This window comes from Perca fluviatilis, chromosome 5, assembly GCF_010015445.1.
Source record: "Perca fluviatilis chromosome 5, GENO_Pfluv_1.0, whole genome shotgun sequence".
NCBI lineage: Eukaryota > Metazoa > Chordata > Actinopteri > Perciformes > Percidae > Perca > Perca fluviatilis.
The window spans coordinates 34,687,255-34,831,433 of NC_053116.1; the positions used below are offsets into that span (position 1 = coordinate 34,687,255).

At 41.0% G+C, this 144,179-nt stretch overlaps 4 protein-coding genes across 8 annotated transcripts in view; 3 read left to right on the forward strand and 1 right to left on the reverse strand.

Moving 5' to 3' along the window:
* Positions 1-11,194: 11,194 nt before the first annotated feature.
* rbbp8l (retinoblastoma binding protein 8-like) lies at positions 11,195-25,758 on the forward strand. Of its 2 annotated transcripts, none has more exons than XM_039801986.1 (14): positions 11,195-11,323; positions 14,362-14,450; positions 14,601-14,643; positions 17,932-18,027; positions 19,363-19,475; positions 19,730-19,805; positions 20,225-20,409; positions 20,505-20,548; positions 20,977-21,038; positions 21,360-22,098; positions 22,767-22,869; positions 22,969-23,027; positions 23,132-23,276; positions 24,741-25,758. In XM_039801986.1, exons 2-14 carry the CDS (start codon positions 14,390-14,392, stop codon positions 24,800-24,802), a joined length of 1,788 nt encoding a protein of 595 aa, XP_039657920.1. In that variant the 5' UTR covers positions 11,195-11,323; positions 14,362-14,389; the 3' UTR covers positions 24,803-25,758. The 2 variants fall into 2 exon arrangements, with proteins under 2 accessions (XP_039657920.1, XP_039657921.1); XM_039801987.1 differs by having other exon boundaries at positions 20,228-20,409.
* An 8,918-nt stretch (positions 25,759-34,676) lies between these two features.
* hck (HCK proto-oncogene, Src family tyrosine kinase) lies at positions 34,677-61,553 on the forward strand. Of its 2 annotated transcripts, none has more exons than XM_039800625.1 (13): positions 34,677-34,857; positions 47,773-47,912; positions 50,538-50,571; positions 51,324-51,417; positions 52,076-52,171; positions 52,944-53,047; positions 54,774-54,923; positions 55,916-56,068; positions 56,162-56,344; positions 57,128-57,204; positions 57,834-57,987; positions 58,682-58,813; positions 60,365-61,553. In XM_039800625.1, exons 2-13 carry the CDS (start codon positions 47,781-47,783, stop codon positions 60,565-60,567), a joined length of 1,512 nt encoding a protein of 503 aa, XP_039656559.1. In that variant the 5' UTR covers positions 34,677-34,857; positions 47,773-47,780; the 3' UTR covers positions 60,568-61,553. The 2 variants fall into 2 exon arrangements, with proteins under 2 accessions (XP_039656559.1, XP_039656558.1); XM_039800624.1 differs by having other exon boundaries at positions 34,678-34,875.
* A 2,460-nt stretch (positions 61,554-64,013) lies between these two features.
* On the forward strand, positions 64,014-89,129 carry tm9sf4 (transmembrane 9 superfamily protein member 4). Its single transcript, XM_039800642.1, has 18 exons — positions 64,014-64,094; positions 68,194-68,304; positions 71,691-71,790; positions 71,954-72,110; positions 72,948-73,092; positions 73,212-73,335; positions 75,283-75,404; positions 76,466-76,577; positions 78,032-78,102; positions 78,288-78,420; positions 81,316-81,397; positions 81,495-81,570; positions 81,978-82,061; positions 83,107-83,282; positions 83,425-83,488; positions 83,714-83,833; positions 84,722-84,811; positions 88,165-89,129. The coding sequence occupies exons 1-18, from the start codon at positions 64,077-64,079 to the stop codon at positions 88,312-88,314; spliced, it is 1,935 nt and encodes a 644-aa protein (XP_039656576.1). The 5' UTR covers positions 64,014-64,076; the 3' UTR covers positions 88,315-89,129.
* Positions 89,130-103,358: 14,229 nt separating this feature from the next.
* plagl2 (pleiomorphic adenoma gene-like 2) overlaps positions 103,359-144,179 on the reverse strand; it is a 51,674-nt gene continuing 10,853 nt past the window's right edge. For 2 of the 3 annotated variants that reach the window (XM_039800653.1, XM_039800654.1), the window contains exons 2-4: positions 106,702-106,907; positions 106,118-106,612; positions 103,359-104,954 (exon numbers count right to left, since the gene is read on the reverse strand). In XM_039800653.1, coding sequence (XP_039656587.1) covers positions 103,493-104,954; positions 106,118-106,446 — 1,791 coding nt within the window. In that variant the 5' untranslated portion in view covers positions 106,447-106,612; positions 106,702-106,907 and the 3' untranslated portion in view covers positions 103,359-103,492. The remainder of the gene's footprint in view (positions 104,955-106,117; positions 106,613-106,701; positions 106,908-144,179) is intronic. The other variant, XM_039800655.1, reaches the window with a different exon arrangement.

Sequence of the window (144,179 nt, forward strand, 5' to 3'; positions counted from 1 at the left end):
CTTGTTTCCAATGCCCCCAAGTGGCCAAAAACAAAAAACAGCTAATGCAGCTTCTAAGTTTAATTATGATGTTAAGTCATCCTGCACATCTCCGATGTTTTAGTTCAACTTAATTTAAAAAAAATAAAAATAATTCAAAAGTTAATTCAAAAGACAGAAAGGGACAAAAACCTGCAAGAAGGAGGAAATCACAGTCACTTTTTATTACTGCGCCTGTTTTGTGCTACAATAATAGTTCCTTTTCAGTGTTCAAAGGTGAAATATTATACCTTTGTTTTTCAGTGTGCGCTTGCGTGCGTGTGTGTGTGTGTGTGCGTATGTGTGTGTGTGTGCATGCGTGCGTGTGCGTGCGTGCGTGCGTGTGTGTGTGTGTGTGTGTGTGTGTGTGTGTGTGTCTCCTGGGCTACCCTACAGTTTGTATCTAAACATGGGCATGGGTCCAAAAGGCATGCTGGAATAGCCACCCAGCACCAACGCTCCACCCTCTGATTAAAGCTCTGCTTTAGTCCCCCAACGCCCATGCCTAGTCTGAGTCCAATGACCGAGGTTTTGTGACACGTGCACACCCGCCCATACACATGCACGCTATCAGCACCCACAGGCTGGGAATTATTAGGGTGGTGGAACGGTGAGCTTTCGATACTGAATATTTCCGTGTGCACACACTGACACACACACACACACACACACACACACACACACACACACACACACACACACACACACACACAACGTTATCGGCAGACCAGCAAGACAAGAGGACTGGCTGACTGTTTGGCATGGTAAAACTTTGCAGCCTTATTTGATTACTTAATGACATGAAATAAGAAAAAAACAATAAGCACTTTCATCCACTCATGCTGCTGAGCACCTGCACTTTATGTAATAATGTGCAATACGAGCCAATAATTTTACTATTTTACAAAATGATTTGACTTTTTACTGTAGTTTCAATCTTTTTACCATCTTCACATTCTCTGCTCTCTGTTCTTAGTTTAATATGTGTGTTTTTATGTTTGCACCATAGAGTAGAACTTTAATTTTTTTGTATGTACAATGACAATAAAGTAAATTCTGATATACATATTTTTTAATTTCTTTTGATGAGGTCAGGTAGAGATGGAGCTGGCTCATGTTGGTGCTGGGATGCTCAGTCTTATATATTCATGGATACATATTTAGCTGATTTGTGATCTGTGGTGTTTACTGTACGCATGCAGTAATAGGCTAAATGTACACGTGTGTCAGTATATACACCTAGACGTTATATATAGTACATTATAACAGAAACAAAGCCTCTTAAGAGCCACTGTGTAATAATATAAGCTATTTGATGGACACTCCTGCAAAAGCCACCTGCCTTGCCTCTGAGCTGTGTGTATAATAGAAGCATTTTTATTTTTTTTACAGTATGGCTCACACAAGCCCTGTGCACACTTGCCCACTCACTGTATTCACAGTCAAAGATCTCCGGAGTGCACCTGTCAAAGCCGCGGGGCCTCACTAAGCAGGACAGATTTACGCCGTCAACCATTCACAGCTCTTACAATGCCTCCCTCACAGAAATGCAAACGGCTCGTCAGATTCATAGGCGGCCATTCATTTCCAAAGTGTCTGGTCCTGCGCTGCTCTGCCATGCTCTCCTCCCCCTAGTGCCTGACATGGAGAGAGCTGCATAAACATTTATGCAGCAGTATTTTTTAAAGGCCCTCTGCAGTGTCTTGTAAATCTGCCCGCTGCTTTGATGTCTTATCTGTGTGTGTGTGTGTGCGTGTGTGTGTGTGTGTGTGTGTGTGTGTGTGTGTGTGGGTGTGTGTGTGTGGGTGGGTGGGTGGGTGTGGGTGTGGGTGGGTTGTGGTGTGGTGTGTAACTTATATATATATATATGTGTGTGTGTATGCATGGACACCTTCCATTTGCATTTCTTGCTATTCATCATCAATCTAATCACTTTATATCACTTTTATAGAATCCCATTTCTCTCTCCAATATAAACAATTGTGCCTCAAAAAAAACTATATCAGAAATAGACTTTTGACATAAATAAATATATGTATTTCTTTTATTTATTTTTTTTACATGTAATGTAATTTCTGTCCAGTGAAAAAACATGTAAATAATATCAAATTAAATGATTAATTCTACCTTTATGAGTTGAGAAAGGTATGTTATTTCTTAAAATACAGTACATAACTTAACGTAACTGCAACGTCCAAGATTCGACTACTGGCTGGAAGACCTTGCATTTTGTGGCCTTCACCGTCCCAGTCCATGCATTCTTTTTAACTCTATGTGCTGTGGAAATACAGGCAAAAATGCTAAAAATAAATAAATAAATAAAACTGTTTAAAACCCATTGATTAAAAATGCATTGTCGCAAAACTGAAAATGGGCCTGTTTTTCATAGCTCATTAAAAGGATATTTTGAAAAAACATGGTTTTCCCCGAGGCAGCAGCAAAAATGCAGGTTAATAGTTTATTCAATTTACCTCGGAACTCGGAAGCCGAAGCTGGGAACGACGTCAGACCCGAATTGATCGCCTTCCGTTTAAAAGCCAGATTTTCGTTGTTTTCATTAGCTCTATCCAGGTTAGCCATTGTTAGCAATACCAGTTAATAACAACGCATTACGTTGTTTTTGTGCATACAAACAGCGTACCAACATGTCCACAGATAGAAGTTGGACAGGACTGTGTGTATGACTGATTTAGTGAGACACAAATAAGACAGAAGTGCTAATAATCTGGCACATTTACATGTTGGACATTGTACTCATGTTGATTAATGTGCACTGTCCCTTTAAAATAAAGAAATCCCCCCAAAAAAAAAAAATAACTGTATGTTATTACAGCTTTCACAGCTTTTCATGCACGGGGCATCCATGTTGGATTTTGAGCTCGGGGTACTTGTTGGTTGTCGGAATTCCGACCTCGCAAATCCGAGTTCAGGGGGCGTTTCCAACTTTGACCTCGGAAAATCCAACTGCCGAGTACAAATGGAACGCACTATTAATCATAGTTAGGTAATCAATGTGTCCATCAACAGTGATGCATCCTCTTGGAATGCCCTTGAGCAAGGCATTGAACCTCATCTTATGCTGCTGTCCTGCATGTCACTCTGGACAAGTGTAACTGGGATTTAAGCATTGGCCTAAAGAGTAAAGATAATTTATGGTTCTGCATAAAATCTACGTTGCTACGTACGTAGGTATGTGGAGACACAAACCTACGCCGGACCCTACGCCATAGCCCGATGTGCACCTCTCGAAAAATGTAACTACACAGCATACGACGTACGTCGCTCGGCCGCGGCTTGGTAGCGTTGCATTTCCCGCGACTCATTTCGTGGTTCTCCTTCTCCATAAACAACATGAAATCAAGGAGAGAAGGTTAACTTTTCCTGCTACAGATTTCCCACTGCGGTCAGAAAGTTTCGCTCACTATGACTCTAGAGTCAGTACTCGCTCCGAAGCTAATCGCCGTCACTCTCTCACTTTCTCCCTCGCTCCATCACCCACTCCCCACACGCACACATGCCGGCTCGACGCACACACCAACGCACAAGTACAAACCTTAGGCCACTTACGTAGGCTACGGCGAAAGCCCTGCATGGAGACTCCGCAGAACTATAAATCCAGCTTAAGAATGAGCCCGTAATTGTGCAGGGGACCAGAGTCAGTGCACTAACGGAAGATTTTACTCAGACACATTCTCCCTTTAATAATGTTTCCCTTGAAAACCACAATAATTAAAGCATTGCTTTTATAGTCCATTTCCTCTCGGATGGGAAATGAATAAATTGAGTCAATAAATTGATATAGTGAAACCAAACCAAACATCAAAAACACATTCTGAATATTCCCAGAGGAACAAAGACAATGTCTGTCTGATGAGTGCCCCTTATGCCTACATCGCCTCCTCAACAGATTTGTTAAATGCTGTTTATGTAACGGAGAGAGAGAGAGCGAGAGAGGGACTCCAGTGATTTACAAGCCTGTGAGTGTTTTAGTGATGGTTGGTGCAGGTCAAGGTAATGATCATAAATATATGTTGCTGGAAAGGAAAGGAGGAGAAGGAGGGTGGTGGGGAGAAAGAACAAGTGAGAGAGGGTGGATGAACATCATAACAAGTGAGAGAGGGTGTATGAACATCATAACAAGTCTTAGGACAGGTTCAAATTCCTGCAGCCACATGGGTGTCGTAACTCACGGCACAGACCCAAAAAGAAAGCTGTGAAAGTGGTTATTGGGCTTGATGGCAACTTGGAAATTGTCCACACTGCAATTAAGACATCTGCAAATACTCATATAGCACCATCCTCAGTGGCATTTTTATGGAATAATCTGTAGCACTTACATTATTACTGAATTTTGTAAGAGCCAGTGGCACCAGCTGTTCATCAATTCCAATTTAGCCTGGTTATAATGTGTTTGCTATATGGGAATTTAAACATAACTAAATTAAGAGTTGCATATTTTTGCAGGTATTTGGTCAAAACCCAAAGTTTTGGACAAACGTAAAGTTGAAAAGTCACATGACCACCGAAGTCATTTAGATTCATCGTCTAGAGATCAGAAATGTGTATGCCAAATGTTTTGTAGAGATATTTCAATGGATACGTTCAAATGTTGACCTGCTGGATGCGCTAGAGGAAAAGTCAGTGGTTCACCAAAGATTATCCTCTGGGGCCCATGACCATATCTGGATCAATCCATTGTATAGCTAGCGAAACATTTAAAGAGAGTCATTTAGAGACATCCTCTGGGGAACCTGCCTACTCCAGGTAGGGAATGAGCCCTTCTCCCAAGTAAAAGAGTAGTCAAGTACCTTGAGGTCTTGTTTGTGAGTGAGTAGACAATGGAGTGGGAGATTGGCCAAAGATTGGCCGGAGAATCGGCGCAGCGGGGGCCGTACTACATTCACTTTATTACACCCATTTGATGAAAAGAGAGCTGAGCCAGAAGGTAAAGCTCTCGATCAACCGGTCAATTTTCGTTCCTACCCTCACCTATGGTCATGAAGGCTGGGTACAAGCGTCCGAAGGAACTCGGAGTAGAGCCGCTGCTCCTTTGGGTCGAAAGGAGCCAGTTGAGGTGGTTTGGGCATCTGGTAAGGATGTCCCCTGGGAGCCTCCCTAGGGAGGAGTTCCAGGCACGTCCAGCTTGGAGGAGGCCTCGGGGAAGACCCAGGACTAGGTGGAGAGACTTGATCGCCACCCCCGGCCTGGGAACGCTTCCCGATCCCCCAGTCAAAGCTGGCTAATGTGGCTTGGGAAAGAGAAGTTTGGGGTCCCCTGCTGGAGCTGCGTCCCCCGACCAGACCCCGGATAAGAGGCTGACGATGGATGGATCTGGGGAACATGATTACCTGTACAAAATGTCATGGCAATTGAATAGCTGATGAGATATTTCAGTCTGGACAGAAGTGTCCTGAAAACACAGCACCAGTAGTCAGTTGTCATGGTAGTTCAATGGTTGGCACACGTGTCTCCCAACTTGAAGATTGTAGTTTAAAAAAATGACTGGGCAAGGCTCTATACAGGTGGTGTCTATTGGAAAATTGTGTATCTAGATACAAAAATTGCATTAATCTTATTTTAATCAATCTAATCTTGTTATAAGACTTCTGGTAGCTAGACATCCTGACTTTTTTATTTTATTTAAAAAAAAACTTACTGCACTGGCAGCCAAATTGCTTGTTCCAAGCTAAATAAAAGCTCATATATAAAATGTATTCACCTATATTTGCAGTGTAATTTGTTCAATGTAGGAGTAACAGTGAAGACAAAGTTATTCCATGAACCCAGACAGGCAAACACACTCTCACACCCACATTCTCACAGACTTAGCTATGGTCTGTGTTATTGTAAGCCCTTGAAACAGACTCACCCTGTAAAATACACTCATATTCTGATAGGATTGTGTAGCTTTCTGTTTGTTCATGTTACTCATGTTCCTCCCGGATTGGCTGTGTTGAACTGAGAAACAGCTACACTGAACTGCCCTGCACTTCCCCCTATATCAGTTTATGACTGCACAACCTAAAACTGGATGGAAAATAAACACTGCACTTTCCATTTACATGGAAGCTAAACTGTGCACAACACAATTAAGTGTCCATGGATACAATTCTGAGGGGAATGATTATTCCTGAAATTTCGTTGGGCATAATGTTTGTACAATTTTGTCATCTTTTTCATCTTTATATCAGACTTTAAATATGTTCAGCTTGACCACTGAGAGGTAGAAGTGAGGAGTCTCTACAGAAGTGGACAATAGGACAGCAATAAATTGCAGGCTTGACCTTTCACCCCACGATCACCCTGTGCACACTCAACCTCCCAAACCATCCAAACTGCTTCACTATTCTGTGAAAAAAAGTCATTTATAACGACCACAGCTTTAGCGGAGCATGGGAAAGTTTGGGATCGTCATAAACTGAAAGGCATCAAATATATTCTGCTTTCACCAGACCCATGGTGATCCTCCCTCTGCTGCAAGGTTCAACTGGGCCCTCTTGTGGATGAAAATAAAAATTACACTATAATGTGAGGCATTCATTTCAAGCCAACTTTATTGGCATCAGTGGAAGAGGAGTTCATATTGCGACCTATAACATATATATACAAATTCCATGAAGCTAAAAATCTACAGGAGAGTTGTTTGCCGAGCTACAAAGATGTTGTACAGTTCATGTATATAATAGGGCAGTGGTGGCCTAAAGGTTAGAGACACGAGCTTGTGACCGGGAGGTCATCGGTTCAATCCCCAGACAGACAGGATTAAATCTGGGTGGGGAAAGTGAAAGAGCAGCGCTTGTCCCTCCCTCGTCACCACCACTGAGGTGCCCTTGAGCAAGGCCCTTAACCCCAACCGCTCCAGTGGAGCTGCTCAGTGGCCAGCAGATCAGACTGTGGTTGTACTGGGCAGCTTCCAGGTATGATTGTGTAACTGTGTGAATGTGATCAGGGCGTTCCTGCAAAAGAGAGGCTGCCTCTCAGTGAACCTTCTCTGAATAAATAAAGGTAAAAAAAAAAAATCTCCATTCATTGCTGAGGTTGACTTTACAACAATTCTGAGTGACACAATACATCATCAATGTGCGTTACTGAAGTTTTATTGAGTTGAAAAAAAAATTCAGACAAAAGACAAAAATATAGTTCCGGGAAAAAAAAATACAGTAGAGGGGAAAACAAAGTTGCCAAAAAAGAAGACGGAGTCATTCTTTTCAAGGGAGCAATATTCAGAATGCTGCTGCCCAAATTTTGACCGAACTAGAACATATTACAACAATCTGAGGGGCCATCCACACGGCAACGCTTTTTGGTATAAAAGCACGTTTTGCATCATTTTGGCCGATCATCCAAACAAATCCTGTAAACGCTCTGCCTGAAAACGCACTTTTTTTAAACCTGGTCCCAGGGTGAAAAAATTCCGAAAACGCCGCCCTCGCGGCTTCGTTTGGACGGCGAGGCCGCATACTTGTGTATCGATGATGTCATCGCCACAGCCCTCGACCTTTAGCCTTTCGACCTCTTATCCCGCGACGACGTCGCATACCAACAACAATTCACTATCGGTCCACGCAAACGATTCTGGTTTCCTTGCACTAGCCATTTTCGTCGTCTTCTTCATGTATTTGGTTTCTTCTTCTACTGTCTATTTGTATACAGCGCGCCAAGGGGGTAAGCTTCGCTTCAGAACTCGAACCTCCTATGGCGCCATTTTGATGCTACAAAGCGATCACCTCCCGTTAGCATTCCATTGACTGCCATTCATTTTGACGTCACTTTGACAGCGAATAACTTTACATCTGAAGCGTTTAAAGACTCTATTTGTCCTTTGTTTATTTCTAAAGAAACACGACAATGTATAAAAGGCTCCATTACCTTGTACCTCACGTTATGGCTCTGTAGTAGACGTTTTTGTAAAAATACACTAACGATTGTGTCATAACCACGCGACTTAGTGTCGCATAGTAGAGGAATTACCGTATAGTACAGGAGAAGCTCGCAAGCAGTTTCGACTTACGTTAGCTGTTTAGGTTTAATTACTAATGTTAACTAGCATGTTAGTTAGCAATAATTAGCCTGTGCCCATGTTATCTCCTTACATATACCTACGCTCTCTGTCTCTGCAAGATTGGGAATGATTGAGATTTCTCTTGGCACAGCTACCAGAAGACTTACAACTTTCAGACAGGTTGCTCACGTCACATTTACGTCAGTCTCTCTCAGTTGCAGGCTGCGCAGTAACGCTCAGCGCTCACCGGAAAAGTGCTTCTAATATCCTTCACTGGTCTCCGTCCAGAGACACGGGCTCTGTTGGTCCATTTTATATCAGCGCGCAAGGTTTATGCACATGCTCCGCCTCTTCTTCTCTGTCTTCTTCTGCTTTTTCTGTAGCAGCAACAGCGCCACCTATAGGCCTGGAATATGAAGTAGCGTGTTGAGTCATTTACTAATGGATCCATTTGGACGCAACTATTCTTGAAACGATGCCAGGGAAGACGGGGGAAAAAAAAGATTGTTTTCGTACGTGGCCTTAGCTTCCCTTTATTGGCAACCTATCAATAATAGATCTAACAGACTAATGACTCAAAAAACTATAAGTATGCATACCCCTTCCTACTGTACCTGTGTGACCTCCTTCAGTTTCTGCTCTCACAATGCAGGGCTAGAAGAAGAAAAAAAAATCAGCAAGCCGCAGGCTATTTTTGTAGCCGTTTTGCTTCTCTTTGTAGTTGTTATGCATGTCTTTGTGGTCATTTTGCATATCCTTGTAGCTGTTTTGCACCTCTTTGTAGTCATTTTGCGTCTGTTTGTGCTAACTTTGCTTCTGTTTGTGTCAGGGGCTGCTGCCTCTGTGTAGAAGTGCTCTCTCTCTCTCTCTCTCTCTCTCTCTCTCTCTCTCTCTCTCTCTCTCTCTCTCTCTCATCTGTCTGTGTGTCTTAATTGCAGGGGTGGAACCAGGTGCGGGAGTCAGGTGTCCAGGCACAATCAACCTCTGATCATGTACCCGGTCAGAGAATGTCTAATAAGGGGAGAACTTCCACTCTCGGGAAAATTCCGGGTTGGTACAATGGGGCTAATAGGGAGTGAGATAGGGAGTGAACAGGCTCTCCATAGACAGGCTCTGACCCGGTTCTCTGCGTCAGATCGTAGACAAAACTTTTCCCAGTTAGTCATAGGCCACAAGCCTGCTCATCTGCCCCCTCTGCCCTGCCCCACTCCTTCTGGGATTACTTTGGATTTCTTCAGAAAAAAAAAATTTTTGTAGCTGTTTTTCTTCTCTTTGTAGTTGTTATGCATGTCTTTGTGTTCATTTTGCATATCCTTGTAGCTGTTTTGCACCTCTTTGTAGTCAGTTTGTGCTAACTTTGCTTCTGTTTGTGTCAGGCCTCTTGCCTCTGTGTAGCAGTGCTCTGTTTTCTCTCTCTCGCTCTCTCTCTCTTTGTGTGTCTTAATTGCAGGGGTGGAGCCAGGTGCTGGAGTCAGATGTCCAGCCACAATCAACCTCTGCTCCATATACCCGGTTCTCTGCGTCAGATCGTGGAAAAAACGTTTCACAGTTAGTCATGGTCCACAAGCCTGCTCATCTGCCCCCTCTGCACTGCCCCACTCCTTCTGGGATTATTTTGGATTACTTCAGACCCCCAAAAAAAAAACATTTCAGAAAGCAGGTTTAGTGAAAACTCTGAGTTTGTTAACCCTGAGATGAGGGTAACTCTGGGTTTTCTGTTTCAGAAAGAGGTTCGCCGACCAGGTGAACCTAACCTGGTCGGGAGCAGGTTTTCTTCTCTCAGTCTCATCCCTCTGACACAGCGCTCTCTCATTTCCTCATTCATTCATTCAGTCTGTATCAGGCTGTTCAATTTCATTAGAATCTGCAGGTTATTCCATTTGTATGGAGCATAATACTCCAATGCAGTTTTGCCTAATTCTGTCCTAACAAATGGAATATTTAGGACCAAGGAATCACTAGTGCGAATGCTATAGTGATACGATTTAAAATTCAGCAAGCTTGTTCAATATACATGCATTTTTTTAAGCAAGGCTTTGTAGATAAATAAGTTAGGTGGCTCAGGTCCTAATTCACTATTATTATATTTTTTTTACGCATTACATCTATAACTTGTCTGTCCATCCTGGAAGAGAGATCCCTCCTGTGTCTCTGTCTCCGTCTCTTCATGAGGTTTTTAATCCGTGTGCACCAGTGATACGTGACCGTTTCACGAACTGCCGTGAGACTGGGTTGGACATACACCATATCATCACATGTTCATACTGTTAATCCTCTCATAGGTGTAGATGTTAATGCTACCGGAGACAGCAGGGCGTGGCATTTTAAAGGAAGTGAAAGGGGATGACAATGAAGATGCCACTTCAGCCAAGTCTGGCCACTTATCAGGAATCTGGTTCAGGAATCCGGAAATGGCATTTTTCACATCAAGCATTCATCAGGTTTCAGAGACAACATGCGTGCCATTGCTATTGTCTGTTGTTTTCCTTCCAATTTGCATACCAGTACCACATCATGTCCACCGTACCTTGTCACCTTTATGACTCATTTCACATACACTGCCACCAATACGTCCTGTATATACAAAGACAGAACTCAAATATATGATTTATGTATTGCAAATTAAAACAATAGATAATCATTATCCCACTCCAACCGTGTGATCACAACCTCTGGGTCAGACATCAATACAGCTGTTAAGTGGATAAGTTACCGTTTGGGACACGGTGAGTCTTTCATACTGTTTATTTCATTTCCACGCTCATATCTTTAACTATAATAAGCTAAAAGTCCTTTGTCTCTTTAACTTCCTATTTTAATGTGCAGGCTGATTTCAATGTGCAGAGTCATTTGGAACAAATGTCTTTTAATCACTTTGCTCTTATGAACTTCAATGTATAGAACTTTTTTGTATTGTCTGTGTAGTGTATGTTTATACTGATATGTGCCTGTGTGTCTGAAAATAAAGTTGAATTGCTCCTGCATTGAACGTTTTGTCCCTCTAACTCCGCAGGGCTTTATGGAGCCGGTTTAGCCGGTTATGTGGGATTTCAGCAGAACAGGAAAATCAAGGGAGAACTTGCCCAGGCCTCAGTGTTTGTGTTCCTTAAGGGGACAACAGCTCCAACCGGTTTTCTGGGGAGGAGAGATGAGAGAGAGGAGGGTGTGGGCCATTTTTCCCTCACCTTATTCTCCTCTCTTTCTCTTCATTGTCGGGCTTTCTCTCCCCCTGGCTCTGTACCACTCCGTCCATCTCTGAAGTGTGAGCGAGTGAGCGGCTCCAGGAGTCCTCGGCTGTACGAGGTGAGTTATCATTGATTAAGCCCTGGGTTGTTGGCTGAGGGCGGGCAAAGATTGGCCGACAGGTGGGCAGAGTAGGTGAAGCAATGTGTGGCTGGGAGTGAGGACAAGGAAATGATCATGGCTTTATCAGGGCTTTCATGCTCATTATACAGCGTGTGTGTGTGTGTGTGTGTGTGTGTGTGTGTGTGTGTGTGTGTGTGTGTGTGTGTGTGTGTGTGTGTGTGTGTGTGTGTGTGTGTGTGTGTGTGTGTGTGTGTGTGTGTGTGTGTGTGTGTGTGTCTGTGTGTGTGTGTGTTTGTTTGTGTGTTTGTGAGGGAGTTTTGGGGTTACCACACTTTCTTCACACAGTGTTTTATATATATATATATATATATATATATATATATATATATATATATATATATATATATATATATATATACATATAAAGCTGCTTTTCAATAATAAGATGGAGGCATTCATTACATGCTCATTATGTTGAGGACATTAGAGACAAGATGTGTGTGTGTGTGTGTGTGTGTGTGTGTGTGTGTGTGTGTGTGTGTGTGTGTGTGTGTGTGTGTGTGTGTGTGTGTTTGTGTGTGTGTGTGTGTTGTTCTGTGTTTGTCACAGTTAAAATGAATGAGCTTCCTGAGCGTCACTCTCCACTACTGCTCATTCCAGTGCCATTATTAGTCAGACAAGCTGACAAGCTCTGCGACAATAGCTTACAATGACTTTGTTGACCCTGACAGCTCCATTTGTTACGGACGGCATCAGCTGACACCGTGTGACAGCAGTGAGTGAAATCTGAACACCAAAACTTCCTCTTGCAACTAGGTTTCGATCAAACAACAAACCTCCCAGCGGATGGGATGTGTTTGAGAAAGGCTTACATTAAAGCTGCAGCAGTGAGACATGCAGGCCGGTTGTCATCTACACAGCCTGTATCTCTCTATAGGTGTGTGGCATCCATGGCTGCATATTTCCACATAATGTGGCAATGCTTCTGTTAACAGTAGAAATACAAAAACAATAGATTTGAAGGATGAATACAATACAAATACAAAAATACAAAGTAACTACACAGCAACAAAAGTTAGACACAGTGACGTGTGTGTGTGTTGTGTGTGTGTGTGTGTGTGTGTGTGTGTGTGTGTGTGTGTGTGTGTGTGTGTGTGTGTGTGTATGTTCTTGTTTAACTATATTCGTGGGGTCCAAAAACCAGGAGTCCAGTACTTGTGGGGTCCCGACAGCTTTGTGGGTGCAAAATGCTGGACCCCACAACTTTAAAGGGCTGTTTGCGGGTTGAGACTTGGTTTTAGGATTAGGTATAGAATTAGGTTATGGTTAGAGTAAGGGTTAAGGTTAGGCATTTAGTTGTGATGGTTAAGGTTATGGTAAGGGGCTAGGGAATGCATTATGTCAATGACGGGTCCCCACAAAGATAGTGCCACAAACCTGTGTGTGTGTGTGTGTGTGTGTGTGTGTGTGTGTGTGTGTGTGTGTGTGTGTGTGTGTGTGTGTGTGTGTGTGTGTGTGTGTGTGTGTGTGTGTGTGTGTGTAAGACAGGTCTTTTCTTGCCCTGCTGAGGTGATCCGAACAGCCACTTGCCTGACATATCCTGACATGTCGAGAGAGCCGCATTCACACTGATCAAAATGCTAAATATCATTCAATGCGTGTATTTGTGCTAAAGGGTGATCATGTGAGTGAGTGAGTGAGTGAGTGAGTGAGTGAGTGAGTGAGTGCAAAAAGACATTAACCTGTTTGCATTGAGACCTTCACTCAACACATGATCTTAATATGCCACTGTGTAAGAAGTGATACAGGTTTTTACATTGACACATGCACACGCTGTAAAAGCTTTGTTTTATTTTTTTACTTTTTTAACTGCTCACTTGCATCCCAGATCTTGCAGGACCAGTTCAGCTAGTTTTCAATCATCCTCGATATAACAAAAAACGTGCGCCCACATTTGTGTACCAGGGAAGGCTTATATGTGCAGCACCACATGCTGCTGCACTTCCTCAGCACAACGCAGTCCTCAGGCTATAACGCCCAAGCGCTTGATGACTCACTGATTTAATATTATTTTCACACTCCATAAGTAGTTAAAAGTTTTAATACTTAATAAAAGTGTTGACTTTAGGCAGGTGTTAGATGTGTGCGTGCGTGCGTGCGTGCGTGCGTGCGTGCGTGCGTGCGTGTGTGTGTGTGTGTGTTTGGGGGGAGGCAACATTGGAGGCAACCTACCACAAACTTTCTTGCATTACAGTTATAGTATCATTTTGTGTAAGCAAAACATATTTTAAGCAGAATATCAGTTTTTAAACCTGTCCCATCTGTGCTCTCTGATTGACTGAGTGCATTGAGGTCGCTTCCTTTGTTTTTCGTTCTATGGCAGGTGGCCAGTGATAAGGTGCAATGCCGCCACCTAGACCAAGGTGGCTGATCTGCTAGGTAGCTTTTAAGGAAACCCATTGACAGGAAAAAAAGGAATCCTGTAACAGTTCTGAGTTCTTACATCACCTCACTTAGGACTACAGTATTTTCTTTAGAGCTATGATGAAAACATGTTTCATTCATTATTTGAATTATTACGACTCTTTTTAATAAACTGTCTGTACACTTACAAAGTTCTCAATGCTTCAATTTACATGTAGGGACCCTCATTATGCTACCGTGGAAGTGTGGTGCTATTTTGAGCCTTTTTAGTGGTATCGAAATAGAGATTTCTTTTTACTTTTGCATGCCCCGACGACTAGCGTTATAAGCTAATTAGCGGTTTGCGCTAAAACTGGCCACATTCGATTAGCATGAAAACATATCCCAGAGAACGGTCGACTCGGTACCCATGTGTTATTAACCCCTAGGTTCATTTTGCACTGGAATTGTCCTTTAAGCAGATTTAGGGTATGTGAATGGTTGTAGTGTCATGTCAGGTCAAGTCGTCTTTATACATCGAAAAGGACATTTCAGTTTAAAAGCATTCTATGCAATTTCTTTCAAAAAAATATGGAAAAACATGTTTTGTATGTCTTTTATTGTACAATCAGACTGAGGTAAAAGGAGATCACCAAAGCAATGGAGTGCTTCAACAACGTACTCCTCAAACTGCGGGAGATCCACGAGCGAGAAGTGGAGGGTGAGTGGAAATCATGAAAACAACAGTCACTGGTAACAGAAACAAAAAAGAGGGATACGTTGTAATGCAGCTGTAATACAGGAAAGCAGTATCTCATATCATCTGCAAGAATTAGAACCAGGTGTGCTGTGTTTTTTTTTTCACTCCCAGGTTGGCAGGGGAAAATCCAAGAGCTGTCCAACAAAAAGGGCTGGTGAGTAGATTATTTACCTGATGTCTCTCCATGATCATGTTTAGACAACGCTGACAAGATATTCAAGCAAGGGCGTATCTTTGGGTTCAACATTGGAGGGGGTTCGGGATCTCGACTTTTGAGCAAAATTGAAATTTTGGTCATCAAACACTTGAACGCTAGCCAGTTTTGATTTTTGTACTTACTTGTAAATTACGACTATGTATTCAAGTTTAGCTATGCACAAGTTCAGCCACTGTGGGAGCCGTGCCGTCTTTGTGGACCAGGCAGACGTGCTGGTCCTGCACCTGGCCCTCTTTTCCCCGTTGTCGAGTTTAGCTCGCAAGGAAGCTCATGTTTCAACAAGTCATTCAGTCTAATACTGAGTCACAAAATCTTCGTTTCGTTTTTCCTTAGAACCAGTGAAAAAGAAGAATTGGCAAAGGGGGTGGGGATATCTTTTGATTATTGATACAATGGAGTTGATTCAAGAAAGTCTTTGAGTTCATTTTCAATGTAGTGGAAACAAGTGAAATCATGTCATCCCCATCAAAACTTTGTTCCACTTAATCTGTCTCAATGCCTGATTAACTAACGTAAAGATGCACAGTTGTCAACATGTACAAAGTGTGGGTCAAGTAGAAAATATCTAGGTTTTGTCATACCTGTCAAAATCTGATTGACTGATCTGCCTCAATGTCATGCCATCCCTAGTCTCGCATTACCAGATCTAGCTTCCTGTGGAGGAAGATTCTGGCCCCTCCACACATACACTCCTGGATAGGTGAAAAAATTTAACTTTTGGGTTGATCGCATTTTTATAAACCAATCACAATCGTGTTGGGCGGCGCTAAGCTCCGGACGCAGCGACGGTGGCTCTGCAAAAAATAGTCTCGGAAAAAATTTGTTTTTGGTGGAACATTTGCAACCCGCAAAAGAAAACTGTACACACAAAACAGTAACGTGAGCTATATAAATTAGTTGTATGCATGGTTAAACGTCATTTGCTCTCTCCAGTGAATCGCCGTATGTACTTCGACCAAACCAAATAATCTTAAAACAACATGATTCATCTTTTACAAATAACACAGCGGCTTAAAAACCTTACAATGTCAAAAAAAAAGCTTGTTTCGTCTAAGATACGACTCAAAACAAATGGTTTAGAAAATGTCACTTATCAAGATATTTAAGATGCATCGTCTAAAAATGTCCCTATTTCTCACAGAAATATTACTTGTTAGATTGTGTCTTAAATTAAGTTATTATCAGATATTTTGACTAGAAATTCGATGAATATACTAGGGACGATTTTGTTTTTTCGCGGTTTATGGCTGATTAGCATACTTGCCAACTTCCAGACATCATAGCTTGAATCAGGGGTCTTAAACGTTTTTCAGGCCAAGGATCCCTTAACTGAAAGAGAGACGGAGCAGAGACCCCCTTACTACATGAAGTCGCATGTTAAACTGGGCCTACAATAACGTGTAGGGCAGCCTAAAGCCTGTACCTTTTTTTGCATTGAATATTAAGCTATTCATTTTTATAAAATCATGCCAACAATTAATGTGGCACACATCTGTGGATGGACTTAGGGACTACCTTGACTATAGGCCAGTAAGCAGTGGGGATATATATATTTGCTAATAATATGTTGGATTCATGTTGAGTTTTTTTTATAAATAAAAAAAAAAAAACTGTTGAAGATCCCTGGCTTAAATGATGGCAATAAATCACCCAGAGTTCACTTAAAAAGTTGAAACCGTTCAAGTGTGAAAGCTGAGTGTAACTGTTCCTGTTTGTTTGGTGACCTATCGAAATCAAACAGTGATGGTCGTGCAGAGAACAGATCAGTGATGAACTGGATCAGCAGCTCCTGAGGCAGGTTGAGGCAGGTTGAATTCCCTCAGCTGGCTCACAAACACAGTGTTGTTGAGCAATGGCGAATGATGTTGAGTTCAGTGTTGGGAGGGGGGCTCCTCCTAAAGTCCATCCATCAACTTAAAGTACATTTTGGTAATGACACTCCTGTACTTCTGTACTTGTATAAGTAACATTTTGAATGTAGTCACACTTTTTATAGCGTGTTCTTGATCATTTTACTAATATGAATGATCTGATGTCCTCGTCCACCGCTGGAAAAGAGGAGTGTAATACAGGGAGCTGGAACATAAAAATGCAGCAACAGCTTTGAAACTAGGAGGAAATTAAATATAGTATTGGAAACCTGATTCTTCAGACACACTACATGTCAAGACAACTTTATTTATATAGCACATTTCATACACACTTTAGTAAAATGCAACACAATGTGTTTTACATACAAATGATAATAATAATAATAATAATAATAATAATAATAATAATAATAATAATAATAATAATAATTGATTAATTGGTTTGAGTAATTTATTTGATTCCAGCTACTTAAATGGGAATATTTCTTAGTTTCTTAACTCTTCTGTGACAGTAAACTGAATATCTTTGAGCTTTGGACAAAACAACACTTGAAGTACATCATCATCTTGGGTTTTGGTAAACTCTGATTGACATTTCTCACCATTTTCAGAAATTTTATAGACCAAACAACTAATCGATTAAATCAAGAAAATAATCGACAGATTAATCGACAAGGAAAATAATCGCTCGCGCCAAGAGGTTAGCCATAGACTGTTTTAAAGAGAAATGTTTGTGTTCAGTATCATACGGCCCGCCAAAGGGTCCAATCAGGCCCACTAGATGAGAAGTAATTCATCCCATTTCAATTTCTTTTTCGTTAATTTACAACTTTAATCTTAGAAATTCTGAGCTTTTTCTCAGAATATTACCCCTCTTTCCCAGGTCCGAAAAAAACTACTAAAACTACTACTATAACTATTTTACCTACAGCGGCCTTAAGAATGCTGTCGTTGCAGAAGCAACTTGCGTTTGAAACTGATAAAGTTTCTGATCTTTCTGGAGTGGTTTACTGGTCTGGCCCACTTGAGATCAAATTAGGGGGATGTGGCCCATGAACAAAAATGACTTTGATACCCCTGAGGGTTCTTGATGGTTTGTGTGTAATGAGTATGTTTTTTTATATACTGAGGTGCAAGGCCAATTATAGTCTTGTCTTAATGTTCCAGAAAAGACGTATAATTCTGTTTATCACTGATCATAAAAAGACTGACATGCTATCTGTTTGGCATTCATTCTGACAGCAGACAAATAATCTTGTTTTGTGTGTGTGTGTGTGTGTGTGTGTGTGTGTGTGTGTGTGTGTGTGTGTGTGTGTGTGCGTGCGCGCGTGTGTCTATACATGCATGTAAATAGTGATACAAAGCGCATGGAGGAACTGTTCACCAAAAACCAGCAGATGAAAGAACAGCAGAGATTACTCATCGAGAACATCAAGACACTGGAAAACAGGTACTGATGTTACATTCTGCTTTTGTCTTGCATTTGGTTTACAACATGTAAACTAGTGATCATACCAGACCAAGTAGCTGCAAAGCCCTTGAGTGTATTGAACTGAGAAACAGGTGTGGCTGGAACGATCACCCCAAGAGCTATTTGATGCTTCAATTTTTTTAAACCATGCCAAGAAAATTGTGAGAGACGATACGCATATCCTGAATGACAATTTTAAATTATTACCTTCGGGAAGGAGGTATAGGGTCTTGATGTGCAGGTCTAATAGACTAAAAAACTCTTTTGTTCCTACTGCAATCAAGGCGCTAAATAGAAATGAAATACTGTGAACTGACTTCTTGTGCTTTTTTTTTTTAAACTTATCTTATTTGTTTTAACGGATGCTGTATTGTGTGAATGATCTATTATTGTGTTTTGTGTTTTTTCGATCATGTGTTTTATGTACTTTGATCATGTTGCTTTGCATGACTAGACTATGCACGGTGTCCAAGACAAATTTCCCAGTGATGGGACTAATAAAGTATAAAGTAAGTACTAGAATGAACTTAAACTTTTAATTTGATGGTAATAATGGTGAAACAAACACTAACACATATTGGAATGGTAGCACAAGTAGAGAAGAGCACACACAGTATAATGTCAGTAACACAGCAATATCTATTTAAAGTTTGCTAAGATAGCTACCACAAACTACTAGTCATACTGGAGCAAGTAAGGCATGTGTGGCATATAGCGAGTGTATTGAATTAAGCCCATTTGACCCATTTTCAAAAAGTTTCTATAATTGTAAAAATAAAAAATACATGGATGGTTCCATACAACACTCTTCACAAGTAAAATAAATGATCAGTTCATTACTTTCATTGAATTTGGGTGTTTTATTCAATTTTATAGCATTTAAAAAAAGAATGATAAAAGAACGTTGAAAAAAGTGACAAAAATGTCAGAAAAAGCTTTAAAAACGTTGAAAAAACGAAACCGTAAAAACAGAAGTGCAGAAAACATCGGAGAAAGTGACAAAACCGTCGGGGAAAGTAACAAAAAGGTTGCAAAAAATGAAAAAAATAATGAGAAAAGCGACAAAAGAAGACGACCAAAACATTCCAAAAAAAGTTTCAAATTTTAAATTTTGACCCAGAAAAACAAAACGCTGCATGATCGACGGGAAGACAACACAAGGGTTAACCAATGTTGCAATTAAATAACCCGTACACCGTTTCATTTGTCAAAGGTACTGCAGAATGTGTTATTCCGTCTCGCTTCAATGGATTGTTAAATGTGTGTTTAATGTGAACATTATCATTTTTAAATCATGTTTCTGATGTTGTGTAGGCTGAGGGCGGGGCTGTGTGACAGATGTACGGTAACTCAGGAGGTAGCCAAGAGAAGACAGATGGAATTTGAAGCCTCGCAGATACAAAGCCTCCAGCACATCTCTCTACTGGGTAGTCTGTTTATGTCTGTCTGTCAAATCAGTAAATCAACCTTCTGTGCATTCGTCATCCATTCCTCATCCATAACTTGTCTCTTATGTGTCATATAAGTCTTGCATCAGTACCAAAACATTTTCTTTCTCCATTCAACTCTTCTTTGCCTTCTGGCACTCTTCTATCCATGTGCTTATTTTCCCCTAAAAATACATTTTAGAGGCGACTGTGTTGTGCGGTGCTCTGATCATGACTTGTGGTCTGTGTTGTAGCGGGGGAGATGACCAACATGAAAAAGGAGAACAAGAGACTTAGAGATGAGCTCAGGAATTTAAGAGCAGCACTCGAGTGAGTATATGGTGTTTTATTAGAAAGTTTTAGGATGAGTCAACTTCATATGATAGATAAGAAACCTTTATTGTCATTATATTACAATGAATTCAACAGAAGTGTGGATGCCCCCTCCCAGCAGTGCTTAAAACTTGTAAGGGTTAAGGTTAGGGTTATGAATTGGGGGTTAGGGTTAACTTTTAAGTTAAAAGAATCAGGCTTCTATCTAGAGGAGGCTCTAAACAAGTTGTTCTTAATTTTGAGTACATGTCTGTTATTACTCAAAGTATTTTGCATATATATCAACACATTTCGCCCATATGACAAACATCATAACAAGCATTCAAAGAGGAGCTCCATGACAACTCTTAGGAGTTGATTGTGATCTGCCTGAGAGCGATTTCTCACACAGCGACTATGCAATTCTGTTTGTGTAGCAGAGCTCACAGTGACCACTCCTCCAATAGGAGCAGCACCCCAGACATCAAACCAACCACCCCACCTGACTATTCACCCTCGTCTGGACCTGACGCCCTCCTCGCTATGGCAACGAGCAGGGCCAGTCACCAGCCAGCAGGGGGCAATGTTGCATTGAAAACTGAGGCCAACCAAAGAACTGAAGGTGAGAATGAGGAAGAAGGGTGTTTGTTTGTTTGTTTGTTAATTATCATTCTAAACTTCTTACATAAGTTCATGTCTGTGTTTCTGATCCAACAGAAAGTGTACACAGACAATTGAGAGGGATGAACGGAAGCCAATTCGTAAGTTTCTAAATCAACTACCTCTCAAAAGCATACCCATTAAAATGCAATTTTTAACCATTTATCTGTTGCATGCACATGTCAACGAAATAATGTAACATTTGGCTGTTAGCTTAGCTTAGCATAACAAGTGGAAACAGTGGGAAACAAAGGTTTAACCCCCCCGTCAAGCCTTAGTCTTAGGCAAGGAAACAACCTAAGAGGCTTTACGAACGCTCCGAAATTATCCCCTTAGCATAGGTAACTATTTAGCATAAGGGACAAACTTGAGGTAGTTAATGACACCAGGCACTGGTCTTTACGCTAAGCTTTTCAGCTTTTCAGCTGTTTCCAAAATGTCAAACTATTACTTTAATTTGTATGATATTGTATAGCCACATATATGGTCATTTTCTTTTTGTTTCTTTGTCCCTTCTCCACTCTCAAAGGAATCATACAAGCCTCTTTCCTGGAAGACGGAACATAATGTAACCCATGTTGTGGAGAGAAGGTGAGACAAAGGGACATAGGACTATATGAGAGTATGGTAGAGTGTGGGACGGTGAATTGAAAATTAAAAAGGATAAATAAAAAAAACTAATTGTTTTGGGAACTAAAAGAAGAACAATCAGAAGCCACTACTCCGCTTCAATCGCTCATATTAAACATTTACAAATCTTTTTGTATTTCCTTACACCACTTGTTACTGAAAAAAAGTAATCATATTATTGTTCCAAAGTAATACATTACTGCCCAACACTGTGGCCCTAATGACCTGCACGGACATTTTAACCTCTACTTTTCTGCCTGGCTTCTGTTTCACATAACTTAGAGCTCAGAGTGCTGAGGAACTGGACCAGCGATCCCCTATCCCTCCTCAAGCTCTCCTTAAGAACTATTCTTTCTCAACCGGTGGAGAAGTGACCCACAGCAGACATGTGCTCCATGCTCCTGTCCCCTGCCGTCCTCAACCAACCAAGAGCAGCCCTGCTTCTGTCCATTGGCCCTTTTCTGAATCCTCTGACTTGGTTACTGCAGCTGCTTCAGCGACTAGTCTGGTGGCGCAACCTTCTTCCAAAACAAACCTGCTACGCTTTCCCAACCTGATCCCAACTAGCCAACATACCAGCTCTAGAAGTCAGGTTTCTGGGCCTCCCTGGAACAAGCAGAGTACCCCTCAACCCCCTGCCAAAGAGCCAACTGTGGTATTCAGGTTGAGAAATATGTCAGAGCAAGATGTCAGAGATGTAGAGTGTCAAACTAAGACCCAGGAGAAAAAAGATATCCCACCATTGAAGACCGAGAGGGACTCTGGAGAGATTAGAGAGGCGTTTGATGGGCCTCTGGACCTATCGGATCATGGAAAGTCCAAATCCAGCCAAATGCCAACAGATGATTCACCCTTAGCCTTACAAACTGGAGAGAGAGTACAGAGTTGCCCTGACAAGGATGGGAAGGCAAATCCACACAGACCGGTACCATCACCGTCTCCTGTCGTCCCTCCCTCATGCCCCTCTATCCCACCAGTCAATCAACAAGAGGAAGAGTCTGCCAGCGACCATAACCACAAGGTAACTTTTTTGGCAAGAAGATTAAAACACATGGGGGTGATGGTAAAGAGGGGACAAACAGGGTTCATGTTATGATAGCCTCGCATTACTAGACCTATCTCCACAGCGCTGCAGAGGAAGGTCTGGATAGGATAAAAATTGGTCAGGGGTTGTTTGCATTTTGTTAAACCAATCAACAATCGTCTTGGGCGGCGCTAAGCTCCGGACGCAGCGACGGTGGCTCTGCAAAATGGTTTGCAAAATTTTGTCCACAGCAATCCCCCTCATCGGTCCGAAAACATCCCAGTTAGAGAGTAAATGCAGGACACATGGTTAAACGTCATTTCCTCTTACCAGTGTGTCACCGTATGTACTTTGTCCAAACCAATCCTCTCATGTTGGTCCCCAAACGTCCCAGGTAGATAGTAAAAACATATTCTTTGTAAATCTTTACAATCATTCCCCCAAAGGAACAAAGCAGGCCTGCCTTGTTGCACAATCCAAATTTTCTTCAAAACTTGCCATTTTCAGCGTGTAACATTAGCTCAGAGGTTCAAGTTGTTGTTCCTCGATGCGACCAGAGTTTAACGTAAACACAAAGAAAGCAGAAGGTGAGGGACAACTGACAGAACTATCCGGTAAATGAACCGTTGTTGATCCAGACTAATGGTATGATGGTCCTGTCACAGCAGGTAATCAAAGAGCAGGAGCAGAAAGAGGAGGCGAATGGGAAGACAGACCAAAGCGGGAACGAGAAGAAGGTGCCTGTCCTCACTATATCATTACGCCCAGGTGAAGAGCTCAGATTCATATGTGTCTGTGTGTGTGCATCCATATATGCCTACTGTGCACAGGTGAATAATACTTACTGGTGTCATGTTTCTGTAACAGTAGTGGCGCTGGAGACTCTGAATTCTGCTCTGCAGAAATCCTTACTGTCAAGTGGCAAGGTACGGTATTTCAAGCCACTAAAGCTACATACAGTTGAGGCTTTGTAAGCATGTGTAAATATGTTTCTAGCTTATTTTCACTTGCTTCCTCTGCTTCATCGCAGTCATCGTCGCCAGCAGCTGAGACGAGAAGCAGCTCAGATGAGCAGGACCAGGACGAGAGTGTGTCAGGACAAGAAAACAGCCAGGGCTGCAAGAGAAAGAGGGCGTCTGTGGAGACAGAAACCGACAGAGACTCGGAAACAGACCGTAGGCATCAGCTCACATTTCAAGTCCTTTTGTGTCTTTCTTCCTTTCTTTCTGTCCCTCTTGGGTGTGGTCTTCCAGTCATATCACATTTTGAAAGCTTTATGGAACAAAATGTTTTTTTCCCCACTTGGTCCATATTCATTTCACTTACGTAAATATTGTACTTCCATATTTAAGGGATTGTTCAACATCCCTTAAATATAATACAGTATATAATCCACTTAATAATAGGGAGGTGCCTGAAAACCATGACAAGATGCCTCTCATCATCCAAAGTCTGTTGTTCAACCTGAATCTAATATTGTCAATGCCCAGTATTTTAATCCACACAACCAAACTTAACTCTTGTCAAGAAAGAAAAGAAGCGCATTTCCCAAAATGTCAAACTGTTCTTTTAGATTGCTTAAACTGTCTTTTTGCACTGAAGCCAAAATCCTTTGTGTAAATCTAATGAACTTTGAACGGTATAATTACTTGATCTCAACACTTTGACCCTGTTCACACTTGGTTTTAAAATGTGTTTTAGTGATCCGAACACAAGTGGACAGCCGAGGCACACCAATATCTATTATGCCTCTCCAGCGAAACCATTGTGTTCAGATTTCATTACTGCCTACACAATACAGTAACGTGAGCTATTGAAATTAGCTGGAGACACGGTTAAACCTAATTTGCTCTTACCAGTGTATCGACGTGTGTATTTTCTCCATAGAAAATCGCCGCCAATAGGTCTCAAAATCTCCCAGTTAGATAGCAAATGCTGTAAACATATTCTTTGTAAATCTTTAAAATCATTCCCCGAAAGAACCAAGCGGGCTTGCCTTGTTGCACGATCCAAAGTTTCTTCAAAACTTGCCATTTTCAGCGTTGCTAGCTCGAAGGTTGTTTCCTGAAACAAACAGTTGTCCCAGGCGAGGGACATCCGGCAATTATCCAGTAAATTAACTTTTGTTGATCCAGACTAGTACAGCTGGAGCTATCGCTGTCAGCAGAACCCAACACATCTCCTTCCATAGGGCAACAACGATAGACGGTCACCCAACACTTTGTGTAACTCTTTGTAAAATGAAATCACTAAAAACCACCACATCCTTCATTGATGAAGTATTTTCCTAAAATAGTTAAGTCCTTGTGAAGGATGCATTAGGACACATTACAAAAGATGTGTGAGGAAATGCGGCCCAGACCAACTCGGCAAGGGGTTTGAGTGATCGGATCACAATGCGTCTTGGTGGTCATTTATCGTTGTCAACTTGTGATCCGATGGCCCAAGACGCATTTTAAAATCAAGTGTAAACAGGGTTTTTGACATCTGCTCAGCTGATGGTCTCAATCATTGTCCATCTTACAACTTTCTTCAGTTCGGTCTTTATTTATACATGTAAAAATCTTACCATCATGAAAAATATCTCTCCCACTGTTTCTCCCTCACCAAAAGGAAGTGTTTTCTTTTTTCCCTCACAGACATCCAGCAAGAGAGGAAGATCAGGATCACTTTGAGAACTGAGGGGAAGAGCCCAGGCTAAAGAGCGTGATATCACATTGTGATCTCACGTAAACCTGCAACAAGTGACTTACATATTACTTTGTGTTTGATCTTTAAGTTGATTAGCAAACATTGGAGTATTTGCACCAGCAAACATGGAGCAACCTTCATTAATTTGCATTCATTAGGAGTCGTGTTTCTGGCAACCTGATGAATGTAAGGTAATGTGGGGTTTAAGACCTTTTTTTCTGAAAACAGCTGCCTGCTGTGGCTGAAAATTAAACTGATAAGAGTGGTGAGCCGAAACAGTAAATTTCTGGCCCATAAAATCAAAACAATGACGTTAAACAGTGGTTCTCAAACTTTTTTTTAAAATAGCGTACCCCCTTTGAAATATATAATTTTTTTTTGGGCCAAATACCCCTTCCCAGCGCAAAAATATTTTTGGTAGAAATAAAAAACCTGCTTATGTAAAGAAGCATACATATACAGTACGTACAGAACTGCACTGTACATTGTAACAAAAAACACTTAAATGCTACATTTCAAATATTATATATTTCATTATTATAGAAAACTTATTTTATGCATGACTGATGTTTATTTAATTAATATATATGAAATAATCTCACGTACCCTTTGTACTACTCCAAAGTACCCCTAGGGGTACATGTACTCCCATTTGAAAAACAGACTTAGAGGACGCTAAAAACCAAGCTGCAGCTTTATTTTTTTAGGAAACTACTTGGGTAGTCAACATTCAAACTGTAAATTATTTCCGATACATGAAATAGCTCTAACCTTGCAATAACTGGGTCTTGGCAGCAGAAACAACTTTTCACCAGTATATTGTTGATGTGGCAAACGTGTTAGCGAACAGTTGTCTCTTTACACATTCAGCAGACACAGAGCAACATTAGCATTGATTTGGAGTTGTGTTTGTGTCTATATCCACAACGTTCCACCTACCGGATTGCTCCGTTGCCACCAGAAATTCCGCCGGATGTGACTCTTTTCGGCCGGATGTCACTTTTTTTGGCCAGATATCCGTTTCCTTCCGCTTTCTTTCTGTTGTAATTTTAAACTCTGACTATGGTTATCTGCTTCTCAGATCTCTGCAGGGTAAATCCAAACAGCTAGCTAGAATATCTGTCCAATGTTGCACGACTAAAACAACTTTTGAACGAACATGTTCCACCAAAACAAGTTCCTTCCCGAGGCTATTTTTGCAGGAGCACCGTGTCTCCGTCCAGCCCTGAGCACCGCCCAAGACGATTCTGATTGGTTTAAAGAAATGCCAATAAACCAGAGCACGTTTTTCTCCCATCCCGGAATGCTGTGCAGACTAGCGAGACCCTCCTCCGCAGCGCTTGGAGGAAGGTCTGGCAATGCGAGACTGGCCTAGACCTAACCAACTTGCGACCGTATGACGTTAACAAAGCGTGACCGTTACGTCCTATGCTTTAGATATGAGGACGGAAAACGCTCCCATGGGTCGTATTTCCTGCTAATTTCTGAAATGGTCCTGTGTGTCATATTAGAGGGTAGGAATAAACAACATATCTTCGTATGCCGGTTTGGAGGACTTGTTGTGGTGGCTGGCTGCCTGCTGTGGCTGTAAATGACGCTGATCAGAGAAGTGAAAGCAAGTATAGCAACGTTGTTATTTATATAACACGTTGTCATTGATTAAAAGAAATATCACTCTTAGTTCGGCTCTAGTGGTTCTATCACTGGGGTTGAGCATTTTCTCTGTGAAAAAGGTTCTGACTAAGTGCTTTTAACATGAACATTAATATTCTGTCTAGTTTCAGGATATTCAAATATATAGCATTTTCTGAGCTGGAACGTGTGACGTCCCAGTCCATTGTGTTTGATATAACTGGTGAATGTCCAGATTGTGCAAACATAAATCTGAATATGCTAACTGGGACATTCCAATATCAACCAGTGTATTATGTCAACAAAATATTCTATTGATTATTAGGATTGGTAATTATGGAGAAAACTATCTGACATTAGAATCGCCCCAGCTGACGGTAAATATGAATGTACATCCTCTTTAGCAGCTTATAGTTGTTTGGTGGAGAAATGAGACACAGTCATGCTTAGAAAGTCACACATTTTGCAACACAGACCAGCCCATTTTCACAAGATACAACTCAAACAGCATACGGCCAACTGAAGACGAGTGCAAAAACTGAAGGTTTTCTTGTAGAAACATAAGAAATAAATGGCCCGCTTTAAATAAAATAAAAGTATCCCTAACCCTAAAAATAAGTTGAATCTCTCTTCGGTCTTCTATAAGCTGTTGATCAAAATTGATCAACACAACTATTGCTGTGTCATCCAACCCCAAACTAACTTTTGACCTTTGATCTTACATTTCTAATTAAAATCCACTATATTGTTAACAATAAAAACAATTCCATCTAATTAACAATTTGCAGAATTGTCTTTTTTGTTATCTTACAGCCAAACAAATCTGTTGTTTGGGTATCACCTGCTAATGCCTAAACCCGTATTGCTCCTCTCCATTACTCATCTCACACTATACTAATTTTATGTAAGGTGTTTATAATTATTTCACTTTCCTGGCATTACTGCCACAGTCTGGTTATTTTTGCCCCAGAGCCTAACCTCCTCTTAAGTGACCAACAAAGAAGAAAAATAGAAGACAGAAACATGTTCCTCTTCCTCTTTTTCATTTTCAGAATGCTCACATTTTGCAAGTATAAACTTTCCGTTCACAGCTGTGACAGATTGCGGTAAGCCGGATGGATGATAGCGATAAAACACAGTGACAGAGTCAGTTGAAAAACCTTAATTTTTATGATACAGAACTGGAAAGTCAATATGTCCATTCCGTGTAAATATATAAAATATAGTTTTTAATGGAGATGCCCTAATCAATATGCGAAATCAGCCGATTTTTACTCAAAATAAGAGCTTGTTATTTGTCCTTCTTTTCTTTTTTTCAAAATTGTGCACTTTTTTTTATCCTGTGTGTGAAAATGTATGCTGTTTTATTGATTTCTACTGTTTTTATCATGCCTCTTAAATTCCATTAGAGTCCATTAAGTACAATTCTTGGTCAGTGGACAAAATAGCCACCCCCTGCCATTCGCATCTCTCTGTTGATTAAAACGTGATTGACTTTGCTACTGTGTACTAAGTGTACTATTGTGCTTTCACTTTTATAATATGCTAATCTGTCAAGCTAAATGCTGTGTTGTTGTGTGGTCTTAACGGATCTTTTGTTTTTTAGAATGATACAATGTACACTCTTAGAAACTGTTGTCTGAATGCACTACTATTCACATTGAAATAAATGTCTGTTCTTGAATGTTGCTCCCACTATATATGATTCAACTCTTGTAGTTCGTACCATTTACCACACAACCTCTTGTGTGTCTCATTCACCTAGTCAGTGAATAATGATGAGTTCTGGGAAACACAAGAAGCATCGTGCCGTGACGTTTTGTTCAGGACATTATGCAAAACAGTTGCAGTGTGATGAAAAGCCATGTAGAAACTAGGGCTGAACGATTTGGGAAAAAAATTTAATTGCGATTTTCCTGCTTGATATTGCGATACAAATTGGGATTATTATTTTTAAATACGTAATTCACCTTGTACAATCATGTTAAATAAAGTAATAAATAAATGAAATATCCACTGAAAATAGGACATTTCAATTTTAAAATTCAATTGTATTTATAGTGTCAAATCATAACAAGAGTTATCTCAAGATACTTTACAGATAGAGTAAGGCATATAGAGTATAGCAGGGCATAGCAATGTGTTGCGGAGCGTAGCAGGGCATAGCACGGCAGTTGCAACCATGATTTGGGTGCCACCCAAATCCAAGGAAAACTGTGAGCCGAGAAAACATAAGGACTCCGGGGAATAAGCTCCCCGGAGATAAGTTAGTTACAAACATTTCAAAAACATGAATGCACACAGATGGAAAGAGAGAGGAGATCAGTGTGTCAAAGGACGTCCCCCGGCAGTCTAAAACTATAACAGCATAACTATGAGCTGGTCCAAGGCAAACCTGAGCCAGCCCTACAAAGGTTGGTAGATGAATCGGACAACTATGAAGAGAAGCAGGATGAAGAGGATAGGTGCTGGGTATGTAGCTATACACCCTCCCCCGCCGGTATAGGTGAACGCTGCATCTCCTCACTCCCTAAGCTTTATCAAAGAGGAGAGTTTTAAGTTTACTCTTAAATGTGGATATTTCTGTAAACAATCTGTGATATGTAACATTATTCCAGCATTTATCTTATGAAAAAAACTAATATAATAATGAAAATAATAATAACTTTTATTTATATAGCGCCTTTCATGAAACCCAAAGACAGCAATAATAAGGGAGGTTGTAGGTTGAAAAAAAGCAGAATGAAAAGTTTTTAATCAAATGTTTCACCAAACAGTCAACTAAATATTTCGCATTCAATTAATCGTGGTCTTCACGATTAGCTAATCGCATTCTTTCAAATCTCGATTTCGATTTGAACACAATTAATTGCTCAGCCCTAGTAAAAATCATGGAAACCATCAAGAGTTTGTCATAGTTGTGGGGTGTGATACTAGCCTGACTCAATCCGAGGGGCGGGATAAACGGTTGTCTTTCAAATTCCCTCTGCACGCAATAGGATAGCGCTACAACCAAGCAGAGCAACGAAGAAGGTAGCGGAGCTAGTTGATAGATTAAACTTTTGTCGTATCCGGTCTGCAAACTACAAACACATGACTTCAGTGCCATTCTTTGTTCTTTTCTCAAAGAAGTTGTTCGCCAGCAGCAGCAGCCATCTTCTTTGTTTTCAAGTAGCAGGGAATTCACACGGAACCGTCGTAACTCTGCCGTCATTATGTTAAGCCCGCCCACTGAATCTATACACGATGTGATTGGCGCGGCTAGAGTTTGGCTTTTCCAGCTCGCAAGCCAAAGGAGAGTTGCAAGACCCCCTGGCTGCAAATTACATTTGCTGCCGCTAGGGTGCATCTAGATTTCTAGGCTAGTGTGATACAACTTTACTCTCACAGGAAATCCACTTGGTTCTGCTTGTTCAGATGAAATTTGGTTGTACTGTCACATCTCCGCCCCGCAGGAAGTGACAGATGGAAAATTTAACTTTTTGTAAGAAACTGACTTTTGCTAATTTTCACCTGTGTGGACTACAAGTAAAGATATTTTTAATCCAGTTTGTAAATCATATTTTGTGGACCATTAAGCACTAAAATTTTATTATTTGTACAAATATTACTACTCAAGAACATCACAATGGCCAAGCCAAGTGTCTCTCTTTGTCATTCTAAATGCCAAAGAAACTGACCTACAGCATCTTTGTCTGTTTTTATTTTTTAAGAACGCATCACAAACTGAGCAGGTCAAACATCATATCCCAACGTTGTTTGGGGCAGTGGTGGCCTAGGGGTTAAGGAAGCGAGCTTGAGACCGGCAAGATAAAATCTGGATGGGAAAGTGAAAGAGCAGCGCTTTTCCCTCCCTCATTACCACCACTAAGGTGCCCATGAGCAAGGCCCTTAACCCCGACCGCTCCAGTGGAGCTGATCAGCGGCCAGCAGATCAGACTGTGGTTGTACCGGGCAGCTTCCAGCTATGAATGTGGAACCGTGTGAATGTGACAGGTCGTTGTTGCAAATGAGAAATTATTCTCAATCGACTTACCTGGATAAATAAATGTTAAATTATTTTTTAACAAAAATAAAAAATACACCTGTCCAAGGGCGTAACTCTGGGTTCAACATTGAGATTGAGATTGAGATCTCAAACTATCTAATGAGGTCCCGGGACATGTATTGAGAAAAGTGGCAAAAACATTAAAAAGAAATAGTAGAAAAAAAACTTGACAAAAGAGACAAAGACCTCGAAAAAACTGTCAAAAACAAAGGCAACAAAAACTCAGAAAGAAGCAACAAAAACAAAAACTCCAGAAAGGCGACAAAAACATCGAAAAACAATTCAAAAATTGAAAAAAACGACAAAAACCTCAGAAAAAAGCAACAAAAGCATTTGAAAAAAGCAACAACAAAGCCCAGAAACCCCCCCCCCCCCTGCCTATGCACTTTGTATGCAGTCTGTCAGCCATGTACGCTGCAATTTCCTGTGTGATAATTAAACTATCTGCGGATCTTCAACCTAGTAAATGAGGAACTCATTTCCCCCTGAATTTTGAATACAAACGGTGGCCTGTACTGTATGTCGGAGGGCTTGTTGTGGTTTCACCCATGCCATCTGCAGCTGTGAGCAGCTGCTAAACACCAATTCTTTCTCTTTATCCCTCATGCTGGGATTTTTTTTATCTTCATTTATCCTTCAGCAATTTTAAACTCATTCTTCCTTTTTTTCTGATCTCATTCATTTCATTCTTACCCTCCCTCCCTCCCTCCCTCCCTGTCTCCGTCACTGCAGCCTGGGATTCAGAGGTGAACTCGGTTTCTAATCCTGACTCTTGATTAAGGATTACAGCCAAAGAGCTGGGAGCTTTCTCTGACATGTTAGCTGCTGTTGTTGCCTTGGGGCTGATCCACCCACGCCTCCTCTCTGCTGCCTGCCTCCGCCCAGAGGATGCCCTAAGCATGTTAGCTGTCAAACTCATTTGAATACATTAGAGCTGTTCTGCGCACCATGCAAATGTGTCCCCTCACATCTGTCCAACGCCTCCATCCATTTATCCATTCTTCCCTCTGTCCATCCTCTCCTCCTCCATCGAACATGTAAGTAAGTAAGTAAGTAAAAGTTTATTTATATGGCCCTTTTGCAGATAGAAATCGCAAAGTGCTTCACAATAAAATTAAATGCAATGAATAAAAGACATAGAAGTACAAAGAAAAACGTAGGTACTAGGGATGCACCGAATCCAGGATTCGGCTTCGGATTCGGCCGAATATTGGGCTTTTTGACGTGGTTCGGTTTCTGACGAACCTTAGAATTTTTTTCCACCAAACCGAACGCTACACTTGCACTGCCGTTGATTACTGGAAGGTGTTTACGTAGGTGGACTGTTCAGTGCAGTAGGCTGTGAGAAAGTGAAAATGGAACTCGTGAGCAGAAAACGTGTTGTTTGGCAGTACTTTCAGTCAAAAGAAGGCCATTCAAGTCGAGCTACATGTTCAATTTGCAATGCCAATTTGTCTCGTGGTGGCGAGGACCCTAAACAATACACAACAACGCCGCTGTTAAAACATTTGCGTATGAATCATCCGAAAGAATACGAGTTGTGCATGAAGGAATCTACAGATAGCAGCCAAAACGCAGCAACTTCAGGTACGGCAAAGGAGGGACAGTCACAGCTAAAAACTGGTGTTAACCAGACAACCATTACCAGCTTTGCTAGCCCTACAATAAAATAAAATGAAAAATACACTGCTGTGGACGTTGTTTACTTCATTAATGTGTTTACTGTGTTAATGGACTCAGGATGGGAGTAGGATTCGGTATTCGGTTTTGGATTCGGCAAAATCTTAACCAGTGGATTCAGTATTCGGCGGAACCCCAAAACTCTAGATTCGGTGCATCCGTCGTTGGTACATAAAATCAGACAGCCGTGAAAACCTCTCATCTAACTAAAGGCCTGTGTGATTAAGAAAGTCTTCAACTGCTTTTTAAAATAATCAACAGATTTTTTAACAGCATAAAGAGTAGGATTGGGCATCGAGAACTGGTTCCAACTTGGAACCGTTTTCAAAAAAATTTTTATTGGAATTGTTTGGAAAATGTGGTTTCGAATTCAATCATAGGTTTAAAAAAAAAAGCCCAGTAAAACTCTAAATCATCATTGAATCAAAATAAAATCTTCCTCTTATCTGGGAAATAAGCACATGACCCGTTACAACTCTACCACTCAAAAGACTCGCAATCAAGAATCAATAAGAACCAGGCTGGGTCCGTAATTCCATACCAACATGCTATTTAGTAGCTAAAACAGTAGGTGAGATTGTTAAGTATGTCCGAAACCTTAGCATTATTATTATATTATAATAATAATAAGATTATTATTATTATTATTATAGCAAAATATTACAGTATGCAATATTGGACTCTAAACTGGACTCACAATGCAATGCGGTAGTAACGACAACATTCATAACAGAAAATGAACAGAAACCAAGGAGCTCTGTCACATCACAGCCCAGTCTCACGGCAGTTCGTGAAATGTTCGCGTAATTTAATCTATTGATTCGTGTACACGGACACGTTTATCTCGGGTTTTTTTTGTTTGTTTTTCGTGATGGTCAGCAATATTAATGTATTTCAATGGGAAGCATCTTTCGTGATCACAGCACAATTCTTTGGAAAACAATGGCAATGTAAAGTCAATGAGAAGATGACGTAGCATTAAGAGCGACTACGGTAGCGAGTAGTATGAAAGCCCGAAAATCCACGTAGGGAGGTTGGTTGGGGTGGTGGATGGGTCAAACAACACAGGACTTTGACCCAGGAGACCGGGATTCATGTCCTGAGTGTCACGTTTCCTAAACCCAACTGTCCTGTTGTTGTCCCGCGTCCCGTTATTGTTTTCCTAAACCCAACCATCCCGGTATTCTTTTCCTAAACCCAACCATCCCGTTCTTCTTTTCCTAAACCCAACTGTCCCGTTGTTGTCCCGCGTCCCGTTATTGTTTTCCTAAACCCAACCATCCCATTGTTGTCCCGTGTGTCATGGAAACGTAGCTAAAACTATTATTATAAATACCAATAATAGCAAAACTGTATACAGCTTCTCTGCTGCAGCCCGACTGGCAGAAATAATCGTGCTGTGATCACAAAAGATGCTTCCCATTGAAATACATTACTTTAAAAAACGTGCTGACCAGAGACAAACGTGTCCGTGTACAGGAATTAATAGATTACGTGACCATTTCATGAACTGCCGTGAGACTGGGTTGCACATCAATAACGCTCTAATTTACATGTCTACATATTAAAAAAACTGTTGGTCTAGTTATTCACCTCTTTCAGTAATTTCAGCATTATCTGGTTATGCCGCGACGAGGTCAGCAGGGGTTACCATGGTTATGCGTCTTCAACGGCAAGTAAAATATGAGTGCCCTCCCCACTGTCAATCTGACAGTTGGGATTTCCATTGGATCAGAGTACTGTCACTTGGCTGCCTGTTCTCCCAATCTACCCAGCCCTTGTCACATGACCAATACATGTTTCCATGGTGACTGTCCACATTTCTGGTAGGCTCATGGAACCAGCACTGGAAATTTAGTTTTAGTTTTTTTAAAAAGTGGCAGACTGAGCCTTTGGAAAATGTGTATTTTATTCCGATATACAATTTGTTTTAAATGAAAACAAGAGAAATTAATAATTAATGTTTTATTTAGCAAAATTACATTGTGTTGTTCTACCCTATTCAACATTACTTATATTTCCAAGCAGATTTTCTATGTTGTATTCTGATAAAATGCCTCCCCCCCAACCCCCCACCCTCTGCCACCTGACTTGTGGGAATCGCCCCTGCCCCCAGCACCCCCGTTATAATGTGTGTTCCCATCCCATGTTAAAACAGACCCTATGTCCTTGCCTGTACATATTTTTAATATCCAATGGTTTAATAACATAATGACATATTTGCAACAACAAAAAAAGGGTAAACTATGACCTCCAGACAGCGATCTTAATCTATGAAAAAGTAAATAGATAATATATGTTCAATAGAAAAGAAAGAAAAGATCTACATCTAACATCTATCAGGCTAATATTGTATTCTGCGCTTTGACACACAATGCCGCTTCTCTTCTCACTGTTCTATCGAAATGCCACTGAAGAAGCAACTGAAAAAAAAAAACGACTGCCGGCTTATTCAGCCAGTTAAACCGAGAGTACGATCTGTGAGAGCTTGTTCCTCTTTTTCACCAACGCACAGCACACAAACTTCCTTGTCCAAGCCCAGTGCGCTGCGCTCCGTCGCCCCGTCCGCATCTTCAGCAGCCTAACCCGTACTGTTAGTACTGTTAAGGAATGGAACCTACGGAAAAGAAATGAGGATTATTCTTTAGTCGGTCATCTGAATCTATAGAAGAGCACATAGACAACACGCAGAAACAATAGTCGAAGTGAGTGGCTGAAGCGCGGTAGGTGTCCTCTTGATCTGTTTTTGCTTGTGTGGAAAGGGAGTAGCCAAACTGTCCGAAAGATGACTGTAAGGGGTGATGGGGGATGATCGGCCGTGAAGTTAATGTCGAACACATTTTCGATAAAATAAGAACGTTATGCTTTGATGATTGACAAATGAAGACTTGTAGTTTTACAACAAGGATGCTCAGTTCCAAAAAGAGGAACTTCAGTTTGAGTTGAAACGCCAATCGCCTACAGAATATTACAGTATGTAGAGGAATGTGAAAGTGGTCAAAAGTGATGTAAACTAATTGATAAACACACTTTAACTACAGTTTATTACACTTTCTTATATATATATTCTGTGTGTGTGTGTGTGTGTGTGTGTGTGTGTGTGTGTGTGTGTGTGTGTGTGTGTGTGTGTGTGTTTGATAAAGAGAGTTATTTTTAGACTGTCCATCTAGACTAAACCAGAAACCAGTTTCTGTTCAGTTTTTTGTTACTTCCAGTATTTGTACATTAACTTTCATTTTAGATGTTCAATGGTCTAAAACATTTTAAACAGCACCCAAAAATAATACAACAGATATACTGTAAATATAGTGTATGGAGGCTTGTGTGTGCTATTAGTACTGCATTGATGGCTTGATGCTGTATTGGTGCCTTCTGTTTGTAAATGGTTGGCTAACACTGGCACATTTACAGAAATGTTAAATAATGTGCGTTATCCTTATAAAAAAAAAAAAAAATTGAAATCCCTTTAAGATTATTGCTTTAATCCCAGAGGAATCTTACAGAGACACTCTTTGTGCATTAAACATGTTGCAAAAATGCCAGTATTATATCATACTGGTGGCCATTGTTAAATTCCCCATCCAGCAACTACCTTACTGCAGCAGCAACATAACTCGGCTTTTTTTCCCCAAAATGTTGTAAACCAAAAGTAAAGAAAAAGGTTATTGCAACCCCAAATGTTTAAATGACACAATATTCACGGTTGGTTGCTTGAGTGTGTCTTGCGTTGATGGAGAAGCAGAATTTACATTTTAAAGACACACCAAAGGTTCTTTTGTACCTTAAAATAATGTTTCCAAAATCATTTCAGTGGTTCATCAACTCGTAACAGGGTGAACGTCACTTCTGCATTTGCTTTATAACCGCACTGAGCAAGTTTGCCAGATCGGGTAGCGGATCTGTAGTTATAATGAGACATATGACAATGGTAATAGACAATTCCACTTCCAACCTGTAGGGGGACCGAAGAGGAAACGTGCTTTGGTGTTGCTTTAAGAGACACAACCAACTTCCTCTATTCAATCAATCCTCTATTTGAATAATAATATGTATGTCTACGTATGTATACGTATGGTCCATTATGTACAGTAACAATATGTATGAACATACTGTAAGGTAATGTATCTTGCCTAGGGCTGACACTAATGATCTTTTTCATTATGGATTCATCTGTTGAGTAGTTTCTCAATGAATTGTTTGGTCTGCAAAATGTCAGAAAAGAGTGAAAACTGACAATTTCTGACATTTTTAAATGTCTAGTTTTTTTATCCAACAAAGAGTCCAACACTCAAATATATTACATTTACAATGGCATAAAAAAAGCAAATCCTCACACTTTGAGAAGCTTTTGCCATTTTTGCTTGATGATTGATGACAAATCAATAATCAGAACAGTCGCAGATGAATGTACGTACGCACAGAACTGAAGTAACGTAATTTACATTCAGAAATGAGGACGGAAAACGCTCCTGTGGGTCGTATTTTCTTTTTCTAAGGAGCTAATTTATCAGACTGTCCTATGGGTCGTATTAGAGGATTGGAACAAACAACCTATGTGGTCTTATAGTTTGGAGGACTTGTTGTATACATAAGATACCACGCTAAACTACTGTATATATACTGTAGAGTAGTAAATATACTGTGATCTTGCAGATAATAAATGCAATATCTATAATTATATAAGTAAAAAGTAAACAAAGAATTTTAGAAGTGTATAGATTGTACAACAAATCACTCTCAGCTTTTATCGTTGTTTTAGTCACGACCACCTAAACCGAAACCAAGTCATCACCAAGACCAGAATGTATCGAGACCAAGTCAAGGCAGGGCGAGACCCACACGATAAAAGGTGGAACATGTTAACCATAGGCATTTCTTAAATTGATGTGAAAGATCCACATTCCCATCAAAAATACCCACAGAAAAGCAATTAAAGGGTAACTACGATTTTTTTCAACCCTATTTTCCTATGTTTTTGTGTCTAAGTGACTGATGGGAACAACAATCTCTGACATTGGTCCAGTATTAAGCGAGATCAAGCTACAATGTAAGTTAATAGGTCAGTTGTCCAGCTTGTCCAGACCAAAAGCATGGTTTTATTAAATGGAGTCTGGTGGGTTTAGCGCTCCTTTTAGTGGCAAAAACAGCACTTTTTAGTGGACCAAACTGACGCTGAACATTTGCTCCATAGGGTTACATTGCAGCCCGGTCTATGGCTGCCGGTTACAGTGTTCACGCTAATGCTGGACCAATTTCAAAGATTGTTGTTCCTATGAGTCACTTACACACAAAACCATAGGAAAATAGGGTCCAGGTTGAAAAAGAAACGGTAGTTACCCTTTAAGATTCTTCTTCATTCACCTCTTTAATTGCCATAAGTGTTTTATGAGAAATGCTTTGATAAAATAATCAAAAAGGAGTTGTGGCCTTGACCAGTCTTAAAAAACAAACCTGGGTCTTCTTCATCTGAGACCGAGACAGGTCCGAGTAAAAATGCGTTAGATACCGAAACGAGACTGAGACCTTCAAAAAGTGGTCTTAAGGCCGATCCTGAGTACTACAAACACTGGCTTTTATATATGAACTATCTGTCAAGTAAACCGGATGAAACATATTCAATTCAATTCAATTTTATTTGTAGGGTCAAATCACAACAAGAGTTATCTCAGGACACTTTAGAGATAGAGTAGGTCTAGCCCACACTCTAAACAATTTCCGCCCCCCCCCACCCCTTGACACAGAGACACCAATACAGATAGAAATATGGAGAAATATGATTCATAATAATTATAGCAGTTATTATGATGACACATAAAAGAATTTACTGTAGATGCACAAATGGTGCAGGAGCTCAGATTCAGTCCAACAGGACTGTCCATGTCGAATGCAATCGTATCACGCAGTACAACAACAAAAAATATGAGACACCTGAGCATGCTTCAGATGGAGAAACCCTGCAGTCCAGAGTCATCGGTCTTCATAAGTCACTTAAAAACAATGCAAGTGACAAGCAGAATGTTGGGGCTGTGAGATGATTTTCGTTTCTTCTTTCTTTTCTTTTGTGCGTTATATATCTGCCTAATGTCCTGTTGGTTGCGTGCCAGGCAGCCAGGTGATGTTGTTATGGCCTGAGGCAGTCCCAAACACACAGCCTGGCAGTCTTCCACAGCCCACAACATTTACATCTGTGTAAAAAAAAAAAAAAAAATCGCTCCTCATAACAGAACACATGAATTATTGCTGTATTTTGTCTGTTGAGAGAGAGTGTTGGCTCGTATGTGTTAAACTAAAATAGTTTGGTGGTAGGATAACAGCTGGAATCCTTCAGAAATATTCGTGTAATCATGGCATTCAGTTGAAGTGCCAGTAAAGAACCGACCTGGCTGAGTACCTGCTTACTGCTTGGACAGCTACAGGGTACAGATAAACATAGTGTGCAATTTTTTTTTGTTTTGTTTTAAATCACACATGCAAGTGTGTAATGTTGAAGGGTACGTTTGTTATGCCCAAATCAACAAAGTATCAAAGCGCACTTGTTCCTGAGAGCAGGTGATGTTTGCAGGGGAACGTATTTGCATGTTACGATATCATTTGATAATTATGAACTGGGCCTTTATACGAACACTAACCTTAGAGTTACAGTATGGTAGAAGAGACAGCAACATGTTGTAAGTTGTACTCTTTTGGGCGCGTTTGGAAATTCTGTTCTTCAATTGAAATTGAATGTCTGCGTATTTCTTATAATGTCATTGGTTGCAATCTGAGCTTGTGATCAATACATGAATCCGGGAACTTTCCACTACAGTGCAGAAAATAAAACTCTTCCTCCTGTTATTCCTCCTCAAATTTGCAATATGATCAAAATAAATTAGTTATATAGGTTAAACCTCTGACGCGCCGGCTCGTCCAAACGATGTTTGACAGCACTCCTACTCAAAAAGCGATATTACAAAATTTCATTTCAGCCATTTATTTTCTATTTTAGTCATATATAACCTAAAGACTTTGGTAAACTCATTTCAAGTAGTCAAACAATTCGTACAACACATCATGAGTTAAGGTTTGTTTTCTAAAAGAGATTTGAGGACTTTCAAAAAGCCAACATCAACGTTTCAGCTATAGCAGCCAAATTATCTAAAGCTGAGTTTGTTCCGAACATTTTGATAAGAAACACATGGGGATCAGTTATGTGCAAATACCTTAAAAAGGTAAATTTAAGAAGATATGTAAAAAAAAATGCCATTAGACCTCAGAGGGTTAACTATCACTTTGATCAGAAATAGAGACCTGGGCTGAGAGGTATGCTCTTTTAAAAAGTCTCTGTGCTGTTATGCCCTCTTTTCAGTGTGGCTGACTACAGCTGCGCTCCTCTTTCAGACAGTTTTACCCGTGCTCTTGATTAGTACAGTGCTTATTTTAAATATATGTACTTTTGAAAGAAGAAATAACACATCCTTCCTCTTTAAAATGAAAAGTCGTCTCATGTTGGCCAATATTAGCAGACCTAAGTAACTGACATTGCTGAGTATGTTTGCTGACTCTGTAGCTGTGTTCGAAACCAGTCCCTCATTCACTCACTCACTATTCCCTATATAGTGTTTATTAAATAGTGAACTATATAGGGAACAACTAAACGAGATTTCGGACACTACGTGCACCGTTTTTTTGTGTGTCGGAGGCGGTCGCACCAAGCATCATGTAAACAAACCCAAACAAAAATACTTCTGATACGTTCCTGAAACAAGCTCACACGAGAATAGTAAAAGGTTGTTTACATGTCGCGAGTTACATTTCCACTGTTAAAAAAACAAAAGGCCGTCCCATTTTTCCTTTTTCAGTTTTCGCGGGTGCTTCTGCTTCTTCTTCTCCTCCGGGGGAAAACACGACAGCGTGGCATTGTGGTTAGTCTATTTCCACGACGTTCCACTTCCGGGGATTGCTTTTGCTCTGCCGGTAATTCCGCTGGATGTCACTCTTTTCGGGTGCCCGAAAATGTCCCGTTACCTTTCGCTTTCTTTGTGTTGGAATTTTAAGCTCCGGTGGATTTGTGAGGACTATGGTTAACTGCTTCTCAGATCTCTGCAGGGTAAATCCAGACAGCTAGCTAGACTATCTGTCAAATCTGAGTTTTAAAGCAACCTTTGAACGTACACGTTCCACCAAAACAAGTTCCTTTCCGATGCTATTTTGCAGCAGCGCCGCCCTAGACCATTTTGATTGGTTTAAAGAAATGCCAATAAACCAGAGCACGTTTTTCTCCCACCCCAGAATAATGTGTGGACTCGCCAGACCCTCCTCCACAGCGCTGTTAAGAAGGGTCTGGCAATGCGAGACTGTGATAAAAGGGAATAAAATGTAGGGTACAACGTATGTACACTCAAACTAGCTGTGCATTGTGGGTTATTTTGTAGTGGACTACATAGTGATTGAAATTAACCCTCTGAGGGCATTTTTAGATATCTTCTTGAATTCTCCTTTTAAAGTTTTTTTGCATATAACCTGATCCCCGTGTGTTTCATATCAAAATGTTCAGAACAAACTCAGCTTTCTGTATAGTGACGCCCAAAATTGTTCCAGAGCAATGTATAAAGAGATAATTTGGCCCTAAAGTGGAAATATTTTTCAAATCTCTTGTGAAAACATACCTACACTCAGTTGTTTTGGTGCTTTAAATGAGTTTACAAAAGTCTTGGGTTCACAAAAGTGTAATATATGAATAAAATGGTTACTAAATGTCTAAAATGAAATTTTGTAATATCGCTTTTTTGAGTAGGAGTGTTGTCAAACATTGTTTGGACTCGCCGTTGTCCTCTGACGGTTAACCACGGAGAATTCTAACACCACTACAAAATGGCGAACACACTTTAAAGTGCACTATTTCCATGACGGGGAACACAGCTTATCACTCCTTCTCTACTTGCTCCTGTTATATTACATACTGACAGATAAACACCATGCTGTCTTTTAAGAGAATCTTGGGAAATTAAGGCAAATTCAATGTCACATTGTCTTGTGATGGGACATAAGCTTATTCGCTTTCTTTCCCCAGTGTGATCTCTTGTTGTCACCGTCAGAGACTCCAGCAAAGTTACTGCTACTGGCTGAGATAGTCCGGCACATAATCCCCCCATAAAACTGGATTTTTTTTTTTTTTTTTGACTGATTTAACAAACAAGATATGTGAGTTGTAGAGGCGCTGGTGAGTGGATTTTGTTAAATTTGCACACAGCTCGGCTACAAGTTTCCCCCTGTAACCAGCCTTTGTGCTAAGCCAAAGTAACAGGCATATATTTAGATTACAGACATGACAGTGGTTTAAATCTTCAAATCTAACTCCCTGCAAGAACATGAATAAGAGTCTTTTCCAACATTTTTTCTTCTCTTAAGCGTCATATTTCCAAATCTGACTTCTGTGGCCATGTAGCTCATGTTGTTTTGTGACAAGTGAAAGTGAATTTTAAAAGAAATGCTCCGTTCCTGCTCACAACCGCATTCCTATTGACCTCCCAGAGATTCTGTCTTTTAACACGTCGTGTTGGATAGTTTGGATAGTGTTGATAGAATTCCAAATTTTTCTGACTTTTTCAATACAGTATTCCACAGACTGAAGGTACGGAGCAAAACAAATCATCATGTTGAAAGTAACTGATTCATAACTTCTTTTATTAATTATGTGGGTTCCGCTGACATGAAAGCTCTATTTTTAGGGACCCATGTGGTCTGGACAGTGAATGCGTCACTGTAAGGAGAAACAGAAGCACAGAAGTGAAACTGTCAGCGTAGTCAAAGCACAGCATTTCTCATAGATTAATCTTTCATATCTCAAACAAAGGAGGGTTGAAAATGTTGCTACGCTTATTCACCTTCCTCCTGAGAGCTAAATGCAAGGGGGGGGGGCTAGAGGGGGGTCACGGGGTAACAACATTGTGTTGTTCTATCCTATCCAATATTTCCTGCATTTCAAAGCGGATTTTCTGTATTCTAATAAAATGTCCACCAAGAAATATATCTGTAAAATAACAGAAGTCATTCTGGCAGCTCATTACCCGGACTTTGCTGCGTTATTAAAAACTGTGTTTGTAGCTACAGTTACAAAAACAGAATATTTTCTGTTAGGCCTTTTATATAAATTCTCTCAGCAAGTAAACTTCTGAAATTACTTCCAAAAGTTTTTTTTTTTCTTTGAGATACTGCATGCTTTCTCTCGTTTGGTGGGTGTGTCTCTCTCGTTTATTGGCTGGGTCACAGGTGATACCCAATCAGCAGAGACGCGTCTGTAAACTGTAATGAAAAGGCAGAGCGCTTGCGCACACAACAGGGTGTTCAGGGTTGAACATGGCCCTGGTCTTGGTCTCAACCCGTCAAAGTCTTGGTCTTTAGGCGGTCGTGACTACAACACAAGCTTAGTTTAGTATTTCTGCACTGTAATTTCTTGTTACTTTTGTGCCAACATATACACTGATACCAATATATCTGCAATAACTTCAATCAATTTATCAGTCTGATCCTCTAATCATAGAATTCAATTATATTATGTAAATATTAATAAACATATCATGTTTTGGATTCAAAATGGTAAGGAAACAATGTTTTATGTGTCTTGCCATTTATGGAGCTATTTGAAAAATATAAGTTGCTAATTTTCATATACTGTACATAATATTTTATGTTAACATCTTTGGAAAAAGTCACTTTGAGTAGAAAGCTAAATAAAACAAATCCCATTCATTATTCATTTCAGTTGTTTTCATTTTAAATTGTATATCAGAATACAATACACATTTTCTATAGGCTCAGTCTGCCTTTGAAAAAAAAAGAAAACACAATTCCAGTGCTGGTTCTATGATATCAGAATTTTGGATAGTCACCATGGAGACATGAATTGGTCATGTGACAAGGGCTGGGAAGATTGGCAGAACAGGCAGCCAAGTGACAGATCCAATGGAAATCATAACTGTCAGATTGACAGCACTCTAGCCCAATGGATGGCAGGGGGGGGTGGGGGGGGGGCAATCATATTTCAGCGGGGGGCCCATGTCCCCCTTCTAGCCCCGCCCCGGTTTGTGTTCAGGCGACGTGGGGATTTCCTCTGACATGAATTGTTGCTGCTTTACTCGCGGACTGAGATGAATCGATGACAGCTGCGTTTTTTACAGAGCCAAACTAGGGCAATGTGTTACCACCAGCCTAATGCTGACCTCCATTTTGTATCAGCAAAAATAACACATGAAGCCCCGAATGTTCAATACTTGTTAGGCTGAGCTTCCTGCGATTAGACATCTAAAGAGGAACCAGGTTTGGAACACAGAGAGAAAAAAAAAAGGAAGCATCTACGGTAACATCACTAATTCTGACCTCAAGTAGAACGGAACTTCCTGTGTCTGAATATTCAAATGAAACATTTTCCATTGCATACCACAGTACAGTGGTGAGTGGCAGCAGGGCAGAATGGTCTTGGTTATGTAAGACTGTAGATATTTGTTGGAGAACAGATCGAGAGATTGCTTGCAGAAAGATTTAAAGTTTTGTCAGTGTTTGGTGTTTCCTGTCGCTCGGGGATATCGGCGTCGCGACATGTGACTTCTACAATCATAGGAGATCTGTCTGCATGGTCACAGGGCTCTGCTGTTTAGCGGTGGTGGGATGTAACTAAGTGCATTTAATGGACAGTACTTGAGTACAAATTTGAGCTACTTTTACTTTTACTTGAGTCTTTTCTTTTCATTCCTCATTCTACTTCTACTCCGCTACATCTCAGAGAGAAATATTGTACTCCACTGCATCTGGCAGCCTTAGTTTACTTTACAAATTAAGATTTTTGCACACAAAACACATGTAGTTTATAAGATATTATGTTTTATTATAAATTAAACTACCCAACAATTTAACGGCCTACAAGTGCAGCTGAAATGATTAAACCATTAAACACACAACTGTTTGGATCGTTCCCACCAGTGGTGGGAGAAGTATTCAGATCTTTTACTTAAGTAAAAGTATTAATACCACACTGTAAAATATACTACGTTACAAGTAAAAGTCCTGCATTGAAAATGTTACTTAAATAAAAGTATGTAAGTATCATCTGGAAAATGTACTTAAAGTATGAAAAGTAAAAGTTCTTAATGCAGAAAAATCCTCCTATTTTAGAAACTGGAAACGATCCAAACAGTTGTGTGTTTAATCAGTCAGCTGGACTTGTAGGCGGCTATATTGTTGGGTAGTTTAATTTATAATAAAACATCATATTTTATAAACTACACGTGTTTTGTGTGCAAAAATCTTAATGTCAGATGAATGTAGTGGAGTAAAAAGTACAATATTTCTCTCTGAAATGTAGCGCAGTAAAAGTAGAAAGTGGCACAAAAAGAAGGGACTCCTAAAGTACAGTACTTGAGTAAATGTACTTAGTTACATTCCACCACTGGTTTCCAGTCTCTAAAATGGGAGGATTTGTGCAATAATCTTCTTCCTTGAGCTGAAGAGAGCTGGGTTACACATAACAACTCTCTCATCTGTCCTCTCCATCTGTGAATGTGAGCCAACATGTGCTATAAAACACAGCTTCTATCACCCGTCACAGACTCCCTCTTTGTTCTCGCTCCTGTTAAGCCTTGTTCCTGATAACTGCAGTCACATTTACATGCACACAATCAGATACGGTGTGATATGTAGAGAAAACAAAGTATTCCCTAGATGTTGCAGTTGAATAAGGGGGCTTGTGTGGAACTATTTGTATTGCCAAGGTAGATAGAAAGACCTTGCAGTGTTAATTCTTGGAAGATCTCAATTGATATAAACATACGAATTAAAACAGTATCGCAGGAGGCCAACATCTGTAAAAAGTATTAAGTCAGAATTAACTGCAATAATGTGGATAGTAGGGGCGCCCGGATAGCTCAGTTGGTAGAGCGGGCGCCTATATATAGAGGTTTACTCCTCGACTCCGATCTGCGGCTCTACGCTGCATGTCATTCCCCCTCTCTCTCCACTTTCATTTGTTCAGCTGTCCTGTCAATAGAGGCCTAAAAATGCCCAAAAAATAATCTTAAAAAAAATAATAATGTGGATTGCAGGGGCATACAGCATCCCTAAAATCATACAGCCAAGGTCATCCAGTAAGCTGACTGTGTGTGTCAGATATAAAGCTTGAGTTATACTTCTTCGCCGTTGCTACGTACGAAGATACGTGGAGACACGTACCGACGCCGGAACCCTACGCCGTAGCCTGACGTGCACCTCTCAAAAACGTAACTGCACGTCGCGGCGACGCTCGGCCATGGCTTGGTAGCGTTGCATTTCCCCCTACTCATTTCCCCCTACTCATTTCCTGGTTCTTTGGAAGTTGAATAAAGTGACAAAAACGTTTAAAAAGAGAGTCAAAAGCGTCGAATAAAGCGACAAAAACGTCGGGGAAAGAAGCGACAAAAAAGTTTTAATAAAACATTTTCAGATTTAGACCCAAAAGGACAACAAGTTTATGATCGACAGGAAGAAAACACAAGGGTTAAGGGGATCAGTTTTTTTTAACCCACACCACAAACTTTCTTCTAATCTTTTAACGCCTAAACTTAACTGCCGTCGCGGCAGGACAATCTCCTTTATGTCGGCTAAACCCAACTGTAAAGGTCGCTGAATTGACCGGTGCCCTGTACCCGGCTCACAGTCACCTTTTCTCAGCTAACTGTAACTATATAGGCCGTTACACTTAACTGTCATGTGACGGGTCGACGCGTAATGTCGTACGATATCATACGGATCCGTTCATGAGAATGCTTTGGTTGGTATGCTCTCTGTAGTTACAGTATAGCCATGGACTGAGCTGCACAGCCACAGGAAACTTGTTCAAATTCCAAAATACCTCAGTCAACCAGACTTGCATTACAGAGCATCTGTGTTTTAAAGATACTGTTTCACTTTCACACAGATTTCACGCAGCACATGAACAGCAGTGTCCTGTGTGAAACTCCTGTGTTTTGTTTGACCCATCCGTCCATCCGCCCCGACCTCGTCCCTACGCGCAGTGGGGGGGTTCTAGACCCTTTCAAATGGAGGGGCCTGGCTGGGGCCACATGCAAATTTTAGGGGTACCAAATATATTTGGTGTAAACTTGTTTCAGTTTGTTCTATTTAGAAGCTAATTGTGCTTGATAAATGTAATGGATGGACAGTATAAGGATGGTACATGAACCAGTGATCTTCCTTTTTATTGTCTTTTTCATCTCAGTTTGTGAAATTCACAATTTTCACTCTGTTAGTTACAGTCACACACACATTAAAACAGGCCTGAATTACACACATGCTCAGGACCTATACATGTTATACACACACTAATGGAGGGATTTCAGAATGAGGGGGTTGGGGGTTTTGGTGCCTTGCTCAAGAACCCAGGAGGTGAACTGGCACCTCTCCAGCTACCAATCCAACCTTTGTATTTTGGTCCGTACGGGGGCTTGAACCTGCGACCCTACTACCTACTACCACCCCAATGGAATAGTAACTTGATCGATTAATTGATCTGCAAATGTTTTTTGAATTTTCACGAGGTTTTCAGTTAAAGGGTTGTATGGTTGTTTATTTTAAAAACAATAGATTAAAAACACTTTGACAAGTGGATGGACAATTCAAAAAGGGTATAGGACCAGAAAAGCATTTTGCTTTTTACTACTCCTTTTCAGACAAGAGTACAGTATTTATTTAAGAGTATTCATTTATTTTTTCTTATTTTTTTATTTTTTCTTAAAGTGAAATATGTCTTTTATTTTAAATATTTTTATTTTTTCATTTTTATGTTGTTTGAAATAAACCATTCATATTAAGCACAAGTGGTACATACCACCAACCCTGTATAGGTTAACCTACATTTTAGTTATCACTGCACATGAATAATATCCCCTCTTTGGGGATAAAGGTGGAGTTAAAAATGGACGAAAATATTTGCCACAATTAGGGGGGGCCAGAGGGGGGTCAAGGCTTAATATTAAGGGGCAAAAGCCACATACCCTGCAGGAATAATCCTTAACATCTACAGTAAGAAGGGGACTTTTATATTCATTCTTAGTTTTTGTCACATAATATTTGACCAGCATACGTCGCCTTGCAGTATTCAAAGGTCATTTAATGCTTTACTTGTTCTTTTATTAAGCTGTTTATGTGGATGTGGTTTTGTGCATCTTACCAACACAGTCTTGAGGTTTTTGAAGTTCAGGATGTGTGTTAGAAAATCAACAGTCTTTGTGTTAAAGACAAAATATGTGTCAAGCCATTCTAAATGAAGTACTGTATTGTGGTGCTGCAGAAACATCCCACTCTACAAATCGTATTCTACAGACTAAAAAAAGATTTTCTTTGGTACAGATCCTTGCAAAAATCCCACTGTAATCAGTAGATGTTTTTTTAAATGTTATACTTTTCAATGAAAATGAGAATAATGATACAAAAATGATCATTCCCTCCAATATCGTGAGTCATATCGCAATCGCGATGTCAGTCAAAATAACGGCAGTTGGCCATTTTCCTCATATCGTGCAGCCCTAACTGGGCCTAACTAATACATGTAACATCTCAATGGGGTGTCCACAGCTTTAATGTCTTGCTGTTTCTTCTCTGTTGTCCTCCTGCAGAAGGCACCATGGGCTGCGTGGGCTCAAAGAAGGAGCAGGAGCCTCTCAGCAAAGGGACGGGTAACGACGATCTGCAGAACCGTGCGCAGACAGCCCACTATGTCAAAGACCCCACCGCAGGGAACTCCATGAGCAAAGCTGTAAGCAGTAATGTTGCGAGAAAAGTAACACGTTGCTGTTCATCACATGGCAAGTAGTCTATATCGACGACGGTTCATTTCCGGGATTGTTCAGGTGCCGCGGGAAATTCTGCCGGATGTCCCTCATTTCGGCCAGATGTCCGTCACTTTCCTCTTTCTTTGTGTTGGCATTATTCTAAACTCCGGTGGATTTATGAGGACTATGGTTAACCTCAGATCTCTGCAGGGTAAATCCAGACAGCTAGCTAGACTATCTGATGAGTCAGCTCTAAAAGCACAAAATGAGCAAAAAAAATGAGAAAGACAATGAGAAAGATGAGAAAAAAAGTTGTTGGGTAATTTAATTCAGTGATTAACAACCTTGGGGTCCAATCCCCTCCAAATGGTCACAGGATAAATCTGAGAGGTTGTGAGATGACTAATGGTGCAGGACATTTCTGCTACTGTGGAGGTTTCTCTAATCTTTTCTTTTTGGGTAAGGAACTACTGGATAACTTTACCTTTTTCTGTCTCAAATGCACCCCCAAGGGCCCCCGCTAGACTTTTATTTTTTTATTTTTTTTCGGGGGACCACAAGTTGTAAAGGTTGATCCGTAAGTATAGCTAACTGATAAATGTAGTGGAGTAAAATAGCATCAAATGGAAATATTGTGCTTAGATACAGTACTTGAGCAAATATACTTGGTTACTTCCCATCATTGAACATGAATTCAGATCACTAGTGGATCACTAATCACTACTGTGGCTAGATTACTAGCCACATTATATTACATTACATGTCATTGAGCTGATGCTTTTATCCAAAGCGACTTACATTTGCTATATATGTCAGAGGTCGCACGCCCCTGGAGCAACTAGGGCTTAAGTGTCTTGCTCAGGGACACACTGGTTCACGTATAGCAGTGGGAAACGAACCCAGGTCTCCCGCACCAAAGGCATGTGTCATATCCACTGCACCATCACCACCCCACAGATATATATATATATATCTGACTATATAGTGTTTGTGAACTTTTTTGCCAATAAAAATGGGTGCGCACACACCTGCAGCTGTGCCCTGGCTTTAAATAAAGAATGGGGAAGATCAATGGTGTCAATTGCAGAAGCAGTGAAAGTAGACACAATAGACAATAGAGAAAAGTCGTTGGTTACTGGTAGTGATAGGAGAGAGTTTTCAGAGAGAATAGATGTGCGCCAACGTACACTCCGAACATGTTCTCGTGGCTTGTTTGCATACTGGCCAGACTTTGATCTGAGCCATGCGTACGTAGCAGTGCTGCGGTGTGAAACTGTGGTTCCTCTGGCTACTGCTTCCTGTCAGATGACTGTAACAACTCTTTCACCCTCAGTGAAGAAAGAGGAAGTGACAGAAGCAGAACCAGAGCACTCAGGCAAGAGACGTATAAACTTCAGTATTTAGCAACACATAGGACCTCAACTCAGACATAGGACCTCAACTCAGACATAAACCAGAATGACTCTGTTCCAGGTTGCAGCTACTTGACGCTGCTGGAAGCAACTTGGCGCCCTGCACTTTTTTTCCAGATCACTAATCTGCTCAGGGAGTATTGTATTATATACTGTAGCTCTCAGATGTCCACATTTAAAGATAGTCTGTCTTGCTGTCTGGTCCTTATACAGCTCAGCTCATTATACCCTTGTGCTAATGTTGCACAATGTTAAAAACCATCTAAGAAACCCACTACAAACACCCAAACCTAAGTAAAGATAACTGCCGAAAATGTGCTGATTTTGCAAGTGGATAAGATAAGTCCTTCCTTCCTCCCTTCCTTTCAAGTGTTTGTTTTCTGAGCAGTGGCTTTATTCTAGATGAAGTAGTGACTCTAGAGTCACTACTCGCTGTGAAGCTAATCGCCGTCACTCTCTCACATTCTCTATCACCCACTCCCCACACACACACACACACACACACATGCTGGCTTGAGGCAGACATCAACGCACAAGTACAAACATCAGGCCACTTACGTAGGCTACGGCGAAAGCTCTTGCGTGGAGCCTCCGCAGAACCATAAATCACGCTTTAGTCTCACATTGCCAGACCTTCCTTCACAGCGCAGCGGAGGAGGGTCTGGCTAGTCCACACAGCATTCCGGGATGGGAGAAAAACATGATCTGGTTTATTGGCATTTCTTCAAACCAATCACAATCGTCAAGCACTGATGCCTCTGCAAAATAGCCTCTGGAAGGAACTTGTTTTGGTGGAACGTGTACGTTCAGAAGTTGTTTTACTCGTGCAACAGAAAACTCAGATTGGACAGATAGTCTAGCTAGCTGTCTGGATTTACCCTGCAGAGATCTGAGGAGCAGTTAACCATAGTCCTCATAAAACGACCAGAGTTTAAAATTCCAACACAAAGAAAGCAGAAGGTAACGGACATCCGACTAAAAAGAGTGAAATCCGGCGGAATTTTCCAGCGGCAATGGAGCAATCCCGGAAGTGGAACGTCGTGGATATAGACTACATTTGCCTTAACAAATGTGATTTGACCAATGAATTATTGCAGCTTTAAGAAAGTTTTTTTTTCTTTGGGAATTAATACTTGACAGAACTTGACCTTTTCTCTTAGCCTTAAACACAATATATCTGTGTCTTTCTCTCTACAGAGCAAAATGCCATCCAATGCAATCTCTTCAGATGGTGAGTTTCAATCTTTTTACTGCTGCAGCTCCACAGTATGTATTGCAATCCTTAAGCAGCTGTACGTGTTTCTGTATCTTGTGTATCAAAAGTCAATCACTAAGAAACCATGAGGTCATTCGATGGCAGGTTTATTTCTAACCTCCCCCTTATATTGTCAACACCACCATAGAGTCTGCCATCGAGACAGTTATTTTAAACAGCATCATCTAGGTCTGTCCGAAGCTCAGCACAACATGTGAGCGAGTGGAAAGGGGAGTGAGGTGTGAGTCGACACAGAGCGACTCACCACACAGGCCTCCAAAACAGACCAGTGCTGTTATTATTATCAAGGAAGTCAGTTACATAGCCAAAGTACGGGGAACCCAATGAAATGCAGACTTAAATGCAGTGTGTCTACTAAAAAAAACAAAAAAAACATTCACTGACGCTGAGTCATTGTGCACTCTCATGTACACACTGTCACATATCAGGGATGTTGGGTTAAAACTTCATGAAAAACTTTCTTCAGAATGTCGACTTTTCACAAGCCAAGATAACCAGGCTTGGTTTCAGCTCCGTAGTCATTTTTTAAGTGTATACAGTGATTGTTTTGTCTGTTTTACAAGCACACAGATGTTCTCTCAGGCCAAAATATCTCAGCATGCAATTCTTCAGAAAGGGACTTTTTTTTTTTTTACTGCATATCAAGAGCACAATGTACCAATATGAAGCCTTCTGCTTTTCTTCTTTTCCGGGCAATGCTGCTGTAGGAGAGAGTATTGCCATGGCCCTGTTCGACTATGAAGCCATTCATGACGGTGACCTTGGCTTCAAGAAGGGAGATAAACTCAAAATCTTAGAGGAGTAAGTATCAGTGAAGGATATCATTTATTCTTTGTTGCTTCAGATATAAGAATAAGTATATAAGAAATAATAAGTTAATTGTGGGTCCAAAATTTTTTGACAGTTTTTGGACTTGTAAAACGTGGTTTGTCATGTCTTTGTCGGCACGAGATAGTCACACTTGTGTGTCTGTGGCCATATTTAAACTACTATGTTTTGGCTGCAAGAAATCAATAAATGATGAAGAAGGCTGGCCATTGGGCAGGTTACTACATTTGTTAAGATGCTTAAGTCAGCTGTGATGACAAACCTGACACAATTGTAGCAGCACTTAGGCTACATCTACGCTACTACGCTTTGGTTTAGAAACGAATATCTTCTGCTACCGTTTACGCCTCGCGTTTACACTACTCCGGAGTTTCAGAGCCCCTAAAACGGAGACTTTTGGACACACAGCTGCCTCCATTTTGGTTTGAAAACTCCGGGGTTGCGTTGTAGTCTCGAAGGGCACAAATGGAGACCTTTGGAAACAACGATGCACGTTTGTTTGTTTGTCTTTCTCTCTCTCTCTCTCTCTCTCTCTCTCTCTCTCTCTCTCTCTCTCTCTCTCTCTCTCTCTCTCTCTCTCTCTCTCTCTCTCTCTCTCTCTCTCTCTCTCTCTCTCTCTCTCTCTCTGCAGATCGGGGGAGTGGTGGAGAGCTATGTTAATCAGTTCAGGTCAGGAAGGCTACATCCCCAGTAATTATGTGGCCAAAGATACTCTGGAGGCAGAAGAGTAAGTGTACTCACATTGAAAACACATTTATATGCATTATCAGTATCTCACTAGTGAAAACTTCTGTTGTTTTTTAATAAGATAGATAGATAGATAGATAGATAGATAGATAGATAGATAGATAGATAGATAGATAGATAGATAGATAGATAGATAGATAGATAGATAGATAGACTTTTATTGATCCCAAATTGGGTCATTTCAGTGCTACAGCAGAAAAATATCAGACACACAGCACACATACAGAATATACAAGACATACTAAATAGGATAGAGTACAAGAACAGCTTTTCAAAAATAAAGATAAAAAAATACAAAGGAAAGAATGTACAAATGTATTTACAAGTTGGGAATAAAAATGTACAACTACTTAAATAGTTACACTTTTAAGTTGTTGTTATTACACTTGTGCAGTATTGTGATGTATATGAGTCTTATCTAACAAGTGTGATGAAGGCTTAAAAAGTTGTATTGCCTGTGGTAGGAATGACTTCGAGCAGGCAGTGCGACATTGAAGCTATAATATGACTATGAAATATTTGTATTATTGATTATTAATGATAAACTAACTATGATAATATAGCATGCCTTTAAAAAAACAAAAAGTCCTAGTATCATGTAACACATTTAGATGGCACTTTTTTTATTTTCTCTCACAGTGGAAATGAACAAGGAAACAAAGCACACAATATGAAGGGAGAATAAAGGCTCGCACAGGAAGAGCCGTTGGGAGGTTTCTGTATTAACTCATCTGTTTCCTGTTTTTTTTAAGGTGGTTCTTTAAGGGCGTGAGCAGGAAAGATGCTGAGAGGCAGCTGCTGGCCCCTGGCAACAAATTGGGATCCTACATGATCCGAGACAGTGAGACCACCCAGGGTGAGTAAAAGACATTAAAAACACAGCTCATTTTTCCTTTAGTGGAGCAGTCTTAGTAGTCATAATGAGACATTATTGACAGACAAAAAAAAATAAAAATCTCAACTGACAAATGTTACAATGTTATCTTGGCAGTCGCTGCAGAAGTTGTGTTTTTAAGAGCGAGGCACAAATTAATTTAATTTTAATTTCGTGTACTTTGCACATTTTAAGCCACTGTCAATGCATTCGGTGTACGATACAAACATTTTGTTGCACACCTTTGTTACAAACAGTACTAGATATGTAGGTTAGCATGACTTTAATGTTAGAAATTGGCCATTAACGCTGCTATTATTCATATTTTTATATTAACAATGGACGGGATGACTGTGTGTAATGTGAATAGGGTCACTCGTACTGATTTTATTGGTGTTGTTTTCAGACGCTGCCATTTTCAGCATAAAAGCTTTCTGATAAACCCCTCCAAATCAGGAGTTGTTAGAGACCAAACCAGAGTTAAAATGAGAGTGAATTAATATTCTAATGACTTATGTTTGTCAGATTGCAACACACATAAGGCCAAATGAATGCTAATCTAGCTCAGTGTCTACTGGATGTTTATATAGGCTATTGTTTGCTAACATGTTAGTCATATCAACCTAAAACAGTGATGGTATGTCAATGTTGTGTTCACAGCTTGTTTCCGTTGCCCCCATGTGGCCAACATGATTTTAATTATTTCTTTGATAATGAACACATTCAGAATTGTCCAACTGAATAGATATGGTGAATAGTTTAACCCTCCTTTTGTCCTCTGGTCAAATTTGACCCGTTTTCAAAAAGTTTCGATATCAGAAATTTGGGTTTATTGCAACCAAATTGTCAAACAAAAATAACGCTCTTCACAAGTCAAATAAATGATCAGTTCACTACTTTCATTGAATGTGGGTGTTTTATTCAATTTTATAGCATTTGGGGAAAAAAAGATAAAAGATCGTTGGAGAAAAAGTGACAAAAATATCAGGGAAAGTGACAAAAAACTTTGAAAAAAGTGACAAAAACGTCGGGGAAAGTGACAAGAATGTCGAAAAAAATTTGACCCCAAAAAACAAGGTAAAAGGGCCACTGCACCAATTTTACAGGAATATTCTGTGTACTCGTCATGAGGAGCACTATCCAACTTGAGCAAACAGTTGTTTAATGTCTTCTGTGGCTCTGGAGGGAGCCCTCTAAAGCTGGAAAACATAACCGTGATTATGTCCTCAGGGTTAAATCGTTTTTTACGCTTGCAACTTCAACATTTTTAACACAAACACTACATTACTAACTGGAGGTGAGAGATTCAAATGAAGAGGGCATTTAAGAGGAATGAAATATGCTATTGAGTTGCATTATGGGGAATGTAGGATCCAGCGATTTCGGAGCTTAACCCATAATAAAGTAAAAGTCAGGATATCTTGGCCTCTGTATTTCTGATTTTGATTATTCTCTTTTGAATCGGTATTTTGCGAGTCCTTCAAATGTATGTTAGTGCCATTCTAAATCACTGGAGTTCCCCCCTTTAAGTGTGCCGGCAGTCCCAGTAGCTACTCACACGACTACACATCTTTGGAATCTACTGACATACAAATATAGATTTTAAAATGTCAGTGAAAGAATATATTGGTATCAGCATTTAAAAAACAAATCCCCCTACGGGTGACATGGTAACTGGTAACTAGTGTTTCTTTCTCTTTTACTACAGGCAGCTACTCCCTGTCTGTCAGGGACCTTGATGCTCATTCCGGTGACACTGTTAAACATTATAAGATCCGTACGCTGGACAACGGAGGGTTCTACATCTCCCCCCGCAACACCTTCAGCACCCTGCAGGAGCTGGTCAACCATTACAAGAGTGAGTCCACTGTACTGTCAGAATTCAGACTTGTTTCCAGATAGTTTGTCACTGAATGAGTTTAGTTCCTCACAGCCGAGTGTTTAAGTAGTCTTGTTGACTGATTATTTGTCATCAAAATGATGATTTAAGGAGAAAAGGGGGGATCCTTAGTAATAATAAGGGAGGGTGGGGGGGGGGGTTCTTCCAAATGTTTCTCTGTAATGGTGGAAAAGAGTAACTTCAGTTTACTTACAGTAATGCACAGCACACTCTACTGGCCGACTTTGATACCTTAGCCTATGTGAAAATGATCAGTGTCATTATTAAAGCGATACATTGTATTGCTCATCATTATTACTAGCATGAAGGTGTTTTTATTTTTGCCAAACTTTTTTGTGAAATTATATAATTTTCCTCGCAAATAACAACAACACCGTACTTATTTTTATTGTATAAAAACATTGTGTAAAATGGAGAAAAAAAACTCTACACAATGACTCAGTGGTGTAGTATAATGTATTGTAGTGGGTATACTGTACCAATTTTATATATATATATATATATATATATATATATATATATATATATATATATATATATATATATATATATATATATGGGCCAGAATCTGCCTTTGGGCAATGGGGGGCATAACATAATGGGGGGTCTGGGTGTCCTCCCCCAGGGAAGTTTTGAGCATCGACTTCATTTTTGTTGCATTTGGATACGCTTTAATGCACCAATTTACGGTGGAAATACCTTTATTTAGCCTATGCGAATAAAAAGAACACAGATGACAAGTCAAAATATATCAAAAATATAATGTAAAGTATGTTGTTGCATGTCATTGGGCATTTTTAAGTGGGTATATGGAAATCCTGGATCTTTCTTAGTGGGTATGCTGCATATACCTGCGTATCACGTAGACTACACCACTGCAATGACTCTTTACACTAGACATAAACACATTACAAAATCCAATCATGATTCGTGTTTTGTGTTAATTTCAGAGCAGGGAGATGGCCTCTGCCAAACGCTGACCAACCCGTGCTTGAGCCCCAAACCTGAGAAACCGTGGGAGAAAGATGCCTGGGAAATCCCGAGATCATCCCTCAAACTGGAAAGGAAGCTTGGTGCTGGCCAGTTTGGAGAAGTCTGGATGGGTGAGATATATCATAATTACACAAGCCAGTTATTGATGGAGATGGGAAGTTAAACATTCATTTTCTAATTCCAATTCTTGTTTTTGCTTTAAGCTACATACAATAAGCACACCAAAGTTGCAGTGAAGACCATGAAGCCTGGCAGCATGTCAGTGGAAGCCTTCATGGGCGAGGCCAACCTGATGAAAAGTCTACAGCACGACAAACTGGTCCGACTCAATGCCGTGGTCAGCAAGGAGGAGCCTATCTATATCATCACAGAGTTCATGGAGAAAGGTTTGTGCGTGCGTGCATGCGTGTGCATGCGTGTGCGTGCGTCTGCGTGTGTGCGTGGTGCTTCAAATTTATCCATTTATACCATCAAATATTAGTGTTTTTCCCCAAAACCTTTGTATAGACTGCTTATTAAAACTCTACAACAATTTAACTGAAGAAAGGTGTGTGTGTGTGTGTGTGTGTGTGTGTGTGTGTGTGTGTGTGTGTGTGTGTGTGTGTGTGTGTGTGTGTGTGTGTGTGTGTGTGTGTGTGTGTGTGTGTGTGGATGCTCTATAACATATTATGCTAAAACCCAATATAACTGAATGGCAAATCACTGTGTACCCCTGAGGGTACTTTTGCATTTTCATTACTTTTGATTTTTCTTTCTTAATCTGCATATTGAGTCAGATGCACATCTGAAACACTATACGTGTGGCACTTGGAAACTTGGTAGCAAGCAAGCAGAGAAGTCTTAAAGTAATGGCTAAATGGTTTAAATAGAAAGCTAAATGTTATGAATAACCTGTTTAAATAGTTTGTTCAAAGAAATGGATAAACGGTAGCAATAGTTAGAGCTCCCTAGTATTAGCAGTGGACGCGAAATGTATTTAACATTAAAAAAATATTGGTTGAAACTTTGTCAATAAATGTCTGTAAAGGATATCCATTTTTTGCACCACTAGGTCACAGATATTTGCTTATATTGAGGATGTGTCCAACACATTGAGCTATAGATGAAGCATGCGTTAACATGCACGTGTGTGTGTGTGTGTGTGTGTGTGTGTTTGTGTGTTCCTACAGGTAGTTTATTAGACTTCTTAAAGAGCGATGAGGGCAACCGTGTCCAGCTCCCCAAACTCATCGACTTCTCGGCCCAGGTGAGATTCATTCAGTCACAATTACCATCAGTCCTCCATCTACACATTACAGCTTGCAAGACCAATGCTCTATTTGTTTGGTTGTTTGGTGTTTTAGATCAACAAATCCTTTGTGAGTACTCACATATGGCTTTTTGAGTTCAGTAATCTATTTCTCTGTTTAGGGACTTTGTTGAAAGTGCAATATATCATTCAATATCTACTTATTTAAGTTCAGATTTGTCTAATTCTGCAATTGCATTAAAGTGTTTCAATAAGGAAATGCTGCTAGTGTGGCCGTACAGTATGCTGTTTCAGGCTGTTTTGTACAATTCCATTGCCAGTGCAAAATTATGTTTTTCCGTGTGCAACAACATGAAAAATCTCCGGACCAAAAATATCAATAATATCTGTATTCACTAGAAGTTTTTATACAGTGTATGTACAATTTCAACTTTATCTTACAACTTTTTTGCCTTTATATTTGTCTTTAAATTGTTCTACTTAATATGTATTTATTTATTTATATTGTTATATTTAAATAGCTTTGTATTTTCATTGTATTGCTTATATTTTTTTGGAAAACTGACTCTAAGGGCAACGCACAAAAATTCCAATGCACCTGTAATGCTTTTAAACTTTGTCTCTAGATCGCAGAGGGCATGGCCTACATTGAGCAGAGGAACTACATCCACAGAGACCTGAGAGCTGCCAACATCCTGGTCAATAAGGCTTTAGTGTGCAAAATTGCTGACTTTGGCCTCGCTCGCATCATTGAAGACAACGAGTACACAGCCAGGGAAGGTACGACGCAATATTCACTGTCAGATGTTCGGTAGCTACGTGTCATCAGCAGAAGTGACTGAGAAACTGGGGAACTGATTCCCCAGAACGGATGAAATGTTTGCAGTCACGGTTTTATCAGTTCAGGGGAAATTACTTTGTACATAAGTAGTCTCCCATTGCCAGACCTTCCTCCACAGCGCTGCAGAGGAGGGTCTGGCTAGTCCACACAACATTCCGGGTTGGGAGAAAAACGTACGCTGGTCTATTGGCATTTCTTTAAACCAATCACAATCGTCTTGGGCGATGCTAAAATAGCCTCGGGAAGGAACTTGTTTTGGTGGAACGTGTACGTTCAAAAGTTGTTTTAGTCGTGCAACAGAAAACTCAGATTGGACAGATAGTCTAGCTAGCTGTTTGGATTTAACCTGCAGAGATCTGAGGAGCAGTTAACCATAGTCCTCAGAAATCCACCGGCAGAATTTCCGGCGCCACCGTAGCAATCACGGAAGTGGAACGTCGTAGATATAGAATACAACATAAGTGGCAAAATAGTAATAGGTGAAGAATAGAGAGTGCCTTGCTATATATAGCTTACTGAATGAGCAGAGGATGTGTATCTCCTCAGCAGTGTTATTAGGAGCCAGCTAATGTACAGAATCAATAACAAAGTCAACATTACTTCATTTCTTTTTCAATTTTCCTTTATAACCAGGAGCCAAATTCCCCATCAAATGGACAGCCCCTGAGGCCATCAACTACGGCTCTTTCACCATCAAATCTGACGTCTGGTCCTTTGGCATCTTGCTGACTGAAATTATCAGCTATGGACGCACACCATACCCAGGTAAGTGGATCACTGATTTCAACTTTGATATAGTATTTGCCAGAATGCCTCTACAGAGCAGAGACCTTGCACTTGCAGTTAGTACATAAAGGTTGTGTCCCATTTCGACACCTGAATTCAGCCCATTAATTCTCTTGGCCTTGGTATAAAGTGGCCTTGCATAGGTGGGAAGATAACGCCATGTTGAAAGAGGGTGACAGTTGTGAATTTGGATTTTCTTTTAGAGATAGAGGCAGAATGGAAAATCTTTACTAAGAGCTACTTTGTTGAGAGTTAAGGGCCACTCGTAGTATCCTTTTTGTTACCTTAGACCTTGAATATCATTTTGTATCATTTCGGTTAGCCCTTGATGCCAGGTGCAGCAGTAACAAGGTTACCGCTATGCTAGCAGCTCTGTGAAGCTGTTCATAGGCATGCACAGTGAGCTAAATCCTAACAGCATGTTAACATGCTTGTGCATGTCAATGCTAACATGCTGATGTTTAGCAGGTATAATGTTTACCATATTTACCATCTTAATTTAGCGTTTTAGCATGCTAACATTTGCTAGCAATAAACACAAAGCTCGGCTGAGGCTGACGGGATGTCGTTAGTTTTGCAGGTATTTTGGTCATAAACCAGTATTGTATACAAAGTATTGGACACATTACAATGTTGACCTGAGAAAAAGTCAGAGGATCACCAAAGTTAGGAGAATTCCTCCTGAGGGCGACATGAACCAAATTGCATGGTAATTCATCCAATAGTTGCCTGGATATTTAACTCAAAACCACAAATGTCAATGTTATTGTAGCGCTAGAGAAAAAGTGAGGCTATCACCCAAGTAAGAGGGCTTTGTCCTCTGGGGACCATGAATGTCCACACAAGGTTTATTGGCAATCCATCCAGTAATTTTTGAGATATTTCAGTCAACTGGCAAACCGACCAACATTGCCATCCATAGAGACACAACACTAGCGTCCCAGCCCATAGTCATTGAATGCCATGCAGCCCATGACCTATTGCTCATTTATGTTTAGGAGGATGTGGTTTTGCAGTCTCTTTTAACCCACTAGAACTAATGTGTCATTTCCCCCAACACATGCTGTGTCAAAGGCACTGTGACACATTCAGTGTCATTTGTGTATCCTTTAACACACACGTGCAGTATGACACAATGACAGTGGAATGAATTAGCCCACACGTGTGTGTTAAGTCCCTAAATATATTTTGCATTGAATATTCAATTTATAAAATAGAATTTATGAATTAGTCGTCTGTAAATTGATTGAAAGACGTTATATAATTATTTCCTACCAAATAAACGAAAATAGAAAATGTATCAAATTGATTGTAGACTGTAAAAGAGAAAAAAGCTCCAATGCACTCTTCTTGTGAAATGTAATAATGAAGGCGTTTTATTTGAGTGCCTTGGACCTTTTTTCTCTTTTGAAGTTTTGTGTTCCCTTTCCAAAGAGCACCTTCATGATTTATTTTGAACTTCTGAGCGCTCCAGGCTTTTCTTCTTAAGCTTGTAGACTGTGTTGACCAATCGTGTGCTCTTGTTTCCAGGGATGACTAACCCAGAAGTGATCCGTTCCCTGGAGAAGGGCTACCGAATGCAGCGCCTGGACAGCTGTCCCACCGAACTCTATGAAATCATGCTGGAGTGCTGGAAGAACAAGCCTGAGGACCGTCCCACCTTTGATTACCTGCAAAGTGTCCTGGAGGATTTCTACACAGCCACAGAGAGCCAGTATCAGCAGCAGCCATGAGAATTAACATCCACAGATGGGTTTTCTCTTATAGTACTGTTCCATTCATACGTAACAACAAGTCAAGTTTATATGTGCAGCAGTGCAATTCAGAGCCCACACATACACATCCACACACACACACACACACACATCCACACACATGCTCTCTCTTTACCATTCTCTCTCCGTCTGTCTCTCTTTCTCTTTCTCTTTCTCATTCATCTACACATAATGTATTGCAACAAGGGACTGTACAAAAATTATTGGGGAGGGTTGATACTTTATTAACAATTTTTTTAAGGAAGCTATGCATCACTGTTTCTAAAAAATTTTTGTATTTTTATTGGGCCCTCCGTCCTTTGAATAAGAACATTATAAAGTAAAATCACCACAGATGAGAGACGCAACATATAAAAGCAATATAAAGAGTAATTGTTATTATTTCTATTAAAATATTGTCACAACTCAATCCTACCTCATACTTAGGTCAGGGACACAGCACAACATAGCACATGACCACAGCTGCATCAACTGGATATTCATCTTCACAAAACTGACCACAAATCATCTGGATGCACACCAGCAGCAGTCTTGTAAATCACATTGACATATGCAGTAGTCACCAGTGCATAATATGTGCAGACATATATACTGTATGTGTTAGTTTTATCTGCAGCTATATGTCATGTGGATCACTATATTTCGGGAAAAACCTGCAAATCATTTTGCACAGAAAACATTTGACCTGATATCTAATGCATATCGCTCTCTAGGGATGATTACTGGTGACGGGTCATTTTCATTACTGAGCTTTGGAGGTAAGGTGTGGGCTGCAAAACTGGACCCATGCAAGACTCTTCTCTACATGTACAAGTGAAAATAGCATGTCTTGGCTTGGATAGGCCCTGCTGATGCAGAGGGTACTTCTAACAAATTTGCAAGAGAAGGCTGAGGGGAAACAGGCCCTCCACTGTGCTGTAAAAAACATTCTGACTACTTTTTTTGAATCAATAAGATAAATAGCCATCCCACTTTTTTGCCCTCACCCCTCTTATAATGTTCGTACAGTCCCTAACATTCAAGCATCTTTTAAAGTGATTTACACAACATGCAGAGTATGCAGGAGGCCGTGCAAAGATACATGGCCATATTCATCAACAAACAAGGCCACCTGGAAGCAGAAAAGACTGTAGTGAGTTGTTATGCTCCAGCAAACAATGTGCATCCATCAAAGGAAGGCATAACCACAGCACAGATGTTAATAGTGAAATAGGTGCAGTGCTCAGCTCTGATAATACTATGTTGATGTCAACAATTCAGCAGGAAAAGCTGTCTTTGTCCCCTCCCCTCCTGTGAAAGAAGAGTGGGTATTGTGGACATTACAAAGTGCAAGATATACTGTATGGCTGAAATATGATTACATCTTCTATTTATATTCCATAGATATATATTTTTTTCCAGTATGATGTGGCTTGTTTTAGTATAACTTCATCATTGTGCCTTTTTTTTTTAAAGTGGTTTCTTTTCTTTCAGTCTAACATTATAATACATTCCATACGCTCTGTATATATAAACAGGTGTACACACAAATACATATAATTATTTAGGAACAGGGTATTTAATGTGAAGCCATTTTAACTGATAATGCTTGTTGATCCTTTTGTTCTGCATTGGGAAACTAAATTAAAAAGTAGTGCATACAGATTTTCACATCTTTTTCTGTGTGAAAAAAATAATCTATTTGTGCAAATGGTACTGGATATTAGTGTATTGAATGCAATAATCTTTCCAAAAGTAAATGCCTTGTCTATCATTTTTTTAGGGAAGGACTCATTACTCTATTTTTTCTACGCTGTTTGGATAATGTGATTATTGTATTGTTGGAAATAGCAGTCTGCTTTGTGGACCAAAATCCAAAGAATTTCAAAGGGAATATTTTTAAGTATTTAAGATTTTGCCATTTTATGATTTGGTATTTCCACAGAACTGTGAGCAATAATATCTGAGAGAAGTTTTCTATGGAATGCTTATATTATGGATTATGGTGATATGTGAAAATATAAAATCAATGCCCAGCACTGTATATGTATTCATAGGGTTATTCAATGTTTTTGTTTTTTTCTTTATCACTATAAAACTCTTTGCATATTTTGTTAGATGCTTGGTTCAATGAAACTGTGGTGAAAATTTTCAAATAAACTGTTAAAAAAAAACTATTATCTACTCAAATGTGCATTTTTATTGCTGTCATTGCTGGTAATTATTTGAATTGATAGGCTACTCATGGTAGTTAGACATACTAATATGTAGTGGGTATTGCTAACTGTAAACAGTGTTCAAAGTTGGCTCCGCCTTACTGGTTCAACAGCCAGAGAGAGAGAGAGAGAGAGAGAGAGCAAAAGAGAAGAAAGGGAGCACCGTGAATCGGAGGAATAGAGCTATTTTCTGACTGTTTAACAGCAGTTATGTTCTAAAGCACAAATAAACACACACACATCAGGAAGGTGCAGCATTGTCAGATTATGAGAGAATGCAGAGATTAGTCTAGGCCTATCCTTTAAAGGTCCCATGACATGGTGCTCTTTGGATGCTTTTATATAGACCTTACTGTATCTGAAGTCTGTTTCCCAAAATTCAGCCTTGGTGCAGAATTACAGCCACTAGAGCCAGTCCCACAATGAGCTCTCCTTAGGATGTGCCATTTCTGTGTCTGTAGCTATTGAGGAGGAGAGAGGGGGGGGGCAAGGTGGAGGGTGGGGGTGTGGCCTTGACCAACTGCCACTTTGCTCGTTTGAAAGTCATGATGTCTCTCTCTCATGGTGGGCCAAATTCTCTGGGCGGGCAAAGCAGAGAAAGGGGAGGTAACCTTGCTCCTTATGACCTCATAAGGAGAAGATTCCAGATCGGCCCATCTGAGCTTTCATTTTCTCAAAAGCAGGATACCCAGGGCTCGGTTTACACCTATCGCCATTTCTAGCCACTGGGGGACCATAGGCAGGCTGGGGGGACTCATATTAATGTTAAAAAAAACTCATAAAGTGAAAATGTCATGCCATGGGACCTTTAACAAACAAGTAGGCCTGTTTCACATGATTCAAAGAAAGATGGAAACAATACTGTAAACGTTTTTTTAAACAAATGACTATTTATTCGTATTAGTAGTCATTTTAGTAATTATTTCAATAAGGCTGTTGTTAGCCTAGGCTACTAGATCTGGGTGTGTAAAATAAAAAATGTAGCCTATTAATAGGCTACATTTTTTATTTTACACACCCAGATTAGACTAATCAAAAAAAACACACACGGGAAAAGTTGGCATTCAGGGTTTTCTGCCTAAAGACATTTCTGACAGAAATCTTCTTAGGTTTAGGCAACAAAACTACTTGGTAAAGTTTAGGAAAAGATAATGGTTTGGATTAAAATCATAAAATAAAACCCTTTCTGGCAAAAAGCCCTGATCCGCCATCCGCGAGCTCGAAGGAAAAACCACAGTACTTCCGCAACGTCACTAATGACACGTATTCAAAATGGCGGCCGCGGCTATGGTAAGTGGAAAAGCGAACTATTTTTCTTCAAACTACACGTCGCTCATACTGTCTTCCCAAACGAACTCAGACACCGTGTTGTAACTGTGGCAAATGAGATTTCTACCTTGGTCGATATCAACATTTAACGTTAACTAGCTAGGTACGGATTTACTGGAGTTCGCTGCTGTTTGCGAATTTGCTAACTGCTTGCTGGAGTTAGCTAGCTAGCTATCATTAACGTTACCTAGCTTGACTGCCAGTGAGCTGTGGTTAAAAAAAACTGATTTGTATAATTTCTCTAGGAAATGTAACTGTGCTGACAGAGTATAAATGGCCACGCACTCGGTTGTTAAGACTGTCATCTGCTGTACAGCCGAGAGTAATCAGCTAGCCGAACTTTGGCTCAACGTTAGCTGTTAGCAGCTCTGCCACACAGCTCAGTTTGAGGTTGTTGTCGGTGTAATGTTAGTTAATAGTGATGAAAGATGTCAAGAAGACAGCAGCAGCAAGACACGTATAACGTGAACTAAGACTGTCAATGTTATTTAACTGTTCGGGTACTGTCTGATAACAGAAGCCACGCTTGCTAACTTCCTTCACTACCATTCATAACTCCCAATGCCTATGAAATTCATGTGCTCCCCGTGGACTTCTTAATCATTTGTTTTCCAGTATTAGCTAGCTAAATAACACAATTAGGCTTTTTGATATTTAGCTATACTGCTTTTTGAACGGTAGAAAATAACTCTGTGAAGTCAAAATGAAAAACTTTGTCTCTCAAAGACAATAATTACGGTACCCTACTCAAGGTTCCTCTCTCAAGTTAGAATGTAGGCACACACACTTGGCAGCAACTATCGTCACAGTACGTTACATTCTTGACTGGAGTGGCTGTAGCTTTGCACATTAGGACATCCCAGATTCCTCCCCACCATTCGTCTTTGCACAACTGTTTAAGCTCTGTCAAGTTGCATGCGTTATGCCACAGTTTGGGGCGGCTGTGGCTCAGCAGGTAGAAGGGGAAATTTCGATACCCGGCTCGAAGTATGTCATTGAATAAAACACAAAGCCCCACGTTTTTCCCCCTCTGGTTAGGCTAGTGCTTTGCATGGTAGCTTGCTGCCAATGGTGTTTGTGAGTGAATGGGAAGTAAATTGTAAAGCGATTTGGATTAAAGTGGTATATAGATGCAGTCCATTTACATTTTTGATTGGATTTAACTGTGGTTTAAGTCTGTGCCCACTCCACATAAACATTGTTGTTTTAAGGCTATTTTTCTGTTGCTATGGCTTTGTGTTTGGTATTGATGTCTTCGGGGAAACCAGATTTTCTCCCATCCCAATATGTAAAATCCCTCATTGTGTTTCAGGGTAAACTTGGCGAGTCACTGAAATGTTAGTTTTGGTTTAATGTAAAGCTGCAGACACACTGACCAGACGGCCGACCCTCGGCAGAAAAGGCAGTTGGACTGATCAGTCTCCCTGAGTTGGTCAAAAAAGTGCCTTGGAACGCACCAAAGAGCCGAGACGTAATACGTCTCCATAACAGCAGGCGGCGCTAATCTGTATTGTCGCCCAAAAATGAAAACCGGCAGCTGATTGGACAAACGCGTCACGTGGGTCGGGTTTCTCCGGAATTTCAAAGACAGACTGTCATGGCAGCTCGTTCAGAATACGATCTCATATTGTACTAAAATAGTTCACCGAAACGTGTTTCTGAAAACATTTTAAGAGAGAAATAGGCCGTGCAGTAGTGGAATCTGTCTTCATTTCAGATCAACAAAGGTCAGTTTAAAAGATTTTCGTCAGATTTTGAGAGACTCTAGTAACGCTCATTCCGCTCCCCGTTTCCTGGTTAGCACTCCACCAATCAGATGGGTCATTTGAGTCTGACTGCCAGCAGTGCCCGCCCCGCCGATTATACATGTCAAATCGGCCAAAATGAAGGCTGACAGCCCCTCGGACGGACGGCGGCACAGAACACACCAAACAGACTCAAGTCACTGACATCGCCAGACTGTCCGACGGCCGATTATCGGCTCGGTGTGTCAGCGTCTTTAGAGGAAAGCCAGGCATCCTTAACTGCCAGACTTTGCAAGGCATTTTGATGTGACATTGTCTTATCCACAAAACCAACACTTTTGCAGGTGAGGGATTAACCTGGTACAGATAAGATTTGACACATTTGTTTGTACTGTAACATCATGCAAAGGAATTGGAAGGAAGTAGTTTCGGGTGTGTTACAGTGAAGATTTCTTGAAAGAGACTTGAGGCACACTCTGCTATCAGTGCACAGCAACTATCCATCCTCTCTTTGTCTTATAACTTGAAGCTTGGCATGGTCTGCACCTCCTATAACAAATTCACATTATTTGTAATTAGTTTAAAGTCAGTGTGCAAGCCTGGTCGCCCACCGCCCACAAGTTTTCCCTCACCAGGCCTTAGCCGCTGGGAATATTTTTAAGTTAAGTTTAGTATTTTTAAGATGTTTTTTAAACTACAGTTTAGGGCTGCATGATTTTGGGGGAAAAATGTAATTGTGATTTTTCTGCCAGATATGAAGATTACGATTTGCGTTTTTTTTTTTCTTTCTTAAAAGTTTAGCTAAAGTTCAATATTCAATTTGTAACAGATAAAACATGTCATGGAGCATTATAACATGAGACACCATCAAAAGCGTTCTATATTCTTATGCAAGGATGAGAACATAGATATGAATTGCCAGCAATAAGTGTTTTTTTCTTTTGATAAGCGTGGAACATTGAACAGTCAAACACAGAACATTTATTACTTAAGTAGGGCTACAACTAACGATTATTTTCATTGTCGATTAATCTGTGGATTTTTTTCTCGATTAGTTGTTTGGTCTCTAAAATGTCAGAAAATGGTGAAAATGTTGATCAGTGTTTCCCAAAAGCCCAAGATGATGTCCACAGATGTCTTGTTTTGTCCACAACTCAAAGATATTCAGTTTACTGTCACAGAGGAGAGAAGAAACTAGAACATATTCACTTTTAAGAAGCTGGAATCAAAGAATTTTTATTTTTGTCTTAAAAAAATTATTATTATCAAAATAGTTGATGATTAATTTAAGAGTTGACAACTAATCAATTAATCTTTGCAGCTCTACACTTAAGTTAAAGTTATAATAATAAAAAACAATTCCGATAAAAAATATCCGTACTTTGCTGTAAAACGAAATGTCTAATATGCCTCAGTTCAATAGCAGCATCTACATGTTGCACCTTCTACGATCATGTTAAATAAATGATGATAATTCAATTAATCGCGGTCTTCATGATTATCATATTCATTCAAATCTCGATTTTGATTTGAAAAGATACATTTTTCAACCCTACTACAGTTACAGTGGGAAACATAGATGTAGTCATACTGTATCAAATATCCAGTTAGCTTCATGTAACTTAATGTACGGCCCTATGGATTCTGTCTTATAGCTTTTTTAAATTCTCAATTTTGCGATTCTGTCCATGATTCTGTTATCACAGAAACTATTGGGCTCTATAGTGATGCTGCCATCAGTCTGTGACTGGCCCCCGTCGGGCACTAGTCAAAAAATACACATTTGCCACCGGGCTAGGGCTGCTCGATTATGGAAAAAATAATAATCACGATTATTTTGGTCAATATTGAAATCACGATTATTTAACACGATTACTCATTAACATTTGGATATAATGGATAATGTCCAGGGTATAATCTGTTAGTGTCCTTTATCTCACAGAAAGAGTCTTTGGATCAGAATAAAATCAGTTTTACTACTGTGAGTCAGTTCAGCTTTACAGATCTCACACACAACGTTACACAGCTAATGAACAGTTCCACAGACATAACACAATGTGCATCTCACATCACATGTTCACTCACTATGACCACTACTACTGTCATTACGAAACATTGTGCCAAAATATCACGTCGTCAGTGGGCTTATTTGCTAGCTAACCTTAGGAAAAATCCAGCACATAGACGGTACCTTAGATTAACGTTACGTGAAACAGGTGATATAATGTCCCTGCTCATACAGTTTAACAACAAAACTATTTATGCTGAGGGAACATTACTATGTGGTGAAATATTTGGTTGTGTCTGTGTTCCAGGAGACGTGGTGGGCCTTGCTGCTGTTGTCCTCGTTGCCTCTTGTCCGGCCCTTCTATGTTCCCGGGGTCGCTCCCCGGGACTTCCACGAAGGTGACACAGTAGATCTTAAGGTAAGAGTCAAATTAATGTAATCAACATTTCATTGCTTATTAGCAGGAACGTTTTGTTATGTGCGTTCAGTGTTTAGCACCATTGCATTACACCATGAAGGTCCGTGGTTTTAACCTAACTGTGGCCTTTCTTTGTGGATTTTTTTCTGATCTTACCATATTGTGAGTGTCCACCTCCCCACACCAATAACATAGATTTTAGGTTGCTTTCACATCCGTAGTTTTGGTCCATTTGGTCGAGACCAGGGAATGAAATGGATCGCTGCATTTTAATTTTCCCACTCACTTATTACCGAAAATCCAAGAACTTTTTTTTAATTTGTTTTTAATATTAATTTCTGTGGGTCATCATGATTAGTTACCAGGAAGACATCAAATCAGGGCAAAACCACAGCAATGTTAAAACAAATTTTTTTCAGAATCTCATCAAAATCAGTTTCATCAAAATTTCAGCTCTACTTTTACATACTATACTTCCCTCAATACTTATTATTGATCATACCGAACCACCCCTATTAACCCACCTGCCTTCCCCCCAATCCACCCTACCATCAGCTCACCTGTCCCACCCTCGCCCCCATATACCCGCACATTGCTGGTCCTCATTCAAGACAGGTCCCACATACACATACAGTACACACACGACAAAAAAAAAAAAGTAAAGGGGGTTCTAAATTTATAATGCCTTCTGGAGCATGTCTTTAGAACCCCCTTTACCAAAAAGCCAAGAACTGTATGCATTAAAATGTACGAACTAACAGGAAACTAATTAGTCAGACAGGTGACTTTCATCTTGCATCATCATCGGGTGCTACATGGATCGGTTTGACTGTCAGCTTTCACACTTGAAATTTACTTGAAGTTACTTCTATCTATTATCTACATTTAAAAAAACACTGGTCATATTTTAAGCGACACTAAATGCAACAAGGAGAAATATGCATTAGGGATGGGCATGATTACTCGACAATCGATAACTGATTATTAAGAATTTCGTCTACCACGTTAATTTGTTATCGATTAAACTAATGCTGGTTGCGTTGCGTAGTGTGAGTCTTGAAGCAATGAAATTAATTTCACAGTGTGGCAGCAATTAAACATTTTACCACCTGGGGGCAATATTTGACTCCATACTCAGTTACCTGGCTGTGAGTTTCCATTTTGATTTCAAAAGTAATCATGAAGAGGACACGGCGAAGTGTGGCGTGGGACCATTTTGAGTTAAAAAAACGACTTCGTTCACTGCAAACGCTGAGATGCCGTGTATAAGTACAACATGGCCACGACTCAAATGATGTAGCCTACCACTAAACAAAGTGCACCCGACCCTGGTTAATGTCGGTGGCGGCCGCGGTGCATCCTGCTCTCAGTCTCAACCTAGCATAAACTCGGCGTTAGCACGGAGGAACTGCAATGCAGAACGAGCAGAGAAAATTACCCAAGGGACCTGCAAGTTCATTGAGATCGATATTGGAACCAGCATATCACATTCCGTCACGACGTACCATCACCAGACTGGTAGAAACTCACTACGAGAACGGAATAAGGTTCCTCGGGCTGGCCAAGTTAGCGCGGAGGTAGGCGACCTGTGCATCCCGGCAACGCGGATGTTTTGGTAGCGGTCGCGTCTGACCCCAGATCATGTCAACATGCTTATCTTTCTCAACATAAATCAGTAGACTGGTGCAGAAGTTGTATCTTAGTTAGCCTACTGGTTATTTTGTTATTAGGCTTTGTCCGTGCCTTGGATAGTTTTGAGTTACATTTTGACAAAACGTGTCAGATCTAGTATTATGTTGTTGACCACGTGACAAACACAACACATGGCAGATGATTGGACGAACGCGTCACGTGGGGCTGGCTGCTCTCGAATTTCAAAACGGACTCTAATGGCGTCTCGTTGTGAATACGATCTCATATTTTACGAAAATAGTTCACCGAAACGTGTTTCTGAAAACATTTTAAGTGAGAAATAGACCATGCAGTTGCTGAATCTGTCTTCATTTCAGATCGACAAAGGTCAGTTTAAAGATTTTCATCAGATTTTGAGAGGCGGCGAGCCGACCGCTCCTCAACGGTGGTGTGTGGAGTGCTGCAGGTCACGTCACCTGTATTTTTGTAAGAGCTACACTGAAGTTGTTAGTTTGATAAATGCAAGTTATTTCAATTGTTATTCTGTAATATTTCAATCTTCATGTGCTAAAAATGGCACATATGTTCCTGTAAATGGCGATACACACTCATTTTCTTTGTCAAATAAATGAAAAGCTTGTTGAAATCATCGTCTTCCCTCTTGCTGTATCAAAATCTCACCTCGCTTTCCTCAGAGATGGTCCCAATAATGTGCTTAAAGTCAAATTCCGTTTGTGCATGATTACAAGATAGAACTATGTTTTAATACTTTATCATACATTGTGGATAATTAAGCTATATATCATATGCTGAAGTATATTTCTGGAGTGTTAAAGATTAAAGAAAAAATAACAACAAGAACCGTACAGAACCAAAAACCATGACCCTAAAACCGTGATACGAACCGAACCGTGGGTTTTGTGAACCCTACCACCCCTATTTTTAACTCATAAAAAGTTAAACAATTAATTTTAATATAAAAATATTAATGATTAATCGATCGTCGATCGTTAATTCTCCCAACGATCGACTAAGACAATGTAATCGAATGCCCATCCCTAATATGCATTAAGCTGTAGGTTCCCAACCTGACCGCTTTAGTGTAGTATTTGCTGGTATTAGGGTACTGTTTAGTGGGCTTTCATTTGGAATTTTGTCATGCTGAGATTTCATATGTTAGCCTAGTTTAGATGGTAGAGCCTTCAATAGATGGGCCAATAGAAAGTTACCTTGTGCTTCTGACTTTTACATCCCTGCTGACTCAGAGAATTGCATCCAGGATGGAGGACGTAAAGGACTTACACAAAAGACTTGCGTATTGCTGTAGTGACACATATATGCTGTACGTGTGAGCTTATTTGGTTTGTGCCTGGAATGTAACTAGTTTTTCCCATTATTGTATTACTTGGGAAATGGGAAATCATTTGGATGTGAATGATTAAACCCTGTTCGTTTACACATTAAAAAGATAGAATTAGAATAATAGATATATGTTCACAAAGAAATTCACCTATCAACCCAAATATTTCCCCTTCCAGGTGTCCAACAGTCAACACCATAATTAGGAAGTTACTAATGTTTGTTTAAGGTGTTTAACTGGCAGGAAGTTCCCCTTTTTATAAAAACATTGGTACTGGTTAGAAATCCCACACCCAAAGTACAGTTTTCATTGTCAGACCAAGTTCTTGTGAGTGTAGTTTTGCATATCGCTATATCTGGGACCCAGCCAGTAAGTCAGATCATTTGTTTTTCAGGCAGTGAAGCTGACCAGCTCCCGCACCCAGCTTCCTTATGAATACTACTCCCTGCCTTTCTGTAAGCCGGAGTCTGTTTTCTACAAGGGAGAGAACCTGGGTAAGTGGACTGCTGCTCACACGATGGAGTGGGGTCTGGAAAGGTTTCCTGAAATTTCTCACTTAATTTGACTTCATCTCCATTCAGGAAAAGCAATATTAACTTCAAACTCTTCAATGTGTTATATATATATACACACATTGATAATTTTTCTTTTTTCTAGGTGAGGTATTGCGTGGGGACCGTATTGTGAATACACTCTACAATGTAGAGATGAACAAGGATAAGAAATGTGAGATGGTATGCAACAAGAAAAAGCTCAGCATAGAAGAGAGCAAGCTGGTTGCTGAGCGGATCCAGGAGGAGTATTATGTTCACCTGTGAGCATCCTTTCCTCTCTGTTGTTACACCCCCCCGAATGCTAATATTGAACTATTGCCAAGAGGAATATATACTTAACAATATTTTTAGTTTTTGTTAAGTGACTCCAGACTCTATAAGTCTAAAGCTAAACAGATTTGTAAAGAAATGATTAAAGCAATTCTTCTGAGTATTTAGCATAGCATAATGTAGTTGGAAGATCTTTTTTTTTTTTTTCTCTCAATTATATCTCTACGATAAACTGGTTTTCTAGGGTCAGTTTAACACTTATCAGTTCAATTTTCTAAGCACAAACGGAAATTTGAAAAAACAGAAAAATGGGTTCAAATATCCAATTTAAAAAAAATTTATAATAATTCCGCCTTGACAAATAAAAAAATTGGATCTTTAAACTGTTTTTCCAATTTTCTGTTTTTATTCAGAGGATCCGAAATTTAGAAAATTGCGTCTGAGCTCCAATTATTAAATACTCCAATGGTATTCTCTCCCTCTAGTTTGTGGAATATGCAGGTCATTAACTGCATATGGACCAACAAAAACAAACTGATAGACTAGATAGGCGAGGCTAGGTGGAACGAGGGAGAGAATATCATTGCAGTATTGGTAGTTCTGATCCTCTGATTAAAAAACAGAAAATTGGAGAAACAGTTTCAAGATCCAATTTTTTAATTTGTCAAGGCGGAAAAAAAATGAAAAATTGGATATTTGAACCCATTTTTCTGTTTTTCCAATTGTCCGTTTGTGCTTAGAAAATTAAACTGATAAGCGTTACACTGACCTTCTAGCACTTAAATATGCAAACCAAAACTGATTGAACACCTCCCTGTGCATTTCAGTATTGCAGATAACCTGCCAGTTGCCACCAGGTTGGAGTTTTACCCCAACAGAGAGGCACCAGGGGAGGAGGACCAGAAGAAGGACGTGGTGAAAGATATCCAGTTTGAACATGGCTACAGACTGGGCTTTGTCAACGACAACAAGGTAGATATTATACAGTATCTGTACCTGTCCTGATACATTTCATCAAATGAGCACTCTCCTTTTCTTTTCTTTTTTTTAAGGATAATTTTGTGTCTTTCCCCTTCTCTTCTCCCTCACAGTTTTATCTGCACAACCATCTGTCCTTCATCCTGTACTACCACAGAGAGAAGCTGGAGGAAGTGGAAGTTCACAATTACAGGGTGGTGCGATTTGAGGTCGTGCCCCAAAGTGTAAAAGTAGATGGTAGGTGTAAACGCACTCATTTTGAATAGCTTGATGTTGTGTAATGTTTCTGACCCATGTTGATTAAAACTATTTGAATAGAAGGAAAGAAACACAAGTGGCCAGTCGGGGTGTGAATCCAGTCGGGGTGTGAATCTTCACTGGTCTCACGATTCAATTTGATTACGATAATCCTTTCAACGATTGGAATAGTTTCGATATCACAATGCGTCATCTCAATATTATGATATATTGCTATGCATGGTTTTCGACAAATTCAAGCAGTCCGACATATATGAAATCCCCTTTTTATTGTATCTGCTCTTGAAAAAGACACTTCCTGAATGTAGCAGAGTCTGAACAGGTGTTTGGTTTTTGAAGCCCCCAACGTTGTCTTCCAGGCAGCACTGCATGGAAGGCACTAGGGTTAGGGTTAGGTGACTTGAAGTCAACGGTCGCAGCGCTGCCTTGAAGTCAACGGTGGGGGCTTAAAACCCCATTGAGCGTCTGAACACAGACAAAAGGCAGAAAAAAAAAAAAGCACAGAGTGGAAAATCTACAAGCAGCAGGCAAATCGATTATGGTCTGTCACTACATCGATGCAGAATCGTCAAAGTCTGCATCGCTATACCGTGATTAATTTCTACGCCCCGAGTGGCCAGTAAAGTTAAAATTGTTGACTAAGAAGGGGACTTTTATATTCACTCTTAAGGTCCTTGCACACGGAGTCAAAAATTTTCGTATGTGTTTTTTCGTATCTGTCTTCCTAAAAATTTGTCACGCACAGAAACCTTGCACACTGAGTCCGATGCGTATCAATGTATGTACATTGACTCTTTACTACGTTCAGCATTTACATAGACTGTCTATTCATGTTTACTGTGTTATTACTGATCTACATCACTAACTAGACCACAACTTGCACTAACTATATACTATATCGACTCTTCACTACATTTCAGTATTTATAGACTGTCTATTCATATATATTGCATTATAACTGAACTTCATCACTAACTAGACCACAATTTTTTGTTCTGTTTTGTTTTTTTACTCTTTACTACATCTCAGCAGTGTTATAGACTGTCTATTCATGTATATTGTGTTATTACCGTATCACTTTCGCATATCCTTCGACTTACTTACACCTCACTTTGCGCCGGCTTTATAATGCCAACTTAATCTGCACTTTATGTAGCCTATTGTATTCTGTATTCTTTTATTGTATTGCATGTGAAACTGTATGTTGTCTTATGGCTTATGCTCTTCTTGTTGGCCTACCTGGTTAAATTAAGGTTAAATAAAAAACTAACAATGAATCCGTTGCGAAAAAGTTCTCAAAAACAATACAAAATGTGACGCTGTTGTCGCTCTGCCTCTCTCTCTCCTTCTCCCTCCTTTCATCCCTCGCTTCTCTCCGTTGATAGTTACCCCTCTCTCTCTGTCCTCTCTGCCTGCGTGTTCCAGCGCTCGGCCCCCCGGCTACCTGAAAGAATCGCGCTGCCCTCGCTCTCTGTCTCCATCTCTACACTGTTGCTCTCCTTTTTCTGTGTGCGTCTCATATCCCCTTCTTCCATTCCCCTCATCATCATCATCCTCCTCCTCCTCCTCCTGATGGCAGTGTGTAAACATGACTGACACAGCGTGAGGTCTTATTTATTTTTTAACGAAATCTTCGGACTCCGTGTGCAAGGACCTTTTACCAGCATACTTCCCCATGTAGTATTCAAAGGTCATTTAATACTTTAGTTTTTCTTTTATTAACCTGTTTAGGCTCGTATTGTGGATGTGGTGTTGTGCTTTTTACCAACCCAGCCTTAAGCCTTGGAAGTTCAGGGTGTGTGCTAGAAAAACAACCATATTTGTGTGACAAATGCTTGGAAATGACAAACGATTTATAAAACTGTAGTGTAGTGGACTGTAGAGTCCCTCGCTTCTTGTAATGCTCACTCTTTTATTTATTCTCAGATCTGAAGGCTGAGGAAAGTAAGAGGACTTGCACCTTGCCCGAGGCCAGTGGCTCTTCGCCACAGGAGATTGACCCGACCAAAGAGAACGAGGTCCTCTTCACCTACTCTGTCCACTGGGAGGTCAGTGATTGCTCCATGGATTCTCAAGTGCTTTTATATATTACATGCGGCGTTCACCATTCACGCACATTAATGCACTGTGGCCGAGGCAACAGTTAGAGGCGATTATTAGGCGACGGCTCTCCCACCTGATCCACAGCCGTGAATAACTGCGTAAAACCACCCAAATTGCTACCCTGGAAATCCGGAGTTCTTGTGAGAGCACAATTTGAATTTGCTCAGCAAGTCCCTCAGGCATTCAGTAATGATGCTCATTAACTATGCCCTTGTAGCCGAGCTGCACCAATCACATCGGTGTATCTGATATAGGCGGGCCAGAGGCGAGCTGAACAGATGACGACAGCGCTGCGACGTCAAAGTCATTAGTAAACATTGCAAGATGGCTACGGATGAACAATGAACGAGTTAGACCTGGCTTTTTATCTAAAAGAGGAACAGAAGACGTTCGAATCGTTCCTTTGCAAGAAGGACGTTTTTGCTGTTTTGCCGTCCGGATACGGCAAGAGTTTAATCTAGCAGTTAGCTCCGCTGGTAGCTAATTGTATGGGGCTCTGCATACATCACCCTTTGTATTGTTGTGATTGGTCGTAGTGTTATCCAATTGCGTGCAGTGAGATTTTCAAATGCATGCTTGGTGCCGTCCCTTGAGTTGGGCCATTTTCATTACTCGGTGCCAGACCCTTAATCTTTCAGGTTTGGGTCTGGATTTCCAGGCTGCTGTATTTAACAAAGGATTAGTTTGAAATTAAAACATATTAATTCATTTTTATCTATGTGATCATGTGATGTCAGGGCTTTCTCTCTGTGGTTCCCTTTAGACCCTTTGATCATTTAAAATCGAGTGTGCTATAAAGTCAAAACAATAGAAAATGCGCAACGGTCCAAATACTTACAGATTGCAGTTGGAAATGTTCAGGTTTATTAATTTCAAAGCAAACAAGGTCAAGTGATAAAATTCAGGCTTTTTGCCCAGCAGGGTCAGTTTTCTAGGTTGAGGGGTTGAATAAAAGCTAGATACGTGTAGAGGAAGGACTGCTGAGCTTCTTCTCTCCTCTGTGCAGGAGAGCGAGGTGAAGTGGGCATCTCGATGGGACACATACCTGACCATGAGCGATGTCCAAATTCACTGGTTCTCCATTGTCAACTCTGTGGTGGTCGTCTTCTTCCTGTCTGGTATGTTAAATCTTTGGCAAATCCTGCTCAGCGCAACTGTCACCTCTTGAATGTCTATATCAACACAAGAAAGTACTGTAGGTCATTAGGCCCATGGCAGAAAATGAGTGAATACAAATTTAAGGTCAAACATGGCCTTCACTTGGAGAAATTGTAACCCATAGCATCGGCCTTGTGCCTTGTTTACGCTTCCCTGGAAACTCTTGACACATTTAAAGCTTGTAAATGTGATGTATATCTCTTTGGGGTGTCACGATTCTCCAAATCCTCGGTTCGATTACATTTTCGATTCTAGGGTCACGGTTCGATTCGATTCTCGATTTTTACATTTTATTTTTTTGAAGCACATTTTTTGGCTATGCCATTATTCGAATAATATTCGAAGATTTAATGCTCAAATGCAGCCTGTTATTAAATAGCAAAACATTGCTTCTGTCTTCATCAGAGTCCTCTGACTCTGATGAAGATGTAACCTTACATCGAAACGTTAGTCACTGTTATGCACCTTAAGAAATAAAACCATCAAATAAGAAGACATCTGTGTTGCACTGGCAATTTTTTGCTATTTTATTACTATTGTGTCCTGCCTTGGTTGCACTGGATTGTTGTGGTCTGCAGAAGCGCAGAGAACTCTCCCTTTTTGCAACCTGTTATTAATTTGTACTACACTACTCAGGCTTATGCATTGTCAATGCCACTATACGCATGTGGTTGTTGTTACATATTCTGTCCACTAGAGGGACTTCCAACATCAGCCTCGCCTTAAAGGGGACCTACGTCACAGCGCATTGCATTTCCGACACGCCGCTCTCGGTTTACATTCATTTCCCACCACGAGCACACGGCGACGAACACAAATCAGCAGAGAACTCTGTAATGAAACATTATCTAACAAGTATAGTGAAGCATCTCTGTTGTAAAGGCTAACGGTGCTCGGTTATTAGCACAATGACACAGCACATGTAAGAAAGCAGAGCCGAAACTGTTTGACAAAAAATAAAGTAACAATAGTGTTAGCCACGATGCTAACGGCATTGATACTAAACGGTGCTGTCACTGCTATCGAACGTCGTCACTCACTGGAAATCCCAAATACTAATAGAGGAGGGGGTTCAAGTTCTGTCAATGGGTCTCCTGCATCTGCAGTTGCCATGCTATCTTTTGACTGGCTGTAGCTAAGTTAGAGGAGTTGGACTCGCAGCACTACAACACGTGTGTTTTTTTTTTCCCGCTTGACAAGCCGACCGGACGTGACATGGGGGTGTGGCAGCATCAGCGATTCCATTTTTTTAATTCAAAGTTCGAGATTGTGACTTAATTTCGGTCAATTTCAAATTAAAATCAAAATTGACGCCCTAAAAATCTATAGTTATATCACAGCATGGAAAATGTTGACATGTCTGTCTTTCGAGCTGACTGACATCCTTCTCGTTTCCCGCCTCTTCCCTTTTCAGGTATTCTGAGTATGATCATTATCAGGACCTTGAGAAAGGACATTGCTAACTACAACAGAGAGGATGACATCGTAAGAAAATACACACAGACAAGTCCTTGGGGGGGAAAGAACGCATATGTATTTGAGAAATTGTATAGAATGATTTGTTTCAAGTGTAACTGAAATCAACTTGGGCTCTTGACGTTTAATAAATCAGTATATTCCAGGCACTTGACCACACTTTTCTCTACTTATCTCTATCCCTATCTAACCAGGAGGACACCATGGAGGAGTCAGGATGGAAGAATGTCCACGGTGATGTCTTCAGGCCGCCTCAATATCCCATGATCCTCAGCTCTCTGCTGGGCTCAGGGATCCAGCTCTTTTGCATGATCCTCATCGTCATCTGTGAGTTTGTTTTCTTTTTTCTCTGGCGCTGGCAAGTGCCTTCATCCTGTGGGCTTTGTTTCTATGACAACGACATTAACGTTACCTAGGTTAACTTAACGCTACGTCAACAGAGGCTTTCGTTTTGTTTCAGCTTGAAAGGATCCCAAACTTGATACACTTGCTGTCGTTTTCTCTGGCCTGTCTCTTCTCTTTGCCCTTTTGCGCTTTCTTCCTCTATTTTGCAATCCACTCCATCTACTTCTTGTCATCTGTACACAGCCTGTAAGCGCCGTGTGACCTTATTAATCATACGTGCCAAACAGTCGCTGCAAAGAGTTTGCAAAAAAGATGGAGCCCTCTGTAAAAAAAAAAGACCCTGCACTCAGAATAAAACACTATGTGGCAGACATGGGGGACTCGAGTCACATGACTTGACTCGAGTTAGACTCGAGTCGCAAATTTTAGGACTTGAGACTTGCTTGATTAACATTCATAAAAGACTCGACTTGACTTTGACTTGATATTCATGACTTGAGACTTGACTTTGACTTGAGTCAAATGACTTGAAATGACTTGATTTTCTGTTTAATAAATATATTTTTCCCCCTCTGATATTGAGGAGGAGTTAACTTTACGATTTGAGTGCTGTTGCATGCGCAGGAACCGTTGATGTTGATACGATGCGGGCGGCAGACCGTCCAGTAAACAACACTGGCTATGGCTAGTAGCCTAACGTCATGGATCCCTCTCATGGGCGCCGATACTGCGGGTGCTCGAGCTCCGAGCACCCCAAGGAAAATACTGACCGCCCACGAAGTGCCAGACTGCCAGTTCATTTTTACGTTAATCTAAAATTAAACACTGCAGTTGTGGAGCGTCTGTCATAGTGTGATTGGTTATGTCGGTGGCATTTCCCGACGGCTGATCGCGGTTACGTGCCAGTTAAACTTTTCATCTCCGATCCTATCTGTATTTGTGAGAAGTGGCGCTGTCCTGAGTTGAAAGATAGCTTATAGGCTAGGCCTACTGTGCGGCGGGAGCACCCACGGAGGAAAACATAAATCGGGCGCTATCCCTCTGCACAGAAAATAATAAAGTTTGGCTATAAGGATTACACATATGACCAGGCAAAGAAAAAAAAAGAAACGGCAGTTTGCAACGTCTGCAGTACTTATTTCCGACGTCGAATTTCATCAGACACTTCAAATCGGGAGAGATTCGGGTTCCAGTCCCCATATTCAGCTGAACCACTATTTGGACGTTTGTGATGGACAGAAGTCCCTTCAGTTTTTGGCCATGAATAAGCACACCCTCCCCTCTTTGTTCAAGGTGGCGGTAGAGCGAATAAAACTAGGCACACACAGGCCTACACACACAACACAAACCTCTCTCTCTCTCTCTCTCTCTCTCTCTCTCTCTCTCTCATAAACACACACACATGCAGACGTAAGTATGTGAATAAAGCTAGGCGCACATACAACACACTCTGCACTCTCACACACACACACGCACATTCACTCACCAATATTAATAAATTTTCACTCACTCTTTCTCAAACACGCACACATTCACTCACAAATACACTGTCAAATATCAACATATACTTTCCATTCCATGTGATAAGCAAATGTGGTGGGATTCAGCTACTCTTAAAGAATATGTTTTGTTCTTTAAGAGAAGGAAAGGTTAAAGGATGTGTTTCTGTCTCATAAAAGTGAGGCATGTTTGAAGAATATTATTTGACTTAGGAACCATTATACTTTAATTGTTTGAAGGAATTTCATGATTTAATGTCATGTTTGAGGCACATTGAACAATATTGATTTATTGTTGGCCTAATATCAGTTTTAGGCTGTGATTTTTTTTTTTATCTGTGTTAATTTAAACTCTTCAGATGTATGTGGACACAAAGTCTTTTGAGTAAAAAATGCAAATAAAACTCCAGCAGTTCATAACCACTGTCTTTAGCTTGTTTAAAAATGGAAACTTTTGTATGACTTGACTTGTGACTTGCTTGACCAAAGCTATGACTTGACTTGCTTGATTGTCACAAAAATGACTTGGACTTGCTTGAGACTTGAAGGTTAAGACTTGAGACTTGCTTGCGACTTGCACATGTGTGACTTACTCCCATCTCTGCTATGTGGACACTCGGCCTTAGACCACAAGGTTCTTTTCCCATCATGTATTCACAGGCTAAAACATGAGGTAAAATTGGGTCAAAGGAATGTTCCCATGGTGCTAGGGCTCACATTCACGTTATCCTATAGATATGAAGCAGCAAAGATAAGTATGTGAAAGGCCAAAATATGCAGAAACAAACAATGAAATGCGTCTGCAGCCCATGGACAACCACTCGACAGGCTTTGTCTGAAGGAGTACAACGGTCTTAACGTTAACATGCACACAAATACATTTGAAACCAAAATTAGGTCAATGTGTTATAATGATTGAGACGTTCTATGCTTCATATTCCCCAGACTACTCCAGTTACCCCATGTGTTGTTTGACGTTAGATGTTATGAGCTATTGTCCAGACGAATGTGTGACAGTCAAAAATCACATTGTCGATGTTTATTTTATAACTTTAAAGGATTTTGCTAAATAAGATGAATAAAAAATAATAATAAAAGCTGCGTCCCAATTTCTTGGCCGGCGCAGTGACTTCCTGGAGTCTTGTCAGCACAGTGAGGTTGCCAGGCAACCAGAGGAGACTCCCAAGATTTCACAGGCCCAGCCAAGAAAGAGTTCCAGCTGTTTCTTATTTACATGGGATCTCCAAAATTAGGTTACTGCGGAAAACTGGAAATATACAGATTACTTAAATTTGTGTAACACAATGTGCGATTGTCATTGCAATCTGTGAAATGTTCTAACCCCCTGCTCCTCCGTGCTCCTGTGTGTATGTCCTAGTTGTTGCCATGTTGGGCATGCTGTCTCCATCCAGTAGAGGAGCCTTGATGACCACTGCCTGCTTCCTCTTCATGTTCATGGGGTAAGAGCCATATTCATCCTTCTAAATCCTTGTTTAGAGAATCCCAAGCTATTTTCAAATAGTGCATTTCTTTGATTTGACACTGCTTTTTTTCCAGTGTATTTGGTGGCTACTTTGCTGGCAGACTGTACCGTACACTCAAGGGCCATCGGTGGAGGAAAGGAGCATTTTGTGTAAGTCAATAATCAACTAAAGCTCTCATCACTCCTGCATTAGTACATCTGCTTAGTTTTAAATGCTACATGTCCGATGTTTGTTTTGAGTTCTGCAAGCAAGGCTACCCACTTTTTATGTATAAATACAGATTGAATTGTGAAAATTGGTCTCTCCCCCATCTTTCAACGTAAGGCCTTGATAAATGACTTCTATGTATCTTGTCTGCTCTTTTGATTGTTTAAACGTTTTATCTGTTGTAATTGAAATGTTGTTGTCTAGTTGTTGAAGTGTATGCTGTGCGCACGGCCCCATTATGAGTCAGGGTCTCCCTCAGTGGGCCCCGAGTTTAAAATAAAGGTTTGAAATGAAAGAAGTGTTGCTGTGAACAGAGAGGCTCAGGTTGTTTGTTTTGTCTCCCCTGTAGACAGCAACGTTGTATCCTGCCGTTGTTTTTGGAATCTGCTTCATCCTCAACTGTTTCATCTGGGGAGAACACTCCTCCGGGGCAGTGAGTATCATGACACAGAAACACCTCGTTTAAAATGTATGCATTCAGCGAACATTCATAGCAAATTAGGGAACAAGCCAGCAAGAAGGATAATTACATTATTGTAATAGTGACGTAATAGTAATAGTGGTATATTTGTAATAGTGACGAATATACCAGTTGTGACAGATCACTTGTAAAACTTTGTTTTAAAGGAAAGATTGACCCTGAATCACTTTTAACATAGTAAAGTGCAGACCTGCCAAAATGTACGCATTTTTCGTACTCTGCACGCATTTTGACCCTTAAGTACGCTTGTGCGATTCGCTGCTCTCTAGGTACGCATTTTGTTGCATCTCTCATTTCGCCGGTCTCAGTTTCTATGCAGTCTACATCTATGACGTTGATTCTGCCACTGAGCCACAGCGTGTAAGTGGATTGAAAAGCTTTTGGCCAGTCAGAGCTCTGCATTTTAACCCACCTGCCCCTCCTAGCCAAATGCTTCGCGCGTTTAATTCAATTCAGTGCCTCAGCAAGCCAGGCTGTCCGGATAACTGTAGGCTTGCACGCCATGGCTGAACCGCCTCAAAAAAAGGTTCGGAACGGTTTCTTAACGGGAGAGATGGCCTTGCCTCCACATCTCCAGGCTACCTCACATAGACAGTATATAGAACCTCATCACGCGTTCTGCACCGTGTGCAAGACAGACATCGACATCAGTCACCGAGGGGCAACCGGTAACGAACAGAGTCCCATAAACAAATACTCCCCACCCCCCCGAAACATAATGATATTAAAAATGAATGGATGATAAGAAAAAAACGTTCATTTGCGACACGGACATTATTTTCAGGAGTTTTTTTACGCTGCGTTGAAGCGAACTGTCCCATCCCTGTTCCTCATAAAATAAAATGTCTTCAAGGTTGGCAGGTCTGGAAGTGAGACTCTGTAACTTTTGAGAAAAGAAATGTAAAAAAGATATTCCACATACAAATACAGTCACGTGGATTGTTAAACATCTTCCTTTTATTTCTTGTGTCCATGCTGTCTTTTCTCACCACTCCAGGTTCCTTTCACCACCATGCTGGCCCTGCTGTGTATGTGGTTCGGTATCTCCATGCCCTTGGTCTACCTGGGCTACTACTTTGGCTTCCGCAAACAGCCGTATGATAACCCAGTACGCACCAACCAGATCCCTCGGCAGGTCCCAGAGCAGCGCTGGTACATGAACAAGTTTGTAGGGTGAGTGTTTAACCAATCTAACAATCTGCTTTTAATCTGTGGCCATTGACTGGGATGGCTGACGGTCTGTAGTGTGGGGTTTAAAATATCGAGTTAAGGCATGCTTTCTTGAGATCAAAACGTTTGATTTTCTCTCCACTAGAATCCTGATGGCCGGGATCCTGCCATTCGGTGCCATGTTCATCGAGCTCTTCTTCATCTTCAGCGTGAGTACAACTGCTCTGCTCTAAATGTGTAGTGATCGATTCAAAAGCCAGATCACTTCTTCTTTCAATGTCCTCACACAAGGTGTGTGTGTGTGTGTGTGTGTGTGTGTGTGTGTGTGTGTGTGTGTGTGTGTGTGTGTGTGTGTGTGTGTGTGTGTGTGTGTGTGTGTGTGTGTGTGTGTGTGTGTGTGTGTTGTGTGTGTGTGTTTGTTTCTCCACCTACAGGCCATCTGGGAGAATCAGTTCTATTACCTCTTTGGCTTCCTGTTTCTGGTCTTCATCATCTTGGTGGTGTCCTGCTCTCAGATCAGCATTGTTATGGTTTATTTCCAGCTCTGTGCAGAGGTAAGTTCATTTAGGCTAGGTGTGAATACACATAAGTGTTGCATTTCACTACTTTACAAAGCACCAAACCACTCTCCCTTTACTTGTATTGAAGGTGCCTCCTCGTTAATTTCATCTGCTAGCAACACCAGAAAAACTGCCTAAAAGCTGCTGTGTGGCTATATTCACTACCAACAAGGAAAATAACCCATGACTTAAGTTTTAAAGTTCAGTTAGGTAATAAGCTGCTGATCTGAAAAACAGCTTTTATATAGACAAAAGTGAGCACCGACAGGAGGAAGAATCCGAGAGAACGGGAAGACTGCGGGAGCCTGACACTACGCTAACGTTCTCTCCGACATTACGTTTGCAGCAAGTATTTTGTTACCAAGTCGAATATCCAAATGGCCAAATTGTTTTAGCCTAACTGTACGTCTGTAAGTTAAGCTAACATACGTGATGTCGGACATAACGTTAGCTTAGCGTCTTATGATCCCACAGTCTCCATTCCTCCTGCTGATTCCTAACATCTGTATGCACTTTTGTCTTCATGAAAGCTCAGTTTTTCTGGTCGGCAGCTTATACAAACTCAAGTTATGGTTTTTTTCAGCTTTTAGACTTGTTTCTGTTGTTTGCTAGCAGACGAATTAGACGAGGAGGCACCTTCACGCAATACAAGTCAATGGAGAGGAAGAGTTCTTTTCCCCTCCGGTGGGGGCAGGATTTAAATATGCTCTCTCTCTATTGTTAGAAAGTAGAACTTGCAGTGTGAGCGAAGTGCTGCAGTGCTTTATTAAAGTTTCTTGTCTGTGTCTGTGCCTGTCTGTGTATCCAGCAGTAAACATACCTACTGCTTCTGCCAGAACCATATCTGCTTCATCTGTTTTTTCCGTTTCTCCCTTCGACCAGGACTACCGGTGGTGGTGGAGGACCTTTCTGGTTTCAGGAGGCTCGGCGTTCTACGTCCTCATTTACGCCGTCTTCTACTTTGTCAACAAGGTAAAGGCCCTGAGGCTGTTTGAGACATTTCAGTCAACAGGATCTTCTTTGTTTCCACTGCAGCCAGGAAGATGGCAGCTGAAGAAATCATTGGGTTTTAATTGGACCTAGTATTACTTGTAGTAATCATTGAAATTATGGCACATGTTGTCCCGTGAGTTTGTCTTAATTGTACTCGTTGAATGAAATAATTAGTATCTCTGATACATCATCAGGGTTAATTTGAGTTAGGCCCGAGACTTCAAATATTTGATAGAAAATCTGCATTATCAACTAGATGCATTGATTTTGAAATAGGAGGTCATTTAACAAACCTAGTGTGATATTAAGTTGCAAATATATAATCATGGATTCACTGTGAGAAGTAGGGTTAAGCGTGACTAGTGCTCACGATGGGGATTAAAGATCCCCTAAATACATTTTATGATTGATAATGGTTTATCACCTTGTTGGAAATCTCAATCTGTTTGTTCTCAGTTATTCAAAAACTCCTGAATCTATGAATATGTAACTGAAGGATGTCTCCTGCTTGACTCCATCTGTCACTTACTCAAAATGGACATAAAAATATCTCACTTTCTCTGTAGTCTACCTACAGCTAACTACCGTAAACGTAGGCTACTTTTAAAATGCTATATTTTCCCTCGGGGCTCACCACAACGCTCAATGGTGTTTTTTTTGCCTCCAACGTTGCCTTCAAGGCAGCTAACCCTAAACATAACCGTTGCCACGCTGCCTGGAAGGCCCCTGGAAGGCGGCTTTGGGGGCAAAAAACACCAAAACGGAAGTAAAGGCATATTAACCATTCACTGCACGTGATCGCTAGTAAACATATTACATCTTTGAAGTCATTTTTCAGTTTTTCAAGAATCTGTTTAGGAATCAGAATCGTTTTAAAAGTACCGGTTCGGCATCGGAATCGTAAAAATACAAACGATACCCCGACCCTACTTGTTAAAGAAGAGAAACACTCCTCTCTCCTCATGCCATTACTTGGCAGCTAATGGCTGTTCTCAGCAGTGACACCGCTCCGTCTCGCGCACCATGTGCAAAATTTCTTTTTCTGTAACTGTTCTCTTAGGTCTGAATAAAACCGAAATAGCGCTGGGTACCGTTCACATTTTTTCTGGTACCTGAAATTTGCTTGCGGTACCCAACGGTACCTTTTCCCTCGGTAATAACAACATTTACTTAGAACATTTAGTTATTTATTTAGAAGATTTTACACACCACACAAAATAAAACACCTTCCTCTCCCCACCCAAACCCGTTGCTACAACCTATTAAATCCAATAAGCCTGTCAGTCTATCACCAGGGCAAAGAGAACACTGGTGTGCCTGCATGGCCCAGAGGAAGTGTAACTGCGCCACGGCTGCCCTAGGCTCGCCATTAATATTATATTGCAGCGAACGCTGGCATTGCTGTGTAATTTGGTCGGTCCCCAAAAAAGCACAGATTTCAGTACCCAACCCGAAACAAACATTAACATAATGGAGACCTCTGTCTGAATGATACAGTGCCTTGCGAAAGTATTCGGCCCCCTTGAACTTTTCGACCTTTTGCCACATTTCAGGCCTCAAACATAAAGATATAAAACTGTAATTTTTTGTGAAGAATCAACAAGTGGGACACAATCATGAAGTGGAACGAAATTTATTGGATATTTCAAACCTTTTAAACAAATAAAAAACTGAAATATTGGGCGTGCAAAATTATTCAGCCCCCTTAAGTTAATACTTTGTAGCGCCACCTTTGCTGCGATTACAGCTGTAAGTGGCTTGGGGTATGTCTCTATCAGTTTTGCACATCGAGACTGAAATTTTTGCCCATTCCTCCTTGCAAAACAGCTCGAGCTCAGTGAGGTTGGATGGAGAGCGTTTGTGAACAGCAGTTTTCAGTTCTTTCCACAGATTCTCGATTGGATTCAGGTCTGGACTTTGACTTGGCCATTCTAACACCTGGATATGTTTATTTGTGAACCATTCCATTGTAGATTTTGCTTTATGTTTTGGATCATTGTCTTGTTGGAAGACAAATCTCCGTCCCAGTCTCAGGTCTTTTGCAGACTCCATCAGGTTTTCTTCCAGAATGGTCCTGTATTTGGCTCCATCCATCTTCCCATCAATTTTAACCATCTTCCCTGTCCCTGCTGAAAGAAAAGCAGGCCCAAACCATGATGCTGCCACCACCATGTTTGACAGTGGGGATGTGTGTGTCCAGGGTGATGAGCTGTGTTGCTTTTATGCCAAACATAACGTTTTGCATTGTTGCCCAAAAGTTCGATTTTGGTTTCATCTGACCACAGCACCTTCTTCCACATGTTTGGTGTGTCTCCCAGGTGGCTTTTGGCAAACTTTTAAACGACACTTTTATGGATATCTTTAAGAAATGGCTTTCTTCTTGCCACTCTTCCATAAAGGCCAGATTTGTGCAGTATACGACTGATTGTTGTCCTATGGACAGAGTCTCCCACCTCAGCTGTAGATCTCTGCAGTTCATCCAGAGTGATCATGGGCCTCTTGGCTGCATCTCTGATCAGTCTTCTCCTTGTATGAGCTGAAAGTTTAGAGGGACGGCCGGGTCTTCGTAGATTTGTAGTAGTCTGATACTCCTTCCATTTCAATATTATCGCTGGAACAGTGCTCCTTGGGATGTTTAAAGCTTGGGAAATCTTTTTGTATCCAACCGCTTTAAACTTCTCCACAACAGTATCTCGGACCTGCCTGGTGTGTTCCTTGTTCTTCATGATGCTCTCTGCGCTTTACACGGACCTCTGAGACTATCACAGAGCAGGTGCATTTATACGGAGACTTGATTACACACAGCTGGATTCTATTTATCATCATTAGTCATTTAGGTCAACATTGGATCATTCAGAGATCCTCACTGAACTTCTGGAGAGAGTTTGCTGCACTGAAAGTAAAGGGGCTGAATAATTTTGCACGCCCACTTTTTCAGTTTTTTATTTGTTAAAAAAGTTTGAAATAGCCAATGAATTTCGTTCCACTTCATAATTGGGACCCACTTGTTGTTGATTCTTCACAAAAAATTACAGTTTTATATCTTTATGTTTGAGGCCTGAAATGTGGCAAAAGGTCGAAACGTTCAAGGGGGCCGAATACTTTCGCAAGGCACTGTAGATCGATAGCTAGCTTGATGACGTCTGCAATGTAATGTATTCCGTGTCCTTAAAATGAGAATATCTTGTCCTCTGCCAATTTTATTTTTTTAAATCTCTTGCAAGTCCGCCAACTTAATAGAAAAGCGAATACCAAAAAAAAAAAAAAACTAAATAAGATGGCAAATGCACAGATCATTGAAATGGATTCCTCTTCTCTTCATTTCTCCCCAGTTGGACATTGTGGAGTTCATCCCCTCCCTCTTGTATTTCGGCTACACGGCCCTGATGGTTCTGTCGTTCTGGCTGCTCACGGGCACGATCGGCTTCTACGCGGCCTACATGTTCATCAGGAAAATCTATGCTGCAGTCAAGATCGACTGAGTCGTCACTGTTGCTGCTGTTGTCTTTATTTTTTTTTTATTTTTTGGGTTGGTTGTTACTTTTTTTTTTTTTTTTGTCCCATTCAGTTTTTTTAATGTATATATTTTTTAATTCTTCATGTCAAACAAGCACTGACTTGTGTGTAGGGGAGATCAAGAGGGGTTCTTTTTATGGTGCAACAGCCCCACCCACTGGCCTCATGGGAAAGAACAGCAGGATGGCAGAGCTAAACCCGCTCTCTCTCTCTCTCGCTCTCTCTTTCGCTTTCGCTTCTATCCTCCCTCCTTTTTCCAGGACAGAGACTCAGAGGGAATTCTCCTCTGATGGGACGGTGAACGTCTCCTGCTGTTTTCACCTTGCACACAACACAGTGGGCCAAAGCTTGTCCAACGACGGTTTCTGCACATTTTTGTTTTTGTCTCCTCATTTGTTATGAGTCTTAACTTATCCAGGTTTTTATTTTCATTTTGTCTGACCTAATTTCTTTCGATTATCTTCTGCGAAGCTACTTCATCTGATTTTCTTACGTAAGTTTTGCCTTTCCTCTTTCCAACGTCTCTGTTTTTTTTTTTCAAATGTCAATTTCAGAGACTTTTTGAGATCAGGGAAGGATTGGGGGGAGTCTCAACTGTGGTTATGGTGTTGACTTTGTTGTGTTGAACTGATAAGGATGGATATCATGCTGGGCAGTTCTACATTGTAACACAAGAAAGGATCAATTAAATGTTGTGTTATTTTTACTCTAGTTTCCATGTCCTGGTGTGACCATGTTAACCACAACTGTAATCAAGATATTTCGCTTCTCCTTCCAAAAACAATGAGTCTTTTATAAATGTCAAACTATTGGTCCATTTGCTCTTAATGATGCAGAACCGCTCTGAATGGGACTATGAACCCGATGCCCTGAAGCAGTGGGCTGTTGGCTGGAGCCACTGGAGTTGGAGAAGAAGAAAAGCTATAGTCAACACTAAAATGACAAGGAGGAGTTAACCTTTTGTATTTGGAAGTCCGCAACACACACACACACACACACACACACACGTGTTAGAAGCTTTTCCAGTAGGGACTTACAAAAAAAGTATAAATGTTTCCACTCATTAATGCCGTCGGTGTAGCCTTAGCAGTGCAGGGTGCCTGCTGAACTATGCAGTAATGGAGAGAGTGCAAAATCTCTGTTTTGTGATGGTTATTTCAAAGGACCAGTTACGTTGAGAAATGATGCCTCATTTCTTCAAGTTTGAATCTGCTGTATGATACTTTTTTTTTTTTTTATGTAAAATATGAAAACACTTTGAATGCCAGCAGGATCACCTCTGTGTGTTTCTTCTACCGATAGTGAGAGATATCATTTTGACAGTGCTTGGGTGTCGATGGGTTGCAGAGCATTGAAATGTAATGCAGTGTTCTTAATAGATCTGTATAGTTATAATGTATTGTTGAATTACAGCTCGTTTTTTTTTTTTCCCCCTTCACTTTTCAAATGACATTTTTTGGGGGGGGCGACAAAAATGTGGTCTTAATTTTCTAAATCAGATTTTTTCAGCTGGAAAACTTAAAATTGCATTTACAGCATGGGTGGAACCTGATTTTAAAGATCTAGTTTGACAAGCATCTCAAGCTAAGGGCTTCCCATTGACAACCCATGTATTTTACTTTAGCTAAATTACACAATCTAAATTATATGACTCAAATTTTATTGTAATCCTGTCATTAAAGGAATCGTTTGACATTTTGTGAAATACACTTATTGGCGTTCTTGCCAAGCTTTAAAATATGAATCGACAACCAGCAGCTGAGCTTAACACAGAGTATGGAAACTGCTAGACTGGGCCTATCCAAAGGCATAAAAAATATCTAGCCAGGCTATCTGTTTTTTATCTTTTTTTTTTTTTTTTTCAAGGTTTCACGTCTTGATGCTGGAGGTAGCTTCATATTTAGTGTACGTCTAACGGCAAGAAAGGGAATGAGCGTATTTCCCAAAATGACAAAGAATTCCTTTAAAGACAACACGTGCAGTCATTCTAACCCTCTATATATATATATATATATATATATATATATATATATATATATATATATATATATATATATATATATATATATATATATATATATATATATATATATATATATATATATATATATAGTACAGTTATTGTTGTGTGACAATCAGTTGCATTTTTTTTTTTTGTAGTCCTATGACAATATTCTAAAGACTGAAATCCAACAAACGGAGAAGATGCATTGTCATCAAGCATCACAAGCTACTTAGTCTTGCGTTGCCAGACCTTCCTCCGCGGCGCTGCAGAGGAGGCTCTGGCTTGTCCACGTAGCATTGCGGGATAGGAGAATCCGTGCTCTGGTATGTTGCCATTTCTTTAAACCAATCACAATCGTCCTGGGCGGCGCGGAGCCACGGTGCCGCTGTAAAATAGCCTCGGGAAGGAACTTGTGGCGGACATCCGGCCCGAAAATTAGGGACATCCGGGCCGAATCTCCGGCGGCACCTGAACAATCCCGGAAATGAGATGTTGTCGATATAGACTACGAGCTCCTAAACGAATAAGTCTTCAAAGATTAAACTTAACCACCACGCTGCACTCTGAGCCCTTTGGATGAATATTGCATTGAAGTCTATCGCAGTCTTTATGGTTACCATCCAAACTGGTTTTTAGTTAAGATCGACCCGGATTGTCCAAGGGGCAAAACGCCATCTTCCTTCGCCCTCGTCTGCCTTCATAATCAAGCCAACCCAACACTTGCTATAGTACGAAAGAGCTGTTTGAAGAGAGCGAGACGAGCCAAAATTAAGTTAGCCCTGCCACTTGCTACGGGACGTGACTGCTCAGTAAAGCCCCAGAGGTTTCCTCAATTCAAATGAGTGTACTCGTGTATTGACCATTACTCTTTGATTTATTTCCACTGGCATACCATATTTACTGTGCCACCCTCTGCCCTCTGTATTACAGTCAGAGAGATACTGACACTCGGCTGCTGTCTTCTTACGTAAAGGCAGACAGACACACTCCTCTCCTGCTGTTGGAAGTGCATATGCCAGAGGAGATTTTTTTACACATAGACTTTTAAAAGATAAATAAAAGGCCCCGGGTCACGCGCACGTATGTAGGCCTATGATCGAGATGGGTTTACAATGTACATAAAAAAAAAAGAAAACGGCTTTGTAATTGTTGCGTTTCGCTGTTTTGTGGCGCTCTCTGTAATGATCCTGTCATCGTTTTAGCCAAAAAAGCATGACGCTCATGATGACTCAAAAGAAACTTGGTCCTGCTACTTTTCTCTTTGTTTCTTTTACAGAATGTCCAATTTACGAAATGTACAATGACAAACCAATAAAGTGATGACAAGTTGAGTATGAAAATGATGTAATATTCTTCAATTTCACGCATGCGGACTGTTCAGTCTCAGGCTGACAGCGATACACGCGCACTGTTATAATAACCACCATTCTTTTTGTTGATGTCTTTTGCCTCCAACTTCATAGATGTGCTGTACTAGGTGTGTGTTTAAGATTTTTTTGGGGGGGCTTTTCCCTTTATTTGAAAGTGGATAGATATGAAAGGGGGAGAGAGATGGGGGATGACACGCAGCAAAGGGTGTCAGGTCGGATTCGAACCCTGCGCCGCTGCAGGACTCGGCCAACGTGGGGCGAACGCTCTTACTGGGTGAGCCAGAGGCCGCCCCCCAGTGAGACTTCTTTTTTGTTAAAACGGCACCCCTGTAGCAGCTCACTGCTAACACTAATCGCTGTGTTGTATCAAAGTGGCGTTTGTGAAGAGAATGTCGCTCACCGGACTGCTTTTCCTTTCTGTCTTATCTCACAGAAACGCAGTGTTGTGTGCTAAGAATTAACGTAACACTTCACCGCGTGCTCTTTGGTGGATTATGTGTTAAATGAATTACGTAATATTCTTGAAAAGATTCAGAAACGATTGCGAATCTGAACTTTTTCAGGACTGTTCTGAGAGGTCGATGTAACGACAGGTCTTTTGAGCAGTAAGCTGATAGGACAAGTGCTGACACATCACGTGGGAGTGGTGGAATGGATTCAATCAGGAGATTGTTTGGTCACGGGGGCAGCACGCTGTAGGCGGACGGCTGCATACCAGACGCTACCACGCAGAGAACACTATTGAAGACCAAGATGCTGAAGGACTATTCTTGCTTTCCCACAGTACAACTTTTGTAAATGCACCTTTAAAAGCCTGAACTACAACAACAAAGAAGAGCGGGGCTGGCCCGGTGAGGGCGGTAAAGGCCTTTTTAATGGTCGTGCGTCGAATCGACAGTGTACCCCCGCATCGCCCTCTGCGCCGGACCCTGCGCCGTAGTCTGACGTGTACCTCTCGAAAAATGTAACTACACGTCGCCTGGCCGTGGCTTGGTAGCGTTGCATTTCCCCCGACTCATTTCCTGGTTCTCCTTCTCCATAAACAACATGAAATCAAGGAAGGGGTTAACTTTTCCTGCTCCAGATTTCCCACCATGGTCAGAAAGCACAGGGGAGACACTTTGTTTCTCTCACTATGACTCTAGAGTCGCTACTCGCTCCGAAGCTAATCACCGTCACTCTCTCACTTCTCCCTCGCTCTACCACACACTCCCCACGCACACACACACACACATGCCGGCTCGATGCACACACCAGCGCACAAGTATAAACATCCGGCCACTTACGTAGGCTACGGCGAAAGCTCTGCGTGGAGCCTCCGCAGGACCATAAAACGGCCTTAAGGGAGCACGCGGAGCAACGGAACCGGAGCGAAGGTTGCTTCCGATGGCGTGGTCACCGAAGGAAGCAGCCATCTTCAGACGTGAAACGACCCAGCGGCTGGGTGAGTCAGTTTAACACAGCACAACCCCCTCTTAGGTAGGAAAGTATATTATGTCATCCAGGCCAGATTAGGTCTCACACTCACGTTAAATTGCAACACGCAGGGAAAAGCAGACCGGGGGATTAATGTTATGATTTAGGTTAGCCGTTAGAAGCCGTGTCGTTTTGTGTTACGAGCCCAGGTTAGCTTAGCTTTGTAACAGTACATTTAGTCTGTAGTTAGCGCTGCGTTTCTTCGAACGGAGTTCTTCTGATATACACCAGCTCGCAGCAGAACTGGACTGTGCAGCCGGATAGCAGTTCGTGACCTGCTTTTATTACTTTTCAACTTCATCTGTTGACTCCAGCCTTCTGGTTAGTCTTAGCTAAATCCCGGGACCTGCAGTTTATTTTTTGACCGCTTGCTCCCACCCGCAGCAAAGTTAAAACCGCTCGCTCCGGAAGGAACTCTAGCTCACCCAGTAGAGTGTTTCCCGCGGCCCTTTGCTGCATGTCGTCCCCCCTCTCTCTCCCCTTTCCTGTCTTGAAACTATCCTATCAATTATAGGCCATAAAACCCCCCAAAAAATAATCTTAATAAAAAAAATGCTCCCTCCAGCAGGATTCCAAGGGTATTACGATACATTTCTAGTAACGGTATAAAGTGCAACATTAGTGTGTGTGTGTGTGTGTGTGTGTGTGTGTGTGTGTGTGTGCGCGCGCGCGCCTGTGCGTATGCCTGTCAAGGTGTTAATTCCTGGTTTGTCCCTCTGTGTTTCCAAAGCGTTCTAGGAGGCTATGATCAAATCACAAAGTCTGTGTTGTGGTGTCTCGGTCCTCTGAAATCCTTTTTGACGAGCTCTCCAGGTTCCTCCTAAGGAAATTATACAAAAACCAAAAGAGTTTCTATTCCTGAGTTATGGCACAGTTGGCATCCCGTAAGTGTATGTGTGAGAGTCAGCTCAGTTGATGTAAGTATAGGTTAGCTCCATCGTACTATAATTAGGGTCGTCTTGACACTCAGCTATGCATGCATGTCGTACTGGTGCAGAGCTCTGAGACATAATCCAGACCCTGGTCCAATATGAGCGTTACACACACACTGTGGGACGCAAGCCAATAGTCAGATTGTCCTGAGATATTCTGGGATGGCATTGTAAACTCTATTTTAGTAGGGCGCTTCACTTGAAATTTCATTACTTTCTACATTTCTTCATTTAAATAAAAAAAAATCTAAATATGTGAATTATAGATTTGGTAATTTACTCGTGATAATATACCCCTTCATAAAGTGTAGTACACATTTTACTACTCAGTCATATTCTGAGCATGTTTCCTGTCATGTGGTGAATGCCTATAGAGGGAGAATGAGAATAATACTTCCAGGGTTTTCCCTACCATTATAAAGCTTATGTGCAGCACCCAAGCCATTTTGGTCAGCACCTAAGCCGAATAAATGTAAAATCAATGTGAGCATCAACACTAACTAAATTACTTTTTTTGTCGGATTTAATGATTGTAGTTGGTCCCCACTGGATTTCTTTAGAAAGTTTTGTCTTTAGGCTTTTTGAGTGTTATTTAGTGAGTGTTATGATCTGCTCTAGCTTTTTCAGCCTTTTGGACACAAATATGGTGATAATAATGGTCCAAGAAGATGTGAAATTGCATATTTTTTGTATTGAAAAACGTAAGGGAGGATCCATTAACCCCCCGCCAAATACATGGGAAAACACTGACTTCAGCTGTGGAGTCTGCTCAAACCATTCTGGCCCTGCTCTGCTTTTTAAGCAGTTGGCCAGAGTCCTCAGAAAAATAGAAATGTCCTAAACTGAATGTGATGGATGGAAGAAAATGACTGTGCCTACCAGCTCAGATATCACCCCCCCAAATAGTCTCTCTACCAGTTTTGGATAAAAAAAAATATATATATATATATATATTTAATCAGTGTTCCAAATTACTAATATAACTAATGTTTAAGCAGGGCCATAGCCAGGATTATATTGAGGTCACTAAGTCATCGACTACTATTTAATAGATTGCCATAGTATTTTGTACATTCACGTTCCCCTTAGGGCAAACTCAAATCCAGCCCCAAAATTCTGATCCTGCCCACATATCAATTTAGGTTCTAAAATCGATTTTGGTGCACCTAGTTGTGCAAAATTGGCCTATTTGTGAAAAAGAAACATTTAATTTACACATTGAAGATAAGCTATCGATAAGTAGCCACTATAGTAGTCATACAGTTCAACTTAAAGAGTCACTGTGCCTTCCACATATATGTTTAACATTAAAACATGATGTATAAATAATATATTAATATCCATTCATTTTCATCCATCCGGCCCAGTTTAACATGCAACCTAATTTATACAATATATGTACAGTAGTAGGGGTCCGGGGTCCCTACTCCATTTCTCTTTCAGCTAAGGGGTCCTTGGCCTTAAACACGTTGGAGACCCCTGCCTTAGGCCATCTAACAATGTTTGTAAATTAGGACTTTTGATACTGTTGTTTTGGAGTGGATTTTCACATTTTACAAACGAAACCAGAGGAAGAAATAAGAAGAATGAAGAAATAGAATGCAAAGAGGGTATGAAACCGCTGGTTTGTCTTTTTAATCATTTCAACATAACACATGACAACTCCAAGATACACTGTACTGTACAATAAGTCAATAGTTCTGTTGTTGTGTTCATCATCTCTTTGGATCAACCAATATACAAATCTGTCACTTCTACATTGCAGCAACTGATTGCATGTGAGATATGTAACAAAAAAGCAAGACTTCTCATTTTTCTTTCTTTTCTCCGAAGCACATCATTTATATAATTCTCCCTGTAGTTGATAAACTCCATGCTATATAAAATAGTGTAAGTGAATGGAAATATTCTATTTTCGTTCGCCTTTTTTTTTTTTCACCCTTTTTAATTCCAGAGGTGGCTGTTATAGCAAGTGATAAAAAAAAATAAAAATGGCACTAAAACGAGATACACAAAAGAGGTTGGAATGCAAGACTTACATTAAGCTAGAAATATATAAAACTACATGTGGATGCTGCCTGCATCAGACAGTACCCAGTTTCGTACTAAAAGCAAAACAAAAAAGAGAGGGAGAGAAAGAAAAGAGCATTATTAAAATCAAATCAGTTAAACTGATGAACAAATTCCCTTACAATGTTTGTGTTCTGCACCTAGTAGTAAAAAGAGGAAAGGGTGAGGATAAGTGCATCCCTAGTAGGTGCAGGTCGAGGTAATGGCGCTACACAGCCAAGCCAAGGAACAGAATAACATCAATGTCAGCGGAGGAAACATTTTATAGCAAGTGCTTCAGAGTCGCTCTCATTTTGGAATCGCCTTTTTGTCTCGGCTTACACACACATCTCTGCCAGAGAAAGAAAAAAAAAGATAGAAAAACCTGTGCAAAAATACTAATGGTAAGTTAAAACTGTGATTGATAAAAAGAATTGTTTTTAATTATCATAAAGTAAGTCTTAATTAAGTCTTAAGTAAGTTTGTAATAATTTTGTATGTATTAGCTGAAACTCAAAATTACAAAGATATTGAAAATGTTCACTTACTTAGTCTAAATTGTGATACTTATTCAAAATTTAAAAGGCTAAATTTGGACTTTGTCAGACATCAGAATTACTAGAGAATAAGGCTACATTTACATTGCTACGTTTTTGGTTTTTAAGTTAAGTTTTTGAGTTTTGAGCCGAAAGCGATCTCCGTGTACACAAGCGTTTTAAGCTCCGGTAGAAGAACTAATATACGACCAAAATATCGCATCAACGTTCTCGTACACTGGGCATAAACAGGAGGCAGCGTGGAGACTCCGCCCGCTGCTGGTAGTTGCCATGGTAACGTTAGTAGCTTTAGTCTCAGGAGAACGAGACGTCATGACCCCATGAAACGTTGGCGTCAGTGTCAGTGTTGCTAAAGGTCGCCGTTTGCGGCCATTGAGACTGCGACACAACCCCGGAGATTCCAAACCAAAACGTTTCCAAACGTCTCCAGGTTTAAGGGCTCGGAAACGCTAGAGCAGGGGGAATGCAAAGTGTAAACACAGCAAAAGATATTTGTTTTTAAACCAAAACGTAGCAATGTAAATGTAGCCTAAGTCAAATTTCGACTTAGCGTCACATAATGCTGACTTAGAATCTCAGAACGTTGACTTATAGGCAATAATTGTGACTAAGCAAGTCTTCCTTTTGATTTAGCACAGAACAATTTTGACTTCGTAAGTCAAATGTTTGATTAATCAAGGGTATTTTTATTTTTTATCTTGCCTATCTTTTTGTGTTATTTTTTTCTCTTTTAATTCTTTTCTTAGCAGAAATGTGCTTCCGTACAGATTGGCGTAAATGAGCCCAGAGACGGGGCCCATTATCCCCAGAATGATCCCACTATGAAGAACAACTGACCCAGTCCTGGGTGAATCACCTCTATAAAAAAAAAAGAAACGTCACCAATATGAGCGCAGGCGGTCCGATAGGCGTGACATCTGTTGTTGTCAGTGTTTCACAGCTACGTATACGGCCATGTTTTTTCACTTCGGTCTTCAGTTATCTAAAGATAATACTCCTTTTCGACTACGTGATGAGTTTATCTTTAGTAACATTCATTTAGCCACATCTGCGGCCACTTTGCAATGGGAAAACAAGTCATTTTTGGAACACTATGACACTATTCACACATAAGAGTCATGCTGCGTTCCAGACACAATTTTTAGCCCGTAAGTTACGACTTCAAGTCACGACTTGGTAGCGTTCCAGACAAAGTCACCACAAACCCTTCTAGCTAGCGGCTACCTAACGCTGACGTTAGCTGGTGCTAGCTGATACTAGCGATTTCTAGTCGGCGACATATTTTGGGCTTCATTTAATAAACATAACCTGTAGTAGTACACACTCGTATGTGTATTGTTTTGATTACAATGGGCGGAATTACTTTACGTTGCCTATTTATGTCTATTTCTTTCTATTTCTCACCGATAATCACCGGCGTCTGTACAGCATCAACAGGGGTCGCCATTGTTGTTTATGTGTGTGTGTGACGTCAAAAACTGTAACCAGGAGTACAACGATCTGGTACGAGTTCACGGGTAGTAAGTTACGGGTTTGACCGCCGTTCCAGGGCACTTTCACGTGTAGAAGGTTGTGAAAACACGAGTTACGGGTTGCCTGGAACGCAGCATCATTATCAGCATGTTGTTCCTTTTGGCAGGAACAACCAGTTCAGTGACCATGGCTGTAAGCTTTTAAGTGCTAAGTTTTGGGGTCACTGACTTCATGTCATTTTTTTTTTTTTTTTGTTCTTCAGTTACACGGTCTAAAAATGGCGTGCAGATGGGTCTCTGTCGCAACAGCGTTTTTGTTTTTTTTAATGGCAGGTTGTGGTCTGGTTGTGGCTTTTTTGACACTCTACTGACAACCGTCTCGTTTCTCGACCGCCTCAGAATAACAGATACGTTGTTGCTGTTCTCTTCCAGCGCTTGGCTATAGAGTTTGATTAGATACATTTATGAGAGAGAGAGGGAGAGAGGGAGAAGGCAAAGCTGGTTTACCCAAAAGCGAAGAAGGAAAAAAAAAAGTTACAGAGGAGAGAACAGGGGGGTGGGGGGGGGCTCTTATTTAGAAGGATATTAGTGAAAAGTCTATCAAAAATACTGTTATTCTTTTGGAGAAGAGAAATACACAAAGCTTGATAAAGTCTACACATCAAACTAATGGCACATACATATACAGGATCAATACAAAATTAAAAACATATGAACATATAAGCTGAAATTTTAAAAGAAAAAAATACTCTTTTTTTTTTTTTTTTTTTCTTTTCTTTTTTAAAGGTTGAAAGTGCTAGAATTCAGATTAGCTCACAGAAACCCAGGGAGGACAAACTTAATACATGCCAAAAGCTTTTCTTTCATTTATTTTGTTTGTTTTTGTCTTTTTTTAGGGCTAAATGAATATTTGTTACAAAAGTATAAATGCTCAACTCGATTGCTACAAATTTGGCTTAAGCCAAGAGGTTTTTTTCTTAAAAAACTACCTTTTTTTAAGATCATAATAAAGATCAAATTTAAATCTTGCCTTTTTATATATATATATATATATATATATATATATATATATATATATATATATATATATATATATATATATATATATATATATACTGTATATATATATATCATGTTTAAAGTCTCACAAAGGTGCCGACAGCTAATTGGTTTAGGATCAATAAAAGGTTTGATCATTTTTGCAAGAGTCATTCAAAATAATCAAATTATCAAAATAATGACTTTCCAGGGGGGGAGACTTATATATGTTTCAAATTAGTTCAGAACTTGGATTGGATTACAAAATCTACCATTTTAGCGATAAAGTTGTGATTAAACAGTCAGACTGTGGGGCGTGGGGAAGCTTTTTCTTACATCAGTGCTTGCTGATTCTGAATTTTTAGCTGCTCCTGCCTCCTGACATTAGACATATTTGCCTGTTTTAAAGTGATGGTTCGGAGTAATTTCACCCTAGGGTCCTTTGCACCATGACCTCGAGCCAAACACCCCCCCAGAAGCTTTTTTCACCTGGGTCGAACATTGGGAGAGTTAGCATTATCAGCTGAATAGCTTAGCGTAGGGGCTAATGGATCCACGTTTGTATCTCGTAAGTTACCCCACTAATAATGCCCGAAATGATACCAAACTTCTACACTAGTACAAATAGGTTATGTACTCATAAAACGATGGATTGGAAAGTTTGTAAGTACACCAGGAGTTTATTTAAATAACACTTGCCTGCTGGCTTCTGCGCTCTGCTGCTGCTGCTACCGGGCAGTAAGAGTGCTTAGGGATGTCTACAAATTACAACACCGAAAAGATACAATAAGATACAATAAAAATATTTATTAATTTAATGATTAAATAAGGTAATGTCTCCAAACTTACCTCAATTATAACTTGTCTCCTGCTAGTTATAATACAGCACTTACTTTAAAAAAATATATATATATATTTTTGTTGTGTCTCTTTTCGGTGTTGTAATTTGTAGACATCCCTAAGCACTCTTACTGCCCGGTAGCAGCAGAAGCAGCAGAGAGCAGAAGCCAACAGGCAAGTGTTATTTAAATAAACTTCTGGTGTACTTACAAACTTTCCAATCCATCGTTTTATGAGTACATAACCTATTTACTACTTGTAAACGTTTGGTATCATTTCGGGCATTATTAGTGGGGTAACTTACAAATACAAACCTGATCCATTAGCCCCTTCAGCTATTCAGCGGATATACGCTTAACTCCCCAATGTTCGACCAAAAAATGCTTCTGAAGGTTGTTTGGCTCGAGGTCGCGTTCAACTATAAACGCGAGGGCCATGAGCCGCTCATCGTCGGGGGTTTCATATCCTACAGTATTTTTTAAAAACATAATCCGATAGCATTTTGTATCAAGCAATTGTGCAAAAATGGAGTTTCTTCTCCCCAGGTTTTGGTAATAAAAATAAAAACAAATAAAAATGAGGTGATGTGTTGTGTTGTTTTTTTTTTTTCGAGGTCCTGTTTTATACAAACAGAAAATAATATATCATATGACAACAAACAAAACAAATATATGACTGGGAGCAATCCCCCAAGTTGTGCAGTCAGTCAGTGTCCCCCTGTGCTTTGAATGTCAAAGCCTGGGAATTCGGTGAAGGCGTTATTTTTTTTTTTAAGTTTTTCGGATATCGCCGTATTTTTCAGACCCTTTACCTTTGACTCTACAAAGCAGCTGAGAGAGGATGAGAGGGGGGGCGGGGGGAGTACAGAGGGGATGGGGCCTGGGGATGATGAACACTTTGTCGGTTCCGTTTGTGCATGTTTTCAGCTCACTGTCCATCTTGCAAAAAAAAATTAAAAAAAATAAAATGTAAATGTTCTAGTGGTCTACAGTTGTCGTCCATCACCAACCGTAGCTAAAAGCAGCAATATGTGTTTTATTTTTCATTTTTTTCATGAACTATGTTTTTCCTGGTTTCTGTCCTTTCTTTGTTGTTTTTTTACTCAACATTTTAATTGCGATTGGAGCTATAGGCAAAAGTGAACGAGGTCTTGTGATCTATGACCGGAACAATATTTTCCGTACAAGATGAACTATCCCACATGATGAAGGAGTTCAGCTCCGCGTGTGGCCATGGATACGCCAGTTGCTGTTGGTCATGCCACAGACCGAACGTTAGATGAAGAGCACCGATTTCACTTTGAAGCTTCGGGTTAACTTTGGGCTCAGGTTTTTTTTTTTTTTTTACTAGGCTGTTGGTGAATGGTTAGAAAGGATCTAAATTCCAAGACTTCCACTTGCCACTGAGCTTGTAGTGAAATCGGCTGGGATTTCACCACAGCGCAGGCGTTACATATTCCACTGGCTAAAAAGACCTACAGTCAAGAGATTTCGTCGGCCATCCATTGTCAGCATCCCAACAATCTATCTAGTTCAAATCCTAATTCTAACAGCCTTCTATAGATATTTCCCATCCACAGTTCTGATTCCGCTATACTATAACTCAAGTACATGTAAAGGTAAAGATCGGATAGGACAGAGAAAGCTTAAGGGAAAAAGCTAATACTTCATCCATTTTGTTGGATCAAAAATGCAAGATACACACAAATGTAAACCTGCCAGACATCAAAAAAACATCATCACTTAGTTTGAATACGTCTACCTAAAAATACACCTTACTGAGATAAAAGCAATAATAATAATATTCATTTTTGAGATATTTCGTACACTGCAATAACATTCTTTAACACATTTTTTTTTTACTCATCTGTCACTGAAATTCTTTTGTTTTCTTTTGCCATTCACATATGTCAGGGTTCATCATTACCTTGATGATGCATCTTTTTGAAAGACTGCCTAAAAGATGTGTTTGTTCCAAATATATATATACACACATATATATATATATATATATATATATATATATATATATATATATATATATATATATATATATTAGGTATGTTGGGCAGCCACGTAACTGCTGCAATTATCATTATGCAATTCTCAGGGGAATTTTGTAAAGATAACTGTTCGGAAGGGAGACGGGCGACAGAAGGAGAGTGAGGAGAACGTCTCTGTCTCAGGCAGTGAAAACCTCTGGGAGTCACGAGAAAGGAGACAAAACGTTTCCCATGGAGATTCCTAAAGGTTTAAGTGCCTTCTTCTGAAATTTCTTTTTTTTTTTTCTTTTCTAAAGTGCTTCTCTTAAGGAACAAGTAAAAAAAAAAAAAAAAAAAAGCCAGCGTGATATTACATCATTTTCAACCAACTCACACACTTTCACTCACGTTTCTTTCTCTTATTTTCTTTTCTTCTTTTGCTTAAAAATGTGGCCATGTGTGTGCGACTGTGTTTGGCAGCAAACAGGTCTCTCCTCATTCATTATCATGATAAGAGTCTGTTTTTCATTTAGTGAGCTATTTTCAATACAACTGACCTGACTCTAGGAGCACATCGGTTACAGTTAAAAGAAAATAAAAGGGACATCTATCTCGTTTAAAAAAAAATCTTATTTAAAGAGCACTTCTTTAGAGGCAGAGGGGGGTTTTGTGGCTCTAGTCGTCTAGAGGGGGATTTTAGAGTTAAGGTTCGATCGTTGGCTGTGTGAATGTCTATATCTCTTCATTCCTTCACTGGGAGGGAGCGAGAGAGCGAGAGAGAGAGAGAGAGAGAGAGAGAGAGAGAGCAGAGTCTCTCTGTACGGATTGTGACGTTTAGGAGTGGGTGGTTCAAAACTTAAGATGAGACACATGTTCTTACATTTGGAAAAGAAAAATAAAGTAAAACAAAATATCCACTTCAAACTATATATTTTTTTTCTGGGTCACAACAAGACAGATAATCTTCACTAAAAAATTATCTTAGATTTTTTTTTTTTATATTATTACTTAAAGTATGCAGTACCATGCCTTTTGGCCTACTGATCCTGCCCTCTATACTACTAAATAGGGGGATGGAAGGGGGATAAAAGGGGAAGTAAAAGGAAATAAAAAAGGATGGGTTAATACATTGTTATAACTATAGGATGGGGGCAGGGGGAGGCAAAAAGCCCAAATAAAAGCTCCTTCAACTTCTTTTCTCACCTTTTCTTTTTTTGCTCAAAGGGGTCTAACTTCCTTTTAAGGCTCAATCAAAAGCTTTTGTGCACTTTCAGATAAGGCTTCTAAGTGTTCATATGTGTATTTATTTATTCTAGTTCTCCAACTTCTTCAACAGGCCCTGTAAAAGAACCACAACCCGAAATATCCATACTGAGCTGAGGCTGGTATGGAGGCCATCTTGGCTGGGCCAAGGGCTGGCTCTCTCACTGGAAGGCCTGGTGGAAGCGAGGCAGCGTGGTGGTACTAAGGCTGGAGCTGAACACTGGTGGGAGGGGGTGCAGGGGTCCGAGGCCCAGACCCCCGCCGGAGCTCTGCTGCTCCTGAGGTTGTGGTTGCAAAGAGGTAAGAGGTGCTGCGGCGACCGCTGCGGCGTGGGGCTCGGCAGCGTGCAGAGATGAGGAAGAGGAGGAGGAAGAGGAGGGGGTCGCGGATGAGGTGTAGCCCATCACCAGCCCTCCCGTGCTCATGGGGGCACTGTAGGGAGGCAGGTTGAGGGGCAGGAAGCCCAGCAGGTGGGAGAAGTCCATGTTAGCAGCGCACAGAGACTCGGCGATCACCGCAGGGCTCTTGGACAGGAGGTGATCCCCGCAAAGCTCGTCCACCAGGCCCGAGGTGGACTCCAGTCCGTCCTTGTGGGGTGAGGCAGCAGCGTGTGGCTCTGCAGAGGGAACCGGGCCTGGAGAGCCACTCTGCAGATCCATGAGGAAGCTCTCCATCTCCACTTTCAAGGGCTTGTCCAGCAGGTATGAGGTAGATCCCAGCTGGTATTTGGGGGCTGGCTGGGGCTGGTGCTGCTGCTGGGGAGCCTGGGGCTGGTGGTGCTGGGGCAGCGGAGGGGAATGGTGGTGGTGGTGGTGATGGTGGTGATGGTGGTGGTGGTGGGAGTGTGGGTGAAGAGGACCAGGGGATTCCATGTGACAGCCCATGCCTATAGCTGCAGACAAGGGACTGGGCATCAGGGACGGGTGCGGGTGACCCACCCCAGAATTAGACATGGCCTGGAGATGGTGGGGGTTGTACATGCCCATCGGAAAAGGGGCCCCGCTGGGGAACGGTTTGCCCATCATGGGGTCTTTGTTGGGACCCATGCCGCACATCATGGGGCTGAGCTCCTCCTTCACAGAGCAAGGGGGCGACCCAGAAGCCAAAAGACCTAGCATGTCGGGAGGCTCCGGCTTGATCTTCAGCAGCTCCTGCGAGTGGCTCTTCTTCACGTGGCGTGTCAGATGGTCCTTCCTGCCAAAGCGCTGGGCACAGTACTGGCATAGGAAGTCCTTTCGGCCTGTGTGGACCACCATGTGCCGTCGCACATCCTTCCGCGTGTAGAAACGGCGGTCACAGTGGTCGCACGGGTGTTTTTTCTCCTTGGTGCCGCCCGAAGACTTCCCGGAGTGGCTCTTGAGGTGCTCCAAGAGCACGGGCGTGCTCTCGTAGCTCTGCATGCACACTTTACAGGTGAGATCCCCGGCCGTGGCAGAGTGCATGGCCACATGGCGCTTATATCCCAGCTTGGTGTTGTAGTGCTTCCCACACTCTTCACACTTGAAGGCCTCCTTGTTGGGGTCATGGGTCTGCAGGTGGTTCTTCAGGTGGTCTTTGCGGTGGAACATTTTCTCACAGAACGAACACTGATGGGTCTTCTGTGGAGAGTGTGTGGCCATATGCCTGGGAAACACAAGAAAAAAAAAAGAGAGATTGTAAATGGTAGGGGTGTTACACATTCCTTGTCTTAAAGGAACACGCCGACTTTTTGGGACTTTAGCGTCTGTGCTAAGCTAGGCTAGCGGTGGTGTGCGTCAGACAGAGTTAGGATACGCACGGAGATGAGAAGGGTATGTATGGACTGATCTAACTCTGGGGGATACGGTGAATAAGCTAAAGTCCCAATAAGTCGGCATGTTCCTTTAATTGGTTATGAAGTCTGTCAGTAGTGTGCATGCTAATGTGAGGCATGACTTCCTCTTAATCAAACCACTTGTCCACATAAATGAGTCACAGTGGTTTGCAGCCAGGACCCAAAATAGGTTTTGGAACCACTTCCTGGGATTCACAGTATTCCAAACATCCTAGTATGTTGATGAGTTTGAGATTAGTCCCTTAAACCTGCATTGATTGATTTTTTTTTGGCCACTTGAGGAAAAATACAAAGCTGTAAACACATAATTGATACTTAACAGTTGCTCATTTACACGTCCAGAAATTACTTACAGAATTAGCAATATTTTCATTAATTTAGAGTCCTGTTCTCAGCCAACTGATGAATGTAAGTCCAACATTTACTTTCTTTTTAGCTCTGACTTTGGTCTCCACCATCTGAGGGAAATGTCTGGCTGTTGAGCTCCTAAATACTCCACTAATGTATGGTACAGCTCTGCTTCACTCACTCTTTTGCTACCAGTACTTTTCTTTTCGTTTTCCACTGAAGAAGGTACCCCCTCAGTGTAGGCCTGATTCTCAGATGATCACCATAGTGACGCAACATATCTTCTTCAACGCGACACTCGCTGAATCCTTTCATCGGCAACCAAAACAGAGGAATGCCTGCGCTTTGTCAATTGTACGGCATTGTGTACGCGGTAGTGTACCGTGTAGTGTACCGCGTAGTTTTGCAGGCTGCCATTTAAAAAAAAATCTGGGTCAAGTCAATAAAAACATTGCAGTCACACTACTCAAGTCACTACTTTTTCAGTCTCACACATGTTGAATAAAAGTCAAAAGTATAGCCTTTCTAAAGTTGCTCAATGAGGATTTTAAGAAAGCTAAAGAAACCATGCCTCAGGCTGTATTTAAAAGGATGTGAATCGAGCGATATGATTAATTCTCAGTACCTGAAGAGTTTGTATTTGGAGCTGAAGGCCTTGGGACAGTGTGGCTGTGAGCAGTGGAAGGGTTTCTCTCCTGTGTGACTCAAGGCGTGCAGCCGGAGCTTCTCCTGTGAGGCGAACAGGGCCCCGCACACCAAACACTCGTTCCCACTCGCTTTCCCTACCCTTTCTCCTTCCCTCTCCCTCTCTCTCTCTCTCCCCCTCTCTCTCTCTCTCTCTATCCGTGGCAGCGGGGCGGTGCTCCCAAACAGCTTGGCGGCAGTCCGTCGTCCCTCTTCCTCCGGCGTCAGTGCGGTAATACGGTGTGAGGCATCGGCGGCAGCAGCTGCCATGGCAGCCCTAGAGTGCCGCTGCCATGAAAATATACTTGTGGCTCCCCTGCCTTGCAGGCTCAACTTGGGAAGTTGTGGAGGGAGGGGAGGGGAGGGGGGGATTTATCGAAAAAAGAAGATGCTCAACAGCTCACAGGAAGGGCCAATGATCCAGGTAAGCCAAAATCTGCGGTGAGATAGAAAGTGCATGCTTTGAAGCTAACTGCTAAGTTAGATTACATTAGACATATTTTTCACATAAAGCCAACTGTTTACCTTTTGAAATACTACTTGTCCTTCTTTCGTCTCTGCACTTTTCTTCTCTCTCTCTCTCTCTCTCTCTCTCTCCCCTCTCTCTCTCTCTCTCTCTCTCTCTGCTTCAGTCGCTCCTCTCCTTCGCTCTCTTGTTCTCTCCTCCTCACCCGGTCCCAACAGCTATGGTTGGCGGTGAGTGGGAAACACTGCTCTGCATTTTTACCGTCCTGCAAGGAGAGAGCAAACATGACAAACATAAAAGGTAAGTTAACAAAAATGTGACTACATGCATCCTTTTATTTTAAAAGCTTTGACAAAATTGTAACAAAATGCACTGATGTAGACAACAACTCAAAACCTTAGAATCTGAGCATGTCATTTGCAAATTACACTTCAAAAGCAAGTTTCCTCTGAGCTCACTAGGGGGAGCTGAAAGTCTGACTGACATGACACGCGCTGCAAAGGTTTAGCAAAGTCAATGATGACTCCCAATCACAGTCACAGCATAACACATCCGTACTTGTATAGCCAAACGTGTGAAGATGGAATGCAATTACACAGCCTCATCATGTGTGTCTGCAGATGACAGCACAGTGCACAAAGCCAGCTTTGTGTGTGTTTATGTACATGTATGTACTTGTTATGAAACGGGTTAAGGCTCCTGTAATCCTTGGGGGAAAACACACAACCCTCAGGGTAGAGAGAAGGTTGTGGGGAGGAAGGGGTGGAGGGGGTGAGGTGGGTGGTGGGGGTTGTTTGTGTCACAAACTCAGGCTTTCTGGAACCAGCACTACCTGTTAACCTGAATTCAACAAATTCTTTACAAAAGCAAAAACAGTCGCACACTTTGAGGTGAAAAAGTGGACAGAATGACTGAAAACTGCACTCAAACAGCTGCGGTTGTTTATTAAAATAAACCACAAGCTATATTAACTCATGTTCCAAAAGAGACTGCTGAACTCTCTCTCTCTCTCTCTCTCTCTCTCTCTCTCTCTCTCTCTCTCTCTCTCTCTCTCCCTGTCATCTCTGCATTCCCTTATTTACCCTCAGTGACCTGTGTGACTCCTGCTTGCTAACACACCAGCTAAGTCCAAGGTTGAGCGGACACAGCGCTGAGCACAATGTTAGCCGCGCTCCGAGCGCCAGTCACGTGAACCGAGAGAGCATGCAAGTCCCGTAAACACGTGGGAATATGTGACAGAATGCACACCAATGCGCCATGTCTGCACATACATACATACACAACTCCAGATGTAATGGCATCCTTTCTGTGTGAGAGGTCAATGAGTTGAGAAAGACAGTAAATATCTTGGAATCTGCTCTGAGTGCTTTTGCAGATGCTCATATTTACATGTTTACATAGAAATGCACAACCGCGTATCCAAAGGTGGCTAAAACATGTGCATATGAGAGTTTTTGCGTCTGTGTGTTCATGTCATTTTCTTTTACGACACAAGATGCACATTAGCACATGCTTGCCTGTGTGCTCACGTATGTGTGTACGTGTGCATACACGTGTGTTTGTTCTCGTAATGTATGTGTGTTTACAGCGGTGGTTAAGAGGACCTGACAGCTGTAGCATTGTGTGGTGGTCATCACCCAGCAGGGAGGGTGCAGGGGGGTGACACCCGTCCCATTGACCACCCTCAGGGAGCCCGGCTCTATTGTGCAGCCTACCCACATCGCACATTCCTGGCCTGAACCATGCCGTGTCTCCCTGCCTCTCTCCTCCGCACACAACAGCACATACAACACACATAGTTCTGGTCACACCGAATGCAACATCATGTAAACCCCACCCCCACCACACACACACACACACACACACACACACACCCCAAGCCGGTATGCTCAAATGCACTCACAAAGGCGCGCACACAGACAGCCAGATACAGTACAATGAAGAGAATCCACACCATCAAGTTACAGAAATAAACCAAATAGAGCTTGAACACAAAGGGCACACCATGACAGACCATGTGGAGCGGTAACTTCACGCACGGATGCCCTCAGGCCTGAATGAACCCAAATGACTGACCTATACAATAGTATCATGCTTTATGCATTATGTATACATAACAGTAAAACTCTATTTTCAATGAAAGTGTCTACATATCTCACTGTTTTGTTACCACACCACTGATCGTTAACCAATACCACCTTAAGCAGTGATGCTTGGCTTTATACACCAAGGGCCAGATGTACGAACGCTTTTGCGTCCACTTCAGGCGTATGTGTTTCACAACGTGAGCGTAAAAGCATGGCAAGGTATGTACAAACAGGCCGCACTGAGGTTAAAGTCGCGGGAACTGAAAATGGCAAAAAAAAGGTTTTCCGTGTCATGCTTATGCATTCACGGGAGGGTCAAGGGGAAAGTGGGAGTTTCCCAAAAAGAGATGGGTGGGGAAACGTGAAGTGCGCCTAATTATGTATTCCGCGGTATGTACAAAAAACGCCTGTGAAAGCGCGCCGCTATTTTGTGGTGAAAATTCTCCGCCTCTTAAAAGCAGGTGTAAACCAGCCACAAGCGGGTTCCCTCGCCTCCTGGTGAAATGGCAGCAGTAATCCGAGCAAGACGAAGACATAGGCCAAGGAGACGAGCTGAAAGGATTTTTGCCATAAGGATCACACTTTTTCAGTTGAGTGAACACAAAATCATTAAGCCTTACAGATTAAGCAGCCATGCAATATTACAGTTACTGGAAGAAATCAAAGATGACATCGAATCTCCGACTCAGCGTTCACATTCCATTCCGGCAGTTGTTAAACTCCTCGCTACATTACGGATATTGTACAAGTACTTGAAGCTTTGCTACAGCGCAATTTATGGTATCGTGGGCGGAGAAAGGCGCCGATTACCCGATGAACTGCAGGTTTGGTAAATACGATGTAAGGTGAAGTATCACAGCGTGCGCTTTCTGCAGGTTGGCCATGGCGCTGATAATGCTACATTCGCAAATGTACGTTCATCTGGCCTCAAGTCTTTTTAATGTGTTTTTATGCCCGAAGCAGGACATTTGAATTTCATTGTCATGAAATACTGATATTTAATGGTAGAATTCTGTGCTTATTTTAAACAGAAAAAGTTTTTATTTCGCAGTGTGTGACCTTTTGTCCAAAGCAGATATTTTGACTTGTCACAATAACAGCAGCTCAGGTGTTCCTTAACAATTACATACATAACATTAACAATGGTTCCATTATTTTCAAGTGTCCCAGTAAGTCATGATGACAGTGTGAGAGTGAGCCAGCACGCACAATACCAGGAGCCTGAAACAGAAGCAACTGAATGGAATTCAGCCATCATTTATTTTACTATTTACACCTGTGCTTTTACTACTGTGATGTGTCAAAATGTCTCTTGTGGGAAGCGCCTGTACACTTCAGTGCAAAAGGCATCAATTTTACATTCTTTTGTCGGCTTTAAACTGCTATTTCCTCTCCGAAAGTCTTACATTTATCAATGCTACAATATACTGCAAGAACTGGCGTAAAAGCAGTAACTATAACAGACAGCTAATGTAGGAAAGCTATACCAAGATAAAGCTAGCTGGTGAGATAGCCAAGGCTAGCCTTAGCTAAAGCAATATGTACTTGCTTTTTTTCCTCCCTAGTTCTCGCTGTAACTGCAAAATACTAATTTTGATGAACTAGCAACTTGGTAATTCAGTTTACTATCCAACAGAACTAAATGAGGCAGTAGCCAGATCCAATCACGGTGTAGAAAAATACAGCTAAACTAGTCCTGCTAAATGTTAACTAGCGTTAGCTTAGCTCAGCAGAGTAGCAAAAACAACCCGCTCAGCTTTTGACTCCACTGTAATTCAGAATTTGGTGTGGTTAAATCACTTTTAAATCATATATAACCGGGCATTAAATTGTACATAAATTTCTATGTTGACAGAAATTCTAACAGCTGATAGACACACACGAAAAACTTTCTGTTTGCTAACCTGCAGTTTGCTAACCAGCCTGAAAACATTTTCAAAAAAGTACTTTTTCACAACTTAACCCTTGGTGTAGTTACTGTTCTGTGACTTTGTAGGGAAAAACAGGCCTACATTAGTATGATTAGTAAGTTAGCACTCAGTTACAATTGAGGCATGTGCTCTACCATCATGAAGCAACAAATCTCTACACTTCCCTGAATATTGTACATCACCAAGTACATTCTTTATCTTTTTCTCAGTCAACCAGTGTCATTATTGATTTTCTATCAGCCTATTACAGTTTTTTTCAATTGCTAAACAACAGTGGTCACAATTGAAGTCACATGTGCAAAACTCTAACTACAAGCAGCACTACCACCAGTCATCTGAGCTAAACAGTTCACATCACCTGCAAAACTCATTCCAAGCAACACAACTCTTCACACACGTCTCAAAACAGGCTCAGTGCAGCCAAACACTATGCACAAGCCTCACTGAGATAACACACACTGTCACTCAGAACACACTGAGTAAAAACACTAGCATCAAACACCAATACAGAAATTACAAACTTTCTCATCTTTACAGTTTGAACAATTTCAGTGACTTCACACTACTCAATAGTGTCTTTAAAGAAAATATATAGATTTTATAATATACCAATTTTCACGTAAGGTAAACAAGAAGGAATGAAAATCAGCAGTTTGCTTCAATATAGTATTTTGTCTCTAGTAATTTATGAAATTACTGGAAAAAATTAAAGGTTGCTGAATAGATCAAATAGCAAGTTACCATTTTTATTTTTATTTATTTAAGAAAAATGTTTTTATGTTGTATGTCATTGAGGACCACAATGGAAATAAGTCCTGGACTTTATTGTGTTTTTATCCTCGATTGTATTTGATGTTTTTTTTTTTCATGTGTAAGGCATTCTTGATACAATTAAATATATCAAATTAAATCAAATCAAAAGGTGCATAACAGTAACAAAGAATAGTGTGACTAATCCTGCCTCTCTCCAGCATCATGCGGTAAGTTTCTTCATCACACTGGATGTCTGCATCATCTCTAAATAAAAACAAATGTGGTGTTTCCATTGCTTTCACCTCCATTGCTTTCTGAAAAACAGGAAGTCCTCAGTTTTACTATAGTAAAGGTAGTGGTTTTCACTTTTGTTTGTAACCTCAGACATCTTACCTGGACATGTTGGTATGTTTTGTGTACAAAAAAGGCTTTCTGAGCTTTCTCTACTGTATATAAATACCGTATATGTTCACTAACTAGCCTAAAACAAGACACCTGCTTAGGCTTTCAGCTAAAATTGCAATCAGCAGTGTTTGATAGGCACCAGACTGAAATCTATTCTGTTTTGAATGTGTGGTTAACAGTTTTGACAGCAGTGTGTTAGCATTTGAACAAAGTGCTGTAAATCTACAGTGTCGTGCACGTTGTGGTTAAAGTCATGGGATAAGTGTGTTGAGTTTTGAAAACTGTGTTCAAGCAATGACAAACGATCTAGAGTTTGGTCCACATGAACTGCTGCTGTGCAGACTGTAGTTAGAGTTTTGCACATGTGGCTTCAGTTGTGCCTACTGTCGTTTAGCAATCGAAAAAAAAAAACTGTAATCAACAACCTCTCTCGTGTTTCTACAACTCAATAAAGTCTTCAATCAACATGGACCCTTTTTTCCTATGTTTTTGTGTCTATGTGACTGATGGGAACAACAATCTTTGAAATTGGTCCAGTATGGACCTTTTTCGCAGCAGACATTTGGACTTGTCATAGTAGAAAAAGCACAGCTAAAACTGATAACCTTAACGATGGCTCAGTTCCATCAAGTGTCCCAGTAAGCTATTTCAGTGAGTCAGCATGCACAGTACCAGGACCTCTCCTAAGTGGAATGCAGCCATCATTAATGGTTTTGAATACACCTGTGCTTCTCCTACTATGACATGTCAACGTGTCTGCCGTGAAAAAGGTCTATTAAGCGAGAACGCCGTGAGCAGCAGCCGCAGACCGGGCTGCAATGTTACCCTATGGGGCAACTGTGCATCGTCAATTTTGTCTGCTAAAAGTGGACTAATGAAGTGTATTTCACAACGTTAAAATTACTGTTAATTTACATGGCGTCTGGTGGCTTTAGCGAACACAATTTTGCGGATGTTTTTATGTTTAAAAAAAGGATCTTACTCTCTAACAGAAAGCCCAACCGCCATAGAAATGTGCACAATTGCCACGTAACTTACATTGTAGCTTGTAGGCTATCGCTGACTGCTGACAGCAGCGGTCTTGCTTAATAATGGACCAATTTTGAAGGTTTGTTGTTCATATCAGTCACTCAGACACAAAAACATAGGAAAATAGGGTCCAGTTTGAAAAAAACTGAAGTTATCCTTTAATGTAAAGAGCGACCAGCGTGTGCGTTAGTAGGTTTCTCGCATGTCTCTCTGCAGCACTTCACACTCATGTTCCCCATTATGTATCAATCAACTAATGAAAACCCAGCTGAGGTTTCTCTCATGTGTTCCCACTCCACATGTTTAAACCCCTTCGGTTCGCTCACTGTTCCCCCCCCCACTGTTATGTTTGTACAGTAAATCCATCACCATCCGTCTGCAGCTACAATCAACTGTGATGATACAGTACGAGCTCCAGATGCACTCATGTTCAAACACTGGTCTCACACACTCAACACTTGTGTCTGCACACGACAAACAAGCAACATTTAAGTGGAAATATGAACCAACTGTAACCAATGTATATTGTACATGTATTGATTTATTTTTTGTATTCTCATACAGTGATCTGTTTTTGTTTCAAAGGCCATTTGTAGTTTTCACAGCTTTAAAGGGTAACTACTGTTTTTGCAACCCTATTTTCCTATGTTTTTGTGTCTAAGTGACAATAAAATGTAAAAAAGATATTTCATTGATTTTTAAATTACTTAATTTAACATGATCGCAGAAGGTGCAACATGTAGATGCTGCTATTAAACTGAGACATATCAGACATTTCAGTTCACGGGAAAGTACTGATATTTTTCTATTGGATATATGGAATTTTTTTTATTATTATAACTTTAGCTTTTGTGATACATGTTCTGTGTTTGACTGTTCAATGTGCCACGCTTATTAAAAGAAAAACACTTATTGCTGGCAATTCATATCTATGTTCTCATCCTTGCATACGAATATAGAGCTGTTTTGATGGTGTCTCATGTTATAATGATCCATGACATGTTTTATCAGTTACACAGTGAATATTGAACTTTAGCTTAAACGTTTAAGAAAAAAACGCAAATCCAAATAGCAATTAGATGCTTTCCCCAAATCGTTCAGCCCCACTACAAACATACTACACAGGTTATAGGTCAGAGCACACAGTGCTTCCTAATCAGGGCTTTCCACCAGCACACAAACAGCCCAACTGCAGCCATTTCCACCCACTTATCACACTTTGCCCGTCATTGCAGTGATCACAGAGGAAAGAAACATACTGGCCGCAGGATGGAACTTCATTCCAAAATGGCAGATGCCGCTACAACAAACACCCCCCCAGCACATTCACATGGAACCTCTGCTTACTTCTCCTAATCAACAACGTTGAAGGCAGAATGGAACCGCCACTTTCCAAACCGCCCGGGTGTCTTTGGTTTCTGTCCTGGATGAAAGAGCTTCCACATTCCTTTCCTGAGGGGTCAGAGGTCAGCCTCTGCACTGCCTGCCTGCCCGCCTGCCACGGCTCCCGCATGCTGAGTGACTGGTATTAACCCTCTCACTGCCTGCCGCAGCCATACTGAGTAACATGTGGGAAAGGTTTCAGGGTTTGTCAGATTCTTTTTGGTGGTGGTGTTGTTGTTGTTGCCGGGCCAAACCAGGCCAGCCTGTGCAGAACCGTGATCCACATGGCTACAGAACTGCTTGACCTAACTATACAGTACAAACAAACTAAATATAGAAAGTGAGTTCACCATTCGGAGCTTAGGTGACAACAGCCGCAGATGGTTGGTGTGTGTGTGTGTATGTGCGAGGGGGGAGGGGTTTGCACAAACTTTTGCTCTAAAACATAAGAAAAGATAATTGACACAACTTAGGAATGTCACGTGCTGTACGAAAAACAGGAAACTGTAGAAGGTGTTTCATTAATATTTGACTAAATGCCTCTAAACGCTAAATACAAAAAGTAGACTCATAAAACGGTGTTTTAGGCTGTGACATTACGTGAAAAGTGCACATTTAACTGCACGTGTTGTTATCAAGCAAAATGGCCGGTGCTTCCAAGCGTGGTGATTGTTTCTTAAATTTTAAAAAACTTTTATATCAAGCACACTAACATCTTTTTTCAGCGGCGGTGTATTGTTATTTTATAGTTTTAGACAGCTCTCGGGTTGTTTTAGGTGACATTTACCTTGTTTTTAGGGGCAACCTTTTTATTAAAAATGTTATTTAGGATTTTATAGTCACACTTGCGTTGTTTTTCTGCCATTGCTACTGTTTCTGCCTATCTCCAGTATAACAGACTTGAAAAAGAGATTTTTAATAAAAAAAACAAAAAAAAACATGAATAATAATAATGAATCAATTGTCAGTATGAAATATAACAGAATTATCTCATTTTTCGACCTTTTGAAATTACGTGAAAAGGGTTAGCGGTTAGGGCTACGGTTAGGGTTATTTAAAAAAAAAAAGTTGCTAAACACAACATTAAAAGACCCCCATTACAAGCATGTTAAACTTTAACAACATGTGAACAATCAGATGGACCTGGAGACGGACTGTGGCAACGCAGGCAGTTCTCAAAAGTAAATACGGAGTGGTAGAAGCAGCTAGATAAGGACTGAGAGAGTGTGGGAGAAAGCTTCAGCAAACCAAGTCAAAGATAAAGAACGGGCAGAGTTAGCCTGAGAGAGACAGAGAGTGGGGGGGGGGGGGTAGAGATTAGTGCAGGGCAGAAGCGAAGTGAAAGAGAGAGGGATAAAGGATGACAAAAAAGGGAGGGAAAAACTGGAGTCACTTGCAACAGTGGAGTCAGGGGTCTTTGCAACAGTCAAGTGACTCCGGAGAGAGAAGAGGGCGGGTGGGTGGTGGTGGTGGTTGGGGTGGGGTGGGGGAGGCGGGGGCAGGTCATGCTTTACTAACTTCTTTGACCAGAACTGGAAGCCAAAGAGGATGAAGGCCGCATGGCCGCCTTCAGCTCACTAGGCATGGGTCGGTATGAAATTCTGACGGTACGATAACCTTCAGCAATAACATCACGGCTTCACAGTACAGGATACAACTGTGAATTTTGCGCATGTACAGCTTTAAAATGTATTATTTTCAAATGTCTGGCTAAAAAAAAACAACACTGAACACTTTAAAGATTATTTTTTGGGCATTTTCAGCATTTATTTTTTATATAGGACTTCAAAGGGGAGAGAGAGGGGGAATGACATGCAGCAAAGGACCGCAGGGCGGAGTCGAACCTGCGGCCACTGCGTCGAAGAGTAAACTTCTATATGTGGGCGCCTGCTCTACCAGGTGAAGCTAACCAGGCACCCAGGGGAGAGGGATTTCTAAACTGCACTTTCTGTCACTGACAAACCCAAAGTTACGCCCTTGCTATTACGTGAGCCCAGTCTCTGTATGTAACGTAGAGTTTTTCCTGCCTGCCTTTGCGACGTGTAACGTTGGACAGCCAATCACAAACATTATTAGATCTTGGTAGAAGTATGCGGCATGCTTATTAGCTCACTGACGCTAATGAGATTTACTCCCTAGGTATTGAAATTGGCTATTGAATGACAAGGCATTTTTCGATACTTGATACTTCAGAGGCTATTCCGTCCGGTGCCTAAATAGTATTGAATTGGCTACCCAGCCCTACATAGCCCATACATAGTGATTTTACATTTTAAAATGACTTGGCAGGGAATTATCATTAAACCTGGAGAGGCAGCAGACATGAAGGCAGAGTGAGAGGTCTGTAGCGGCTCTAACCCCTCATCCATTTCAACACTGTTCCTTCTCTCTTTCTCTCTCTCAACATCCCTCCTCCACTCCTCCCCCCAGGTTTCAGTTCCTCTCCTGCTTGTGACCCAGGGTGAAGCTCTACATATGGAGGAAGGAGCAATAGAGGGGTGGAGGGGGAGAGGAAGAGTCCCCCCACACACACACACACACACCCCACACCAACCAGAACTTCGCTCTGCCATGCCAAACCCTCACCCATCCCGACAGTTAGTCCCAGCCTCATCAAGCCGGGATGTGGCCATAAAACTAGCACCGCTGCCCCGGTGTCCTGGCTAAAGATAGCCCAGGCTGTGGTCTGGCTGGTGTGTGGGGGGGGTGGCGGAGGAAGGCAGGGCTCATCTAACTGTCACCAAGAAACACCTTCACTACTGCTGCCTGAAAAAGACGTTTCCCTTTAACTGTTACTGTTTTTGCACTCCTTTAAAGGCTACCTTTTAAGTTGGAGACTGTCCTCTCACGAAAAATGCTCAAACAAAGCAAACACAGGACTTTCACCCAGGAGACTGGGGTTCGTAAACGGTAGGGGTGTGAATCTTCACTGGTCTCACGGTTCATTTCGATTACGATCATCCTGTCGACGATTAAAATCAATTCAATCCCGATGCGTAAACTCCTAAATTTTTATTATATATATATATATATATATATACAGTACAGGCCAAAAGTTTGGACACACCTTCTCATTCAAATGCGTTTCCTTTTATCTTCATGACTATTTACATTGTAGATTCTCACTTAAGGGATCAAAACTATGAATGAACACATATGGAATGATGTACTTAACAAAAAAGTGTGAAATAACTGAAAACATGTCTTATATTTTAGATTCTTCAAAGTAGCCACCCTTTGCTTTTTTATTAATAAGGGAAAAAATGTCACTAATTAACAAAGCACATCTGTGAAGTGAAAACCATTTCAGGTGACTACCTCATGAAGCTCATTGAGAGAACACCAAGGGTTTGCAGAGTTATTAAAATAAGCAAAGGGTGGCTACTTTGAAGAATCTAAAATATAAGACATGTTTTCAGTTATTTCACACTTTTTTGTTAAGTACATAATTCCATATGTGTTCATTCATAGTTTTGATGCCTTCAGTGAGAATCTACAATGTAAATAGTCATGAAAATAAAGAAACACATTGAATGAGGTGTGTCCAAACTTTTGGCCCTGTAATTGTATATATATATATATATATATATATATATATATATATATATATATATATATATATATATATATACATACATACATATATATATATTACTACACATGGTTTTCATCAACAAATTCAAGCATTCAGATTTATATGAACTCCCCTTTTTATTGTATCTGCTCCTAAAAAAAGATACTTCCTAAATGTAGCGGAATCTGAACAGACAAAAGGTATAAAAACTAAAACCGCGGCAACCGGAAAATCAAAAAGTAACATCAGTAGGCAATAATCGATTATGGTCTGTCACTGCATCGCAACGCATCGAGGATTTTTTATTAACGCGTTAATCTCGTTGCGATTAAGGGCCGAGCATAACTTGTTAACTTTTAATTGCATTAATCGCATGCCACCATTTATTAATTTATTTTCACTTCACTTGGCTTCACGTCGTGCCTAACAGGCTACTATTTTGACCCTTTGCCGCACCTTTACTTATCATCAAGCTGTCATACTTCCTCCTAATACATCCTCCTGCTGCTGGCTGCAGGCATGATGGAGAAATGCAGCAGTAACACAATTCTGAATGGCGCTTTTTATTTTCCAAAACTCCCGGACGGCTCGTAGACAAGTCGAAAGCCATAGGCACATTGTGTAAAGACAAATTAAAATATCACCAAAGTACGTCAAGCTTGAGCTACCAGCTACGAGCTAAGCATTATACAGTTAACGTGACTCAGGTTGATGCTAGTGGGCTCAGGCAAAGCACTATTTTGGAGAGCTACTCGCCGACCTGTTGTTGAAACCAAAGTGCAAAGTGCAAACGCTGTCTCATCAACCGGTGATCACTGGACGTCAGTGAGTAATCAAAGTTATTTAGAAGTTACTGCACACTATACTGACTATGGTAAGTAGTGAAATACAACCAATGATTGGTTTAAAGGAATACGCCACCGTTTGTTGAAATAGGGCTTATCACGGTCTACCCTGGCTGCAGACAGGTGGGCCAATGCATTTTTTGTCTCAGTGCAAGTAATTAGGTTGTTTTTTTGTCTTTTGTTGGCTCACTTTTACTCACCGCATGCTAACCGGCAACATAGGATTCCATTCACTACGCTAAGCTAACTAGCGGTGGCGCTGCCGGTGTTGCACCAGACTAAAACGATGCATGCACAAAAAATGCGTTGGCCCACCTATCTACAGGTAGGGGAGACCGTGATAAGCCCTATTTCAACAAACGGTGGCGTATCCCTTTACAGGAATGCCAATAAACCAAAGCACGTTTTTCTCCCACCCCGGAATGCTGTGTGGATTAGCCAGACCCTCCTCCCACCAGCGTTGTTGAGGAAGGTCTGGCAATGCGAGACTAGGGTTAGGGTCACACCGCCTCAAAAGGGACTGACCGGATACATGTTTGGCCACCACAGGGTGACGTCGGGTTGCGTTTCTCCAAAAGTAGAATCCGTCTCAACTTTTTCTGCCGTTGCTTTTATTTTTGACTCCCCCCTGCGGCCCCCACCGCCGCAGCCTAAACGCACTACATCCATTCAAAATGAATGGGAAGACAGTCTATGTGAACACAGCCTAACACTACAGCTTTAATAGAGACACATTAACTATAGCATTACTTGTTAATATATCCATCCAGTGTGTGTGTGTGTGTGTGTGTGTGTGTGTGTGTGTGTGTGTGTGTGTGTGTGTGTGTGTGTGCGTGCGCTGTGTTGAGCTGGTGAGGAGGCTGCAGGGGTCAGCCAGGTTGTTGGGGGTGACACTGAGTGCACGCTGCCTTTTTGACACTGGGACAGTGTTTGTTAGACCACAGGGCACACACACACACACACACACACACACACACATATACTGTACATACATACATACATACATACATGCACACAAACACACACACACACACACACACACACACACACGTCCTTTTCTTATGCTTCCCACACGAATGCACAAGCCATCAAATCACAATCTAATTGAACATTTAACAATATGCACGCATGGAACAGCATACATAACTAATGGTAAATATTCATGGGAGCTGTAGTTTTAACAAAGTTTAACTTTGTTCAAATCACAAAGATTTCAACGTTTGCATAAGTGCTGTGGAATGCCAATTTGTCATACAATTAATTTTTTCAGAAAGCGAGATGAAAGAAATGCTAGATGAGAGATTAAATGGAGTTATAGAAGCTTGTGGAACCGAGGCTAGTTAGCTAATAAGACATTCAACTCTTAAATATCAGTCAACTCCAGGGCCATTTAGGGCTTCCGTAGTTTTACACAAAAATTCAGTTAGGCCCCCAGAGAGGATAAAGTTTTCAGAGAGGAAACAACGACATTACATTTCACTTTGCTGACATTTTTATCCAAAGCGACATCCAATAAGTGCATTCAACCATGAAGGTATGAACTCAGACCAGCAAGAATCCCATAGAACAGAGATATTCAACAAGGGGTTCGTGACCCTTAATGGGTCCTCAGAGTTAGTGCAGGCGGGCTGCCAAATTATATTAAAATAAATATTTTTTAGAACGGTTTTTTTTTTCATTAAAAAGGTCCAATATGTAATACATTTACTGTAATAAATCCAGAAATGACCCCAATGCGTCATCAGATATTAAGGAAACACGCTAAGTTGAAATACTATCTTTTCTGACAACAATGTTAATGCCAGTATTTTCTCTTTTTGAAATTTTCGTTCCGTGACGTAATTTCTGTTTTTGTTTTGGCCTGTGTGTTGGTATCAACTGCCCAGTTTGACAGCCAGGCCGTGTTGCCAGATATATTTGTAAAAACGTAAACCCAGCGCGCTACAGCTGTAACGTTAGTACAGCCATGAAAGCAGCAAACAAACGAACAGGATCAACGGAGATAGATTCTACCCAACCTAAATATAACGGCATGTTTCTAACGGGTTCCGCCATCCATTCCGACATACCCCCATTCCGACATTGACATCTAATTGTCGGAGTGGCGGCACTTCCATTGTTTTCAAACGTCCCACCACTCCGACAATTTTTGTTTCCATTAGGGTTAGGGTTAGGGGTTAGGGTTAGGGAATAGCGGCATGTCTGAATAGAAACATGTCGGAGTGGCGGCATGTCGGACTGGCAGCATGTAACCGTTTCTACCAGTTGCGTGACCAGAGACGTAACAAACCCCGGGTAAATATTGGAGATGTATGTGAAATATGGAGGCAGCTTGGAGCCCAAAAGGACCCAGAGTTGACTAATTTCCTCCTGAACAGGTAAGCACCAGCTTCAGGCTAATTTATCACGGCTACAAGGGACGGGCATTTTATGTCATTTCAACATTTGTTTACTCACATTTAATTATATAGCTAAGGTACCTGAGTTGGTTACTCGCAAAAACAATTGAGACACAGCCAGTAAAGTGATCCCGACTGGTCCTGGCAAACACCGCCATGCTAACCCTGCTAACTGCTAACGTTACCGGAGGACCAGGCAAGCGGGCCACGGCTGTTTACAACGTGTAGCCTGTTAAGCGGCCGTAGCCGACAACGGGGAGTTATTTTAAGCCAAGAGAGGGGGGCTGTAAACCTGGAAGAGAGGGCCGTGAGTTTGCAGTGTGTTTAGCGATTGTTGCCAAGCATTCTAAGCCAATAAAGTGTGTTCAGTCGGGTGGAAAGGCTGTCAATACAGCCAGCATCTAACGTTAGCTACTCCGCTGTGCTGTGAAGTAATGTCTGGCTATGTGAGACTAGCGTCTAGCAACATTGTTGTGGATGCTGCGGTCTCAGCCTGGCAACCTCTGTGAACTTCGAGTCTGAGGATGAGAGGGTGGGGGAGATGACTCTCTCTAGTATTTATAATTTGTACTGCAGTAACTATTTTAAACACTAGCTGTCAGTATTACATATTGCACCTTTAAACTAAAATATGTACAGTTTGATCCACATAAAGCCCTCAAAAAGAATCATAGAAAATCATAGAAAAAAAGCATCAAAAAGACCTGATAAAGTGACTGAAATATCTGAAAAAAACTTGCCATAAAACATGACAAGAAATGGCAAAACTTCAGAAAAAGTGAAAAACGCTGGAAAAAAACAAACAAAAACAAGGCGGGCCAAAATTATTATTATATATTATTGTGAATCTAAATTGATATGCAGGCCGTATCAAAATCTGCGAGAGGCCGGACTTTGGCCCACGGGCCTTGAGTTTGACACGTGCCGTAGAAGCAATTAGGAGGGACCCGAACACCCACCAACTTCCCTCTGCTTTACCGACTCATTCTCCCCTAAACATCTTGCATTTGTTTTGACCTCCTCTTTCCTGTGGTCCTCCCATCCTCCTCCTCCTCCCTGCCAGGGCTTCTTCTCCTCCATCTTTTCAACCCTCCATCCCTCACTCCTTCCCTTCGGTCGGTCCCACATGCCAATTCAAACACCCAGAAATCAGCCTGCGCTCATTAGGAGCCTCCTTTTCTCCTCTTCTCCCTAGTCGTTTCCCTTCCTTCGCCTCCCGCTGGGTTCCCCCACAGATGGCACGCGTTTTGGAGGCACCTATCAAAATAAGCACTCTAGTTTCAAGTCATTCCAGTGGGCATATGTGCGCGTAAAAGCTAGCACACGGCACACACTGCAAGACATCACCCACAAACATAAACCACATCAAAAAATATAGTAGTAGAGACGCTATAATTAGTAGCATCATCATCATTACTATCCCCACCTCTCTCTCTCTCTCTCTCTCTCTCTCTCTCTCTCTCCAAGCCCAGGCTGGTACCATCGGATTGAGAGAGACATCTGGGCAACACACATCCTTCTTTCAACGGTGATTGGGGTTTGGTGGAGACTAATTCGAAAATAAACTGGCTCCACAAACAAAGTCTAACAGGGCATCTCTCTATCTCTCTCACTCTCTCTCTCTCTCTCTCTGTGCTAATTTTCAACAAAGACACAGTTGAGGGGCATTATTATGGAACCCACGCAACTTCTAGGAAAGGCCCGCCCTTCAATAGCATTCACACACTACCCGATTTGTTCAGGTCCTATCCCCTGACCAGTCAGCTATCCTAACCATAACCATTCGAGGTCAATGCCTAACCCCAACCAATCGAGCTGCTTCGTAGGGCGGGCCTTTCCTCGAAGTTACGCGAGTTCCATAATAACGCAGTTGAGGGTGGTTGTACTTTGAAGAATCTCTCTCAGCAACCACCCATCATCATCATCATCAACACGCTGGCTTGGGCGTTCTCTGAGAAACGATGGGGAGGAGGATGCGTGTGCAGGTGTGTGTCAAAGTTGTTCTAAGAGATAAACACTCAACAGGGGTTATCACTCGAAAACCAATTCAAATTTTGATTGATTTTGTCAGACAAATACTAGTAGGGGTGGGGGGGGAATCGATACAGCATAGTATCGCGATATTTTCCCGTGGCAATACCGTATCGATACACAGACGCCAAATCTTTTATTATACAGTATATGTGTTGGTCAGTTTGTCTGCCTGACAATCCCATTTTGCAGCAATTCAATTGAAGTGAGATGAACAAACAGAGAAATGTATCTTTTTAGATAAAACAGATGTTGACAAAGTTTCCTTTTGGGGACATAATTTGAAATTGGGAAAAATTTGAAGTTGTAAAAAAGGTAATAAATTGGAATATATCGCAAAATATTTAAATGTTACAATAATATCGTATCGTGACATAAGTATCGCGATAATATCATATCGTGAGGCCTGTGGTGATTCCCACCTCAACAGATTAGAGCTGGGCGATACGGAGAAAATCAAATATCACGATACTTTTGAACAAATATATCGATGACGATATTGCGACGATATTGTAGGGTTGACTATCGGTGCGTTCATAAAAAATTTACACAATGAGATTTGTGATACATAATCACCAATAATGTGGATACAATGACTAAGTGGGTAAATGCAAAATAACAACAACAGATAGAAAATCTGGTAAGTTCAGAAAATGACATCACTCTACTGTAATGCAGCCTTTAAAACCAGGAACAGACACCACTTGTGTCATATTATGATGTTACGATATCCAAAATGTCAGACGATACCTAGCCTCATATATCGATGTAGATATAATATCGATACATTGCCCAGCCCTACAACAGACATTGATCCATTTTCTGTCCATCGCATACAGTTTGCATTTAGTAATCGACACAAATCTAAACTAGGCTGGCAGGTATTGGACACAGTTTTTGTGTAAAGCTGAAAATATGTGTTTTTTTATTACATTTTCAAAACGTTTAAAAAAACAAACATGTATCACATTATGTAAGTTTCACATCACATGTAAAATGTTTCAGTCTATGTGAAAAAATATCTTTTTAGGAGTAACATTAATGGGTAATGATTAGATTAGAAGTCTTATAGAAGTATTATCGGCAGCACCTGTTTACTGTAAGATGAGATCAACTTGATCTCACTGTTTAAACGCTATGCAAACGATGTAAAATTCAAGATTAGATTTAACTGTCAGATAAATGTAGTAAAAAGTACAATAGTTCTCACTGAAATAGAAGTATAAAATAGAAATACTCAAGTACTTCAACATTGTACTTACAGTAAGTACTGTACTTATGTACTTCCATGCACACAACAGATGATATTTATGATATTTACATTAACACCACTTAAAGCACACTTCATTCTCTTTACTTGTAGTAAAAAAAAACTGCAAAGTCAGAGCATTAGCTTGTGTGTGTGTGTGTGTGTGTATGTGTGTGTGTGTGTGTGTGTGCGTGTGTGTGTGTGTGTGTGTGTGTGTGTGTGTGTGTGTGTGTGTGTGCAGAGGTGATTCTGGGGAAAGCCCTTCTGGCAGGGAGTCCTGGCTGTGACACGGAGCTCCACAGCAGCCGGAGATGTGGGCACGGTGCCAGTGGGCGTCACGCCAATCGCCCCCGCCCACTCCCCCACCCCACCCGCCCCCCCCTCCACCCTCCCTCTCGCCAACATGTTTAAAGAGCAGAGCCTTTGCGAACACAACAAACATGCACACTTTTACAACCACTGGCCTCCTCCCTCACATACAACCATAACTAGGGCTGCACGGTATGAGGAAATTTTGTAATAGCGTTGTTGAATATCCCGATAACCCATCCCAAGGGGGGTGTTCCTAGTTGTTGTTGATTTTTTTCCGAGTTGCCTTTTTCGATGATTTTTTGGACAATCTTTCAACATTTTTGTCGCCTTTTTCAAGTTTTTTGCCAATTAGTTTTTTGAGTTTTTGTCTCCTTTTCGAGCTATTTTTGAACACCTTTTTTGTGTTCTTGTTGTGTTTTTTAAGTCGTTTTGGACAATTTTTCAGACATTTATGTCACCTTTTTCTGAAACGTTTTACCCTTTGACGTTTTTGTCTCTTTTTCGAGTTCTCGAGTTTTTTCCAACAATTTTTTCGATGTTTTTGGCGTTCTTTTCAAATACAAGCATACATGTCCCGGGACCTCCCTAGATAGTTGGAGAGCTCAACCCCCTCCAATGTTGAACCCAAAGTTACGCATTTGCGATAACCATATTACTTACGATACATAAACACATATTAAAGTGGACTCAGTCCTGTCTTTCTGCTGCTTTCTGTATTCATTTCCAACATTCTGTAACTGAACCAGTTGAACATTGAATTAAATATTAAAGGCAGCACTAAAAAAAAAATGTGATTAGATCTAGTGAATGCATACAAATAGGGCTGCAACTAACGATTACTTTCATTGTCAATGCCTTTCTTGATTAATCGATTACTTGTTTGGTCCATAAAATGTCAAAAAATGGTTAAAAGTGTTGATCAGTGTTTACCAAATCCCATGCTGACATCCTTAAATGTCTCGTTTTGTCTACAACTCAAAGATACTCAGTTTACTGTCACAGAGGAGTGAAGAAACTAGAACATATTCACATTTAACAAGCTGGAATCAGAGAATTTTTTACTTCTTTTTTTTTCTCATAAAAAATGACTCAAACCGGCGATTAATTTAATAGTTGACAACTAATCGATGAATCGTTGCGGCTCTACATTTTACGGCTATATCACAACAATAATTTGATGAAAGACTGACACGCATACAGACACACAAACGCACAGTGATCATTTAGTTGCTCTGATTGAAACGCATGCGGCCCGTGGTCTGAGCCGGTCCACCCAGCCGCTGGGACACTTTTGTTTCCCTGGGCTGCCACTGGCTCTCTCTGATTCAGATGGGGTCAGCAACAAACAATCTCTAAGTTTGGCAACGTCAGCTCAGCTTAAAACAACAGGCATTGTTAAAACGGGCTTTTGTTTACAGAAATCTACAGGTTTCAATAGATCCCACAGCCTTTCCCATGTTCCCTCTTACCTTACCCCTCTCTTTCTACTGCTAATTTCCCTCGGTTTTGTTTCTTGTTTGCCGATTGCCCCCCCCACACACACACACCCCCAACCCCACTCCCTCGTTATCCGTTCTCCATGTGTATTTTTAAACAATGTCCAGGGTAATGGAAGGGGAAAGGAGGAAAGCAGAGTGTGTGTGTGTGTGTGTGTGTGTGTGTGTGTGTGTGTGTGTGTGTGTGTGTGTGTGTTTTGCAGGAAAGGGGGGGGGGGAGGGTAAAGGTAGAGACTTGTAAAAATAACATTCTTGCATTAACAGGACCTTGAAAAATGGGCAGTGGGCAGTTTGCATTCCTTGGATTTTTTTTTGAAACTTGATCACGTTCTGAGAATTGGAGGCTGCCGGCAGCGTCAGGCAGATGACAGCCGTGCGACAAACAGGCAGGAGGGAAAGGAGAGAGAGAGAGAGAGAGAGAGAGAGAGAGAGAGAGAGAGAGAGAGAGAGGGAGGGAGATGGAGAGCGAGGGAACATAACAAGAACGAGATGAAAAGAGAAGAGAAAGCAACCAGCTGACAGAGGAAAAAAAAAAAAAAAAAAAGACTGAGAAGGCCAGATAACACAGATGTTCAAAACAGCAGCAGCTGATGCACATGCGGGGGGGGCATTCGAGTTCAAAACAGACCGTCTGTGCATCGGAGAGAAAAATCTACTTTTCGCACAAAAAAAAAAGCCACAGGCCTGACTCGATCGTATTAAAACAAGCACAGCTTCACCTTAACACTTTTGTTGCTCTGCAATGTTACGGGGCAAGTATCCAGTGCCAGAGCTCACAGATGAGTCTTTGTATTGAAGCGGAACAGTATACCTATTGGGTAACAGATCAGAGGTGGGCCGCCCCGTCTGGGACACAGGAGAAGGGGAAGCTACAAAACTAGGGCCCACGCTAGGTGTGCTATACAAATTGGGGAAGCAAGCGTACACGTAGGGCTGTGTAATTAATTGAAATTTGAATCCCAATTGCGATTTTGGCTTCTAATGATCACTAGTCTCGCGTTGCCAGAAAACGTCCTCCACAGCGCTGCGGAGGAGGGTCTGGCTAGTCCACACAACATTTTGGGATGGGAGAACAACGTGCTCTGGTTTAATGGCATTTCTTTAAAATCCCAAACACCCACACTTTTTATATATATTTTTATATATTTTATATACCATTTATAGTTAATGTCAAAAACTCCGCTGCCCGTATTATCACCAGAACCCCCAGCAACTGAACACATTGCTCCACTCCTCAAACAACTGCACTGGCTCCCTGTCCATTACCGTATTGACTTTAAGATTCTTCTTCTCACCTTCAAAAGCCCTCCATAATCTCGCTCCTTCATACCTCTCTGAACTCCTTCAGCCCTACACTCCATCCCGAAACTCTGCGATCCTCCTCTTCCTCACTGCTTTTCACTCCTTCTGCCCGCCTGTCCACAATGGGGTTTAGAATGGCCACTCGCCATCAAAATCACGGATAGATTGCTTTCTTGTAATTTTCTATGTCAATCTTTTAAATGCGTTTGTTTTGATTAAATTATATTTGCCTTTTTAACTGTAAGGTGTCCTTGAGTGCTATGAAAGGTAAATATAAATATATAAATTATAATATAAATAAAATGTATTATTATTATTATTAATGTAGCTGATTGGACCTTTTCCAGGACTGTGTGGGTGTAGTTAGATAGGTGGGCCGCTCAGTCTGGGACACAAGAGAAGGGGAGGCTACAAAACTAGAGCCTACAGTAGGTGTGCTATACAAATTGGGGAAGCAAGCGTACAGGTAGGGCTGTGTAATTAATCGAAATTTTAATCGTGATTATGATTTTGGCTTCTAATGGTCACAAAAACAGAGCACGATTATTTTGCACATTACGTTTTTGCAAGTAGACTCTTATTTTGTCAAAATAAAAAATCGATAGGGAAAAGTATTCAGGGGAAATTTCACAGTTCAACTTGTTTTTCACTGTTGATTTGTTTCGCTGTTTTTTTTTAAATTTCAATATATGCAACATCTTTCCAAAAGTCAAAAAGTAATCGTGTTAAATAAACACAATTTCAATATTGACCAAATTTTTTCTTTCCCCATAATCTAGCAGCCCTACCTACAGGTACTGTACCTACTAATGATTATTTTCAACATCAATTAACCTGTCCATTATTTTCTTGATTAATAATTTCTTATAAACAATGTCAGAAAATATTAGCAATTTGTTCATACACAGAACGTATTTTACTCACCATATAGTTGCATAAAATTATTTTAATCATCTATTTTATTCTTTTCTTCAAATTAATTGTTATGTGTTTTGTTTTATTGTTTTCTCACGTAGTTGATCGCTAGTTTTAGATGCATGTACATATGTGAACATACTTTATTAACGATCCCTCAAGGTGTAACCTCACCTTATATGATTTATGTGTATATCAATAAAAAATGGATCATAAAAAAAGAAAATGGTACGGTAAAAAACTACTGTAATTTCCCAGAGCTACAAATTCAAATTGCTTGTTGTTGTTTTTTAGATTTTTGAGTTTATTATTGTATATATATATATGACAGAGTAAAGCAGCAAATCCACACAACCAGATAAGTTTTGCTTAAAAAAGACGGAAATTTTACAAAATAATGCTGGTTAATAATAATAATAATAATAATAATAATAATCAACTCATTATTTCAGCTTCAGCACCAATCACATGCTACTTTACTGACCTTATTCGGTCCAATCCACATTAAATCACCTTTCTATGTCAATGTAATTTTGTGTTTCCGCTTTCTGCTACATTCATTACAGTAAGTGTCAGTGGGCAGCCTCCCAACTCAGTTTTAAGTGCCACAGCAGCCCTGGCCTCATGTTACCTTACATAAAAAATGATCCAAATGAGTTCCAGACAGTGTCAGGAATTTGTATCTGTAGCTGCTCACAGTTAAGGTATCGAAATAGTAGAATCTAGTTTCAGCTCTAGTATCTATTAATGAGTTGTAGACCCTTTCCAAATTAGTCTCGCATTGCCAGACATAGCGCTGTGGAGGAGGGTCTGTCTAGTCCATACAGCATTTTAGGAAGGGAGAAAAACATGCTCTGGTTTACTGGCATTTCTTTAAACCAATCCTAATCGTCTTTGGCCGCGCTAAGCGCCGGATGGAGCAACGGTGCCTCTGCAAAATAGCTTCGGGAAGGAACTTGTTTTGGTGGAACGTGTACGTTTAAAAGTTGTTTTAGTCGTGCAACAGAAAACTCAGATTGGACAGATAGTCTAGCTAGCTGTCTGGATTTACCCTGCAGAGATCTGAGGAGCAGTTAACCATAGTCCTCATAAATCCACCAGATTTTTGAATAATGCCAACACAAAGAAAGCGGAAGGTAAAGGACATCCGTCCGAAAAAGAGGCACATAGGCAGAATTTCCGGCAGCACCTGAACAATCCCGGAAGTGGAACGTCGTGGATATACAGTAGATTAATGAGTTGTAAACCTTTCCAAATAACTGCCACTTAATTTTTGATTCCAAAAGGTCTCCGTTTGTGCCCCTGCAGACTACAACGCTACCCTGAATTTTTCAAACCAAAACGGGGTCAGCAGCGTTTCAAGATGTCTTCGTTTTAGGGGCTCGGAAACGCCGTAGTAGTGTGAACACGAGGCGTAAACGTAGCAAAGGATATTCGTTTTGAAACAAAACACATTGGTGCGGATGTAGCCTGTGTCCACTACTTTGGTTCATGACCAAATACCTGCAATGCTAAGCTGCTAAACTAAGATGTCAACATTAAACATTAATTGTCAGGTTCATAAGGGTTGTACTTAGTGTCTGCACGAGCAGGTCATATCATGATCCTAGCCTAGGCGCATTTTACTAATGCGCTGTTAAAATAACGATGAAATGCTGCGTTATTGACTTTAGACCAGGTTTTTGTTGGTCAGTGGCGCGATCACTTCCCGCTGCCTCAAGATAGCAATACACCAAGAATGCACCTGAACACACCTCACTGTGACTACGTTTACAAGCTGTCAATTTTCGGGTTATGGTCGGGTTAAGGTCACTATTCGGGTTTCTGAAACATTCGGAATAACCCATTTACATGCGTGAGCAGAGAGAGTTACTCCTGTATACATGGCATTTGTAATCAAATGGCAATATCCCGACGTAAACGGCGACGCACGGTTAGCGTCTGGACGTAGCCTACGGACAACCTTAAGACGCAATAACTTTTCGGTCACCTTCTTATAAATCTCACTATCTCGGTACTTTCTGCCGTCAACAAAAGACATTATATTCATGGTTTTCACCACACTAATAAAGAAATTGGTTTCCTCCGCGGCCCAAAAGTGTGGTGCTGTGCTCGCCTCGCCGCATTTTTACCTCTACTTCTTGTTTACTTCCGGTATACTGCGAGTAGGTTTTCTGCATTGACATATATATATAACTATATTATTATAGTATATAATTATTATTATAACTATGTTTTCTGGCGCATACAAGAAGTTCCTCTACTCAAAAGACCAAGATTCCTTGCGAATAGAACATGCGCAGAACACAAATTAATGTTCCTTTTGATGGAGATATGCCGATACGCGTTTACATGACAAAAAATTTGGGGTTAGAAAAGGGGTAACCCAGGTAGCATATTCCGGTTTTTAAAAACCGGAATATGAGCATATTCGGGTTTTTGCCGGTGTTTACATGGCCGTGCGCGACCGGGTTATCGCTAATATTCCGGTTTTGAACGGGTTATTGGCTGCATGTAAACGTAGTCAATAAGACCAGCACGCCCATGGGCGCACAGATGGGCCAAGGTGCATTTGTTATTTAAACGACGTGGGCGCTGGACCGGAAATTGACAACTGCGTCGGTCTTAAACTAGCAAAGATACTTGCGTCGGGCTTTGCGCTGCGCTGGGTGCAACATAGGGCCCTGTGTATTCTCCGATATTATCAATCTGACTATTCTTCAGTTCAATACGGATATACAACTAGAGATGGTCAGATACCATTTTCTATTTTTTTTTGCTTCCCATTGCGTATCAGCCGATACCGAGTGCTGATCCGATACCAGCGTGTCATATATTTTATTATGTTTTAACAGCTGTATACTATACTATCCCTGTATGAATGTATGAATGTATGAATGTATGAATGTATGAATGTATGAATATCCCAGCGTGTCATATATTTTATTATGTTTTAACAGCTGTATACTATACTATCCCTGTATGAATGTGATATGATTTCTGTCACTGTTGTTCAGCCTGGCTCAGGTTAAACTCTTTGTGAACCATGAACAAACACAAACAATGAACGCCACAGAACTTTCTTTTATTCTCCAGTCAGTCATAACGGAAAAAGAACATAAAGAAACTACTTTAAAGTCGCATATAGTCCAGTCATTTCTGATACCGATACAGGGATTTTAGGCGGTATCGGAGGCGTTTCCGTTACTGGTTTCGAAACATCGTCATATACAACGCAAACAAAGAGAGAGAAAGGTGTAAGAAAGGAAGAAAGAAATGGAGTAAGGAATTGACAGGGAGTCTGTGCAGAGAGAGTGTTGAGCTCAGGAGTTATTTATTAACACATTTTAACACAGCACTTTCCTTCTCCTTTCTTGCAGCCCCCAGAGATAAAAACACACACTCTTTTGAATGACTGGGATGCCAGAGGGTGGTCTTCCACCTCACTACCTCTCCAACACTTTAAATGTGAGAGTGCGTGCAGGGGGGGGGGGTGTAAGGAGCTCTGTAAGAAGCTCTGTCTTTCTCTGAGGAAGGTTTAGGTTTCAGTTGGAGGGTAAAATAGTTAACAGATTGCCCAGCATCTGTAACCACAACTCCTTACTGCACAGCCATCCTTGGCCGCTCCGTGCCTACTGACACCACTACCTGCGGGACAACCTCCCCCCCCCCCCTTTCTCTGATACCAATTTTATAAAACTAAAAGAAATGACAACATTGCACATTACGGCACAAATATTTTATTTTTCAGCTCCTACTACGTGAGCCCCGTCTCTGTGTAACGGAGAGTTTATCCTGCGTGTCTCTGCGACGTGTAATGTTAGACAGCCGATCACAAACATTATTAGATCTTGGCGAAGCATGCTGCATGCTTATCTATTATTATTATTATATATTACTAAAAAGTATTGAATTTCAGACTGATCTCATAAAGTGGCGTATGTATGACACGCCAGTTCGTATGCCGTTTTTGCGTGTTATCAAGACGCATAATCGCTTTTTAGCGTGTTTATCAACGCCATTTGACATTGACCTACGTTACGTGTGAATTTTCGCCGTAGCGAGTAGTATGAAAGGACGTAAGTCCACAGAGGGAGGTTGGGTGGGGTGGTGGATGGGATCGCGTCCCGCATGTGGCTTTTTTCAACGTATTTATTTATTTTTGTAAATTTTTTTTTTTTTTAAGCCTTCCCCAATGTTTCTTTTTTTACACGCGTGTAACGTTTTTCTCGCGATAGTACGGTACGTTCTCGCGATAAGACGCCACGTGGTGTGTAAGTTTACATCCGCTGTATACAGCGTAGACATACAGTACACGTGGACAGCTCAAAATGCGTACAGATAACACGCCATTTGGCTTAAGGAAAGTGGCGTGTATGTTTACGTAAAGTCATGATGTCATGTTGTGAATTTGGTTCCCAGCCCTATGATTGAATGAGTTAGAAAAAAACTATTTTATTATATATATATTATTTTATATATATATATATATATATAAAATAATGGCCTGTTTAATCAGTAATCACTGGACTAGAGACAGAAAGAGAAAGTCGTGGCAGTAGTGTTGCTGCTCTTTTGTCTTGTGGTGCTCAACTGGGAGCGAGTGTAAAGGAACTTTATGATTTCATTTGTGTGTCTCTCTGCTGTAGTCTGTCCCTCTGTGTGTGTGTGTGTTTGTGTGTGTGTGTGTCTGATAAAGCGGTGCAGCAGATTTTAAATACCTGCTTTACATTTCAGACTCAGTTTCCTGCTGCAGTCGTTGGTCTGCGCTGATAAATCAGGTGCAGAGGGTATGCGTATGAATTTTGATTCCTTCCTTCCATATTTTGCACCTTTAAACAGAAATGCCTCACAATACATATTGCGCCACACCAAACTCAATTTTCTTCCATTTTACCTGCTCAAAACCTCTGTGCAGTCCTTTTAAAAAACAAGGACAAACGCAACTTAACTGTTGAACACCTATAAAAAGTCCTATAAAAAGCCACTCATGTTTTATTTTCAGAACTTTCTCTCATTTTGCCATTTTTTTGTATATACTTTACCTTCTTCATACCCCTAAAAACTGCTCAATCTCTGAGAACTGAAAACACTCTTTGGGTGGACTGCTCAGAGCTCATTTTTCCCAAAAAAGGCAAGTAGATAAGGCTTTGTTTCAATGGTTCACAAGCCAGAAATTTTTATTTGGAAACTGATGATTTCAAATTCATTTCTGAAACTTCAGAAAACTTTATTTAAATGCACATGTCACCTTCCTGGGAGCAGTGGATGGACTCACAGAGCTGAGGGCACTTTGACTTAATAGATATGTACACACACACACACACACACACACAGAGAGAGAGATAGCTGCTACTGAAAGTCACTCGCTGGCAAAATGAGACCATCCAACCAAAGCGGCAGAGTGAATAAGAGGCCGATGATGTGACCGGATTGGCCAGGCCACAGTGGGGCGGGGGAGATGGGAGAGGGGAGAGGGGAGAGGGGGCGAATAGGGATGGGAGGGGACGGGAGGGGAGCGAGGCAGCGTCACGTGACCGAGTCCAGCAGAGAGTGTTATAATAGGCCCCCTCTCGGAGTAGAGAGGCAGAGGCTGGATGTGAACCAAAATCCCTCTACCACACACAGGCTGGCCATTGTTGGCTATTCACTGGACTCCATCTCGGGCCACTTTATCATTCAATTAGGACAGCTTTCACACCGCACACCACAGAAAAGAGGCCTTCAATCAAACTGAAAACTTCACACTGGCCCTGGAGGGGACGCAGAGAGGGGACTCGCAGTTGTCACCCCACTTTCATTTTTCCAACTTGTTGTTGGCCGCCCGAGACTTTGAGCGGAAAGAGAGGGGGAGAGAGAGAGAGAGAGAGAGAGAGAGAGAGAGAGAGAGAGAGAGAGAGAGAGGGGGCAGAGAATAGACAGAAATAGAGAGATGTGAGGAAAGACGAGGAAGTCCCTCTGAGTACCATTACATGTATGGTACAACGTGTGTGTGTGTGTGTGTGTGTGTGTGTGTGTGTGTGTGTGTGTGTGTGTGTGTGTGTGTGTGTGTGTGTGTGTGTGTGTGTGTGTGTTTATGAAGCTGATGGAATGCCTCTGAGTGGGTGAGGGGCTTAATTTGGTAAGTGGTCGCAGGGAAAGAAATAGAGAGAGAGAGAGAGAGAGAGAGAGAGAGAGAGAGAGAGAGAGAGAGAGAGAGAGAGAGAGAGAGAGAAGAGAGAGAGCAAGGAGAAAATTCAAAGCTCTGAGAAGAGAATGGCACAGAGGAGTATACTTGAAGGAAATAATGAGAAGGAGAAGTATGCTTGAGAAAAGAGGGGAGACGGGGAAATGTGCCGTGAGGGGGGAGAGGAGAGGGAGCTCAGCCACTGATCAAAACACGGCAGCATTAAGAGTGAGAACCGGGGGGGGGGGGCGCAGAGGACCGCAGTACGCAGGTTGATGAACAAATTAGAGCGGGAGGAAAAAGCAGAGAAGGTAACAGGTGATGAAGGATGAAAGAAGAGTGTGAGCATCCTGGTGTCAATGAGGTCGTTGCCGCAGTAACGCTTTCAAACCCGCCTGGAATCAGATAAGAAAATAAACCACTGACGAAAAAACTGCTGACACCGACATGTAACCTTCCTATTTAGCACTGATATAACATACATATCATACAATCATAGGTGTAATTTACAGGGAGGGTAGGGGGGTTACAACACCCCCCCCCCCCAATAATCAAAACTGTGGGTTTTTTTTCACCGTTTTGTCGCCTTTTTCAAGGTTTCCTTGGACGATTTTTGGTTCATTACAAAGTTTCTGTGCAATATTTGTCGCCTATGATGTTTTTGCTGCTTTTTTCAAACGTTTTTGACGCTTCTTTTAACGCTTTTCGACAATTATTTCAATGTTTTTGTCGCTTTTTGTTGAACCCAAAGTCACGCCCTTGGTTCCAATACCAATTTTGCTTGGATATAAAAGGACATTCTCAGAGAACTTTTGTTGTAAATTGTACAAGCAAAAAGCAAAATGTTGTTGTTGTCAAATGTTTTTCTATATAACACACCACGTTAAAGTTTACATTAAGAATTGACCTCCAAAAAGTTAGTTTGTTTTAAGATTATTTTAGGCCTTTATTTGTACAGGACAGCTGAAGACATGAAAGGGGAGAGAGGGGGCAAGCACGCAAGGCCGGAGGGCGGAGTCTAACCCGCGGCCGCTGCGTCTAGGGAACCTCTATATATGGGCGCTCGCTCTACCAGGTGAGCTACCCAGGCGCCCGTTTACAGTACTTTTTACTTACTGTATACATCCATCGAAAAAAAAAAATATATATATATATATATATATATATACATATATTAAAAGACTGATTTCTGGATTTTCTGAATCGACAACAGATCACTTAAACAATGCTCGACTGTAATTGGAGAATCCATTATTTTAACCCAGCCCTAATTATGAGCAACTCTAATTTTCACTTCCCATCTTTCCAGAGGCATCTCAGTCAGTGAACACGGATTTCTTTTGTCTCTACCGAGGGAGTCTGGAGGTTTTGCTTGGCATTTCTCAGTGAGTAAGGGATTGTTGAGTAGGGCGGGGTGCTGGAGGTGTTATTAAAAATCACTTCAGAGGAAGTAAGAGGGGATGTGTCATCAGACTCTGTGGCTACATTCGGCTTTCTCCCACTTTCACCCTGCTTCTGATACATACGCTCTAAGAAAGGTCGTGTATTAACAGTTGTATGTCTGTATCATTTAATTGAAATTGTCCATGGAATGTGATATTCACATTACATACACAGTTGTATCTCTGTTTATTTGCATTTCCAATTGCATTATGGGACATTTATCTGTGCCCTGACAACTAACGTAGTTATTAACGTATAGTTTACGTAGCTATTCACAACGGCATTATCATAAATTATTAACCAGAAAAGCGAGAGTCAAAAGTGCAAAAAAAGTGTTTAAAAGCGTTTTAAAAAGCAGCATAGGGTCAAAGTGTACAAAAAAAATTTAATTAATTAAAGCACAGATTTAATTCCAGAAGTTTACTAACTGAGCTGCTTTGTATGAGAGAGTTGTAAATAAGTTTAAGAGAGAGAGAGCCGAGAGGAGAAGGATGGCTTTGTGACCGGCGCGTTGAAATACCAGTATGAATGGCCAGGCGCGGGATCAGGCACGTATCTACGCTACGCGGGCTATACGTGACACTTACGCGCCTGGTGTGTTTTCGCTGTCAGGTCTCCTCCACGCTGCCTGTGTGGCGTGAGCGTGGCGTTTCTGTTGCGTGTCAGTTGCGTGACGGCTGCGTGGCGTTTTCTGTCTTTACACACCGGAAACGTTTCGGACGCGGCGCTGCTGCTGCTAGCCTTGTCTGGACACATGTGTGTTTCCCATTGATAAAATGAAATAAGCAGTAGTATATTTCATGTCAAACAAATATATATATTGATTTGATTACAGCGAAGACAACGTCGGCAGTATTGACGGCAAAATAGGCTACAGAATATTTCGTTCTGTATTGACAGGTGCAAGATTTGAAAATCGATAAGTATTTATTATTCTTTTTTTAAATTACATTTATACCTGCATTTATGTCAAAACCTAGAGGCTTTCAAACATCAAAATGTCATTTATTAAATGTATTTGTGTCAAAATGACACATAAACATCTTTTCCTGTTCTATTTTGTCTGGAAACGCTTCCAACACGCTTGCGTGTCGTGTGAAAAATAGGCGTTGATCCTATTTCTAGCATGCACGCGTTTTCGGCGCGGCTCAAGCCGCACCTGAGACGTGCGTGTCACACAGGCAGTGTGCAAGCTCTAACCTGTTAACATGGGAGCCGAAATATGAACGGACACGCCACGCAGCTGACACGCTCACGCCACGCAGCCAGTGTGTAGGAGGCCTTAGAGAGTAGGGTGAGATCTGAAATAAAGCTTCAGTCAACAAAGTCTTTTAAGCATCCATATCCATGCAAATATCCATAATTTCCTTTACATAATTATCATGTGCACCATAAACTGATGCAGAAAAGGCACAAATTGTTGCATTCAGCAGAATGCAGGGAAAGAAGTGTTTGATACGCTCAAAAGTGGAGATCTCAACCTCCCACTCCCTTCCCCCTTGAACCTTAAAGTGACGCCCCTACTCTTACCGACTCCCGAGTATGAATCAGGAGTCATCTGTCACTCCTACGGTACTGTAGCTGTGTGGGTGGGTGGGTGAGTCAGGAGTTACTCTCTTGCTCTCTCCGCATGGATCTGGTTTCGTCTCATTCGCTGACTCACTAATCGGCATCTCTAGCCTGGCCTGGATAGTGGGTCCATATTCCAGATATTACTGGGAAGCTAACACACACACACACACACACACACACACACTCATACACCCACACACACACAACTCTGTGCTGAGTCACGTGTTGAATCTCAACACTTTGGCATGCATCGGTCCTCTCTCTGCAATGTTGTAATGTAACGAAGTATTTGTACTTTGTACTACAAATACTCTGTTACTATATTTAAGTTGAATTTTCGTTATTTAAATTTCGGGAAACTCTCACTTTTACTCCACTACTTTTCCTAAATAAAATGTATGCTTTTTACTTTATTACAGTTCCCCCTAAGCATCTTCGTTACTCGCTACTCGCGATTCATATTTATTTATTTATTTATTTATTTTATTTTATTTATTTTCATTTTGTAATGGCGTGTATACTATTGTCCTGAAATGAGTTTAGCTCGCCATTCCCATAGATGGTGCTGCGTCACCAAAAGAAGAACGAGTGCAGCAGAAGTAGTTTAGTCGGCGCAAACAATGGCAAACCTCACAGAAAAAATTCCGCAATCACAGAAGGCTTGTATCATGTGGACGCGCGCCAACAGTGTTGTTGTCATTACTTAGAATTCCTCATGGGGGCAACAGAAACTACGCACTATAGCTTTAACTTCTACCAAAGTCTTTTTTCTGGTAAGATACTTGTACTTTTACTCAAGTATTGCTTCCAAGTACTTATACAAGACTGTCTCTCTGCATGTGCATACTAGGCCATCCAGTACTGGTGCATTCCTCGGTTACAGCGCATCATGCGGTGCACCACAACACTTCCACTCTGGCTCCGATGGCAGCTTTACCACGTGAAGAGATAATAATAACAGGAATGCTGCTGATCCTGAATACTAGGGCTGCACAATTTACAATTACATTTTTTTTATCATCTGGCGCAATAAAGACATCGGGAAAGGCTGCGACGCATCGTGAAAGACACACAGATGTTTTTTGTTAGTAGAAAGAAAATATCAGCAGAAAACTACACTGACTGTCATTCTTTTTTTAGTGGTGACTTTTATATTCAACTCAATGTTCAATTTGTTCAATAAAAGAATGTTGGAAGTGATTTCCTTTCATTTGTTTGAAATTCAACAAGTAATTTGTTGTATATTAGCAGAATACTGGGAGCAGCAGAAATGCAGAACTGAGAACATTTTAATATCTGTTTATTTATCGCAAGTAATATCTTTATCATGATATTCAACGTTGCATATCCAGTGTTTCCTTTAGGATTTTTTTTTAGCGGTGGGGGCAGGTCTGCATCCCCCCCGCACATGAAACAGAACTGACACTTCGCAGAAACACAAACTAATATATTTATTCACCTCTATTCACACACATGAGGGATATTTTCAGTTGTTATTGAACTGTATTTTTTGAGTTACTATATAGGCCAACTTTGATCTTGACATATAGGCTAAGCATTCTGTAGCAAATAACAATAAAACCACGATTAATTACATTATCCTAATGCAGTGTCACTACTTCAGCATGTAAATAATGCACCTAAAATACAAATGTTCTCCGACATGCACTCTAACAATGCAGCCCTATTTCTGATACCGTGGGGGGCACGTCACATCATGCAGCCCTACTGAATACAGTTATATTTTTCAAAATTTGTCTGCGTTTAGTCCTTTAGTCCAAAACGTGTCCCCTCCTAAGCTCCAAACGCCAGTAAGATTCAGCTAGCATCCTGTCAGGCAACCGTTTTTTACTGAAAATAATTTAGGATTATTTTCAATACATATATAATAATAATTTTTAAGACTTTGAAGACCCAGCAGGTACCCTGTGCCTGTGATGCTGGCTCTTACTAAAACCAGCGGCATCCAATTATCTGCAACTCTTCCAAATGCTCTTTTAAAAAAATGACTACGGGTGGCCGGTTAGCTCAGTTGGTAGAGCAGGTACACGTATGTGGAGGTTTATTCCTCGAAGCAGAGGGTCCAGGGTTCGAGACCTACTTGTGACGATTTCCTGCATGTCTTCCCCTTCTCTCCTCCCTTTCATATCTGACCTGTCCTGTCTATTAAAGGTGGAAATGCCCCAAAATATAATCTTTAAAAAAAAAGGACTACGGTTACAGTTTCTGATGAATTTCAAAACGTTTTCGTCACATAAGATCCAGAATTCTTTAGTTACTTTATTACTGTACAATTGTATGCAGCAGCATGACACCCAGATCAGTAAATACACTCACAATAAATAGGATTAGAGAAAAATGTGAACAAAATCACAAAGCTAAAAAAAATCAAAGGATAACCCTCAAAAACTAGCCTATGAGTGGAATTAGTGGAATAAATATGAATATCAAAAAACACACTAGAGCTGAAACAATCATTCAGATAATCAAATGAGAGGAAATAAATCAACAGTTTTAATAAGTAATCTTTTAAGTCATTTATCAAAGCAAAAATGACAAATATTGAGCTGGTTTCAGCTTTACCATTGCAAGGTGTTGCTGCCTATCATAAGTTATTAAATGAATATCAAACCACAGTAGTACAAAAAAAGCTGCAACATCCGTCTATATGCCCCTAGTCTCACTTTGCCAGACCTTCCTCCACAGTGCTGTGGAGGAGGGTCTGGCTACTCCACATAGCATTCCGGGATGGGAGAGAAACGTTCTCTGGTTTATTGGTATTTCTTTAAACCAATCCCAATCGTCTTAGACGGCGCTATGCGCTGGACGGAGCAACGGCGCCGCTGCAAAATAGCCTCGGGAATTATTTGGTGGAACATGTACGTTCAAAAGTAGTTTTAGTCGTGCGAGAGAAAACTCAGATTGGACAGATAGTCTAGCTAGCTGTCTGGATTTACCCTACAGAGATCTGAGGAGCAGTTAACCCTATAGTCCTCAGAAATCCACCGGAAAGCGGAAGGTAACGGACATGCGGTGGAATTTCCGGCGGCACCGGAGCAATCACGGATGGGGAACATCTACTACTATGCCCCTTTCTCTGGACAGATCCATCATGCAAGCAACACATGCAGTGAGAAGTGGAGTCTTTCATTTGTGTATCTGCTCCGTGATTCCGATCCACTCCAAAATGTAACGGGTTCTTCCCACGCTACAACCTTCCACCAAGTTTCAGGAGGATCAGGCCGGTAGTTTTTAACGTAATCCGGTTGACAGACACACAAACTAACAAACCTACATAACCTACATAACCTCGTTGGCAGAGGTAATTATTTTGTGGGGTTAAAGGTTAAGTATTAAAAAAAAATCTAGTGTGTGAAAGCTAATATTTCCCCACTGTGTCAAGGATGCCACTATATCAGAGTTAGGGTAGAGTTACCAGCTCTGTCCTGCTCTTTATTAGGTTTTTGGGATTTTTTTTCACTCAGCAACCCCCGCTAAACTCATTACCCAAGATAGGGTTACGTTTGTCAGACACACTGGTTATCTTCATTCTAAGAGCCTTTTCTCTTGTAACGTTTAAAGTCAAAATCTAACTTCTGTCTTCTTTTCCAAGTATTTAAGATAAGGACTGAAATCCCTTATCGTACTTGCAATACACTTAAGTAAACTACGGTTTTACTGTATTTACAGTATGCATATTGTTTTTAAAGTTGAAGTTATTTTACTGTAAATAGACGTACAGTTTCTTACAGTATTATTTCAAATTTACAGTAATATACTGCCGTGTAATTCCCGGCTTTTCCTTTATTTTCCCAAGATGCATTGGTATTAACCGTAAATACCTGTAATCTTTAACAATCCCAGATAATGCTGTAATATTATTTTCTCCCAGAACGCTTTGCCATTTACAGTATGATCCTGTATAAGATTAAAACAGTAAGATACTGCGAGATTTTAGTTGTAAATTTAATAATAAATAATAATAATAAATTGAATTTATATAGCGCTTTTCATGGACTCAAAGTCGCTTAATTTACATCAAAGCTTTACAGTGTAGCTCTGCACCGCAATAAAACAACAATACGGTAATATAATAATAATATGCATATTTATTTCCATGTCTTCTTCATGGATCATCAACCTGTGGAGATGCTGACTTTTTGACTGGGACATGCTGCTGTAGCCTCAGTCTATTGGCACAATTAAGTGGCCATCAAGTGAATATTTAAGACGTTTTCATTTTAAAACTAGTCACCTTGAAGCATTAAAACGTCCCCACCTCATGGAGCTGTTAGCTTAATTAGCTAGCTAGCTACAGCTGAGCAGAAGAAGAAGAAGAAGAAGAAGGGGGGTCCGGGCATAGGCCCTGTTCAGACACGGTATGCGTGATCCAATAACAAGTGGACAGCTTGAGATTTAAACTGTTGAATAGTCCAAAAAAAAGACAGTCAAAGGCCTACGCGTGACGAACGGGGTCATCCCTATGTTCCATATGTGACATAGGGTTAGATAAAGTGACATAGGGTTAGATAAAGTGACATAATTACCAGAGCAGCCAAAGAGCCACATGCAGCTCGAGACCTGCAGGTTTGCCACCCCGACCTAATCTTTCCTCTTCTAGGCCTATTTGCATATGCGCGTCAAACAGCCCGTAGGCCTACATAGGCCTATTTGCCATGGAATTTGGCAGTAATGGTGGAAAAAGTAACAGACCGGTCTCATACAAAGAGGGGAACATAGGACCCAGGGAACATAGGACCTAGGGAACATAGGACCCGGGGAACATAGACACGCTCCCCAACGAACGCTGGACAGGGACTTAAAAACAATGTATTCGGTCTGTGCAAAATCACGCAGGACTGACCAGAAGTCTTGCTCGGAAAAAAAGTATTTAACATCTACAATTCCATTCCATCCAACTGAACAAACCCCATCTGTTGATGAGGATCAAGTGAAATCAAGGAAAGCTCCAAAACAGCTACTGAACGGACCTTGCTGTGGGACTGTTTTATCACCTAAGAAGTATCTCACAGTGAACCAGCAGGCTGCATGTTTGCAACACATGTAATTAAATCCACCTAATCACATTTGTGACATGACATCCCTTCTGCCGCCCTGTCTCCACACCAAACTCAACTTTTGGAAAATCAAAAATAGCTGTAAAATATCACCAAATGTCCTACTTGTGCTTATTTCCAGCGGTCCCTCAATGATTTCATCAGGCAGCGGATCATCTTTGAGACCAACAGACTTCCCTCTATTCCCAAGTCAGTCGGTGCCTAAGGTTAAGTACAAGTCTATCAGTGTCTGAGAGACGACCCCTTCACCAACGCTGTGTTTACTGCAGAGACAGAAAAGCCTATTAATAAATCTGTCGCAGACAGCCTGGCGGAAGTGGCCTGGGGGCTGTAAACTCAGTCTGGGAGAAAGAAGGATGGATGAAGGGCAAAACAGAGAGGGATGGATGGACAGAGTGCAGGAGAGAGGAAAAGGGGATGAAGAAAGAGAGAAGAAAAAAAAAAAAAAAAGGACGGAAAGAAATTAAGATACATGGAAATGGAGCCAAGAGGGAGAAGGGGAGGGTGTGTGTGTGTGTGTGTGTGTGTGTGTGTGTGTGTGTGTGTGTGTGTGTGTGTGTGTGTGTGTGTGTGTGTGTGTGTGTGTGTGTGTGTGCGTGTGTGTGTGTGTTGTAAACCATGGGTGCTAGTTGATGGATGGATCTAGGTTCTGAAAAGCCACAGCTGCCCCGCTCTTCCTAGAAAAGGATCCACAAGGAAAAGTGGCAGTATGTGGTTCAAGCATCTAGCATCCTCTTACTATTTCTGACCGGCATACTGCAGGACCCGTCAGAATGTGCGCTGGTCCAAAAAGCCTCTGCGAGAGTGTGAGTAAAGGAGAGCGTGTGTGTGTGTGTGTGTGTGTGTGTGTGTGTGTGTGTTTTATTAACTTTCTGCCTATGCATAATAAAATGAAAATGTGAAGGTTCTTTTTTTTTAACCTAATTATGCTTGTAAGTGTGTGTGTGTGTGTGTGTGTGTGTGTGTGTGTGTGTGTGTGTGTGTGTGTGTGTGTGTGTGTGTGTGTGTGTGTGTGTGTGTGTGTGTGTGTGTGTGTGTGTGTTGCGCTGCGCATTCGTCTGTTTTCAATCAGTCTATTACACAGCAAAGCATCATTCTTCTCCCTGACACAGCTGCCAGCTAAATGTAGTAAATGTATGCACTGCTGCATTTACTATATAGAGGAGGTAAAGAGTGATGTTTTGTGCATGACTGAATCAATGTGATAGTGTATTTTATGTAACAGTACAAACTGTTGCCTTTGGGGGTATTAAAGATTTGGGCTATTGCTGAGTCAGATGAGTGTCGTTTTTGTTCTATGGAATCTGAGTCAGCGTTACATCTTTTCTGGTATTGTCATGTTGTTTCTGCCTTTTGGGAGGGAGGTTCAAAAGATGTGTAATGCAACGAAGCTGTGCTTTCAGCCAGAACCTTTCTCTGTGATCACATAGAAAAAAGAGATTTTTTTTTTTTTTATTATTATCAATCTGATTATTTTGTTTGGGAAAGACTTAGTTTTAAAGCGGCTGGTGTGAATTCCTTGAATATCAATCAATTTTGAATACAAACGATGACATTAAAAAGCATT

Coding starts and splice junctions, on each gene's coding strand:
- rbbp8l (XM_039801986.1), top strand. CDS start 14,390: ATGGAGTGCTTCAACAACGTACTCCTCAAACTGCGGGAGATCCACGAG. Junction 14,644..17,931: donor CTGTCCAACAAAAAGGGCTG/GTGAGTAGATTA, acceptor GCATGTAAATAG/TGATACAAAGCGCATGGAGG. Junction 23,028..23,131: donor CCTTACTGTCAAGTGGCAAG/GTACGGTATTTC, acceptor GCTTCATCGCAG/TCATCGTCGCCAGCAGCTGA.
- hck (XM_039800625.1), top strand. CDS start 47,781: ATGGGCTGCGTGGGCTCAAAGAAGGAGCAGGAGCCTCTCAGCAAAGGG. Junction 50,572..51,323: donor CAATGCAATCTCTTCAGATG/GTGAGTTTCAAT, acceptor ATGCTGCTGTAG/GAGAGAGTATTGCCATGGCC. Junction 57,988..58,681: donor CGAGTACACAGCCAGGGAAG/GTACGACGCAAT, acceptor CTTTATAACCAG/GAGCCAAATTCCCCATCAAA.
- tm9sf4 (XM_039800642.1), top strand. Junction 71,791..71,953: donor CTACAAGGGAGAGAACCTGG/GTAAGTGGACTG, acceptor TCTTTTTTCTAG/GTGAGGTATTGCGTGGGGAC. Junction 73,336..75,282: donor CCAAAGTGTAAAAGTAGATG/GTAGGTGTAAAC, acceptor ATTTATTCTCAG/ATCTGAAGGCTGAGGAAAGT.